The sequence below is a fragment of the Adiantum capillus-veneris genome, chromosome 16 (genome assembly GCF_014529385.1).
Source record: "Adiantum capillus-veneris isolate H3 chromosome 16, ASM1452938v2, whole genome shotgun sequence".
In the NCBI taxonomy this organism is placed as follows: domain Eukaryota; kingdom Viridiplantae; phylum Streptophyta; class Polypodiopsida; order Polypodiales; family Pteridaceae; genus Adiantum; species Adiantum capillus-veneris.
This window is the reverse complement of record NC_140946.1, coordinates 43590877-43735055: the sequence shown is the minus strand read 5'-3', so window position 1 is coordinate 43735055 and position 144179 is coordinate 43590877. Positions and strand designations below refer to the sequence as shown.

Here is a 144179-nt window from a genome sequence, read left to right as displayed (position 1 = left end):
ACATAGGCTTCCCACAAAGTCATACATCCACAAATTTCCCACTGTATGCTGTAACCGCTACGGCGGTTGTTTGCTGCGCGACTCACAGCTAGCAAACCCTCAACAGACATACATCATCTCTGACAATACATCCCATGTGGATGTACGTGCAATGTCACGATGAAATCTGGAATATCAAGCAGCAAACACAAGCTACCTGATGAACTAGTGGATGTCGCCTACAGACTGTGTGTAGATGCGCCTGTGTCGTATGTGACACGCCTCCAAGAACTGTGAGCCGTCCTTCGATGTGTAGACAGACACAAATCAACACTCTGGGAGTGTCGATATCCTTAGCACCTGCAGTCGCAGGCCGAAAACCCCAAATTTGCAGAGTCGGATCTGAACCCGTCGAGACCACGTAGCCGAAAATGGCCTGCGTAGACCTTTGTCGAAGCCGAACGGTGGCCGAGATGACCTCAGAATGAAATTTTGACAACAGCAACCCCTTCGGGCTTGCGCACGAGATTTGGGGCCGTGTATTCGCCTGTCGAATTTCACTCCAATCTGAGTTGGTGACTCTAGCCTCCTGCAGTGCTGCCCCGAGCCTCGATCTGAGCTCTGATACCAGTTGAAGGAGTACGAGCGGAAGTGCGACGCGAGAGAGAGTGCGAGAAGAAGAGCACGACGATATGGTGAACTCGCTCTACTGTAATGTGTAGAGCATAGTGAGTTCTTATTAGGTTTTTACAAAAGAATATGTGTACATACCTGGCGGCCCGCCCACTTACCTGGGCGACCACATTGGGCTTTATACCCCAACAAGTTAGGTCTAACATATATCCATGTCCTAGTACTTGTTTCCCTTTTACCTTCCTATATTAAATTATCAGTTTGATATGAAAATCATTTGGGTAAATCTAGATATTAGATTTTATGACATCACCTCTCCCTTGAAATCATAGTCGTCTTCGACTATGAGGTAGAGAAGATAAAGTTTAGTCATTAGTCTATATTGCTTAGTGGATAGAGGATCCATTTTTACCTTACGACATCATTCTAGAATGGATGAATAATCCATGTGGTGCTTGGGAGACTTGGCTACTGCAAACATGCCTGCTCTTTAGTCCTCCCTATCATAGTTCCAAAGTAGAGTGACAAATTCTACTTGGTGTTTGAGAGACTTCGTCATGACAAACATGATTCTAAGCATACATACTACTTAAATTTGTGTACAATAAAAAGAGTCCTAGTTTTATAAGACAAAGACATTGTTCATTAAAAAAAACATTTATATTTGCTTACTCTAGTGTAGCATTGTAAGCATTGACAAGGTTCATATTATCCTTAAGTTGTATTCCTTGCATCCACCTAGTATCTTCAAAAGGATAATTTCTGAACTTAATAGGATATTGTCAAATAATCTTACCATGTCTTAGTACCTTGTCTTCATGCCAAAGGATGGATTCAGGTTGGAGCACCTCTTCTTGATCCTCGATCTGGGAAGGATTCTCAATTGTTGGTTCTCTTGGTGGCTCTCCTTTGTAACGCTTAAGTAGGCTCATATGATAAAAGCATTGTGTATGATTCAATGATTAAGAAACTTTAGTTGATAGGCTATCTCGTTGATTGTTATTAGGATTTGAAAAGGACTATACTATCTTTTTGCTATCTTAGCATAATACTTTTGGTGTCTCGTAGGATTTTTGCCCATCGTTTGCCTCAATCGAGCCTTGGGAAACTTGAGTAGGACTCAATTATTTTCCTTGAAAGTTAAGGCCCTTCTGTGCTTGTTAGCAGCAGCTTTTACCTTTGTTGAGAGGTGGATATAGCCTGCTTAATCTTTTGGAAAGATTTTTGTAGGTCTCGGCTATACTCATCGGCAACGAAGATCTTCCCATGTACTTTAAGTAGCAAGGGACTTTTAGGTCTTCCTCAATGATTTCGAAGGGTGCCTTCCCTGTAGTAGTATGGACAATGTTATTGTACGTATACTCTACAAGAGGTGGATACTTCTCCCATTGTGAGCGTTCTACTTTCATAACATAGATCTTGAGTAGACCTAGAATCATAAGGTTAGCTATCTCACTTGGGCCATCCATTTGTGGGTGATAGGCCGAAGAGAAACTTAGCCTTGTATCTAGATTCTCAAAGAGACCCTTCCAAAAATTATTAGTCATTCGAGGATCTCTATCTAACACTATGGATGTTGCCAAGCCATGGTGTTTGAAAATATGTGATATAAAGAGGGTGGCCATTTGATGTGCCTTAAGAGTCTTTTTGATAGGTATGAAATGTGCTTTTTTACTAAACCTATTGACTATTGTCCATATTCCCGTATTCTCATGGATAGACTTGGTAATCCAAAGATAAAATCCATGGATATACTCTTCCATAGTGAATTAGGAATTGGCAGTGGCTAGAGTAATCCATGTTTCTTTCCTCTATCATACTTGGTCTTTTGGCATACCACACATTTTGAAACATACTTTTGTATGTCTACTTTCATTGTAGACCAATAGAAATATGTCTCTACTCCTCGAAGAGTAGGTTGAATCCCTCTATGCTACACATAGGGATGAGGAGCATGGGATTTATAAGTTACTTTCTTACGAAGGGAGTTAGTAACACATAGCGTATTTCCATGGAGAACATAACCATCCTGCAAGGTGAACGGTTCTTCTTTCTTCCCTAAGGCAATGGCTGACATTATGTCCTTGAAATCAGGGTCAATAGCATACTCATCTATCATAGAAGATAGATCATTGTGAGTTGCTATAGACACTGCATTTACTTTTGGTCATTGTGACAGTGCATCGGTCGCTTGATTGTGCTTGCCAGCAATATGAGCATATAAAAATTAAATTGTGAAAGAAAATTTACCCACCTCATTTTTTTGTCGAAAAGCTTGGTTTGCGTCATGAAGTACTTTAAACTTTGGTGATCCGTTCACAGGATGAATGGAGTCCCCAAAAGATAATGCTGCCATGTGTTAAGCGCATGTACAATAGCTAGCAGTTCCTTCTTATATATGCCGAACACTCGCTCATCGAAATTGAGTCTTTGAATCTCGTATGCTATGACATACCCTTCTTGAAGCAAAATTACTCCAAGGCAATCTCCACAAGCATCACATTAGACCTTAAATGGTTTTGGGAGATCCGGTAGTGTAAGTACAGGTTGAAAGGTAAGCTTCTCTTTGAGGTTCTCAAAAGCATTTTTCTCTTTTGCATTCCATGAATACTTAACGTTCTTCTTTGTTAAGTTGTGTAATGGTCCTGTTATTTGTGAGAATTTTTCTATGAAGCGTCTATAGTATGTACACAAACCAATAAAGCTCTGTAGCTCATATAGATTCCTTGGATTAGGCCATCCTTTTATTACCTATAACTTTGTTGGATCCATATGAATACCATCTTGAGAGATAATGTGAGGTAAGTATTGAATCTCTTGAAGAAAAAATTAACTCTTCTTTTGATTCATGAAAAGTTTATTCTCCCTCAGTCCTTGAAAGATTACCTGGAGATGTTGCTTATGCTCCTTGAGAGAATTGAGTACATGATGATATCATCAAAGTAAACTTGCGGCAGGGCGTAAAAATTCTCCATTAAGCGATCGAATGTCGTCGAAGCATTGGGCAAACCAAAAGGCATGACAAAGATATTCATAAAGACCAAATGTTGTGCGAAAAGCGTTTTTGATAATATCTTCATTCACTATCCTTATTTGATGATAGCCACTTTTAAGATCAATCTTACTAAAGTAGGTAGAGCCTTGTACCTTATCAAACAGATCTTCTATCCGTGGTACGTGAAGTCTATTCTTGATAGTAATCCTATTTAGTGCTCTATAGTCAATACTACATACGGTAAGTGTCATCTTTCTTTTGCACTAAAAAGACTGGTGATAAACAAAAGGGAGAGAAACTAGGCCTCACCATTCATTTGTCTACTAGTTCATGTAGTTTCCTCATAATCTTCTTTTGTTGAGCTTGTGAAACTCGATAAGGAGGTTTATTAAGTAGTAAGCTCCCTGGTAGAAGCTCTATTGTATGGTCACCATCCCCTCATTTTGGAGGTAACTTCATAGGGGTGTCATTGATAAAAACATCTTGAAATCTATTTAGAAAATTAGACAATTTTAATTTCTCTTGATTCCTACCACCTTGATTTGGTAAAACATTAGGATCATTTATGGACTCTTTAACAAAAATCATGTACGTGGAAAGTGAGCTTTTCATTGACTTATCAAAAGCAGGTGATTTACAAGAGGTATAGTACGATCCGACTCATTAGCATATATATACATGTTCTTTTTCCTGTAGGTGAAATAAATTCTTCGTTCAGGGAACTTCATATTGGCAGCCATGCGACTTAACCATGGTGCCCCTAGGATAACATTCTCATGTTGAAGAGGAGAGATAAAAAAGTCCTCTTTGTCGACGTAGCTTTGGACATGAAGCTTCAATTTTTCAATCAAGGGAGTGACGGAGGCTTGTTGTCCCTTGAAAGCTTCATCGGTAGTAACTGTATCTCCCATCTCAAAAGCTTGTATGCCCAGCTTAGTGGCCAACTTTTTTGATATGAAGGTGTGAGTAGAGCCAGGGTCAAAAAGGATAAAGACATCATGTTCCCTCACCTTACCCCAAGCAAAGGAAAGGGATGATCCTTTGCAATGAGTATCCTCTTTTGGAGCTTCGATCGTGGAAGCTCGAGGAGTCTCATTGTGTACATTTCTTTTGGGACAAGGACAATAACCATGTTCTTGCTCCCCACGCTTGAAACATTTATGGTCCTTGCAAAAAGCCTCTAGCTCTTCAGGAGAGACTTTATTTTTACCTCTGTGAACTCCTTTCTCCTTGGTATTATTGTTGTTGGAGTTACCTTGGACTTTATTTTTACCTCTGTAAACTCCTTTCTCATTGGTCTTATTGTTGTTGTTGTTGTTGGAGTTACCTTGGAAAGAGTTTTGAGCTTTGTTCTTCCCTCTTGATTCATTTCGTTCTTTGTTTTTCATGGGCTTAGCATTCCTTTTAGCCCCTTGTTGGAAATGGTCCTAGGCCTTTGAGAGTTGACATACTCGGCCGTTTCTCTAGGTAGTTTCACAGAAAATTGTTGCTTTTGCTCGGTGAAGTCTATCTTTTGGAAGATTTTAGATTTGAGATGTAAATCCCAAAACTTATCCACATACTTGTGGATAGACTCATTGGGGAGTAGCTTCAAGCTTTGCCATTCAGTGATCACTTTATCTTTGGGAACGCTTGCAAGAAATTTCTTCATGATGGAAACTTGTAGAGTTTTCCATGTCTTTGGAGCTTCACCATTGCCACGGAGGCTAGCCCACCATTGTCGGGTAGTCGTTTGAAAGTGCATAGCTACATGACGTAGCTTATAGGATTTTGTGAAGCCCTCATCTCCAAAGGTCGCATCAAATTGTTGGATAAAGGCCAAGACTTTGTTCGTAGCATCAAAGGTTTCATCATACGTGAGAAAAGAGATGCTCTTTCCTCTCTCCTTGAACTTCTTAAGCTTGTAGGACCTTTTCCAAGCAGCATAGGATTTGTGATGTCCTCCCCTCTTGTATTCTCTAGGAGAAAAACCGTTGCTTTCATCAGAAGAGGAGGAAGATGATGAAGATGGAGAAGAGGGCGACCTCTTTCTCGCCTTTTTCTTCCTTCGATTCCTCTCTTCCCTTTCAGAGTGACAATGAGAAGGACTATATGGTGATCTTTTTCTTTTGGAAGGAATTGGAGATCTTCAAAACCGTCATCTTCATGGAGCCACATCTTTAGAGGAATTTACAGATTCACTTCTTTCTCGTTCATTGGTTTCTTCTTCTTCTCTCACAGGAGAGAGTCTTCTTTTGGAAGTCTCTACAAGAGGCTTCCTAAGCTATGTCTCCTCTTGGAGAGGTAGGCAAATCCCATAAGCATGAATTTGTTGGGTGACTTCGGCTTGCAAAGCAGGGTTGCCCATAGCTTGTTGCAACATAGTAACAAGATAGTTCACAAACATGGGGGCATCATTAGTAGCACCTTCATGTGCAAAATCAAAGTCGTCAATATTCATTCTACTCTCTTTATTATTGTCAACCATGCTAATTAAACTTATGTATATGCTAATTTGTGCTTTGGCAACTCAAAACTTTAGTTGCTACTCTTCTTTACTTTTGAAAATTAGCACTCAAGCAGCCACACTCGTGGTTTAGAGACTGTTGATTGCAAAGAGTAGTGGAGAAGATCTAACATTGCTCGGTTGATTATGGTTAGCTTTCTAGTAGCTCAATAATGGTTAAGCCAAAGGCAAGCCCTGAAAGACTCTATTATTAAGTCTATAGTTCCCAACAATATACCTCGAACTAAGTCCTTTTCAACCAAGATAATGAATCCCTATCCCACTTATCCGCTTGCAATGAACAGGTCCAACCTTTCACGAACAACTTAAGGACCTCTCTTCTTAAGCAAGAAAAGAGAAACCAATAGCTCTGATACCAATGTAACAGAATTGGACTAATAACATTGAGAGTAGCGGAATTAAGATGATTGTAGTGAGCATTTCTTTAAGAGAATTCATCATGAGTATAAGAAGAGTACTTGATGGTAGATAGGAAAATAACCACGATACCTAGTTAACTTGGCATGAATGATACTTGTAAAAGAGAGAGAGAATTAGAGACATTGACAACAATTGAGGACTGGAGCCGGCGGTCCCCCCTCCAAAAGGCTTTTGTATTATAGTTTCTCCCATGAAAAGAGACTTGGTACAATACATGCTTTGTGTTCCTTTATACCTTGTTGGTGCAATGAATATGGTAAGCTTCATGCACCAAGATTATGCATGTAACTACCTTGGAAAAACATTAGCTTGTCCCCACCCTCAATCCCAAGACCTCAAACACCTTCAAAGGTGGAGAGAGCTAGCAGGGAGTGAGGGAAGGGAAGAGGAAGAAGAAGTAGCATACAAGAAAGAAATATTCTTCTCACTTATCATTACTCTTAGAGCATAGCATAGTAATGGAGATGAAGAAGATGGAAAGCATTGCTTTGAAGCATGACTCTTGGTTGGATTTGCATTCCATAGCCAAGAAGTTTTGGTCTAGGCTCTCAACTTCTCAAGCTTGGAGAAGGAGATCAAGTTCTTGTCCATCACACAATGAGTGTGTGTGTGTGTGTGTGTGTGTGTGTGAGGAACAGTATATGCCCAAGCAAGTCCCCTCCTAGCTTTGGTCGACCCCTCTTCCTAGCTCATTCTTGAACTTCATTGGCTCTTCCCAAGCCTAGCCAATCACAAGATGAGGTCTTAGCTAGCAATAGGGGTAGCATTTGGCCAAGTGTCCTCCTTTCCTCTTTGAGGGAGAGAGCTTGAATAATGATTGAATAATTAATTAGCTAAACTTAATTCCTATTGGACCTCTCTCAAGGCCATCCAATAGGCTTTAGGCACACTATGAGGGCAACCTTGCTAGGGGCTTGACATGTGTCCTGCATGGCTCTTGTGGAAAGGCTTGCCTTGAGTGTGTGTGTGTGTGTGTGTGTGTGTGTGTTTTGATGTACTCTCTCTCATGGCCTAACCTTTAGGTCTCGCCCACCTCCTTGCAGGGATCATGGTTGACTTGCACACCTTAAGCACATTGGCCTTCAAGCATGACAAGCACCTCAAGGACTTTAGCCATCAAGCATGACAAGCACTTCAAGCACCTTAGTCATCAAGCACGACAAGCACCTCAAGCATCTTAGTCATCTCAAGCACGACAAGCACCTTAAGAACCTTAGTCAGCTCAAGTACGACAAGCATCTTAGTGAGCTCAAGCACGACAAGCACCTCAAGAACCTTAGTGAGCTTAAGCGCGACAAGCACCTCAAGCATCTTAATCAGCTCAAGCACGACAAACACCTCAAGAATCTTAGTTAGCTCAAGCACCTTAAGCACATGCCTAGCTTACCCTAATGTCTAAGGACTTTTAGCATTAACCTTTGGAGTTCTTTAATGAAGCTATCCCTAAGGTCTTTTAAGCTCCATTATTTACACATTGTCCTTCAGTAGACCATCTCCTTTTGAGCCCCTGTCGAGATGTAACCATCTCCGTTTTGGCCTCGTTCTAAGCTAGATCTAACAACACATATCCATGTCCTCGCTCTTGTTTCCCCTTTTACCTTACCATATTAAATGATCAGTTTAATATGAGAAAATCATTTGGGCAAAGCTAGATATTAGATGTTATGGTATCTTGCACTAGGGAAGGATGGGAACAAAAGTTGGACGCAATGAAGATCTTGTGAACCATAAGGTCCAGCCCGTGGGCAAGGCCCTTATCTAATTATCTATATCAAAGAAAACATGCTCTGTATCAACAACGTTCCCTGCCTGCAAAATGTAAAAGAGTATGGCAGTTTTGCACGTGTCCACCGTCATTCTCATGTGCCTCTTGTCAAGGTGGAAACCACCATCAAGGGGTTGTTCCTTCCTCTTAGCCCATTACAAATCCAGGAGTCTTTCCTCCAGCAACGCGATGCAAATGTATAGTAGGGGCAGTGTGAATTCACTTTTTTGCAATTAGGACAAATCATAGAGAGAAGATCGCAGACACCATCCCCATAGACCATACTCTCCCCCACTTGTTGTGATCGATTATCGGGGAGTCCCTCAAGGTTTGATCACTGACCCACTAGGTGACCTGCTTCCACTCCTTTGGCCTTGGGTTCACCATTCTAGTCTCTAGAGCAGCTAGTGGATATAATTGTTACCATATACATGTGGTAGTGATGTGTGTGAACACACTAGGACCGTCGGGGCATTTTTTCCCTCTCTAGGAGGTTTTTCCCCCCGTGCATTATATATATGCCCATCACTCTACGGCTATCTATCTTTCCATTGCACACTAAGTAATACACTCTCTATTGTGTGCCTTGAGCTTCCTTCGTCTTCTCCAAGCTGTGTGTGTTTCTCTGCAACCCTAATTCCAACAATTGGTATCAGAGCAGGTCACGTCCTCCCGGGCTTAGTCGCCAGCTGCTCCAGTACACGCCTGCTCACTTTCTCCGATTTCAGTGAGCTTTGGCGAGCGTTCGCAGGTCGACAAATACTTCGGGCGACCGAGCTCGAGGAGCTCGGTCTGCTCAGATTTTTTATTTGCGCTCATTTCGGCCTCCATTTCCACTACAGGCAGGTCTACACAGGCAATTTCGTCATTTTGTACAGAATTTTTGTCGGTGCCCTTTTCTGCATAACAGATGCCTTATAGTCTTCTACGGTTTGTGCTATATAGCACGTGTTGTTCCCGCTCCATTTCTTTTATTTTCGGGCAGTTTTCACATCAGGTGCAGCATTTACCATGGCTGACAATAACAACAAAGATGTGTTCAAGATGTTTGCTGCTGAGGACAGGTTGGATGGGGACAACTACCCTATGTGGGCTTATATGATGCAACATATTCTTGTGTCAAAGGGCGTCTGGAACATTGTGTAGGGCATTGATGTACGTCCTGGTTCTGAGGATGTAGGTGATGTTGAGGATGTTGCAGGTCTTGCTGCAAGGATTGCAGCTGTTAGAGTTGTTTTGCCTACGGTAGAACAAGCTCGTTGGGATGTTAAGGATGGGCAAGCTCATGCATTGATTGCGTTGTCTGTGAAGCGCACCATTGCTCCTCACATCCGTTCAGCGAAATCTGCAAAACATGCTTGGGATATTCTAGCTGGTCTTTATGCAAGTCGCAATGAGGCTAAAATTGCTTTGCTGCGTAAAGAGCTAGAATCGAAGATTATGCATGAGGAAGATGATATGGACACTTTCCTTGCTAGTGTCAAGGATATCAATGAGCAATTTATTTCTGCAGGTGAAGTCATTTCAGACAGTTCCCTTCTGCAAACTGTTCTTGATGCCTTACCAGATTCTTACCAGACTTTTGCTAGTACTTGGAGACTTATGACCCAAGGAAATCCAGAAGTTGTCAAGTTTGATGCATTATGCACATTGCTATTGCAAGAGTCACTTTCCAGAAAAAACAGGACTAGGCAGCGTGCAATTGAACAGGATTTTATTGCTTCTCAAAGAAAGGGTGGTAACAGCAATGCAGCCATTTCTTATGGTTCTGCTGCGAGTGGCAAAACTTGTGTTCCTAATGCTTCTGCTGGTAGCACTTCGTCTGGCAATTCTGGTGATAAGGGCAAAAAGAAGATGCGTTGCCATTATTGTAAGTCTAATGATCACTTGATCAAGTCGTGTCCTAAGTTGAAGGCCAAAGAGGCTAAGAAGAAAGAGGGTGGTTCCACTGCAAATGCTGGTTCTACTACAAATGCATCCATTGTTGAGTCTTCTGTGAAAGGAGACTGTAATGCTGATGTTGATGCAGAATGGGCTTTTAGCGTAGAGTGCACTTACAATCCTGTTGTCCATGATGCATGCTTGTCAGTTGCTGCAGATTCACATGTGTGGTATTTCGATAGTGGTGCTACAAAGCACATTACCTCACATCGTGAATTTTTACCTCTCTTGAGTCTGTCCCTCATGGGAATTCAGTCACTTGTTCCAACAATGCCTCTTATCCAGTTCAAGGAGTTGGAAAGATTGTGCTTACTGCTGCTAATGGAAGTTCTTTCACACTTGTTGATGCACTTTATGTACCTGGGATCAAGAAGAATCTCTTGTCTGTATCCGCACTTGCTAGACTTGGACTTGTAGTCAAATTTGTGGATGACAGATGTACAGTTCATGATCTCAGTTTTGGTGATGAAATTGTTGCATCTGGCCTTTTGTGTCGTGGGCTATATAAGGTCACTTTGTATGACATGTGTGGAAAAAATTTTGAAAATGCTGTTGCAGATTCAAGGGCTATTTCAGATGTAAAACTTTGGCATGCACCTTTTGGTCATCTAAATTTTGCCAGTTTGCTGCGTTCGCAAAAATCTGATATAGTTGCTTCTTTGCCGCCTCTTGAAGCACCTGTCAAACATGTTTGTGAAGGCTATATTTTGGGTAAGATGCAGCGTTCTAAGTTTCCAAAGGGTGGTTCAGTTCGGGCCACATGCAGGCTGCAGCTTGTGCATAGTGATGTTTGTGGGCCCATGCAAACTCCGTCCTTGGACAATTACCTATACTTCGTGACTTTCATTGATGATTACTCCAGGCATGCAGGGGTATTTCCGCTTAAAGCGAAGTCCAAAGTTTTTATGTGCTTCAACAATTTCTGGCTATGGCTAAAAATGTCTCGAAATGTACTATGGGCACCCTCCGTTCCGATCGAGGGGGGGAGTATATGTCTCATGAATTTAATGCATTTCTGGCTAGTCGTGGGATAAAACACCAATGTACATTGCCTTATACACCTCAGCAAAATGGTGTTGCTGAGAGGAAAAACAGGTCACTGACGAAAATGGCACGATGTATGGTCAAAAGTCAAGCTTTGCCGCATTCTTTTTGGCTTGAGGCCATCATGTGTGCCACTTATGTACTTAGCAGGTGTCCTATGAAATCTTTGCTGTCTATTACTCCATATGAAGCATGGTATGATAGAAAGCCTTCTATTGAGCACATGCGTGTTTTTGGCTATTTGGCATATGCTTTGGTGCCACAAGTGCAGCGCAGAAAATTGGATGATAAGGCTGTCAAATGTATTTTTGTTGGTTATAGTGCTGAAAGCAAAGGTTACAGGTTGTATCATCCGCAAACAAAACGTATTCTGGTTTCTCGGGATGTAGTGTTTGTGGAAGATTCTGTTCAGCCCTTGTTGTCATGTACTAGAGACAGTAATGTAAGCTCACAGGACATTTATGACACTTTGTTGCCTCTTTTCAGTGGTGGAAATACGAATGTAAGGTTTTAATGAGGCTAATGTAAAGCCTATGGGGGTTTCTGAAAATGTTTTAGATCAACCTATTACTGATGCAGATGTACATGATGTACTTGATGAGGAAAGGGCTGAAAATGAGCAGGCTAGAGGCATGCCAAAATGGCTGGTGCACATTTTGCGTGACAGTAAATTGGATGCACCTTTGTCTAGTCATACTCATTCAGGCTCTCGTCATGCATCTTATGCATCAGATTGTTATGCTTTGGCTGTATCTAGCTTGCATGATGTTGAGGAGCCTCTGTCTTTTGATGAAGCACAAAATTCAGAAAATTGGATGGCTTCCATGCAATCAGAATATGATGCACTTATAGAAAATGACACATGGGCTTTATGTGATTTGCCTCCTCGCAAAAAGGCCATTGGTACGAAGTGGGTTTACAAGTTGAAACGCAAGCCGGATGGTAAGATCAATCGCCATAAGGCTCGACTTGTTGCAAAAGGTTATGCACAGCAAAAAGGCATAGATTATGAAGAGACTTTTGCTCCAACTTGTCGTATGACTACTATACGTTTTCTATGTACATTGGCAGCTCATTTTGGTTGGGATGTACATCAATCAGACATTGTTACTGCTTTCTTGAATGGTGACATATTTGAGGAAGTTTATGTAACGCAGCCTCACGGTTTTGTCATAAAAGGACAAGAGGACAAAGTGTGCATATGTAACAAGGCTTTGTATGGGTTGAAGCAATCTCCTCGTGCTTGGTATGAGAAATCTGACACTCATTTGGTCAAACAAGGCTTTCGTAACAGTCCAACAGAAAGCACATTGTATGTAAAGCGTGAGGGTGATGTACTTCTCATTGTGGTTCTTTATGTCGATGATTTGCTGATCACTGGACCAAATGAGAGACATATTGTTGAATTTAAGGCTAATTTGAATGCTACTTTCAAGATGAAAGATTTGGGGCTGGTGCATCATTACTTGGGTATAGAGTTTAAGCAGTGTGATGGTGGTATTGCCTTGTGTCAGAAAAGTTACATAGAGACATTGCTATGTAAGTTTGGACTTGAGGATTGCAAACCTATTGCCACTCCCATGGAAACAGGTTTGAAGTTGAGTCTACATGATGTTGGCGATCCTGCTGATGTCACTCTTTACCAAACTACTGCTGGCTGCTTCATTTATGTATGCAACACGAGTTTGGATATTCAGTTTGCAGTCTCACAGGTTAGCAGATTTATGCATAGCCCAAGGTCTAAGCATTGGCAGGCTGTCAAGAGGATTTCCGCTACCTTAGTGGCACTTTACACCTTGGCTTGTTTTATCCCAAGGGGGGATCATTGCCGCCAGACTTACATGATTTTTCGGACTCAGATTGGGCTGGTTGTTTTGACACGCGAGTGTCCACAAGTGGTTTTTGTTTCATGCTTGGCAGTTCATGTATATCATGGTTGAGCAAGAAGCAACCTACTGTGGCCACTTCGAGTTGTGAGGCTGAGTACAGGGTAGTCTTCACAACTACGGTTGAGTGTGTATGGCGCAGACGCCTTATGGCTGATTTGGGTGTTGGACAGGACACTGCCAACACTATCTACACTGACAGTCAGAGCGCATTGGCAGTTGCGAGGAACCTAGTTTTTCATGCTCGCACAAAGCACATTGAGGTGCATTACCATTATGTCAGGGAGAGGCTCTCAGCACGAGAGATCGGCTTGGCTTATGTGCCAACACAAGACAACCTTGCAGATCTTTTCACAAAGGCATTGTCTCGTGAGAAGCTTGAAGCTTTCCGCAAAGCTTTGGGCTTACTCCCCTTTGTGGACTGATCCTGTCCTCAAGGCATGGCACTTCCCTTTACTCATGTGCCAACTCTCGTTCATCACATCACTCCAGGGGGGATTTGTTACCATATACATGTGGTAGTGATGTGTGTGAACACACTAGGACCGCTGGGGCATTTTTTCCCTCTTTAGGAGGTTTTTTCCCCCGTGCATTATATATACGCCCATCACTCTAGGGCTATCTATCTTTCCATTGCACACTAAGTAATACACTCTCTATTGTGTGCCTTGAGCTTCCTTCGTCTTCTCCAAGCTGTGTGTGTTTCTCTGCAACCCTAATTCCAACAATAATGAGCACCACATTATACCATCTCAAAGACATCAGCCTCTAGAGACATGATAAAGGAGAACATGAAATTGATCTACAACAATTTACTACACATTTCAAATTTCCCCCAAGTGAATGCATTAAGTGACAAACCAATGAAAATTTGATAAATTTGATAGCCATGAATCATTTAAAAATTTTAAAATGAATTTTCAAATAACCTCCCCTTTTTCATTAGCAAAAAGGGGAGGCATCACTAAGGCCTTCCCCCTTTGGGCAAGCCAAAAAGTGTGTGTTGATTCACCTTTCTATACCAAGTTTCACCTTTCTATACCAAGTCTGGTAGAATAGTTATATGAGTTCCCTCTTGCGTAATAGGTCTTGAGTTCAAGACTTGTCGAATAGAACTTTGAGGTCTCATGGCGTTGTTCCTACGACATTAAAAGGTCTCTCTCTCTTTCTTGTCTTTCTCCCAAATGTCTTTTTCTTTTTTTTGTTTCATTTAGGAGCCAATCCTTGAACCTCTCTAATGGAGATTCACACACACTTGAATGTTTTCTTAATGATGAATGAGTTGAGATCTAGCCAAGCAATTTTCAAGCCAACGACAATTTGATTGGTTTCCTAGTAGCACAAATAAATCGTGAGAGTAACATTTTTCGTGTACGTTCAAGTGTGTTTTGTATGCTAAGAGTGTCCTTGTTACCTTACTTTCCACATAAGCTTAGAGCATACATTTTTCCAAGAGTCTTTGCAGTTTCTAGGGTGCTTGCAAGAAAAGGTTGTTGAAATAAGGCGAGTGTGATTAAGTGAGAAATTAAGCAGTTAATAATACTAGTGCTAACCCATAAAAGAGTCACCCAAAAGGTATTTGATAGCCTTTGCATCAACAATCCTAACCACCTTGTAGATACTTGCTTAAAGTATAGAGTACAATAGCCTGCACAACTCTGTTAACATTGCCATGCCCATAAATTGGTGACCATAGACAACATGTGTGCCATGCCAAATGGGTTGGTTGTGGTAATGGAAATGGTGAGACTTTATGAACCGGGAAAAGTAATTTAACCACACAAATTAGTAGTTGTGTATTGTAAGTAAGAAGTTGGCCATGATTTCCAAATGGTTCAATCATGGTAATAGGTACAATGAATCACATAGGTACATTTGAATTTTATTGACTGGGAATGATGAATTGTAGATCACATAGGCATATGTCAATGATGAGCACATCAAGCAAGAATGTTCAATACGAGTCATGGGGTAAAAAATAATAAACTTTGAAATGAAAAAGTAATGAACAATAGGAAACTAATGGCAATGTATTCTAAGTAGGAATATGCAACCATCTTCATGAGTCTATGTCGCAGTAGTTTGCAATGAAGGAAAGGGTTCACTAGTACAATTTTTTTTTAGTGTCAGTAGGTATGTTGAAAGTGTTTTTGAAGTAATTTTTAACAAAAGCCTGGTTTCCAAAATGTGGGAGGTGTGAATGTTTATGAAGCTAAATTTGATTTCACAAAGGAGGTCCAGTTTATTTGAAATATGGGTTTACATCATGAAATGGAGATTGGTATGACAGGCATCTAAAACTTTCATGTCAATGTTAAATGTGTGGGTGTTTCTTCATTCCACTTTGCACAGTGGGGTATCCAAAAGTCATAGGTGTGTTAGCCAATTATCCTCAAAAATTCAAACGATATTTTTTTTTTCATTTGAATGATGAAGTTGTCCTTGCGGCCACTTTATGTATACGCCTTGAGTATTTTTAATTGTATATCCAGGGGCAATGTACATTGTAGGCTTTGCATACCTTTGCTAAAATCATCCAAGGTAGAAATTGTGTTCTTATGTTTGGGAACTTGCATAACTGAAAAGAACTCGCTTGCAAGGTTTTTGAAAACAAGAAGATCATGATGGTGAGCACAATGGATTTGAAACAATTAAAAGTGAAGCGAAGGGATAAGGTGCAGAGAAATATTTTAACAATAAGGGGTATGTATTTGTTGGAATCATGATACCAAACAGAGTATGGCATAAATTTGAGTCGATTTCAAAACTATGAGATGGATTAAAATTGTATATTGATAGTGTTTGTATGTATAGGAAGAGAGAAACAAAATAATGACGATATCGGTTATCATTAGGTTGAACTTCAAGAGAAGAAAAGAAGGTATACTTCCATTAACAAAGATTGTAAACAAAGAAGATGTAAGTAATGGCTCAATAAAATTATAAGTTCAACAAATTATAGGAATGGAATATCATATTCTTTTGTGGTATTTTAAAAAGTGATACTTGACACAGCAAGGTTACTAGGTTATTGTAACCTTTGCTTGATGTTGTGTTAACAATGCTTCGTCTCTGTAATGCTACTGCTATAGTGCTACTACTAGTCCTATGCAAAATTTTGACCAAAAAAATTGCATTAAATGGCTTAAAGTCCTCAACATCCTTTGCTTGGGTGGGGAGATCTTTGGAGCATGAGCTTTCTTCCTAGCTTCGAAGTCTTTTGACACCTATGTACATATTTCCGTTCATGGTGCATGTGATGGAGTACACCATGTATTTGGTTTCTTCGGTTGTCATTGTCTCTTTACCGGTGGCATATCAATGGAGGTTGATGCCGCAACATCCACTTGATGCACACGTTGTCCTTGTAGTTGATGTTCAATGTTTGCTCGTTCTCTTGTACATTGCAGTTGAAGATGTAAGCATATCTATCATTGATACAACAATTTGAAGTAAAGCATTGTATTCTGATAGGATACTCACTTGGCTTGTGGTCCTTTTTGGCAAAGGGGTTCGTCCCATCTCCAAAGCGATGGTTGTAAATCTCTTTATCAAAGTGCCATGTGAACTTGTCATTGGTTAGTATGGGATTTTTCTCCACATGTCCAAGCTCCTTCTTCATCCTGGCTAGCGTGCTGTTTGTAGATTTCCTATCGACAATAAGAAGTTTGTTGAGATCTATAGTGAACCCAAAGTGAGGAAGAATTTTGAGGGAGAACATTAAGATCTCTTTTTGTCTTTTGGCATAGAATCTCTTGTGCATGAAATTCAAGGATTGGTCTATTGAATTTGTTGTAATCAATGATTTGTTGGAGTAGTTGTAATCAATGTCGAGTTGTTGCAATAGTTCCTTATGCAGGCCAGTCTCAAGTTTGGCTTCTATCTTGTTCTGTTCTTCCAAAATCTTCTTGCATTTTTCAATGTAGTTATGGATGTGATATTAATTTGGACGTGGTTGTATGAATATGGATGGAGATTCACCCACGCACGGAGGTAGGAAACACTTGTGATCGATTGTTGTGATGTAGTGGTATTGTCATGATTTCGTTGTCCTTGAAGAGGTAAAATTATTGAAAACAAAAAAGTAGAAAGTTAGTAGGGTGGAGATTTTTAAAATGGGATCATGGCTTTGTATTAGAATGGAGGTTCACATACCTTGTCGTTGTCCATGTTTTTGTGCATGGGTATTTGAACTTCTAAGGACAAAAAGATAATTAACCTTTAAGACTAGAGAAATTGAAGGTAACAAAAATTAACTATTTCTTTTTTGTTTTACAAGGAGGAGAGACATGAATAGCATCAACATTTCAAGGAGTGGATCAATCACGGGAGTGAACATTTCAAAAGTCGATAGTTGTAATAGTCTCAAGTGTTTTACTCGCAAAAGCATTACATAAGCTAGCCCTTGCATGAATGCTGGCTTTTTGTTAAGTGCATCTTTTTCTAAAATAGTTGCACCTTGTGCCTTGTGTCATGTGTCATGTTATTGCATAGTCCAATGTCAACAGAAATGTGGTCTTGTGGTACCAGAATCCATTTAGGGCTTTTCGTGCATGCTTTGTTTGCCAAAATTACAAGGGTTTTGGTAGCAATATCTATTCTCACCTCGATGGCTACGACCTATCTAACATTGTCATGTGATATGTTTTCCACTCTACAAGTGGCTCCATTTGCTACAAGTTGTCATTGTTGAGCTAGTTTTGCAAGATTGGCTAGCATTGTTGGCAAAAAAATTTAAGCGTGATAGACAATATAGTAGTGTTTGGAAAAAAACTGTGTAAATTGATATTGTTGACTTTGTGTACATCGTCTTTATGTGTACAAATTTTTGTTGTTGTACTGTCAATATTTTGTAGCAACATCTCATCGTTAATGAGGCCTTCAGAAAGGGTGGGTTGGATCTTGATTTTTGTGGCTTGTCTTTGTCCTATGACATGGAGAAACTCGAGGAAAGCCAGATCAGCTGCATGACAAACTGAGAATGCCATGTGGTGGACCCGTGCATGCTTCATGTGTGCAGACTAAACGGTACTACATGACTCATAAAATAGTCTGGGATGTTATGAACCGGGGGTAGCTGTGCAAGGTCTCCAAGAAGGGGCATAGACTAGATCGTGTAGTGAGTCGTTTATGATGTTGACTATTTGTCTCACAATAATGTCAAATGTTGCACTTGTGAGCATCAATTATGATAATATCAGGCTGCATGATTGCAATGAATCTTTGGACGAAATGAGTATGGGCACAACTAATTCTTTGCTCCGAAATTTATCTTGAATTAGTAATGGATGGTGGTCGCAATGATGCTTGCTCCAATTGATGTAGAGAAAATAACTCTTTTGTTGTCTTGTATGTAGCTTATCATTAGGTTTTTTTTTAAGAAAGGTTTTTTACTCCTTGGGATACCCATGATGATGTGCATGCTAGTTTTCTGGGTGGACACCATGCCAAATATCTTTCATTGGCGTGTACTGAGTGTGGCATTCTCGATCATGAAGAACTTTGAGAAATTTGTAGCATGTGCAGTTGCCCTTTCTCGATGTTGAGCAACATGTCTTCAGTTCTTGATGGAGGTGGACCCTCACAATTTAGTGCAAGCTTTTGTCAGACCAAGGTTGTGATGTGGCGAGTGTGTTTGGGCAACATCATGTTTTGTTGTGTGTACTTGATAATGTAGAGCTCGAGGTTGTCCTCAGTGATAATCAACCACCGTATCTCGCACTCTACGAAGTACGAGGCAGTTGAGTTGTGTGGATATTAGCTTGGACTTTTTTTTAACCTTAGTTTTGGTAGTAGTAGGTTAAAGAAAAAAGCCTCACTTTAATGCCAGAATGGTATTTTGTAAAGCGTAGAAGAGGAAGTTTCTGAATGACCGCATTGCTCAAAGGATCATGCAAGGTAGCATATTTGTCCTTGAGAATCTTGAACCGTTTATGGTAACCATAGAATGTGCACTGCTCTAGTTGAACAATAAAAGTCAATTGGGTGTATCACAATAGTCTGACTATGTGATACCAATCTGTGCCCCAAGAAAGGTGGAGCGGATTCAATGTATTCAATTGCTTCACTTCTTGTGATCACTGAAATCTTCAAGCAATTCAATGTTGCCTTTGTTTCTGATTTTAGCATGGATATTATTAATGCTGCAACAATCACACAAAGTTTTGTCTTGTCCAAGCCATGTAGACTAATCCTCGCTACAATGTCAATTGAGAGGTTTAGTCTAATAATTGTCTCAGTTTTCATCACGTACTTAATGAGGTAAATAGATATGGACGAGTTTGTCGCTCGTTGGATATTCATGTGTGCTTTTGAAAGCAAAAAAATGGTTGAGCGATATGGAACGAGATTGTGATGCTTGTAGCAGGGATAGTAGTATAACCACCTCAATGAGCACGAGTCCAATACTGGTATTAGATGTGGTTGTGGGCTAAATGGAAATCCATATTCATGTGTGCTTTCCAAAGCAACAAAATAGTTAAGTGATATGGAACCACCTTGCGATGCTCATAGCCAAGGTAGTAGTAATATAAGCACATCAATGAGAACAGGTCCAATTCTTGTTTTAGATGTGGTTGCGGGTTGAATGGAAGTCCATATTTGCAATGGGCATGGTCCCAATGCTGGTTTTAGATGTGGTTGTGGGATAAATGGAATTCCATATTTGCAAGCTGATTCTCTTAACTCTACAAGTGGCCCTGCATCTGTGGATTTGCTTTGCCAACACAAGGTGCCCAGGGTCTCTAAAAAGTCTACTTCATTATGCTACGATTTGGGATGTATATTATAATTTCATTAGAGACACGATCTATATCAGTCTTGGAAATCCATAGGATGATGTGAGCATGAAGGGAGCCTTAATTTCAGATCTTGTATCATATAACATGGTGTTTAACTTTGCTTAGGAGTCAAGTATGTACATATTCAAGAAAGTATGTGGACATTCATGGAATAGTACTACATACTCAACGGGACATTCCTTCCAAGTGAAGATTCTCTTGGATCCCTGTGTCACTTTCTAAATCATTTCAATTTGCCTAGGATTCAAGTATGTACATATTCAAGAAAATATGTAGACGCTCATGGAATAGTATTGCACATTCAACGGGACATTCCTTCCAAGTGTAGGTTATGTTGAATCCTTGTGCCACTTTCTAAATCATTTCAATTTCCTCCCACCTTGTATTCGTCACCTCATAGGTTGTGAATGTGAGGAAGATATCCAATAGGCCCCACATATCTACCACTCCAATGAGGTCTCTCAAGTTCTTTCACTTCCATGATGGTGTGATTGGCATACTGGACAAAAACTTGTATTGGATAACGTTCCTTACCGCACATCATGAGTGGAAGAAGTCTTTGTTAGGAAATAAGACGTAGCTAAATAGATATTTGAGTAGATTACTTAATGGAGAGAGACAGATTTACATACACGAGATTATAGAGTAGAGAAAGAGAGAGAGAGAGAGAGAGAGAGAGAGAGAGAGAGAGAGAGAGAGAGAGAGAGAGAGAGAGAGTACACACGATATACGTGGTTCACCCAATGGGGGCTACGTCCACGGGAAAGCAGCCACTCAATGGCTTTAGCACTTCAAAAGAAGAAGTAGTTTACAAAGGGATTAAACCCTTAATAGAGCTCCCACCTTGCTTCACTCTCACCACCTCACACTCACCTTGTTGCATCAACTTCACACTATGAAATGTGTGTAGAAATGGCCTCCTTTTATAGGCCAAAAGGACTGCCCTCTCTCATGAGAGGCAGCCATGTGTAGCTGCCCTTGTGTAGATAAGTCCAAATCGGACCCTTCAATCCGCCCATGTGTGGCCGCCCTTGAGAAGACAAGTCCGCTTTTGAATTCGGCCACCGGCCATTGAAATTCGGCCACCGGTCACCGGCCATTGACTTCCGACCACCGACCACCGGCCATAGACTACCGGCCAACCGACAATTGTTTTTCGACCACTTTCCGGCCGCCGGCCGGCCATAATATTCCGACGAAAAGGAATATTCTGGCGAGGGAAAAAAAGTCTCCCTGAATTTTGGCTGTGAAAATTTTGGTTTCTGGCGAGTGATTTTCCTTCACGCACGTTGGCTTCTCCTCATAATGGGGGCCTTACAAATGTGCGTTTTTACCACAGGAAATTACAAGGGGTGAATCAAGCTCCATACTTAATAGTCTTCTTCTTCCTTTTGTATGTGTATATGTCGCGTTACAGTACATTGCATTGTTGGAAGATATTTCTTTCATTATTGCTTGTTTGAGGTGGTACATTACCAGCAAATATGGCTTGTACAATGTGTATACAGAGAACAGGCTACTTGTTGTCATCTTGATGTAGTCAGAGAAGCTCATGTCATTGTGGTGGTTTCCACGACCAAATGGAAATAGGAATGTGAACATGGCCATCTCTATTGTGACATTATCTACTTCAAAATCATCATTGGGTATTCCATTGTATCTAAATACTATGTTGCATTCAATGAGCCCTCTCTCATCACGCAACTTGATAGAGAAAATTTTGTGTGGGTCTGTTGTTATGTATGATTTTCTTCTTGAAGTGATGTACATGTTGTGTAAGATTGCTAGCTCGCACTGAGTATCTACTCACTGCATTAACTCAAAAGGTTGTTTGTCTATGTGATCGACCACAATACCTGCAATAGCATTCGCATAAAGAGACCTTTTTGTGGGGTTGTTTCGCGATATTCTTGTACTTTTTGATGATTGGGTTGTTCAATATGTTGAATGCCAAGATGTTTGATAATGGTGAGGAAAAAATAATGTTGTGCAAAGTTGTAAGGGTACGTTCACTGTTCCAACAAATCAAAGGGTTGTCTAGCATTGATCTCTCGTTGAAGAGTCTTGTCACAACCGCATGCCAGTGTACTAATGATAATAGATATATCTATTATACTTAGCAATTGGGTATGAAGCTGGTGCGAGTTCAAAATATGTCATGTGTAGTTTGAAAGCAAGAGCACGATACTTTGCATTTTTGCAATAGTTAACTAGAGCACTTTGACCAATAAACTATAACATTATGGGTCTTTGTTGACCAATAAGATCATACTTGATAAAGGCATGCAGATGTTGTTTAAGTTGTCTTTCTTAGGGTGAACTATAGAGAAGGACCAGTGTGCGCAACCTCGATACATTGTGATGTTTGTTGATGTACTATTGCATATTGATTGCCATTTTTTTAGCAATATATATATATATATATATATCGGACCATGAAGATGGAGTTTGTCTTAATCTTGCCTTTCTCGTTTTTTGATAGTCCGCTCCTTTGCTTGGTGCCCCTTTTATTAATGCAAAAGAGTTTGATTGTTCATTATACTCATACGTGTTATTCAAGCACCTTCAAAGAAATCTTTATATGAAGATGTATACATTTCTTAGTAATAAATATAGCTTTAAATTTATTTTATTTTTGGAAGGGAGTCTCGTTGAAAATTATCAAATTTGTTATTGAAGAACAATGCAATATGTGCTTGCATACTTGTGTCCAAAAAAAAAAAAACATGCATATGTATGGTGGAGAGGTGGCACCGTCCTCACCTAGTTATTATTATAAATTGTAGGGAACGTTCTTGCGCTATTCTTGTTTTCTCCTGCACTTTGAAGAGGTAATGTATGCTTTTTCTATAGTGTTAGAGGGTTACTTGCCCCACGGGGCCACGCGAGGGGCATGCGGCACAACAGAAAGCCTCTTTGCAAATGATGATGGATATGATCTAGAGGTAAATTAAAAGATGAAGGTTGTTTATGATACACATAGTTTTTTTTCAAAGTAGTAATATTGAGATAGACATACATGATTTCCCACGCGCGCACAATGGATAGGTATGCATATCTACCTATTGCTTTTAAGGATGAGAGAGAGAGAGAGAGAGAGAGAGAGAGAGAGAAAGAATTGTCCTCTATGCATGTCCTTAAGAGATCTGCAGATGAGGCTTCAGAGAAATGGTGAGATGGTCTCACTCAAGTTAAATCAAAGGAATGTAGCCTACTCAATCTCTACGCCTTTGTTGATATTTGGGTCTACCTAGGAAAGGTGTTTTTCAATGTCTATCCATTACAACCCTCTAGACCTTTTACTTCCCTATGGTTGCAATTAGGGAGCGGCAATGGTCCTCACCTCATTGTTAAGATTTCTAATTGAAAGAGGTATTCTTGAGCTTTAATTCAAATCAAGGTAGGTAAATGGATAAGCAAAAGTCAAAACTATAGACACAAATTTAGTACTATGTTGAATTTATAATTGAGTTTATCATTTTTAGCCTCAGATTTTACCTACAAACATGGCTCAAACTATGTTTGGCTTGTTGGAGGAAGGACTATGTGGAGGGGTGATATTATCTAGCAGAGGTAGTTGTCATGCTCTCTCCACTTATCTTTACAATGCACTTTTACTCTCTTTAGAAGAGGTTTTTTACCTTGGCTTTCAGTTTCTATAAACCACCATGTGGCTACTTATATCCAAAATGTGGCTTTGTACTCAATGGTGTATTTGTCCTCAAAATCAACACCATTTGGATTGTCTAAGAGAGTTTCTAGGTAATAGAAATCAAGCTCTTTCACACACACACACACACACACACACGTACGTGCGCGCACGCACGCACACACATTTATTTGCTTTGAGTTTACATTTACATTCCTTGGCAAGCTAAGTGGAGAGAGGATGAAAACAATCTTTGAAATATAGGCACTTCCACCAAAAGATTACTCTGCTACTATATATTTTGAACCTTAACCACCAAAAGCCACCAGCAGTGAGAAGGTGAAGGACCATCTGCAAAAGCTCTAATGTTGGCCTAATTGCCCACCAACTGGTATGATCTGATAGCAAAGGGCAATGGATAAATAGAAGGGAGAGAGCAATCGATGTCATGGATGAGGGAGAAGAGGCAATTGACATCACCAAGAAACTAGAGAAGGATGCCACAAAATGAGCAACAACAAGGCACTGCATTGGAACGTGCAAGGAGCTAGTAGTGAAGTCCACTTTTTGAAGGTGTCTCCTCAAGACCAAAGATGGCGAGAGAACTCCAAGAAGATAGTAAAGGAGGCCTTGATGACAATCACCTTGTGGAATCTTAATGCAAAAACTTGGTAGAGTGAGTAGAGAGTATAGTAGAAATTCATTAACAACAAACCCTAACAATCAATGCAAAGAACACCAGAATTCTAGGAAGACAAGAAACACAATGAAAGAAAATAGATATAGAGAAATAGATGATATCAAATTGAGAAACATGCTCTACAAATAAACTCCACCCATACCCATGTCTGCATGCACACAAACACACTCTCACACCCAAAATTTAGTTTATAGAGCAGGAGAAACACTACAAGAGATTGCTTAAATTCCAACGTCAGATTACCAACGTTAATAGCGGGCGTTCGTACATGTGTAGGTAAATCTGAAGGGACATCAAATTTCAAAAAAAAATGATTTTCAATTTTTCAACGCTGATACCGGCGATGGTATCGTTTGCCTATACCAGCGCTTATCGCGGCACTCATTTAGATGCGTGTACTGAGCCTTTATCGGCAAGCTCTGTAAAAACAGAACCCGCGGGTTTCTCCTGCTCATTTTTCTCATTTTTCTCTTCTTCTCTTGCCCTCCTCCTTGTAATGTAAATGGCCTATGAACTTTGAGAATTTTTGAATTAAGAGAATTAGAGTGAGCATTTTTGTGAGATTACTTTGAGAAAATAGAGGGTGAACTTAATTGATGGTAGCAACATGAACATAGTACTTAATTAACTTGGTATGAAAAATACTTTTGCAAGAGAGAGAATATAAGAGAACATGACACTAGTTGAGGACCGGATTTACTTGGAGCCAGTCCCCCCTCCAAAAGGTGTTTGTATTATAGATTCTCCCATCAAGAGATACTTGTTACAATACAATCTTTGTGTTCCTTGTAACCTTGGTGATACTATGAAGATGGAAAGCTTCATGCATCACGAGCATAACATAAACTTTACAAAAAGCATTAACTATCCCAAGCCTCACTCCCAAGGCCTCAAACACCTTCGAAGGTGGAGAGAGCTAGTGGGGAATGAGGGTAGGGAAGAGGAAGAACAATCATCCATAGGAAAAAGAAATAGTTCCTCACTTATCATCACTCTTCTTGCTTAGCATAGCATAATAGAATAGTAATGAATATGAAGAGGATGGAAAGCTTGAGCATTGAAGCATGGCTCTTGGTTGGATTTGCATTCCATAGCCAAGAGTGTTGGGATAGGCTCTCCACTTCTCAACAAGCTTGGAGAAGGAGATGGAGCTCTTGCACTTTGCACTCCACACGATGAGAGAATGTGTGTGTGTGTGTGTGTGTGTGTGTGTGTGGGAGAGTATACCCCCCCTCTATGCTTGGTCCACACCTCTCTCTCCCTCTCTCCCTCTCTCTCTCTCTCTCTTGTATTATTTAATCATTTCATTTGGACATGTGTCCTCTTTTTCCTCTTTGAGAGAAAGAACTTAATTATATTTATTTTTATGTATATAAATTCTCATTGGAACCCTTTAAAACCTATCCACCAATAGCATTCAAGCACATCATGAGGGCCACATGTGGAGGATCATTTGAACATGTGTCTTTTATGCTTATTAAGTCATTTGGTTTGAATTGAATACTTCAAGCACTTAGTCAATGAAGCATGGAAATGTTGATGCCTCTTGAGAGTTTATCTTTGAATTGAACACTTCAAGAACCTTAGTCATTTAAGCATGTGAGAAGCACCTCAAGCTTTTGGGGAAGGTTTTCACTAACACTTAGCAAGCTGACAAGCACCTCATGCTTGGGTAGGATTCCCAACTCAAGGTTAGCCCTAGCTTGTGCCTAAGATCAAAGGACTTTTAAACACTAACTTTTGGAGGTCTTTAATGAAGATAACCCTAAGGTCTTTAAGCTCCATTAGGTAGCATTGCTCTTTAACAAACCATCTCTCATTTGGACCACTTTAACCTTGGCCCCGTGTTGAGACACATCCATAAGCACATGTCTATATTCTAACCCTTGTTCTTGTTTATTCTCCCACATTAAATGATCAATTTAATATGAGAAAATTATTTGGATTGGTTAGATATTAGATTTTATGACATTACCTCTCTCTTGAAATCATAGTCGTCCTCGACTATGAGGTAGAAGAGATAAAGTCTTAGTCATTCGTCTACGTTTCTTAGCGGATAGAGGATCCCTTTTCACATTGCGACATCATTTCAGAATGGATGACTAGTCCATTTGGTGCTTGGGAGACGTAGTTGCGGCAAGCATGTCTGCTCTTTAGTCAGTATCGTACTTCCAAAGTAGAGTGACAAATTCTACTTGGTGTTTGAGTGACCTCGTCATCACAAACATTATTATAAGCATGCATACTATTTAAATTTGTGCACAAAAGAGGATTACTCTTATAATACAAAAACATTGTTCATTTAGAAAGCATTTACATTTGCTTACTCTAGTACATCATTGTAAGCATTGACAAGGTTCATACTATCCTTAAGATGTATTCCTTGCATCCATCTAGCATCTTCAAATGGATAATTTTTTAACTTAATAAGATACCATTGGATAATCTTACCATGCCGTAGTTCCTTGTCTTCATGCCGAAGGATAGCTTTGGGTTGTAGCACCTCTTCTTGGTCTTTACTTTTTGGAGAGTCTTCAATAATTGATTCTCTTGGTGGCTCTCCTTTGTAGGGCTTAAGTAGGCTCACATAAAAAGCATTGTGTATGAGCCAATGGTTGGGCAACTTGAATTGATAAGCCATGTCATTGATTGACTTCAAAATTTGAAAAGACCCATAGTATCTTTTTGCTAATTTAACATAATACTTTTGACGGCCCGTAGGATTTTTTCCCGTCGTTTGCCTCAATCGAGCCTTGGGAAACTTAAGTAAGACCCAATCATTTTCTTTGAATGTTAAGTCCCTTTGTTGCTTGTTAGCACCAGCTTTTTGCCTTTGTTGAGAGATGGATATAGCCTTCTTAACCTTTTGAAAAGATTCTTGTAGGTCACTGCTATACTCATCAGCAAGTGAAGATCGTCCCATGTACTTTAAGTAGAAAGGGACTTTCAAGTCTTCCCTCTATGATCTCAAAAGGTGATTTTCCCATAGTAATATGGACAATATTATTGTATGCATACTCTATAAGGAGTAAGTACTTCTCCCATTGTGATCGTTGATCTACTTCTGTAACATAAGTCTTTAGTAGATCGAGTATCGTAAGATTGGTTGTCTCACTTTGGCCATCCGTTTGTGGGTGATAGACCGAAGAGAAATTCAATCTTGTATCTAGATTTTCAAAGAGACCTTTCCAAAAATTACCGGTCATTGTAGGATCTCTATCTGACACGATGGATGTTGGTAATCCATGGTGTTTGAAAATCTAAGATATGAAGATGGTTGCCATTTGGTGTGCCTTAATAGTCTTTTTGACAGGAATACAGTGTGCTTGCTTGCTAAACCTGTCGACTATTGTCCAAATCCCGTATTCCCATGGATAGACTTGGGTAATCTAAAGATAAAATCCATGGATATACTCTCCCATGGTGAATTAGGGATTAGCAATTGTTGGAGTAATCAAGGTTTCTTCCCTCTAACATACTTAATCTTTTGGCATACCACACATTTTGAAACATACTCTTGTATGTCCACTTTCATGGTAGGCCAATAGAAGTACGTCTCTAATACTCAAAGATAAGGTTGAATGCCTCTATGCTCCGCATAGGGAGGAGCATGGGATTCATACATGACTTTCTCATGAAGGGAGTGGGTAACACATAGCCTATTGCCATGGAGAAGATAACCATCCTGCAAGGTGAATGGTTCCTCTTTCTTCCACAAAGCAAGGGCTGACATTACATCTTTAAAGTCAAGGTTAGTAGCATACTCATTTATCATAGAAGATCGATCATTGTTGGTTGCTATAGATGCCACATTGACTTTTGGTCGTCGTGAAATTTCATCGGCCACTTGATTGTGCTTACCAGCAATGTGAGCAATATGAAAATAAAATTGTGAAAGAAAGTTTACCCACCTCATTTGTTTGTTGGAAAGCTTGGTTTGCGTCATGAAGTACTTGAGACTTTGGTGGTCTATTCGTAAAATGAATGGAGTCCCCAATAAATAGTGCTTCCATGTGTCTAGGACATGTAGAACAGCTAAAATATCTTTCTCATAAATGCCCAAGACCCGTTCCTCCGTATTGAGCCTTCGGCTCTCATATGCTATGGCATGTTCTTCTTGAAGCAAGATTGCTCCAAGGCAATCACCACAAGCATCACATTGGACCTCAAATGGCTTTGAGAGATCCAGAAGGATGAGTATTGGTTGTGAGGTAAGCTTCTCTTCGAGCTTGTCAAAAGCATTTTGCTCCTTAGCAAGTCCATGAATACTTAACGTTCTTCTTTGTTAAGTCATGTAATGGTCCTTCTATTTGAGAAACTTTAGCTAGGAAGCATTTATAGTATGCACACATACCAATAAAGCTTCTTAGTTCATGTAGATTTCTTGGATTAGGCCATGCTTTTGTTACCTCTACCTTTGATGGATCCATACGGATACCAGCTTGAGAGATAATATGACCCAAGTATTGTATCTCTTGAAGGAAAAATTCTCTTTTCTTTTGGTTGAGAAAAAGCTTGTTCTCCCTCAATGCTTGAAAAAATACTTGGAGATGTTGCTTGTGTTCCTCCAAGGACTTGGAATAGATGACGATATCATCAAAGAACACTTTAGTGAACTTGCAATAGGGTCTAAATATTTTCTCCATCAAACGATTGAATGTGGTTGGTGCATTGGTCAAGCCAAAAGGCATGACTAGATATTCATAAAGACCAAACGTTGTACTAAACACCGTCTTTAGGATATCTTCATCCACTATCCTTATTTGATGATATCCACTTTTAAGGTCAATCCTACTAAAGTAGGTAGATTCTTGTAGCTTATCAAACAGACCTTCTACCCGAGGGACAGGAAACCTATTTTTGATAGTGATATGGTTTAGAGCTCGATAATCCACACACATACGGTATGTACCATCTTTCTTTGGCACTAAAAGGATTGGAGAACAAAAGGGAGAGGAGCTAGGCCTCACCATCCCTTTGTTTACCAATTCTTGTACTTGCCTCATGATCTCCTCTTGTTGAGCTTGGGAAACTCGATAAGGAGGCTTGTTAGGCGGTGAGCTTCCTGGTAGGAGCTCAATTCAATGGTCATCATCCCCTCGTTTTGGAGGTAAGTCCATAGGGATATCATCAATGAAAACACCTTGGAATCTATTTAGAAAAGTAGACAAGTATAACTCTTCTTGATTCCTACCATTTTCATTTGATAAATCATTAGCATCATTAGTGGATTCTTTGGCAAAAATCATGTACGCAAAAATCGATCTTTTCATTGACTTATTAAAAGCAGGTGAGTTTAGAAGTGGTATAGTACGAAGTCGCTTAGGGCAAATCGATATCCAGACTGCTTAGAACTTACCTCTTAGGGCTATTTTGGGCAAAATGCACTGGTCCAGCAACTTTGGAGGCTTGTAGTGACCAAGGGATGAGAAAAATTACAAGTTTCTTATTTTTTCCATATGTAGTAGTTATTGAACTATAAGCTCATGAAAGAATTTTTCAAAATGAGTGGATCTACTATGGTTTTGGAATTTTTTCCCAAAACCCTGAAAGGACACTTTTATGTCCTGTTAGGTTACCATTGTAGTGTTAACTAAGGCCAGTCCCTTAAGGCGAATCAATATCCAGACTGCTTAGAACTTACCTCTTAGGGCTTGCCGCTTAGCGCTAGCAGTTTAGGTTAACAGCATCCTTGCCATCGAAATGTTTAAGCCTACCCCCTTTGTCACTAAGGTAGGGCTACTCGCTTATGTGTTTGGTCGTACGAACCCTGATATATAGGCATTGAACAATAAAGACGAGATTATTACTCGGTGGTCCTGATCTCCATGCACCTCTAGACCAAGGTGTGCGGAGATCGCACATGGCTAGAGAATGTGAGGTTGTTAGAGCTAGCGACAAGTGGTAGAAAAACTGTAAAGGAGCTTCAAAAACACAATGGTCTTCATAAATGACTTGTGTACTTAGAAAACACAAACGAATTTCAACAAATGAAGTATAATACTGCAAACGGTCTTCAATAGAGCACATAAACCTCAAAAACACAAACAGATTTCAAAAAGATACTTATGTCGAACCCTGATATATAGGCATTGACCGATAAAGACGAGATTATTACCCGGTGGTCCTGATCTCCTAGGTCGAGGTGTGTGGAGATCGGACATGGCTAGAGAATGTGAAGTTGTTAGAGCTAGGGACAAATGATAGAAAAACTGCAAACGAACTTCAAAAATACAATGGTCTTCAAGAACGACTTGTGTACTTCAAGAACGCAAACGAACTTCAATAAACGAAGTAAAATAACGCAAACGGACCTCATTAGCGCACATAGACTTCCAAAACACAAACAAATTTCAAAAATAGACTTATGGCAAACCCTAATATATAGGCATTAACCAATAAAGACAAGATTATTACCTAGTGGTCCTTATCTTCGTGAACCTTTAGATCGAGGTGTGCGGAAATCGAGCATGGATAGAGAATGTGAGGTTGTTAGAGCTAGCAGCAAATGGTACCGCAAACGGACTTTAGAAATGCAAAGATCTTCAGAAACAACTTGTACATAAAAAACGCAAGCAAATTTCAAAAACGCAAATAGATTTCAAAAACAGACTTACGAGGAACTCTAATATATAGGCATTGACCAATAAATACGAGATTATTACCCGGTGGTCCTGATCTCCGTGCACCTCTAGATTGAGGTGTGCAGGGATCGGGCATGGCTAGAGAATGTGAGGTTGTCATGCATTGTCATGTAGTTAGTGGTGTGTAGTTATAAGAAGAGTGATTTGTTTATTTGTTGCATCATTGGTAGATAAAGTATGAAGGATAGAATGGCGTGCCCTTGTGTGTGTTGCAAGCATCAAATAGTTTGAAAACAAAAAATCTGCGATCAACACATACACAATAATAGTCTCTTTCTCATAGAGAAACTACAAAATTTGCGTTATTGATCTCATGGATGGAAGGAAGTAGATCAATCTCTGCAAGTAGATATTACTTCAATTTCATTCCAGAGAAGACGATTATCAAAGGAACAGCCATCGGACCCCACCAATATCCGGTTCCACATTTCAAGAAGTTGAGATGGAGCAGATGGATCCCATCATTCAAAACCTAGAAGGCGAAAACATTCAAGACAACACTATAAACCAAACTCAGTCATCACATCCATATCGATGGCATGATAGCAATGATAAAGAGGGTGAGATGATGCAGACTCTTGTACATATATCGCTTTATAATGGTGCAAAAATCTCAATTCTTCGTACTGCTTTGGTAATGTTTAATCTGCAATCTATCTACGAATGGTCTGACGCCTCCGTCATAGAGCTTTTCAGGTAAATATATTGTATCCTAAGTATGTCAAAGTCCAATTTACACTTCAATAAAGAGGGTGAGATGATGCAGACTCTTGTACATATATCGCTTTATAATGGTGCAAAAATCTCAATTCTTCGTACTGCTTTGGTAATGTTTAATCTGCAATCTATCTACGAATGGTCTGACGCCTCCGTCATAGAGCTTTTCAGGTAAATATATTGTATCCTAAGTATGTCAAAGTCCAATTTACACTTCAATAATACGATCGTTGTGTTCGCTTGTTGATGTAATGACAGGTTGCTCAACGTGCAAATCTTATCGGAAGGCAATCACATGCCCCCACCCGCGAGCCCACTAAAAATCTTCTTACTAACTTGGGCTTGGATTATCACAAAAAAAATGCATTCCTTAATGATTGTATACTCTTTTGTAATGAGTATGCAAATTTGGAAGAGTATCTCAATTGTGGATCAAGCAGGTATAGAGAGGACACACAAGGAAAATTTATCCCTTCAAACATCATTCAACACTTTCCTATCATTTCAAGAATAAAGAGCATGTTCAGGTGCAAGTGTATAGCCGCTTTGATGATACGACACTCAAATACTAGATCAACAGATGATGTGATGCGGGTACCTACTGACTCTTTTGCATGGAAGCACATAGAGGAAAGATGGCCTACAGTTAAGGATGAGCCTCGATGTATCCGTTTTGGTCTGGCAATGGATAAACTAAACCCATTTGGATTACTGAGTTTGTCATGGAGTATGTGGCCTATTTTCTTGGTTAATTATAATATTTTACCATGGCTAGATATCAAGAAGGGCCATCTATTGTTGTCATTGATCGTCCCAGGAAAGTACAAAGCAAAGAAGATGGACGTTTATCTGGCACCTCTTATAGAAGAGCTCCAAATCTTGTGGACAGGGATCGAGGTGGTTGACATGTGCCAACCAATTGGATGACAAAATGTACATGTGCAAGGCATTCTCATGTGGACCATGCACGATTGGCCAAGCTTCACGAGTGTTCAAGTAAGTATCTTTGAAACCCTCATGTATATGCTATTCATGGCTATGCCAACACTTTTATTTTAATTTTATGATTTTTCAGGCTTGAGTTACTCGGGCAATCATGTATGTCCAAAATGTGATCCTCGACTTGGCTTCCTCCGCTCTGATCATTTGAGCAAGACAATTTACGAGGAGCATGGTAGATTTTTGCCTGGAGGACATGAGCTACATGGACCAAACGTATGCCAACATGACATGCATCCAGGTTATGGTTATGGTTTGGCAATTAGGTTATGGTTTTGCAATGATGGTATGGTTATGGTTTTGCAATGATGGTATGGATGTTATGGTTATGGTATAACAAGCAGGTTATGTATATGGTTTTGTAATGATGGTATGGCAATCATGTTATGGTTATGATATGACAAGTAGGTTATGGTCATGGTTTTTCAAATATAGTTTGGCAATCACATTATGGTTATGGCATGGCAATCATGTTATGGTTATGGTATGACAAGCAGATTATGTTCATGGTTTTGCAAATATGGTTTGGCAATCACGTTATGGTTATACTTGCGGTTTTAAAATCATGTTTTAATTATGGTTATAAAATCTTCATGTCTTTGTTGTTACCATATACATGTGGTAGTGATGTGTGGGAACACACTTAGGACCGTCGGGGCATTTTTCCCTCACCAGGAGGTTTTTTCCCCCATGCATTGTATATACACTCATCATTCTAGTGCTATCTATCTTTCCATTGCACATTAAGTAATACTCTCTATTGTGTGCTTCGAGCTTCCTTCATCTTCTCCAAGTTGTGTGTGTTTTCCTGCAACCCTAATTCCAACAATTGGTATCAGAGCAGTTTATGTCCTCTCAGGCTTAGTCGTCGGCAGCTCCAGCACGCACCTGCTCACTTTCTCCGATTTCAGTGAGCTTTGGCAAGTGTTTACAGGTCGGAAAAAGAATTGATATTTTCGATTCGGGCTCATTTCGGCAACCATTTCCACTACATGTAGTACTTCGCAGGCTATTTTGTCATTTTGTGCAGAATTTTTGTCAGTGCCATTTTTTGCGTAACAGGTCCCTTATAGTCTTCTACGGTTTGTGCTATATAGCACGTGTTGTTCTTGCTTTGTTTCTCCTCTTTTGAAGAAGTTTTCACATCATGTGCAGCATTTACCATGGCTGACAACAACACAGATGTGTTCAAGATGTTTGTTGTTGGAGGACAGATTGGATGGGGACAATTACCCTATGTGGGCTTATATAATGCAACATATTCTTGTGTCAAAGGGCGTCTGGAATATTATGCATGGCATTGATGTACCTCCTGGTTCTAAGGATGTAGGTGATGTTGAGGATGTTACAGGTCTTGCTGCAAAGATTGTTGTTGTTAGAGTTGTTTTGCCTCTACAACTGAGCAAGCCCATTGGAATGTAAAAGATGCACAGGATCATGCATTGATTGTGTTGTCTATGAAGCGCACTATTACTCCCCACATTTGTTCAATGAAATTTGCCAAACAAGCTTGTGCTATTCTGGCTGGTCTTTATGAAAGTTACAATGAGGCTAAAATTGCATTGCTACGTAAAGAGCTAGAATCGAAGATTATGCATGAGGGAGATGATATGGACACTTTCCTTGCTGGTATCAAGGATATCAATGAGCAACTTGGTGAAGTCATTTCGGGCAATTCCCTTGTGCAGATTGTTCTAGATGCCTTGCTAGATTCTTACCAGACTTTTGCTAGTACTTGGAGACTTATGACCCAAGGAAATTTTCCTGAAGTTGTCAATTTTGATGCATTATACACATTGTTGTTGCAAGAGTCGCTTTCCAACAAAAAAAAAGGAGTAGACAACATGCAGTTAAACAGGCCTTTATTGTTGCTCAAAGAAAAGGAAGGTGGTTCTTCTCCGAATGGAAAATCACTTGTTCTTAATGCTTCTGGTGGCAGCAATTTATCTAGAAATTCTGGTGATAAGGGAAAAAAGAAGATGCATTTCCATTATTGTAAAGCTAATGATCACTTGATCAAGCAGTGTCCTAAGCTGAAGGCCAAAGAGGCAAAGAAGAAAGAGGGTGGTTCCATTGCAAATGTTGGTTCCACTACAAATGCAGCTATTATTGGGTCTTCTGTGAAAGGAGACGTGATGTTGAAGTTGATGTTGATGTTGATGTAGAATGGGCTTTTAGTGAAATCTTGTTGTCCATAATGCATGCATGTCAGTAGTTGCAGATTCACATGTGTGGTATTTTGACAGTAGTGCTACAAAGCACATTACCTCACATCATGATTTGTTCACCTCTCTTGAGTCTGTCCCTCATGGGAATTTTGTTACTTGTGCCAACAATGCCTCTTATCTGGTTCAGGGAGTTGAAAAGATTGTGCTTACTGCTGTAAATGGAAGTTCTTTCACACTCGTTGATGCACTTTATGTACCTGGGATGAAGAAGAATATTTTTTCTGTATATGCACTTGCTAAACTTGGTCTTGTAGTCAAATTTATGGATGATAGATGTACAGTACATGATCTTAGTTTTGGTGATGAAATTGTTGCATCTGGCATTTTATGTCGTGGGCTATATAATCTCACTCTGTATGACAAGTGTGGATAAAATTTTGCAAATGTAGTTGTGGATTCTAAGGCTATTTCAGATGCAAAACTTTGGCATGCACCTTTTGGACATCTGAATTTTGCCAGTTTGCTGCGTTTGCAAAAATTTGATATGGTTGCTTCTTTGCCGCCTCTTGAAGCACCTGTCAAACATGTTTGTGAAGGTTGTATTTTGGGTAAGATACATCGTTCTAAGTTTCCAAAGGATGGTTCAGTTAGAGCCACATGCAGGTTGCAGCTTGTGATAGTGATGTTTGTGGGACCATGCAAACTCCGTCCTTGGGCAATTACCTTTAATTTGCAACTTTTATTGATGATTACGCCAGGCATGCATGGGTGTATCTGTTTAAGGCAAAGTCCATAGTATTTATGTGCTTCAAACAATTTTTTGCTATGGCTGAAAATGTCTTGAAATGTACTATGGGTACCCTCCGTTCCGATCGAGGGGGGGAGTATTTGTCTCATGAATTTAATACATTTCTAGCTAGTCGTGGGATAAAACACCAATGTGAAGTGCCTTATACACCTCAACAAAATGGCATTTCTGAGAGGAAAAACATGTCACTTATGGAAATGGCACAATGTATGGTCAAAAGTCAAGCTTTGTCGCATTCGTTCTAGCTTGAGGCCATCATGTGTGCCACATATGTACTAAACAAATGTCCTACAAAAGCTTTACAACCTATTACTCCATATGAAGCATGGCATGATAGAAAGCCTTTTATTGAGCACATGTGTGTTTTTGGTTGTTTGGCATATGCTTTGGTGACACAAACACAGCGCAGAAAATTGGATGATAAGGCTGTTAAATCTATTTTTGTTGGTTATAGTGTTGAAATCAAGGATTATAGGTTTTATTATCCGCAAACAAAGTGTATTCTAGTTTCACGAGATGTAGTGTTTGTGGAAGATTCTGTTTAGCTCTAGTTGTCATGTACTAGAGACAATAATGTAAGCTCACATGACATTTATGACACTTTGATGCCTCTTTTTACTGTTGGAAGTTTGAATGTAAATTCCAATGAGGCAAATGTACAGCCTATGGGGGTTTCTGAAAATGTTATAGATCAGTCTATTACTGATGCAGATGTAACTTATAAGGTTTTATTGAGTTTTTGGGCAAATTCAGACTATTTTTAAAATCGTCGGCCGCCCACTTAATAAGTGGGCAGCCATCTGATAAACAAGGCAACAGATCAGCCGGCGTTTTCTCTTCTCTTTTTCTGACAGAACAGTGCAAAAAAAAACGAGGAAAAAAAAACGGTCGCGATCTCTACGGGAGCAGCTATTCGTGCTCGTGGCTAGAAGCTATAAAAGCATCACATGCCCTCACTCACAGAAGAGGATCAGTTTTTGCAAGAGGGAGATGCTGCTGCAGAGCTCACCTGCAAAGAAGACGCTTGCCGGTGATGCCCATGGCTGCCCCAAGTGTACCAGATGTCGCCAGGACCCAGTGCGCGATTTCTCTTGAATAGGTGTCTACGGAACGTGCTTCCATCGCGACAAGCTGTTGTTTCTCTCTGTTTTCAGTCCGTAAACATCGTAGACGGGGCTGATTTACGAGAAGGAACCCGAGAACATAGCTCTTTTGTGTGTAGGATTGGAAGAGAGGATTTTCTATGTAGAGATGGACTCAAAATGAGCAGGCTAGAGGTACGCTAAAATGACTGGTGCATACATTGCCTGACAGTAAATTGGATGCACCTTTGTCTAGTCACACTTGTTCACGGTCTTCCCATGCATCTTATGCATCAGATTGTTATGATTTGGTTGTGTCTAGCTTACATGATGTTGAGGAACCTCTATCTTTTGATGAAGCACAAAATTCAAAAAATTGGATGGCTGCCATGCAATCAAAATATGGTGCACTTATAAAAAATGACACATGGACTTTATGTGATTTGCCTCCTAGCAAAAAGGCCATTGGTACAAAGTGGGTTTACAAGTTGAAACGCAAGCCAGATGGTGAGATTGATTGCCATAAGGCTCTACTTGTTGCAGAAGGTTATGCACAGCAAAAAGGCATAGATTATGAAGAGAATTTTGCTCCCACTTGTTGTATGACTATTGTGCATTTTCTATGTGTATTGGCAGCTCATTTCTTGAATGGTGACATATTTGAGGAAGTTTATGTAACGCAGCCTCACGATTTTGTCAAGAAAGGACAAGGGAATAAGGTGTGCAAATGTAACAAAGCTTAGTATGGGTTGAAGCAATCTCCTCGTGCTTGGTATGGTTGACACTCATTTGGTCAAACGAGGCTTTTGTAACAGTCCAACAGAAAGCACATTGTATGTAAGGCATGAGGGTGATGTACTTCTCATTGTGATTCTTTATAAGGATGATTTGCTGATCATTGGACCAAATGAGAGACATATTGCTGAATTTAAGGCTGATTTGAGTGATATTTTCAAGATGAAACATTTCGGGTTGTTGCATCATTACTTGGGTATACAGTTTAAGCAGTGTGATGGTGGTATTTCCTTGTGTCAGAAAAGTTACATAGAGACATTGCTATGTGAGTTTGAACTTCAGGATTGCAAACCTATTGCCACTCCCATGGAAATAGGTTTGAAATTGAGTCTTCATGATGTTGGTGATCTTGCAGATGTTACTATTTACCAAACTGTTGTTGGATGCCTCATTTATGTATGCAACATGAGGCCGGATATTCAGTTTGCAGTCTCACACGTCAGCATATTTATGCATAGCCCAGGGTCTAAGCATTGGCAAGCTGTCAAGAGGATTTTTCGCTACTTGAGTGGCACTTTACATCTTGGATTTTTTTTATCCCAATGGGGGATCATTTCCGCCAGACTTACGTACTTTCTCGGACTCAGATTGGGCTGGTTGTTTTGACACGTGAGTGTCCATAAGTTGTTTTCGTTTCATGCTTGGCAGTTCATGTATATCATGGTTGAGCAAGAAGCAACCTACTGTGGCCACCTCTAGTTATGAGGTTGAGTACAGGGCAGACTTCATAGCTATGGTTGAGTGTGTATGGCTCAGATGCCTTATGGTTGATTTGGGTGTTGGACACGACACTGCCAACACTATCTACACTGACAGTCAGAGCGCATTAGCAGTTGTGAGGAACCCAGTTTTTCATGCTCGCACAAATCACATTGAGGTGCATTACCACTATGTCAAGGAAAGGATCTCAACAGGAGAGATCAGCTTGGCTTATGTGCCAACATAGGACAGCCTTACAGATCTTTTCACAAAGGCATTGTGTCATGAGAAGTTTGAAGCTTTTCGCAAAGCTTTGGGCTTACTCCCCTTTGTGGACTGATCGTGTCCTCAATGCATGGCACTTCCCTTTACTTTAGGTGCTAGTTCTCGTTCACCGCATCACTCCAAGGGGGACTTGTTACCATATACATGTGGTAGTGATGTGTGTGAACACACTTAGGATAGCCGAGGCATTTTTTCCCTCATCAGGAGGTTTTTTCCCTCTTGCATTGTATAAACGCCCATCATTCTAGGGCTATCTATCTTTCCATTGCACACTAAGTAATACTCTCTATTGTGTGCCTTGAGATTCCTTAGTCTTCTCCAAGTTGTGTATGTTTTCTTGCAACCCTAATTTCAACACTTGTGCCTATGATTTGGGAGTTGAGGTTATGATTATGCTTTTGGAAACTTGTCATATTCAAGCTTTTGATTTTCTCTTGATTTGTGATTTTGTTATGCTTACAATTTTGCTAATCCGCACTCACTTGCTCTTCAATGTCAAACTGTAGGTGGAGTGTGATTGCTTTTCCACTCTTCCTTTGGGCAGAGAGGGCTAGTTCGTGGTGCTACAGTGCATGTAACATGAGTTCCCAGCCCTCTCTGCCCAAAAAAAAAAAAAAACAAGTTTTGACGCAAGTACAGGTATCGGTATAAATGTTGAAATGCACGTCAAAATAGGCGTCGAAATAAGCATCGGTATGTGAACTTAATTTTTAACACTTATTCCAGCGTATTTATCGATGTGCGTTTCATCACCTATTCCAATGGTTAGTGTACCGATGCGTATACGATGATAGGATGCTGATGCGTATATCGACACTTGTACCGTGGTTTTTTATTTTTAAAAACAAACTTTGACCCGTCGGTACCGCATCAATTTTCACGCTAGGTGTTATAGTGGAAACAAAGCATGCAAAAACCAAGCTCTACACAGACATCCCACACACACACACACACACACAAACTATATCAAAAATGCTTGTTGAAAGAAACCAAAAAGAAAACAAAGCAAAAACAAGAAGGCGTACAAAGAAAAGCAAACTTGCCCATTAGCCTATACCGGAGATTTGTAATGTTGAGGAAACCTTGCACCTGCACAAAGACCAACAGATGTGACTCGATGTCGGGCCTGACTCACTATAGGGGCCCCTTTTCTTGCAGGGTATGTTGCAAACCCTTGGCTAAAGCAGTACTAGGGATCCCCTCCAAGTGGTTTTCTCAACATTGTACAGAGGATGCCATCGATGCAACCTCTCTCTCTCTCTCTCTCTCTCTCTCTCTCTCTCTCTCTCTCTCTCTCTCTCTCTCTCTCTCTCTCGCGCGCGCGCGCGCGCGCGCGCGCGTCAAACACATGAAAGTGGGATCTACGTACAAAATGTGTTGAAAATGCAATGGAGCATTGTGGATTTTTTTGAAGCTCCAAGAAGAAGGATATTTCTCCCTCTCCAAACACATGAAAGTGGGATCTACATACAAAATGTGTTGAAAATGCAATGGAGCATTGTGCATTGTTTAAAGCTCAAGCATTGTGCATTTTTTAAAGCTCACATGAAAGTGGGATCTATGTACAAAATGAGCATTGTGCGTTTGCTAGTGCCACTTAGAATCACTCCAAAAATTCATCAGTCGTGTGTAGTAACACTAGTTGGATTTCCATTAGAATGCCTTCATTATATTGATGTAATGGAGACAAACTAGTCTTGCTTGGTTGGCCTTGCCATCCGAAAAGAAGTCAATTTAAGAATATAAATAAGGGATTTGAGATACAATTTAAGGGAAATAAAGAGCATGTATCCAATAGGGCATCTGGCAATGTACTTAGTAAAACAAATGGAGATTTTAAAAAAAATAATCTTTCAATTAAGGCTCCTTCAATACAAGATGGAGTAGACTATGTATCCAATGTCCACTGCCTCTTCTTGTTTACATTGTCCTATGGGCTTACCAGTACATAGCTCTTATTATCCTTTTCTATATAGTAAGAATAATGGCAATTTGAGTCAAAATACAGAAGCGGGGAATTGTGTAATAAAGATTTTACATAGCTAAATGAGATTGATTGAATAGAAATGCACCTAAAGGTTGGGCTTGCTTGCGTTGTCTGTAAAGTTCTTTGTGTGTTGCCATGCAATTTTCTATTATGTAATAGATGGCGTACTTTCTTTACACTCTTTCTTGAAGTTGGCTAACATTTTGTTCGTGTCCTTGTTTGTCATGTTTGTAAGTTATGTTAGGTCAATGCCGTAGGCATAGTGGAGCATCTCAAGAATGCAAGGCTGATGCTCGTCTTCATTTGCAGTATGTGATTCCTGTCCTCTGTAATTACCTGCTCTGTGGAGGAGTCAATTTCAATTCTCAGGTCTTCGATGATCTCTTTTTTTTTTGTAAGACCTGCATTAGTCAATTGTGTTAAGTGTATAATTTTTTCCTCATGCAAATAAAAAAGTTAGTAGTAGTGTAATATAATATGTTAATGGGTGTACAAAAATGACATGTAGCTCGCTTGATGCTCATAGGTTTATCCTCTACCGGCCTAGCATAGGAGCGTTGAGCTAGCTTTAATCTAGCCACAACTAATTCACGCCTAGCTATTTGATGCTCAAATTTAAGTCTTGCATGGCCAAATATCCTCATCTTGAGACTAGCACAAAACATTATTTTCTTATCGGAAGCATGTATGCATCAAACAAACAGAAAGGTCTTGACATCAAACATCAAGTATGCAAGAGATATGAGGCAATGGTTAAATATCAGGGTGCTTGCCCTTGTGTAGGTGCAGATGACCGGCTGTGACGATTACACACTTTTTGGAGGGGGCCAACACCTCTGATAGCTTATATATAGCAAGAGACGCAACTTTGACAAGCGCCTGCATGCGGGCGTAGTGGTAGAGACATTGGCTTAGAGCGCTCAGGTGGTGAGCTCAAAGTGTTTCCCCCCTACGTTGACCACCTTTTTGGTCAACTGGTTATTGCCCGCTCACTTTGATAGGATACCGTCTGGGGCTTGGATGCCACGAAGGCAAGCACCCCAAGATATAACCAAATCCCGCGTACAAATGTCGTTGTCAAGTATTCAAGATTTACAATAACATGTGGCTAAAGAAATTTACTAGATGTGATATCAAATGCAAAAGTTAAATTGGAGTTCTAACAAGATATGTTCATAGGAGCATTGTCAAAGTGTGCAACTCAAATAAGTTATTTTGAAGCTACAAAAAACCATATGAGCAATAAAATTTGCATCTTATAGTGAGAAAATGAGGGAGAGCCTAGACCAAATACTACACGTCATACAAAGGTATGGTGGAGAGTTAGCATTGTGTCTCTTCAAAATTTATAAGGAACAAAATATGTGCCATGTCTCATAGATTAGTTGTTTTGTCTAAGCATACACATAGACATGGAGATTTGGATACAAATGGTGAACCTTTCGGAATGTACTGTGTATGGTAGTGTCTGATGCTATGTGGCTTGTGTCAACCTCAAGCTACAAAGCTTTTCGCAAAGGGAGACAACATTTTTTGTAGCATAAAAGTCAAAGAATGAAAGTTAATAATGATTGTTCCACAATGACGATAAATTTGAAATGATTTCTCTAGGGAAGTTAGTGATGATTGTTCTAGGAAAATAAATACTAGAATATACTTGTGATTATTCAACATGATCCTCTATGAAAACCTAAACATTATGGGAAATTTTCTTGAAAAAAACCTTCAATTTGAGCTTATCAATGACTACGTTGACGTTCTGATTGCATTAGGGTTCCATGGATATAGGCAATCATAACCCAAACCCTATGAAATTGTAAGTTGATGCATGCATGGATGACCTAATATGCCCATTAACCATTATGAAAAAGTCATAGTTATACATGATGTTTTCTAGCACACTTAGGGATTTCTCTAGGTTTTTGCACGTAAGTGCATGTGGGCTTTATGTAATGCCTCCTAACCCCATTTCTAATTCTCTAGGTTGGTGTCTATTAATTGTAATCACACGCAAGTTTAATGTAATGCTTTCTAGTCGCATTTTTACTTCATGTCTTTGGCACCATCCATAGAACTACCGTATTTCCAAAATTCCAAGCAATGCTTTGTATTGTGCTCTATAAGCAAGTTCTATTCTTCTTACTAATGATATGTAAGAGGTGATCTTGTTCAAAAGAAATAGTAGGTCACTGCCTTGTGCAAATTGGTCTTTGTGATTCGTGCAAGAGTGCCTGAGTTTAAATAGGGCACCCACATCACCTACTAATTAAGGAGAAGGATTAAGTTGTCTTCTAGTTCTGTGTTGCTACATATAGGAGTTCTACAATGAACACTTTTTCTTGGTTGAATGTAGGCATTGTGCAAATTGGTCTTTGTGATTCATGCATAAGTGCTTGAGTTTAGATAGGCCATCCACATCACCTAATAATTAAGGAGAAGGATTATGTTGTCTTCTAGTTGTGTGTTGCTACATATAGGAGTTCTACAATAGCCATGTTCTATTTCTAGTAAATACCTACTGATCGATGAGAGTGAAGGGCAAGTTTCCACAACTGCTCAAAATAAAACCTACTGCTCCAAAAAAAAAAAACCTAGATTTAATTTGAACGTGCAAAAATCTACAAAATATAGATAATTTTCTTGTAAAAACTTCAAAAATATAATCAATTTACATGTATAATTTGAGATGTGTAGCTTTTTCAATCTTTTAGAAAAAAATTATTTTAAGTACTAGTTTGCAATAGTATAATTGTTCCCGTTAAGTCCCAAGTGATGTGGAAGGGTCTAGGTTTCTAGGTTGGAGGCAAGTAGTGCTCTAATGCAAAAAACAAGCAGGGGCATTGAGTTTAAAATCTAGTTACCTGTTGTAGATTGGTTTGCAACCTAAGTAGCACTGAAATTGTTGACAAACGAATGTAGGTTGCAAAGATAAAATCATTGACAGATGCATGATGCAGGTTGGAAAGGGTAGTTGGGGGGCCGGGAGGTTGCAGTCAGACGATGCGGGCTAGATAGAGCTCTAGATTATTGTGGGATAATGCAAGTTGTAGAGAGCATTGATTTGTAGAGAATCATTTTGTGCTATTGAAGTTGCTTAAAAAGGTTGTGAAAAGAATCCAACCATGAAAATCATGCAGTCTGGAGAGTGATCTTAGAATACACATTATCAAGGAGCATACTATTCAATTAGGTTGTTAACGGCTACTGCATGGAGTAGCCTTTGAGCTCATTTTGCAAAAAGGCCTCAAGCCAACCAAGCAAAGAGGGACTGTGCATGTACATCAATAGCTTTAATTAAGTCCACTATTTTTCAAAATATTGTCCCACAAAGTCTCATGGCCACTAGAGAGACGTTTTTTTAAAAATTATTTCTTTGAAAATTCCCTACCTCCCCGCCGAAGTAGCAATAGGTTTGTAGTCCTAGAGTCCAAACTTAATAGTAATGTCTTTATGTATCTTGCTTGACAGAAAGCAATACCTCGATCGAAACTAACTTATGTTGGTGGTGAATTCATTTAGGTGTTCTACAACCAAACCACTCTCTGTTATTTTTAGATTGAACAATCGCTTTATGAGAAATGCCTTATTGAATGCCAATGGTTTCTCGTAGAGGCCATCAAGCGACTTCACCAAGTCTTCTGCGGTCTTCGCCTCCGAAATGTTGGTCACCATTGATGCCAAGCATGGACAGATTATTCCCAATGTCTTTTGATCAAGGACATTCCAAGATCCATCTGACATTGTTATGCTTCTTTGTAGGACCGCCTACTAGTGGAAAATAGAGATAGTCTTCGTACATCTTCCAGTGTTGGTAGTTTTTGTCGTTGAAATTCTTGATCTTGAGCTTACCTTTCTCTGCCATCACTCCCACTCAATTCAACGAATCCTTTTCTTTAGATATTTTAGCTACTAATATACCCGCTCTGGTACTAGTTGTTAGGAATTAAGGAGTAGCTAAATGGATATTATAGTGGTTTCCTTTATGGAGAGATATAATCCACACACACAAGAGAAAATAGAGAGAGAGAGAGAGAGAGAGAGAGAGAGAGAGAGCATGATATATGTGGTTCATCCAATTGTGGGCTATGTCTACAAGAAAGAGACCACTTAATGGCTTTGCACTTCAATCTTGAAGTAGGTTACAAAGGGATTAGCAACCCGTTGTGGAACATCGGCCTTTCTTCACTCTCTTACACCACCTTACACACCTTCACTACCCTTACAACACTAGAATCGTTTTTGTGTGTAGAAGAGGCCTCCTTGTATAGGCCAAAATGGGTTTTACTCTCTCATGAGAGACGGCTGAGTGTATGTGTAGATAAGTTCAAGTAGAACTCCCCCATGCGCCATGTGTAGCCTCCGTTGGGTAGACAAGTCTGCCTAGAAATTAGCCATCGACCGTTGAACATCGGCCACCGGTCATTCATGAATTCGGCCATCGGCCATAGACTTCTGACCACCGGTAACTCGATCATTGACTATTGGTAGCTCGGCCATTGACCACCAGCCCACCGGCAGCCAACCCGCCACCAACTAGCCGTTTTTCAATCACTTTTGTCATCCGGCCATGATATTTCGACAAAAAAGAAATATTTCGGCGAGCAGTTTGAATTCTTTGTTTTTTGACGAGTGATGTTTCTCATGCACCATGGCTTCTCCTCATAATGGGAGCTTTACAAATGTGCGTTTTTTAGAATAAGAATCATAAGTGGTGAATCAGGCTCCAAACTTAACACTTAGTAGATGATTGAGTTATAGCATGATTTGTGATAGGTTAGGCACACAAACACCCATAGAAGTGTTGGAGTTAAAGAATCATGTACCTTTGGTTGCATGCCACCATGACCACTAACCATTCTTTACTCCCTAAAAAATAATAAAAAGCTCCTACTTAGCTGATGTGATAGTAGGCAATTATCCTCTCTCTCTCTCTCTCTCTCTCTCTCTCTCTCTCTCTCTCTCTCTCTCTCTCTCATACACACACACACACACACACATTGTCCATGTTGGACATGGTACATACACGAGTGCACAACACTAAAGGTTATTTGAGGATGCAAATCGATGGCATGTACGCAAGTATGTAATGCAAGGCAGGCTCGGTCTCATGTGTCTCTTTTTAATGCATTTAAAAATAAATTAAGGTAGGTAGTTTTTAAGTTTCATGTACAAGATGCAATCCATTTGCATAAACCATATTAGACGCATTGATCCACCGATCTCTCTTTGTACTTGAGCACAAGCAGGTGTTAGTGCAGGTATCTTTGGCTTGTGTGATGCTAGATTACTAGTGTTGTTTTGCATTACTATACAATTTGATTACTTGCCTTAAGGTTTGTATGATTCAATGCATGATTTATGAGTTGTTGACTTCTCATGTTATAAGATTCCCTTAGACAAATGATTTTTACATTTTCTTAAATCCAATTGCAAGCTCAAAAGTTGAATGAGATGAGAAAGTGAAAACTATTTCTTGTTATAATAGCATTGATGGTTACTATAGTACTGCTTTGAAAAATTCGATTGAAACAAGATGAAACTCAAATAACATTGAATGAACTAGAAAAGTATATACAATGTGGCTCCATAATAGAGTGAAGATGGCATCTATGGGTAGTACACCCTATGTGGATCCGTAGAACCTCCAAAGTCAACTCCTACAAAGACAGGTCGAGCCTCAAATTATGGGACTTGCTTTGGCATTATGTACAACTCAGTCAATTCATGTACACCTTACCGAGAGCATATGACTATCACAGTTGAACAACAGAATACTCTTTGCCACATAACTTATAAGCTATGAGTAGCCAAGGAACGATAAACACCAAGGTACAATGAATAGCTAAAGGTAAGGTTCTCACACAGATGTTCGAGCATAGAACACTCATAGAACATCCACAGAGTTGGTGTATGAGCTAAAAATATCTTGGCATTTCTTTAACCTATGGATAGCACCCTTACCCTTGTGCTTGCAAATGATTTTTGAATCTACACTTTACCCAAAAAAAAAGTGCTCTTTATTTCCACTTTAAATAGTGTTGGCAAAAAAGCACCCTTAAAATCATCCTCGTGAGGTCTAGTGTACTATATAATTAGTTTCGCTAGTTTTGAACGTATTTTCATGCTTCTAAGAAATAGGGGATGTTTGTATTTATTGTTTTGGCCTATTTGGGAACTTTTCCCATGTTGATTTTCACAAAATTCACTTTGGTGTTCACATTGCTAGGGCTCTCGGCCTTGGACACTCGCGTGCATCCTCCTCCTGAGGTGGGTCACCCAAGGAGGCGGTTCCTAGCTGGTTGCTACAAGTTATCTCCATCCCTCCCAGCACGTGGTGCATCAATTAGGTGGCCATGGTGATGCTTACGCGTGGCTCTTTCCCGATGGTATGCAACCCTTGCCCACCCATGTAACATGGCCAATATTTGGAAGGGATAAGCACCTCCCCCTTAGGCCCTTTGATGGTATGCAACCCTTGCCCACCCATGTAACATGGCCAATATTTGGAAGGGATAAGCACCTCCCCCTTAGGCCCTTTGGTGTGTTGGAAAAAAAACACTTTGATGATTTTTTTGTAACTTCAATGCAAATCAAAGGAAGATTTGTTTATACACAAGGATTCTCCGACATATAATTATTCTTAATTTTTTGTAATTCTCTACATGGCCAAGAGCACAACTTTGGGATGATTTTTTTGTTTTAGCAAAATCACGGTCATTTTGAGTTGGGATTGTATAATGTTAGCTTGATACGGGAGAAGCCGGGTTGGATTTCATTATAGGTTTTGAATTCCGTTATTTTTTATAATTTTCTTAGGGATTGTGAATGCCACATCAGAGAAGCCCAATTTTTTGATGTGTTCGTGTGTAGTTTTAGTTTTTCATGAATGTGTCCAAAATTCTCTAGGCCAGTACATTTTGATGCTTTTAGCATTTTCTATGGTCATGTCTAAATGCAAAGGGTCAGAGTGTGTCAAGGTGTTAAAATGTATTATTGGCAGCAAATGCCAAGCATGCAATAGAGTATGGCTAAACAAGAACAATCCGCAATGCATATTACAGATCAGCATGGATTAGAGAATGATAACACGAATTTAAATTGGATGGGGAATGGAGTCTCAGTTTTTTGAATGTTGGCACTCTCAAACTGAGCAGATCAACCAAAACTTGATTCTTTAACATGGACTGAAGAACTCATTCAACACATGCATGTTATACAAGTACAGCCTTTTTGGCAAGAAGGCGCAATGGAATTGTCTTTCCTGTAAAGCAAATTAAGGAAATGATCAAAAAATTCTTTATAAAATCATATTGCCATTTTTTGCACTGCAAATGTTAAAATGGATTTGCTCTTTTCTTTTGCTTTGTAAGTGTCCTCCTGTCTTTCGAATATGTAAAATAGTACAAACAATGAATAATAATATCAATTGAATGAATGAATCAACGTCTTACAAGGAAGAAAAGGGTCTCCATGTACGAAGCCCGTCTTCCAAGCTCAAGCATTCCTTTGATTCCACACCAACAGAGCTAGGTTGCTGCACCACTGACTTATCAAGGTTAGCATGATTGGAACTGCCATTAAGAGACTCTGCAACCGGATGCGAACAATATTTGTGCAGCCACCTATCCATCTCCCAAAGACAATGCATAATGCTTTCCCGGGCACTAAAACCATGGCTTTCCAATGGTAGAAGCACCAAGCGGCAAAGACCACCATGGCCCTTCAAAGCACTGAAAAGCCGTTCCGACTGCATTGAATGATAACTTATGTCATCAGTAGACTGAAGTTACAACACCTCATACAACTCTAGGATGGATAAAGTGCAGTCTCTAAAACTGGTGTTTCAGTAAAAACAACAACAATTAACCTGCAATGTTAGTGTTCCAGAGTTGTTGTCGTCCTCGCCATGAATCAAAAGTAAGGGCTTCTTTATTTTGTTTGCCAGCATAAAAGGACTCATGTTGATGTATGTTTGTGGGGCTTCCCACAAAGTTCTTTCCTCATTCTATACAAACAAACCAAAACACACAGATTTAAAGAAATCACAACCACTTTCCCGTCGTGCACAGTAATTGATCTAAATATTTTAAAGAGCTGAGTAAGAAGCCAACATATAATAGCATTTTACTGAAAAATGACGTACATTCTAAACGTAACAATCGGTTTATCAAAATTTGATACAGACAAACAGGAATTTTGCGTTCCCACTCGGCCTAAAGCATGATTCTTTATGAACCAAAAAAATTATGCAGCTCCAATATCTCCAAACAATAATTTCAAAGAATGTTCCAAAGAGTATCTAAATACATAGTGAAACTAAAATCATTCGGGGTTGGTTTTGGTTAGTCGAATGTGAAGGACGTATGTCTTGCCATCCAGATTCAAAGTGATGGTTCTATTGCGGATCTGAATGGTAGCATCGTTTTTGTTGGGTGCCAAGGCATGCCCAAAAGAGCGTCGCAACGCCTTGACTTCATGGTATGAAAATCTGCCTTGTCATGGTACCCTTGACTGGTGACAAGAAGAGCACCAATAAGTGGGTCAACCGTGCTGGTATCTCTTGTAGCCAGCTCAGCCTCAATGCCTCTAACAAACTGGTCATACACAAAGTCCATCTTCTTAAGCTTTTCAGTGGCTCCTAGATAGAAGAAGATAAGTGCTTTGCGGCCACAAATCTGTCAAAGGCTCTGCATAATTCCTTGGGAGTAATAGATATAGAAATTGCATAAATATCTGAAACAAAACCCACTAGAGTGCCCCGCCTAGAAAAATTTGAAGTACCTACGCACAGGTTCTCATTGGCGGGTAGTGAAGCAAGGTCGTGCACGTGGAGTGAAGTGTCGTGAGAATCTCGAGAATTTGTGCATTGTTGTCAAGGATTTTGTGTAGACGTCAGTTGGTCATCCATTGTAAATTCTAGTCTTCCTTTCAGGAGTTTGTTGCCAACGGCAACATGGTCCATGAGCTCTTGGATGGTAGAGACTTCCTTGGAAAAACAGTATTCCTAAAATGGTGATGGCAGTCTTATGGTGTAACGTTCACATTGATCCTCCAACGTTATCAGCTTGAAGAAAGAGACCAAGAGGTCGATGTCTAAACACTTTTGATTCTATCTCGCATCTTTTGAAGTTTTGTCTTCTTTTGTTCGAGTTGGGCGGGTGTAAGATCTTCTGCAAACCACATTTTGGTGTCCTTGAGAAGCCTCGATTTCTCAAGGAGTTTGATTTGATTTGTCTTTGTCTTGAAGGTAAGGATAGCATGGTTGGTGCGGTGTTCGTGTGTAAGAGAGGAGATTGTTGTTGGATCCCATTGTACCATGTGGGTATTTGCTTGAATGCGGGCAAAGGACTCCTCGAACTTGAGGTCCCCCTCCCCTTTCAAGTCGCTTGGGTGCCCACCAATGCGAACATTGAGAGCGATTTCCTCTTGTTGTTGCCGTTCGCGTAGCGTGGACGTCACGGCTTTCGACCTTGCGAGACATTTCTTCTTGCACTTGAGTTTTTATTTCGTTTGTGAGGGTGATCTTTACTTCCACCTTTGCTTCGTTAAATTTGACTTCCATCTGTTCCAATTCTTTCTTTTTGCAGTCCTCCATTGCGGCGAGCCGAGCCTCCAAGGCCATGAGCCTTTGCTTGAGAGAGAGAAAGAGAGAGAGAGAGAGAGAGAGAGAGAGAGAGAGAGAGAGAAGGGGGGGGGGGGGGGGGAGGATCCACACGGTAGACACGAAGTGGCGGAGTTCCACTCCCAGAGCATTGGCCCCAAAACCCTAGCGCACATTTCGGTATTTCTTTTATATTACTTCAAACAGGTTACAATTGCCCAGGAGCTCTTTTGCACACGTGATAATGCCACAGTGAGCCCCCAAGTCTTGTATTTAAAAAGGCCCTAACCTCGAAAAGCAACTGATATGAAAAGTTGAGCCCTAAAAAGCTCTCAGACCCAAAAGCTAACACACAAAGGCTGCCTCAACGTTTTGCGGATAGTCCTTACAAGTCAACGTTTTGCGGTGGAAAATCTGGGCGCCCGTACACGCTGCCACTTCAGCATGTTTTAGGGTAAAGTTGAGCCCTAAAAAGCTCTCAGACCCAAAAGCTAACACACAAAGGCTGCCTCAACGTTTTGCGGATAGTCCTTACAAGTCCAGGTTTTGCGGTGGAAAATATGGGCGCCCGTACACGTTGCCACTTCAGCATGTTTTAGGGTTTCCATTTTTAAGGCCGTTGTTGTCCATGGGAGTCCCCCTTGGGGTCATACCACGTCACCAACTTGTGACAACTTCTACATGAGCCTAAAGGATGTGGATAATGAATGCACTACAAATCAGCAATGATAAAATCTAAAAAATACTCAATCAAGTATTTGAGAAGGCTGACTCTAATATCAGCACCACCCAGAAACACGTCATCCAGAACATTGCCGCAAGGCAAAAGGCATAGACGGCACACTCCTGTGCATTTGGATCTCAGCTGCATCTTTGGCTTCCACGCATTGACACAATAACCCGAACAATAAAACCCATCACATAGCGCAAAAGTCATCCTTGATTGCAAGTATGTGTGCACCACACAAAACAAAGGGAAAATGAGAGATTCCCTAAAGATGCTGGGGTTTTTTTTTTCATTGTGTGCCTCAATTGGCGCCTCGGTTTCCAGAAGCATATGCTAGCTCCTTCACCAGCTCGCACAGTGCTAAATGATGTGGGAGCCTCCGTGGTGGCGTGCGCGAATCAGATAATCAGGGGCGTGGGCAGACAGATGCTCTCTTTCTGTGCCGTACAAGGTGGTCTCTCTCTCTCTCTCTCCAACATTTTCCCATGCCCATTCAGCCTCTACCTGCGTTGTCAGCCTCACTCTGCGATTGGGAGCAGCACCCCTTGCATTTTGCAGCAGTCCAGCATTGTGCAAGCAGTTCCAGCCCATCGCTTGGTGTGCAGTAGTCTTCAGCCTGCGTTTTGCGGATCCTCAGCAGTGTACTCAACCAGCCTTGCATTTTTTCTGAGTCTACCCTTGCCAGCCATTGCTTGGCCTTCAGCACCTCAGTACCTTCAGTACCACAGCAATCAGCCAGGAGTACCCTAAGTACCCACAGTATTCAGCAGTATTCAACAATTCAAACTTCTGTACCGCAGTACCTCAACACATATAGCATCTACCCTCAGTTCCAAATGATTTCATCGGCGAAGAACTATTCAGTAAGTCTATGTTCATTTCAATATCGCATCAGTATTCAACCTTAGCACTCATTGTCTCAGCATTCGTGAAATCTAAAGTAAATACCAATCCAATAACAGAGTGCGGGCGGGCCCTTGGAGGGTTTGGGACCCCATCTGCTCTCTCTCTCTCTCTCTCTCTCTCTCTCTCTCTCTCTCTCTCTCTCTCTCTCTCTCTCTCTCTCTCTCCATGCTTTCGTTTAGGGTTTGCTGCTGTATTTTAGGGTTCGTGACCTGTTTTTAGGGCTCGCGACCTGTATTTTAGGGTTCGCGACCCCTTTTTTTTTTTTGGGGGGGGTTGTTGGACAGATCTGCGTTTTAGGGTTTGCTGCATTTTCTGCACTTTAGAAACATCAATCCTCTCTTCTCTCTCTCTCTCTCTCTCTCTCTCTCTCTCTCTCTCTCTCTCATGTCATCCCCAACCTCACCTATGGCAACAAGCAAACTCAAATATATGCTTCACTCCAAACGAATTTCCATCATTGAATTGGAAATGAAAGCATGGAGAAAAGAGATGGAAGATTGGAGGAACGCGAAGAACGTTTTCCTCCGAGAAAATGAAGAAAAGGAGAAGAGGTGGAAGGACGAGAAGGATCATCTTCTCAACAAGATCGCCACGTTGGAGAATAGCATTTTGGACCTCCACAAAGAAGTGTTGGAAACACGGTCAAAAAATGGGCTTGAAGAGGGGGAATTTCAGCCCTCTTTGAGGGAAGAAATTGACAACATCAATGAGGAGAAGAAGTCATGGGCCGCGGTCATATCCGAAACGCAAAAGAAAGTAGAGGAGGCCGAAAAATGGATTGAGGTTGCCAAGAAAGGGAAAGGTAAGGAAGCTCCTTGTACACCCACTCTTATCAACATGACCCTCGAAGAGGAACAAAGAAGGAGGATGCGGGCTCTACATGTGAGGGTAACCGGCCTCAAGGACATAAACAATGTGGAAAAAGAGGTCACAAGCCTCACATCAATGATGGGGGTGGAGAAGCCTTCACACACAAAGGCATGGAGAGTGGGCAAGAAGAGTGAGGGCCCCGGAGAATCTTCAAAGAAAAGAGCTCTCATACTACGCTTCCCTTCATTGGAAGAGAAGAAGGAATTCTTGAGGAAGACACCTACTCTCAAGAAGACAGGTATTTTCTTAGGCGATGACCTCACTCTCTCACAACTTGCGCATATGAGAGAAGTAATGCCCGAGATTCAAGCGGCAAGGGAGAAGGGGAAGATGGCCTTTTACAGAGATGGTCGGGTGGTGATTGTAGAGCGGCGCTCTACATGACGGTGCGAGACCTATGGGACCACATTGAGGATGGCGACTTGGAATTGTAATGGGTCTATGAGGTTGGATGTTGGTGCCTTTGAGGACAGTTTCAGAGACAAGGACATTGTTTTCTTTTCAGAGACTCACCAGGCCCCTGGCCAACTGTTGCCACATGTGGTGGGATACAAATGGGAGACAGCCCACAGAACAGTCACGAGATCTAAGCATGGGAGAAGAGGTTCAGGAGGAGTAGCGGTGTTGTTTAGGGAGGAGCTACAACCACTACTACATATTGTACGGAGAGATGATCACGCTAGATACATGTGGGTGAGGCTGAGAGCTGGCACAGGTCGATTTCTATATATTGCTATATGTTACTTCCCCCCCAGTACGTCAGTATATGCTGTATCCAGAGGGCAGTCGCCTTTCTCAATTCTAGATGATGATATATGGGAGTTTTCTAGGGATGGTGATATCATCCTCCTAGGAGACTTCAATGCTCGAACGGGCAACTGTCAGACAGTCTTCTACGACACTTCAGATGAGATGCTTAGAGAGTTGGATGTGGGTGAGCTGGGGTTTGACAGATGCTCACATGACAGAGAGCAGACTGAGTATGGGAGATACCTCACGGAGATGACGACTACACATGGGCTAGCCATACTTAATGGCTTACAGCGGTTTCCTGGAGCAGCAGGCTTCACATGCTTTCCACACAGACATGGGGCCAGTACAGTGGACTATGTTATGACACAGCCGAGCTTTATTCCTTGTATTCAGGATTTCACAGTGGGAGTCAGACCAGTGGGCGTAGTAGTGGATCATGCTCTCTTGACACTGTCCGTATCTTTTCAGTTTAGTACAGCCCAGAAATCAGGAGGCAGGTCACACACCCGTTATACATTTACACCAGAGACTGACTCGGTTTATACAGAGGCGATCTGGGATCGTCTATGCACAGTTGCTCCAGGCCTCTCAGTAGAGGAGTGCACTACTTTACTGACTGAGACACTACATGATGCAGCATCAGAGGCATACCCACACACTCAACTGGATCGGAGGCGACATTCTGGGAGCATGCCCCAGAACAGTTGGTATGATGAGGAGTGCAGAGAGATGAGAGCCCAGCTTCAGAGGGATCTTCATTTAGGAGTCATCACCTACAGACAGTCGCGGATTGCTTTCCGGCGCCTTGTGCGAAAGAAGAAACGAGCTTACCTGGCCCAGATGGAGCGAGACTTGTATCAGTTGTTCTTGAGTAGAGACTCAGGCGAGGCATGGCGACTCTTCCATGAGCACTCCCCTCCCCCAGTGATTACTTCTCCTGATGTGTGGGGCCAGTATGCGACATCATTATATACGGTTCCTGGGCAGGATCCCCTTCCAGATCCTACAGAGCCATGTCCACCTACGAGCACCTTCTTTACCACTGAGATGGTAAAGAGAGCCATTGACAGGATGAGGACCAGGAGGGCTTACAATCATGACGGTCTAGTAGCGGAGCACTTTATACATGCTAGGGATATGCTGATGGAGGTTCTTGCAGTGTTGTTCAATCGTGCCATGTGTGAGGGATTACCTGATACTTGGAGGTTGTCTACTATTGTGCCTATATTCAAGGCAGGTGATCCTACAGAGCCTGGAAATTACCGCACTATTATGGTTGGACACACACTGGCACGATTGTATGCATCCATTATTGAGCAGCAGTTGAGTAACTGGGCAGAGGGTGAGGGTGTACGGGCAAAGGGACAGGCAGGTTTCAGGAGGGGTTTCTCCACTCTTGACCATATTCTGACACTCAGAGCTATCATTGAGGAGGGCAGGTCACATGGGAGACAGATTTATTGTAGCTTTGTGGATTTCCGCAAAGCATTTGACATGGTACCGAGAGCTCGACTGATGCGCAGACTACAGGAGATGGGGGTGCCCACAGTGTTGATTTGGGGGATTATGGCTTTATACAGATCAGTGATGGGACATGTACGCACCCCAGAGGGGATATCTGACTTAGTTCACTCCACTATCGGGGTGAAACAGGGTTGCCATTGTCTCCTACTCTATTTGGTATGTATGTTGATGAGGTGTCTGATTACATTGACAGAGAGGGTGATAGAGGTGCCCAGCTGGCAGGGACGTGGATCCCATTGTTGTCATATGCTGATGATATTGTCTTGATCTCTGACTCACCAGAGGGTATGCAGCGACAGTTGGATGCATTACACAGTTTTGCAGAGGATAGTGGATTGTCTGTAAACCTTGGTAAAACCAAGGTCATGGTGTTTAACACCACACCGCAGTGGATCAGGAGATCGGCACCGACCTTCACGTATGGTCAAGAGATTGTGGAGTATACAGATGCATACACTTACCTTGGGATAGTCTTCACTGGGCCGAGGTTTTCTTTGGGGAGAGCAGCAGAGACTAGACTGACCAGAGCTTATGCGGCCTTGGGAGGCTTGGAGAGGATGTGTTCGCAGGTTCAGTTCCAGGAACCTCGGACAAAGTTATGGCTCTTTGATACTTTAGTAGCCTCAGCTATGATGTATGGGGTACAGGTATGGGGACCTTCTGTAGGCCAGGATGGTTGGAGACGTATGGAGAGGCCCTTGGTATCTATGATCTCCCGATTGATTAGAGCCAAGGCCTCCGTACCTCACGCGATCATTCGAGCAAAGCTAGCTGCCCCCCCCATGGAGATTGAGGCGCTTACCAGATCAGTGTCCTTTGTGCACAGCCTATGGGATACTACTAGAGACAGATATGCTAGACTGGCCCTTGAGTCTTCCAGACAGTTAGCTCTACAGGGGGACACTTCATGCTGGTATGCACAGATGACTTCATGGTTTCAGACGCATGGCTTCACCATGGACAGGTTGCCCCCTTTCCAGTATTCTCTTCAGGCACCCTCGCTATCTCTTACACGGGTGGAGATCACTAGACTCATTCGTCAGGACCTGATCCAGCTCAACACCAGGAGGACATGGATAGAGCCGCCTCAGGAGTTGAGCACGAAGATGGCTTTCTATAGAGAGCATCTTCTCCACCTCACAGGAGATGGGTTTGTGATTCGACCCAGCTACATGGACACACATATGTCTCATGGTTTGCGTTGTGCCATTGGTCAGATACGCACATCCTCACATCAGCTCGAGATTGAGACTGGTAGATTCAGAGGGATACCAGTAGACAGCAAGATATGCCGATTATGCCAGAGAGAGCCAGAGACAGAGTTGCACTACATATGTCATTGCACAGTGTTCTATGAGATACGGGGGCGTTTCCACTGCTTATTCAGAGAGGGTTTTGGTCCTCTATCTAGGGTCATGAGTTATGAGGATCAGAGATGTCTTGGACTATATCTACTTGAGTTACACAGGTGTAGAGACACTTTACTGGGGAGAGCTAGAGAGAGGCAGTCCCAGAGACACATTACAGATTTCTTTTCACTAGATATGGGACAGCCAGAGGAGCAGCCACCACTGCAGAGCTCGTCCCACACTCATTCGACCACTACTGGCACTCTCATCGACCGAGCATTGGAGCTACAGAGATACAGACGACCGCGACTGAGGAGAGGAGCTACACAGCATCGACGGAGACTACAACAGAAGATTCGAGCCATACTCTCTCGACATCCAGAGTGCAGATGAGGATGGATCCTCACCATTTCTTCCATCTTTGTTTCACACACTGTTACATCCAGTTTACCGGGTACCTATTGTATCAGCTGCTACACCCACGTAGTTTTAGATTGTAGTAGTAGTAGTAGTATTTTGTTCCACTTCTAGTTCTTTTCTAGTTCTTTTGTACCCAGACATGGTATTAGATTCACTATTTTGTAACTGATTGGTCTCATAGGTCATTTTGGCCTTTTGAAGACGTTAATATAACATTTCATTTCATTTCATTTCTCTCTCTCTCTCTCTCTCTCTCTCTCTCTCTCTCTCTCTCTCTCTCTCTCTCTCTCTCTCTCTCTCTCTCTCTCTCTCTCTCTCTCTCTCTCTCTCTCTCTCTCTCGCTCTCGCTCGCTGCATCTGCAGCACAAGGTATACTTGCAGGTATGTTGTGACGTTTCCATCTCTGTGTGTCTATGTAGGGCGTCTGTGTCACAATTGAGACTATGTATTACATCTACTCCTAGTTGCAGATACACAAAGTGCCATGCCAAGGAGAACCCTTACGCTTGGATGGTCACGACCCTTCGCTCAAGAGACGTGCCTCTTCGCCAAAAGCCACACTCCTTCGACGATTGGTCACACCCCTTCGCTCTACGGTTGCGACTCTTCGCCGAAAGGATGTGTCTTTACGTCTAAAGTCGCGTCTCTTCACCATGAGACGTGTCTTTTCATTTGTGTCTCTTCCTTTCCTATATAAAGAGCCTATTGCACTCAATTTTCAAGTATTCATTCAAGCAATCAAACACACATTCAATCTCTTGAGTCTCAATTTGATCTTAAGTATGAAGTTTTAAGCCTTAATTATAGGATTAGCACCACTAATCCACACAGTGGTATCAAAGCAAATTTTTTTCCCGAGACCCGAAGGTATTAAGCCTCTCACCCTCGCCGCTACCCTCTGCCCCCTTCCCGGAGTTGTATGGAAGTAGCAAAAAGGTGGTACACACACCCAAACAAGCACGAGGTAACTTAAATTTATTCTGCTCCAATTCTATAAATAAAGACATAACATAGATGTGTGTGCGTAGCGTACCCGGAGAGCTTCGTGTACCTTAGCTCGGGTGGTACTCCTAACCCGCCCTCACACCCCTTCCCGCGAACAAGCACACAACAAACAGAATGCCCCTTCTTCTCCGTGCTCGCACCTTTTCCAGGGGTTGTGCCCCTTTGAAGTTTGCGCACCCTTTCCCCAAATCATGCACTGGCTGAATGAAGGGCTGAATCGCTGACGTGCTGGCTGGGCTGGAACGCTGCATGCTCTTCACGTTCACATTGGCCATACAATGTCCGACCACTGCAACTTCAAAAAGAGAGTCTCAAAAATAAAACAAAAATCATTGGAAAGAAACCAACAACTAAGGTTAGCAGTTGCCACATCCTCGTGACATAGTTAACAGCTGCCACGTCCTCATGAAATCAAAAACCACCTTATGCAGGACATAGAGAACATCATCCACTCTAAGTGCTTTAGAGCGCTTTTTCTATTGGCCAACACTTCGAAAGGATACACACAACTACATTGAAAAATGTCTGGTTGGTCAAAAATCAAAGTTTGAAAGACAAAAGGCTCCAGGATTATTACAACCTTTACCAGTCCCAGATGGTCCTTGGGAGTCTATCACCATGGATTTCATCACAGGAATAAGGACACCACAAGGGAGTGACATGATTTGGGTCATCATAGATAGATTTAATCAGCAAGCACATTTCATTTCTTGCCATAAAACATTGAAGTCTTCACAAGCTGCACGACTCTTTATACAGCATATCTTTAGGTTGCATGGTGTGCCTTCAGAGATTATTTCTGATAGGGACTCCAAGTTTACAAGTAATTTCTGGTGTGCTTTATTTGAGAATTTGGGAACAACTTTAAAGTTCTCCATCATTTCATCCACAAACGGATGGGCAAATTGAAGTCATGAATGTCACTTTACTTGATATGTTAAAAGCTTATGTTAGTGAGCAAAAGTCACAATGAGAGAAGTATTTACCTCTATTGGAGTTTACCTACAACACCCGACACTCCTCTACAGGGAAGGCTCCAAACGAAATAATGCAAGGAAGAATAATACCTCCACCTATTATTCGTACCAAAGACAAGATTTTTGCCGCTGATGAGTTTGTTTCGGACTTGAAGACAGCTATGAATCAAGTCCGAGCCACTATCAAAGCTACCCAAGAACAACAAAAGAAGCAAGCAGATAAGCAACGAAGGCATTTGGTTTTCAAAGAAGGACAATATGTCTTACTAAAGTTTGATAAGAACAGATTAAAGCAAAGTTCCAGGAAAACAAGGTCTTTTCCGAAGCTGTCGAAAAGATACTTTCAAGGTCATCAAGAAAATTAATGAAGTATGCTACAAGCTAGAACTCCCAAGTCATTGGAAGATACATAATTCGTTTCATGTAAGCCTATTAAGCCTTACATAGGATCAATACCAAAGGAGCCTATTTCAGAGGATCCCCCAGAAATTGAAGACACAGAGCAACTCATTCAACCCGAACAAATCCTCTTTCATAAGGATCGAACTACAAGAAGTGGCCTTCTGACATGGAAATTTTTATTGAAGTTTAAAGATTTACCCACAACCGACGCCAAGTGGGTGGATGAAAATTTCATGCAGGCTTACCCGGAGATTCTTAAACAATATGAGAAAGCTTTTCAGCTGAGGAGAGTTGAATAAGAACAGGTGGGCTGTCACACCTCAATAGAAAAGAGCTTGTATCCTTTTTCTATCAATCTTAAATTTTACAAGTGTGTTTTCCTTTTGTAAAACAAGATAGCTAGAACAGTGCACCGTAATATGATCACCAATGAGTAGTCACAGGTTACGGTGGACCCCCACAGTGGGTTAGAACAGAGATAGTGCACACTCCCACCTAGATAACCCAATAGGGCGCCTATGACTTGTAACTCGTGCATATCGGGATCATAGTTGCACATAGAAAGGGTTCATGCCTTAGAGTGTGGGCTAGATCCACCTGAAAAGACAGTTACAATCAACAAGATGGCATGATCATGAAGATTGCTCATTATGCATATGTAGGCTGAATGCATTGAATGCTTTATCTCCTCATACAGATGTTAAATCTTGTTTTGAAGCAAAAACCGTATTGTACTCAGAAAGAGTTTTCAATTGATATCCATATTAATGTGTGTTTTTAGCAGTTCCAAGATGGAAGCTTCTAAAAGATTCTAGAAGAGAGATTCTAGAAGCAAGGTTCGAAAAGGAGGACACGTGGCAGGACACCTGTCACAAACTTTCCAAAAGACGAGACACTTGTCAAAAAGCTTTCAAAGGAAGAGACAAGTGTGGATACTTGTCAAAAAGCTTTTAAAGGAAGAGACAAGTATGTGGACACTTGTCCAAACACTTGTCACAATTCTCTTCAACTTTTTCCTTTTCTCTTGAAGCAACTTCTCTATAAATAAAGCCTCTTTCCCTCTCATTTCCACATCTCGTAGTTGTTGAATTTTCCTCTACCATCAGCCCAAGAAACCCCCTTCATTACCATCACCATCTCTCTCTACGCTTACTATTCCTTCATCCTTAAGAAGTCATATCTCTCTCTCTAGCTTGTTGTTTTTCAGGGCAACACATCTATAAATCTGAAAATTATGTTGTTTCCTTTCAGTTTTGCGCTCTTCTATTCATCCTACAAGCAACCAAGACACTAGATCTCTTCTCTAGCATACGCAGCAACTAAATTTTATCTTTGTACATATGTTTGAGAAGTCTACTATCACGTGATACATCTAACCCTATGTGTACGTCGACAAGCTACTTCATGACAAGGGTTCAGTTCAGTTAGACTAGGAAGTGATCTAGCACTTTTGTGAGTCTGTTCGCAGACTGTGCATGTCCAGACACTTAAGAGTAGATGCATATCCTCTGGTTACACACAGCATGATCATCAGATTTCCATCAGAACCCATCAGGAGTATTTTTACAGTACACAAAACCTATTTTTCCTATTTTAGCCATTTTTTACTTATTATTTTTAAGTGAATTTTGTTGGGAACTAGGTAGGGCAAATTTACTAGCCAAGTATATAAGCAAACCTAGCGCTAGCACTTTATGGCAAAAGAGGCAGCAGGAGCTTTGGTTCATCAAGCACCTTCTCAGCAGAACCCCCCAGAAGACCTATTTTGCAGTAGTTGCAGGACCTAGCGTTTTTGCACCAAGATCAGCCAGCGTTTTTGCACTTGCAGATTCCCGGTGACAGTAGAACAATAGATCAGCCTAGCGTTTTGCATTGCAAGACAACCAGCGACAACAAGAAGACAGATCAGCCCTAGCGTTAGCACATTCCCCAACAGACAACAAATCAGCCCTAGCGTTTTTGCATCAGCCTAGCACCTCAGTGTTTTTGCAGATCTTCGCGACAGAACCAACAAGAAGACCAGCGTTTTCAGATTTCAGCATCAAGACTCCGCAGTAGAACCCCCAAACCTCGCAGATCTCACCTTCCCAAGGCAGATCCTCGCCGCACGGTCAGATCACGCGAAGTTTGCAATTTCAGCTTGGAAAACGCAGATTTCAGCATTTGCGTTTTCAGCGCGTCGTCGTTGCATCGTCGTCATCGACATAGAGTCGTAATTCAGCAGATAAAGATTTGCAGATTTCAGCCCTTAGTATTCTCAGATTTCAGCCCGTCTCGTCGTCGACATCGTCGGCAAGTCCAAGCATTGTAGAGATTTATGCAATCATAAGTAGACCGCTCACGCCATAGAGAGTGGGGCCTTCGGAGGAGGGTTTGACAACATTCTGGTGTCGTATTCTTCTCTCTCTATCTCTCAGTCTCAGCACCTTCATTCACAGTGTTCATCACTTTGTTTGTGTCGATTGCACTCTCTCACTAAAGGAACGGAAGGCTCTTCCTTCCGTAAGTAAAATATATCCTTGAGCACAATTTGTAGCACTCATCTTCAACATTCACTTCCGCTGCACATTACATTGGTATCAGAGCTTTGGCAGCGTTCTGTATCACTCAAGGAAAGAACCACAAGAACCACAGAATATTTTTTGCTTGTTGAGGTCACACGTAACCCAAGACCTCTTGGGCGTGTCGATTCCTAATCGTGTTTTTGAAAAGTGGCAGGAAACCCAAGAAAGAAGGGCTTGTCCAACCTCCCCTTGTGTCTCTTTTCACTCATTGAGAGCGGACTATGCACTTAGCGGCCGGCCAATCGATGTGAGGTGGGAAAAAGCAACCTTAGTGTGAGCGCAAGGCCGCCAAGGGGTGCACCCGCAGGGAAGAGTATAGCTCGGGTAAGAGAAGATCCTTCTCTAACACAGATTGCAAGCGAAAGAAGAAACCTCGAGAACTCAAGAACTCAAGAACTCAAGAACTCAAGAACCTCAAGAACCCAAAAACCAAGACCCCCAAGAACCCAAGAATCTAAGACCCACAAGAGCCCAAGTTCCTCGTTGAACTTAAGAACCCAAGACTTCAGTGGATGGTCATCGCTCAAAGCGGAATGGATACTTCGCATGGAGGTGATGAGCATGAGGGTGGCGAAGAAGAATTTTCCCCACCAGGCGGTTTTTCCAACCCTCCTCCTTCCCCGTCTACGCCAAGGATTGCACTAACTCCTCTGGAGGCTTTCGACAAGATGATGATGGACAGGAAGTTAGAACACGAAGCAAGAACAGCAGGAAGATGGCAGAAATTGATCGTAAGTACCAAGAAAGAATGGCATCCATAGAGCGTGAGAGCAAGCAAGCACGCTTGCAAGCCAAAGAAAGACAAGTAGAATTTGATCGCGAGAACAAAGAAAGACAAGCAGCATTTGATCGCGAGAACAAAGCAAGACAAGAGAGGGGAGACCAACACATGAAAGAGTTGTGGCGACTTTTTTCTATTGTGCAGGCACAGTTTGAAAAGGATTAGGAAAAGGAGACTTTCTCAATCTCTTCTTCTCCAAAGCACGACACACATGATTTGCATGATGATTTGGATGATAATGATAAGCATGATGATTTGCATGATCAAGATGTGATTTCTCACGAGTATAATGATTTCCATGATCAAGATGTGATTTCTCACAAGCATGAGGATTTGCAAGAAGATGATGTGATTGTTCACAAGTATGATGGTTTAGTTGCTACTTTGTCTAGTAAAGCTAACCCCATTGCAGATTCGATCAATCACGAAGAACCGATCTTGGCTTTCAAATCGAGGTCCATAGCACCCCGACAGGCAGATTCGGTAGATCCCGAAGAACCGATCTTGGCTCTCGAGCCTAGGTCCCAAGAACCCTCACACGAAGTATTATGTGTTTGAGTGATTAGTCAGCACGCATTGTTCGAGTGTTTCATTCGTGATCGTTTCCTGTATTTTAGTCAGCGTCTTTATGTGATCCCTTTTCATAGGCACGCCGTATTGTACGTTGAGCACAATTCACTCATGAATGAGTACGGATGTATGCGGATTTCTCATGAAAAGCTGAAAAGTATACATTCAAGGAAGTCACACTCCATGTCTCTTCCTTGGCACGACACAATCATAGAAGAGCACAAGAAGGATTGAGCATCAAGCATCGGCATTTCCATTGTGATTTGCCACAGTTGATTGATTTAGATCAGAAAGTCAAGATTCGACCCCATTGTTTGCATGTGTTTGATGAACGGTTTGGCACTCCGTCTGTATGTTCATCTACATTGCATGCACAGGCTCTACAGAAGAGTAGTATTTTTTCAGTCACTTTACATGGAATGGGTATGTTCATGTTTTTGTCTTGGAAGTGGTTTCAGGAATTTTCATTCTCGAGGATTCTTGAAGAAGGTAGACGCATGACTCTAGACGAAGTTGAAGCATTGAAGGAGCCATCGAAGACTCTGTGTCGCTTTCGGCGCGGCCCAAAGAAGCAAGCGTTGCCGACCTTTATGAAGTTCAAGTATCGCACGACCCACGCATCAGAGTGGGCCGACAAAGAGTCCTTTCCAAGATTCCAGACGCTATTGGCGATCTCCCTCGACGCCATACAGTTCGGTACCAGTACCTCACTTTGAAAAGGAGGGGATCTCACGTGATACATCTAACCCTATGTGTACGTGGACAAGCTACTTCATGACAAGGGTTCAGTTCAGTTAGATTAGAAAGTGATCTGGCACTTTTGTGAGTCTGTTCGCAGACCGTGCATGTCCAGACACTAGATGCATATCTTCTGGTTGCACACAGCATGATCATCAGATTTCCATCAGAACCCATCAGGAGCATTTTTATAGTGCATAGAACCTATTTTCCCTATTTTAGCCATTTTTTATTTATTATTTTCAAGTGACTATTGCTGGGAACTCGGTAGGGAAAATTTACTAGCCAAGTATATAAGCAAACCTAGCGCTAGCACTTTCTGGCAAAAGAGGCAACAGGAGCTTTGGTTCATCAGGCACCTTCTCAGCAGAACCCCCCAGAAGACCTAGCGTTTTTGAAGTAGTTGCAGGACCTAGCCTTTTTGCACCAAGATCAACCAACGTTTTTGCACTTGCAGATTTCCGGCGACAGTAGAACAATAGATCAGCCTAGCGTTTTGCATTGCAAGACAACCGGCGACAGCAAGAAGACAGATCAGCCCTAGCGTTAACAGATTCCCCAGCAGACAACAAATCAACCCTAGCGTTTTTGCATCAGCCTGGCACCTCAACGCTTTTGCAGATCTTCGCGACAGAACCAACAAGAAGACCAGCGTTTTCAGTTTTCAGCATCAAGATTCCGTAGTAGAACCCCCAAACCTCGCAGATCTCACCTTCCCACAGCAAATCCTCGCCGCACGGTCAAATCCCGCAAAGTTTGCAGTTTCAGCCCGGAAAACGCAGATTTCAGCATCTGCGTTTTCAGCGCGTCGTCGTCGCATTGTCGTCATTGACATCGTCACCGACATAGAGTCAAAATTCAGCAGATAAAGATTTGCAGATTTCAGCCCTTAGTATTCTCAGATTTCAGCCCGTCTCGTCGTCGTTCTCATCGTCGTCGACATCGTCAGCAAGTCCAAGCATTGTAGAGATTTGTGCAATCATAAGTAGACCGCTCTTGCCATAGAGAGTGGGGCCTTTGGAAGAGGGTTTGACAACATTTTGGTGTCGTATTCTTCTCTCTCTATCTCTCAGTCTCAGCACCTTCATTCACGGTGTTCATCACTTTGTTTGTGTCCATTGCACTCTCTCACTAAAGGAATGGAAGGCTCTCCCTTCCATAAGTAAAAGGAATCCTTGAGCACAGTTCGGAGAACTCATCTTGAGCAAAGTTCAACATTCACTTCCGCTGCACCTTACATCTACTTATGTTTACTTTTATGCATGTGCACATGGCATCTTGCATGATCTACGAGTGTGAGTATACTTACACTCACTCTCGGGTTGATTATAACTGAGCTCAATCCCAAGGCACTTGGGTTGAGTAGAAATCTATTTTCTTTGGGAGGGGTTGCCCATCTTCAACCCTCATTCTGCCTCTTGTCTCTTTGAAGTGTTGTGATTAATATTTTGTCAAGTTCTTTAAGCATTAAGCACTCTTAGTTGTACGGGGCTCTTACAGTTTGGTTGTAAAAGGCCTCTATATCTCATGGCCCATACCTTTTTAGGTTATTCGCAAGAAGAGTGGTGAGGGAGTTGTTGAACAGCTCATGGCCCACACCAAGATGGTTATTTGCAAGGAGAGTGTTCATCGACGGCTTTATGTTTTTGTCACAAGGACGTGGCAGCTATTAACTATGTCACGAGGACGTGGCAACTGTTAACCTTAGTTGTTGGTTTTTTTCCAATGATTTTTGTTTTATTTTATGAGACCCTCTTTTTAAAGTAGCAAACGGTCGGACATTGTATGGCCAATGTGAACGGTAGTTTCACCCGCAGACGAGAAGTAGTCGGCACTGGAATACATATAGTAAGAGGATGTCTAGGCTCAATGCAAGATCATGTAGGTTTCCCCGTTGCACTTAGCAAGTTGGTGGATACTAGGAAGTGAACTCAATAAAGGAATAAAGTCAAGGTGGGATCACCAAGAAAAAGTATCCGACAGTTGGGCCACATTGCACTTTTGGATGCGGTCCTAATGAGGTTAGATGGTCAGATGACCAATGGGAGCCCAAAGGAAGCATCTCCTAAAATTTAGGGAACTGCTATTTTGGGCCGTGAAATGTGTTCGCGTCATTACCTCCGGAATGACAAGGGGAACATTTTACAACTCTGCCACTAAGTCAATTGGGTAACCGGTCGGGAGATTTTTAGGCGGCGACCCCGAAACGGGAAATTGTGTGTAATTGTGCCAAGTGGCGCATTTTAGTGTACTTTCCTATTGCAAAGAAGAGGTAGCGCTGAATTATAAGCTGGGAGGCCTCATTTTGAAGAACTGTCACAGGTTAAGAGCTATGGAGTGCTTTCTTTCCACTCTATGTAGAGTGTGGTGCTAGGAGTGATGCCCTGCACACTACACACTGCTCTCTCTCTCTCTCCCCTACGTGCAGTTATGTGATGCCCCACAAGAGGGCTCTTCATTTGACTAATGTATAGTTGTGTGGGTTCATGCGCGATTGTCGAGGCAAGAGCCTCTCGCACAAGTATTGGATTAGCTAGTGGCTAATCCCCCGCAGGCACAGGTGAATTCGGAGAGGTTTCACGTGAGAAATCTCGTCCGATTCAAAGGGCAAGTAGCCCTACAAGTGCAGAAGCTCGAGGGCTTGCTACAGATGCGACCGGCTCGCGAAACGGAGCCCAAAACAGGGAATTACAGCCTGCTGTGTATTTTTACAGGTTTAGGGTTTCGGCCCTAAACGGTCCCTAATACCCCCAGGAGGTCCGGGGACGCGAGGGGACCACTGTTGACATGATCTGGCGCATTTCCAGGGCAGCAAACAGAGAATTCAACGTGCTGCAGGTTCTCGCCAACTTTTAAAAAGTGTCCGTATGCATCGGGAAAGTCATCTATTGCGCGGGGATATTGTCTGTGAAGCGTCCTAGTGCAGTTATGCTGCCGAAATCGGGCCAGAACAGGTGGATTTCAGCCCAGATTATGCGGGACAGCTCGTAGGAAATCACAGGTTTTATTCCCTCTATTAAAGTATAAAGAAATACCGAAAGGGGCGCCAATTTTGGAGCCTACAGGTTGTCGGCGTCTGCTCGAAGCATTCTAGCTTCCGAGCCGTGTGTGTACTTAAGTGTTAATGTTCCTTTGCACGTTCTCTATGTGTGTGTCTAAAGTAAAGAATTTCGGGTGAAAGCCAAAGCCTACCGCCCCACGGGCCGGTTTCAAGGTTTCCATTGCCGGGATATCGATCACTTTTTCCTCAAAGAGTGGGCCTCGATTGTTTTGGGTAAAGACATAGAGTACAGGAACGCGGGATTACACTATGGCCAACAAAGGGAAGGGCATTATGGAAGAGGGTTCCTCTTCGAAAAACAGGCAGGAAATTCCTATGGTCTTCGAGATTGGCGAGAGCTCACGGCCACGTCAAGCTATACCTCCTGTTAATGTGAATGTCTCTCCAATAGTACACAGCTTTATGACTGGGCAACTTGAGAATGATGTGTTAAGGACTCAATTAGTTGCCGCGGTGAATGTTTTTTCGCAACTGGTGTAGAATCCAAGGTTTATGGAGTTCTTGCAAGTGCCATCAGTGCAGCAACAAAATAGGCAACCTACACCGCGTACAGAGCTTGTTGCGGCTCAAGCCCAAGTACTTCATGCGACTCAATAGGATAGGGAACACTCGCATGTTGCAGAGTCAAGGACTCCAAAACAGGTTCCTCCCGTGCTTAAACAGGTGGCTAGAACGCCTTTTCCACAGGTTATGCCAGTTCAGTCCGTCACCTTTCGGAGCCCGCATGCTGTCTTGAATGGACAAGGAACTGCATACCAGGTAATGCACCCAGTTTTTCCGCCACCCACGGTACATCCTGGGTATTTTGGAGGTGGATCAGCGTTCCAAAGTATGGATGGTTATGCGCCTGAAAGTCAGCCGTACATGCCAAGAACAGTGTTTGGCAGTATGCAAGGCATGATGCCAAACCCCATGTATGGTAGTATCGGCATGCAACAGGGTTTTCAGTGCAACCAAGGCCAGTTTGGGGTGCCACAGGGTCATTTTTGCATGGCTGGTTTTTCTGGACAGCAACCAAATATCGCACCTCTGACGCAAAATGTGAATGGCCAAGATGTGCCGATCATGCTCTTTGAGAACAGATCAAACGAGCACCCAACTGACCGGACACATAGCCGGACACCATATTTGTAGTCTATTATTTTGCCGAGCTAGTGTAGTAATACTCTGTGTAAATCATGATTACAAAGTAGTGGATCAATTCCCTAAGTTGTAATGATGTCATGATATTTGTAAAGGTCCATGTACACCGGTCATTGGCCATTTAAAATGCCCTAGGCAAAAACAGCAAAAACAAGGATTCAAACACAAAACTGGGCAAATCTTGAGATTTTGGGATCCAAATTCAAAAAGGGGTGAGATTTGGCTTCTACAAGGCATAGAGAACCACCAAAACAAAAGTCATGAAAAAATGTTGTCAAACATGGATCACGATCTATGTACCTTTTTTACATTTGGGGCTGATATTTGACAAGTACATCCCTGATAACTAGTGGAACAACTTTGCCAAAAGGGACCATGACAAAAAATTGAAAAAAGTTGGTCAAAATAACCAAATACAGAAACTAGTCAAAAACCGGAGGGAAGACACAAAAACTCACTTTATACTAGGAAAAAGTTGTCCAAACTCAAAAAAATTTGGGGAAGAGTATCACCATAACATGGACTACAAGTTGAAAAATTTCATGTCAAAATGAGGTCAAACATGGATCGCGATCCATGTACCTCATGAAAATTTTTTGAAATTTTTTTGTTGAGATTTGAGCAGTGGATAGCTAACACAGACAAACACTTTTCCCAAAGGAACCATATGCAAAAAAGTTGTAAAAAGTGGTCTAAAGAGCCAGAAACAGCTCATTGTCAAAACTATCGTAACAGACTCTAGAAGTCAGTTTTGGTTGAGCAAAACTGATTCAAATTCAAAAAGATTTGGGGAGCAAGCTACAAACATCATAAGCTATCAGCACACCAAAGATCAAATCCAAAAGTGTGGAACATGGATCGCTACCCTTGAGAAATTTTTGGACAGAAACTTTTCTAGCTTGTAGCAAAGACAATTGTGAACAAAAGTCCCCAAAGAAATTTTGTCAAAAAAGTTCAAAAAGTGGGTGAAAAGAGCCAAAAACAGTTCAAGGTGAAAACCCTAAAACAGACCTAACGATTGACTTTTGCTTGACCTAAAGTGATCCAAATCACATAAAAACCATATAGCAGGGATCAATGGACCAAGGGGAAGTTGTGTGCCAAGTTTCATTACCATCTGACACATAGGTACATGGATCGCGATCCATGTTCCTTTGTCACAGACTCATACCAAATTTGCACCATAGCTAGGGGACATCACAAGGAGTCTAGTGGTTTTTTAAAACTGAATTTGGATATCAAAAACCTGTCCAAAAGCCCAGAACTGTCAAGCACTCTGACCTAACTTTCAATCCAGAGGTCCATTTTCAAAAAAATTGATACCATAGGACCTCCTAATCATGTTGATTCTGGTGTACCAAAAAAAGTCAATTTGGGCTTCAAACATGGATCGCGATCCATGTACCCATAGTGACAGCTTGAATTGAAAATCTCCAGATCAATAGTGCCTACACAAGAAAACATATCCCCAAGTCCAGCTTTGGAAAAAATTGAGCAAATTTCGGTCAAAAAGGGAGCAAAACAGGTGACAGACTGAAAACCGCAGTGCAGACCTAGTATTGGCTATTTGACCTGTCAAACCAAGTCCAAATCCAAAAAGATTTGAGATTTAGCATGTGGACATAGTCAGGAACAAACTCCTAAGAGGACAAGTCCAGATGTGGTTGCACATGGATCGCGATCCATGTACCTCAACCTCAGAATTTGCTGAAAATTGGTATATAGCCTGCTTACGACCTTGTCTAAACAGTAAAAATTTGGAAAATTTGGAGAAAAAAATTGGACAAGGAACATGGATTGCGATTCATGTATCTCTCGACAAAGTGGGGATACCTGAGTTGATGATCTTGTAGACATACTTGAGGACATGCCAAATCTCAAGTTTGAGTTAAAAATATCTTCTGGAGACCATGATATAAGCCAAAGTTCCTGTTTTCTGGTCCTGAGACTGTTTTGAGTGCTATTTCAATTGCAGTTCACTAAAAGTGCTCTAACTTTGGATACACAACTCCAAATTGAGTCAGGTATAGCTAGGAAGAAAACTTGCAGGCAATACCACACACCTAGACCTGGTTTTGGTTTTAGAGCTGAGTTTTTCCCGGTTTCCTAAATCCAAACTTTTAGGGTACCCAAAACTAGTTTCCAGAGACCAAAGAGTCACAAATTCTTGACTTTTGAAAGACCTCACAAGGAGCAAAAAAGGAAAATTTGCACTAAGCCATGTCCAAGTACTATCTTGAGAGATTTGAGTGAGCCTTGACCATGACAAATCATCCACCACCAAGATTCTCTACTCCACTCAGAGACATGAAACGCAAGAAACACTGCAATGCCGACAACAGGGGGATTGGGAGAATACATAGAGGAGAGGCATCCTCTGATCAACAAACCAAACGTGAAATTCATCAAAGCCAATGAATCCATGAGAGTGCTTACAGATTATGCTCATGAGGGCATATATAGATTCATAAACGGGGATTCATAAATCTTCTCAAGTGTGTAGAACCCAATGCTAGAGAGTTGACCACCCATAAGAACCTCTATGCATTCACATATGTAGATGCCAACAAAGGGCAAGTTTTGATGGTGGATAAGTATGGACATGAGTATATACTTGTTGATCCAATTGACTTAGAACGATATACGTACAAGGGTACTCCGATCTCTACTTACTTTCAGCCAAAAACGATGCCAGAGTACACATCAGAGAGGATTCACCCAAGATTCTTTCCAAAACGAGACGAGAGCACGAAAGACGGTCTTTCCAAGAGACCACGAATTGGTTAGATTAGTGACTGAACCACAACGATTAAAACCATATCAAGTGGCTCAATGTGTTAAAACAAAATACAATGGGTCAAGGAATCCATATGCTCATGTCTTACTCTTCAAACAAGTTTTGAGAGCTGAACAGATTGCGGATTTCCATCCTCAGTGCGAGGGATTTGGATTGACATTGGAAGGAACAGCTTTGACTTGGTTCCAACCACTAAACAGAGATGAATTTCCAAACATAACAAAACTCTTACAAGAGTTTACGGAGGAGTTCTCGAAAAGGGGAATCAAACACAACACAGTGTCTCAAATCTACGCTTTCAAACAGAAAAAGGACGAAAAGGTGAAGGAAGCTCTGCTTCGCTTCAAACAATACATTGATAGATGTCCTGTGAGAGAGTTACCGGAAGATGAGAGGCTATCAGTTCTCTTCATAGAGGGCTTAAGGAATGGAACTCTCAAAAAGGACCTACAGTTGAGCAAGTCGCTAGAGAACCTCTATATCTAGTTGACAATTGCGAGGCCTACGGAGAGGTGATTGAAGATACAGACAACGTGACTAGTAGTTCCTCATCTCCAAAGAGCAAATCAACAACAAATAGAGATGTTCAAACTCCTTGGGAACCAATCATTGATCAAGTGGTCGAGGAGGTGATTAGAAGAATAAACCAAGGCTACAAACAAAACTTGAATGTACAACGGCCTCAATTGAGGAGATGTCATACTTATGGAGGGAATCACCCCATTTCATGGTGTAACACACAACCAAAGCCACAACTTGTGGTAGGGCAATAACCACCTCTTCTGAATAATGGTATAGTGGTAGTCAACTACACTCAGCCAATATATGTGCCACAACCCATGAGAAACCAGTACTCCATGGATGCAAATACGCTCATGTTTATAGCCAATCATGAGTATGGTTCAAAGAACATCCTCACAAAAGCAAGAACAACCATTGGCTGGATCACCAGTTGTGAAACAAGAAGGTCCAAGCTATGAGTATGGAGGTGATCATTGGGCACGAAGTTGTCCAAACAAGGGTCCACAAATCGAAATATTTGTATTTTGTGAACGTTGTGGGACAGAACATCTACGCCAACACTGTGCTAAAATCCAAACTACAGGGGGAAACCAACAATGAACATTGTAGGCGAAAGCCTTCTTCAAGCGGATCCGAGGTAGAACCCGCCATTCCTATAAACGTGATGATCGAGCTCAAGCTCAAGAAGCTGCTAAAAACGCAATCGTTGAGGAGGAACCCACATTGCCTGTTCAAACAGAAATCGAGAACATATCGGTGAGAACTTTCGGAAGAAGATCATGGAAAGGCAAACGAGACAAAATGAAAGCAAAGAAGTTGAACGAGAAAGCTGCTTTGGAAACTAAATTGAATCAAACAAGAGAGCAGCTTAGACAAGAGCAAGAAAGGAACAAAAATGCAAAGGGACCTAAAGAGTCAAAGACTAACTCGGGAGGTTCAGTTTTAGTGAAAAAAGTCTTTGAACCTTTAGATACAATTTTGAAGGCCTATGAAGCTAAGCTAAAACCCAACCAAACCCAGGAGGATAGATTGCTGACATATCCTCATCCAGAGTATGAAAAAGAGAGGTTGCAAATGTACAAGGAGCTCATCCAGAAGGCCCAAGCTCTTATGGAACCAGTTCCCGATGCTCCAAAAATGAAGTTGCTAATCCGCGAAAAAATCCATGAAATGGAGAACCGTGGTATTATAAAAGAAGAGGAAGAGCCACGAGTTGAGGCACCTTTAGATACAAGGGAAGTAGCCAATACCACAGATGGAGTGGGCTCACAATCAGTGTTGCCTATTCCGGAGGTAGAAGAATTGTGCCCACAATCCTTGTGGGAATCAATCAGAAACCAAAAAGATGGTAGTGCTACTTTACAGTCAACACCTATCCCTGAGATAAACATGGATCACGAATTTTTCCCAGGGGATATAAGATCTCTATATGGGGATGTCGGGTATGTCGCATCTGAAGAGAGTAAACCACACTCTCTAAAGACTTTGCCATCTTTCATAGGAGAACACGAGAAAATGGTAAAATGGTACCTTCTCAGTGGAAAGCCACACCAAATATGATAGATACCAAGAGCTTGCATAAATTGATGTCTTCTCCTATACAATGCACACTTTATCTCTCAGAACTACTAAAAATTAGACCGCATCTATGGGACCAAATGGGCAAAAACCTCGAAAAAATGGATTGAAAATCCATTCACATGACAAACTTGCGTACAAAAACATGGATGACGCTTCGCCTAAGAAGCCACAAACAAAGCCAGTACCAATAAATAAGGTGGGTGACTACTGTGAAGGAGAAGAAGGAAACACCACGTTACCACTTGAGTACAAAGGAGTAAAGACGGTTGCTATATTAGGTAGTGGGGCAGGAATTGCCATTGCAACCAAAGAGATATGGAAAAAATGGGAAAGCCTGCTCTTACAAAAACTCGAATGAAATTGCGATTAGCGGATGGATACGTGGAGAAACCTATTGGGTTGATAGGACAAATCATTGTATCCCCGTGTGGCATAGAGTATGAGCACACCTTTGCCATAATGAATTTTGATAAGAGCAGCAACTTTGATATCATATTGGACAGACCATTCATGTGTCAGCTCAAAATGGTACAAGACTGGGGCTATGACTATATCTACTTGAGACACAAAGAGATCACAACGAAAATCAGTGTCAAAGATCATAGTTATAGAGATGTAGAACGAACCCCGGGGGGAGGAATTAAACTCCACAACTGATTTCCAAAGCAAAGTGTATATTTGGATGTACGGAGCTCTTGAGAGTGAAAGTCTTAGAAAGGAAGATTGCATTCTAGAGCGTTCAATAGAAGATGAGGCTTATGTACCAGAGCCTTTTCCGAAAGAGATGTTTGAACCCTTTGGATGGGATCAAATACTGGCGACTTTTGATGTGTGTGTGAATGAGGTGACCCCGACCAAATTTTGCGATGAAGATGGGTATGATATAACTCCCTTGTTTATGATAAAGGTGTTGAAGGAAGCTAATGAAGTCTGTGAGTGTGAAAGCAAAAAGGTGAGACAGATAGCTACGTCCTGGAGCATGGTTCCAAGGTGCAAACAAAGGAAGCAAAGCAACCACAAGAATATGTCATCATTGACATACCTGAAGAAATCGACAAAAGCTGTTTCAAAGAAGTCCACTCCAAAAAAAAGTGCAAATGAAAGCAGATGAAGGAAAAAAGTTTCCAAGTTCAACGTCAAATGTTCAGAAAATTCAAGATCAAAAGAAGAACATGGAGAAAGAAGAAGATCGATTGTCACCTACGATGATCAAATTCAGTATATGCGAAGAAACGAGACTCAAAATCACATGTTCAGTTGTGATAGATCTAGAAGCGACAAAGAATATGATGTCTTATGGTACATAGATAATGATGGGAAAGCCGCCAATCACGGAGCTAGAGGAGATCGTGTACACAAGTTCAAAAATTCCAATTCCTAGCTTTGGCATGGCAGAAGCCATACTCAAATTGAATACCGGGGAATATAAAGATACTTTCTACATAATTGACTCCCATCATAACAAAGAGAGTCTGACCCTGACAGAAAGCTGGAGGAACATCTTCTTTCGACAACAATCAAAAGCTTCAAAAACGACGACGATAAGACTCCATGAAGCTTCTCAAATCCATGCAAAGAAGAAATCGCCAACCATCGTGAAAAAAGGTAAAGCAAAGGTAAACACTGAAGTATATCAACCTCGCAAGACTACTTTATCTTCAACGAGCTTCCACCAAATTTCCCGCGAAGCCTCTACATCAAGAGCCAAACCATCAACAATGCAATAGAAACCAAAGCACAAAGTCTACCAACCAAAGTTTCCATCACAAAAAAGCATTACGAAGAAGCCGAAGAGAATAAATTAAGTGTTTGTATCCACAGAGCACATCAAAGTCAAAGATCCAGTTTGGATACATGAAGTTCAAACTCAACCACAACAACAAAAGGTGAGAGGGTGGGTAGCATCAAATGAGTCAATCACTGCTCAGGGCTACTTCCAAGGAAACACCAATGTTTGGGCCAAAAAGCCTAAACTAACAGCTTGGATGTACTCACCTCAAGAAAGAAGTTCTACAAGGAGCGAGCCAAGCTATCAACGGAATACAAAAAACTCAGGCAAGCGAAAGAACAACAACAAAAGGCAAACGAAAAGACCTTCCAAGCGGGCAACGCAAAAAGTATGGGTGCGAAGTCAAACCTTAGTCAAGTTACCCAACAAAGACACAAGTGAAGCAACGGATGATTCCAATGAAGCTACTCGAAGCACAAGGATTTTATGAAGGTAACACACAAATATGGTTACCAAAAATTATAGCTCAACCTGCAACAGAAAAGATCAATCAAGAAGCACAAGGATCCACCCAAAGGCACACAATCAATAGGAAGAGCCAACAGCCAGTCAAAACTGATAGTGTTAAGAACTCTAGATGGATACCTCGTCTTCAGCTACAAAATCAAGGCTTCTACAAAGAAAATCATCAAATTTGGATACCGAAGCGTAGTGTCCATCAAATTATAGAAGAAGGTAAAATGCCAAAGACGGTCACACAAGAACCAAAAACAAGATAGGTTCCGAAATTGCTCGTGGAAACTCAAAACACAAAGAACCCACACACATCAACAACCGCTTCTCATGGGAAATAACGGAAAAGCTACATCAACCCCTACAAGAGCTGAAGGACTTGTTTCACAAAGCAGTGTGAACATACGACAAGCAAGTCAAGAAGAGTCAACATATACCAACCTACTAGACAAAATGGTGGCATCCAAAGACCAAAACAAGGAAAAAGGCCTAAATTTTCAGAACTTATGGAATTGGGTTTCTGGCCTTGAACAGGTAAGTCCAAGTCGCTATTAAAAATACATGGCATAAAAGTCAGAGTCGGATAGCTAAGCCACTAAATGAGCGAGGTGTTAGTCCCAAACCTTCATGTAATATTCTCTGTGGTCTACGCGTCTTAGTTATTCTAGGTACTGCTCAAGCTGGAAGAGTTGAGCATATTTACGTTGTGTCGCTCACGCTAGTATAGGTGAGCATAAGAGTCGAAGTCATTGTAGTATAGTGGTAAGTGAAGGAGGAAGCCCAAAAGACACTCACTCACTCAGCACAGTGAGGTATGAGTGGACAAGCTTCTACATCGAAAACCCTTCTTGGACAAGTGGAAGCTATTGAAACATCCTTTGATGTCACTTGTGCTACATTTATTCCTTGAAGCACCCATCAACTCCATCTCTTACACTACATGCTTTTGTTTGAAAACTTCTCATAAGCATAGAGAGTGTCCCATATTTGGCACTTGCATTAGGTACTCTTTCTTTGTTTCTCCCAAGCACTCACCTTGCATGACAGGTACTTCAAGTGGAAATGCTCAACTTCAATAAGAGCGTATATCGAAGGCACTTTTTTCCCACCGGGTTTTTTCCCTTTGGTCATCCAGGTTTTAGACCCTAATCTAGACCTCATCATCGACTTCTTGTATATATTCCTTCTACATCAATAATAAGGAAATGGCTACCCAAATCAATCGACAAGGACTTGGAGAAAAAACTGCACGTCTCCATATGCTTATTAAGAGAAACATCTCCAAGGTCGACAACAAAGCTCCATCAAACAATGGCAAGTCAAAGAATGGCCTACAACGACAAGCAATGAAAAATCCAGCAAGCGAGCTATCCACAACAATCAAAAGTAGCTCGCACAGTGCTTCAATTTTACAAGCTTAAACACATCAACATTCCTCTGCACGGCGGCGAAGACTGGTAACAAAGAGGAGAAGGCGCAACAAGATGATAAGTTGCCTAAACAATCAAGATCAAATCACGTATCAACAACACGGAAGATATGAATCACTCAAGGAAGGGGGGAGCGTCATCAACGACAAAGCACTTCCCACGCTGAAGACCAACCTTGAAGACAAAGCTTAAGACAACCCTATGACAAGACTGCACAAGGTCATGTCAAGGGACGACACGAATTAGAAAGGGGAGAATGTTTGCGGACAGATCAAACGGGCACCCAACTGGCCAAACATATAGCCGGACACCACATTTGTAGTCTATTATTTTGCCGAGCTAGTGTAGTAATACTCTGTGTGAATCCTGATTACAGAGTAGTGGATTAATTTCCGGAGTTGTAATGTTGTTATGATATTTGTAAAGGTCCATGTAAACCGGCCACTGGCCATTTAGAATGCCCTAGGTATAAATGTCAATAACCTTAATGTGAAAGGGGGCTTATTTTTAGAAGAGAAGAAAAGAGCTCTGTTGTACGTACGCTCAAGCTACGAGCTGCTCCGCCTTGTAATCGACGCTACTAATGAATGGGTAATCAATTTTCAATTCCGAAACTTGCATTGTGTTCCTCTTTCTTTGCTCTTTCATTCTAGTGTAAGCATTGTCAGTTTTGTTGTGGTTCGCGACTACGTGTCTGTAAGCCTTAATTGTAGATTTGAGTGCTTAAATCACTGTTTTTAGTCATTTTGACCTTAGGAGAGTATTCTTAGACCATATGACGACATTTCTGGCATGTTCTGTTGCAGTTTTCAGGACCTTTTCCAGGATGGATCGTGATTTTAGTACCTTGTCGGATTGCGACCAGACTTGCTAGGATAGTGTCCCTAGGTGTCCTAGACCTCCTCCTAAAGTTTCGTTGCATTTCGAGTCCGTTCAAGTGTCGAAATGACGTGATGACCTAGAGCTGTGAGAAAGGACATAGGCAGATTTCCCTGATCATTGAGTGTTGGTTTGCTTGTCGAGTTAGTGTGTTTGCTTGTTAAAGTTCACTTCGTGAAATTGACGATCTCATAGAGTCTCCGTGCCCCATCCAAGTCACTTTCCTTGAGTATTGACATTATGTACGGCGCCAATGTTAGCAGGCTGCCGCGACGGACGTCTGCAGCATAGCTTTCTGGCACTAACATAATGTCAATACTCAGGGAAAGTGACTCGGATGGGGCACGGAGACTATGAGAGATCGTCAATCTCACGAAGTGAACCTTAACAGGCAAACACACTAACTCGACAAGCAAACCAACACTCAATGATCAGGGAAATCTACCTATGTCCTTTCTCACAGCTCTAGGTCATCACATCATTTCGGCACTCGAACGGACTCGAAATGCGCCGAAACTTTAGGAGGAGGTCTAGGACACCTAGGGGCACTATCCTAGCAAGTCTGGTCGCAATCCGACAAGGTACCAAAATTACGATCCATCATGAAAAAGATCCTGAAAACTGTAACAAAGCATGCCAGAAATGTCGTCATATGGTCTAAGAACACTCTCCTATGGTCAAAATGACTAAAAACGATGATTTAAGCACTCAAATCTACAATTAAGGCTTACAGACGCGTAGTCACTAACCACAACAAAACTGACAATGCTTATACTAGAATGAAAGATCAAAGAAAGAGGAACACAATGCAAGTTTCGGAATTGAAAATTGATTACTCATTCATTAGTAGCGTCGATTACAAGGTGGAGCAGCTCGTAGCTTAAGCGTACGTACAGCAGAGCTCTTTTCTTCTCTTCTAAAAATAAGCCCCCTTTCACATTAAGGTTATTGACATTTATACCTAGGGCATTCTAAATGGCCAGTGGCCGGTTTACATGGACCTTTACAAATATCATGACATCATTACAACCCAGGGAATTGATCCACTACTCTGTAATCAGGATTTAATCAGAGTATTACTACACTAGCTCGGCAAAATAATAGACTACAAATGTGGTGTGCGGCTATGTGTCCGGCCAGTTGGGTGCCCGTTTGATCTGTTCTCAAACACATACCTACTACAGTGCCCATGTTGCAAACTATTCCAAATGACAACTTAGGGATACTGGAAAAGCCAAAAGCTTACAAAGAAGATGGTTCAGCTGTGAAGTTCAGCACTTTCAATGGCTTCGAGGATAAAGCAAAGACTCACTTTCCTCCAGCAGTTTGATATAGCTTATGCAGGAGGGAATTTTACGGAGGCCTCCAAGGTCAGGAAAGCTGCCACTTTCTTAAAAGACAATGCGCTTACATGGTTGACGACATTGTTAATGCAAGGGCAGGCACCCGCCACTTGGGTTTGTTTACTTCAAGCAAATGTTTGCATCTGCTTGGCTGTCAAATGAATTTGAAGCTGACGTCATGACAGATTGGCACTAGCTTACTTCGGCTACATGCAAGAGCTTGCTGGAGTACAATCGGAGATTTTGTAAAGCGTTACTCTCAATGACCTCGTACAGATTTGTGCCATTGACAGAGCAAATAGAGAAGTACTGTTGTGGGCTGCCTAAAGGGCTTCGTGATTACTGTACCAAGAACAGAGTGGCTACCCTCACTCAGCTAATGGAAGTTGCTAACACTGGTCTTGCCTTGTTGAAAGGAGAGGACAGTGGGTTTCCGAGCAACGAGAAAGGAGGCCAGCAAAAGAAAAATTCAGCGAAGAAGCCCTTTGCGAAAAGGGCTTGTTAGGTGCAACGGAATGAATGTTTGAACTTTGCTCAAGATGAGTGCTCCGAACTGTGCTCAAGGGTTCCTTTTGTTCTTATGGGAGGGAGAGCCTTATGTTCTTAATGAGAGAGTGCAATGGACACAAACAAAGTGAATGGACACTGTGCGTGAAATTGTATGAGACTGAGAGATAGAGGAGAAGAGAATACGACACCAGAGACTGTTGTAGAACCCTCCTCCGAAGGCCCCACTCTCGTCGGCGAAAATGAAAGTTTGAACTTTGCTCAAGATGAGTGCTCCGAACTGTGCTCAAGGTTCCTTTTTGTTCTTATGGAAGGGAGAGTCTTCCGTTCTTAATGAGAGAGTGCAATGATCACAAACAAAGTGAATGGACACTGCGTGCAAGTGTGTGAGACTGAGAGATAGAGAGAGAAGAGAATACGACACCAGAGACATTGTAAAACCCTTCTCCGAAGGCCCCACTCTCTATGGCAAGGGCGGTCTACTATTGATTGCACAAATCTCTACAATGCTTGGACTTGTCGACGATGTCGACGACGATGAGGACGACGACGAGACGGGCTGAAATCTCAAACTGCTAATGGTTGAAATCTGCTTGTATCTGTTGAATTCTGACTCTATGTCGATGACGACGACGCGCTAAAAACGCAAATGCTGAAATTTGCGTTTTCCGGGCTGAAACTGTAAACCTTGCGGAATCTGACCGTGCGGCGAGGAACTGCTGCGGGAAGGTGAGATCTGCGAGGTTCGGGACTTCTTCTGCGATGTCTGACTGCTGAAAACTGAAAACGCTGGTTCTAGGGCTGAATCTGTCGCGAAGATCTGCAAAAACGCTGAGGTTGATCTGCAAACCAAAAACGCTAGGGCTGAAAACTGACCTTGCGGGGAAATCTGCTAACACTAGGGAATCTGCTGTGTTGTTGTGGAAATCTGCTAATGCTAGGGCTGATCTGCTGTCTACTGTCGCCGGGAATCTGCAATTGCAAAAACGCTGGCTGATCTGGTGCAAAAACGCTAGGCCTTCTGTTGAGAGAAAACGCCAGAGTTGTCGCGGGGGTTGGTCTTGCTGAGAAGTTGCCTGTTGAGCAAGGTGCTCCTGCTACCCTAGGTTTGCTTAGATACAAACTTACTCAATTTGCCCTACCTACTTTCCAACAAAAGTCACTTAAATTAATAAGTGAAAAATGTCAAAAATAGGAAAAATAGGCTAAATGCACTGGAAAATTCCCCTGAAGGATTCTGATGGATTCTGATGGGAATGCTTATGATCATGCTGTGTGCAACCAGAGGATATGCATCTACACTAAGTGACTAGGCATGCACGGTCTGCGAACAGACTCACAAAAGTGCCAAATCACTTCTAAATCTAGACTGACTGGACTGACTGAACCCTTGTCATGTTGTAGCTTGTCCACGGACACATAGGGTTGGATGTGTCACGTGACACGGCTCTTGAAGCGTCACAGGGGTCAGAAAAGGCCACCAAAGACAAGGATTCAGCCGGGACTTCTGGAGTGTAGGCAAAGAAACAGAAAAGGAAGCCTTTTGTGCGCAAGTCGCTCAAGGAAAAGAAGGTCCTAATGGTTGAAAACAAATGCTTTATATGCGAGCAGCCTGGTCACTTTGCTACCAATTGTCCACGAAGGAAAAGACCAGCTGACTCAGATGATAAAGAGGACCAGGCAGGAAAGAAGCCTAAACGCACGACAGGTTTGGTGCCAAACATGGTGGGTGACAGGCCCAATACAGATGCTAGTGAGTTATGCAAGGCATGGAGTAAAGTTAGGTATCGGGGACGGCACTCATCTTCTTTGATCCAGGTGCCAAAGCGAACTTTATCTCACCAGACTTAGCTATGAAGCTCGGCATCAGAGCTGAAGAGATGGGGTACACAGTAGAGGCAGGGTTGGCATGTCCTGGCTACTCAGAGTGTGTTACTCCCATTATTGGAAAGCTGCGTCTGTAGCCCACCAAATAGACCTCCCTACAGGGTTAGTGCGGCGCAGCAGTACGAGATTATGGGCCAGGTTGAGGAGTTATTAGAGAAGGGGCTGATTCAACCTAGTTCTTCACCCTTTTGCTCCCCAGTGCTCCTAGTGCAGAAGAAGGATGGCTCATGGCGCATGTGTATTGATTACCGTGCGCTGAATAAGAATATCATCAAGAATAGGTTTCCTATTCCTAGAATTGATAATATTCTCGATCGTTTAGGGGTGCTACAATGTTCAACAGGATAGACCTTAAGAGTGGGTACCATCATATTCGTATAAGGCCAGAGGATGTGCACAAGACTGCGTTCAGAACGACATTTGGTCTTTATGAGTTTCTAGTGATACCGTTTGGGCTAACAAATGCTCATGCCACGTTCAACAGAATGATAGACCGGATTTTCCGCTCGCATCAATAGTTTGTTGGGACGTTCTTCGATGACATGATAGTCTATTCGAAGAATGAAGAGGAGCATAGGCGTCACTTGACCATTGTGTTCGAAGAGGTGCGCAGTCACAGGCTACTTGTCAATCCTAAGAAAAGTGAATTCTTCTTGGAAGAGATCCACTTTCTTGGCCACATAGTCTCAAAAAAATGGTGTCAGAATGGATCTCGCAAAGGTCGAAGCTATTAAGACATGGCCAGACTTGAAGACTATGCACGATGTCAAAAGCTTCTTGGGATTGTGCTCCTACTATAGAAGGTTTATCAGGAATTTTGCACAGATAGCATCACCTCTTTACGCTTTGCAAAAGAAAGAGGTCACTTTGAGATGGACCCAAAAAGAGATTTCAGCTTTTAGCCTCTTAAAGAAAAAGTTGACTTCAGATCCAGTAATTGTTTTGCAAGATCTCGGGAAGTCATTTGTGGTCTAGTGTGACGCGTGTGGCAATAGCATCGGAGCAATGCTAATGCAAGATAGACGAGTAGTACGAGAGCCGAATTTTGCAAGGGCCAGAGAAGACTATGCAAGTCTATGAGAAAGAGCTCTTGGCCGTGATTCATGCGCTTTCTAGCTGGAAGCACTACCTCTTAGGTGCTGATTTTGTTGTCCAAACAGATCATCAGACCTTGCAATACTTCTTGACACAGTCAAAGTTATCCGAAAAGCATATGCAATGGGCAAACATTCTTTCCATGCTCCACTTCCAGATTATGCATGTGGAAGGCAAGAAGAATGTTGTGGCTGATGCGTTATCAAGGAAGCCACATATTTCAGTTGTGTCAATTCCTTATCATCACGAGTTAGATGATATGAAGGAACAGTATGCTACTGATGAAGATTTTGCAAGGATCTTTGAACAGTTGCAAGAGGGGCAACATCATGAGCACTACCTCCTCGGAGATGGTTTTATGATGATACATGGCAGACTTTGTGTCACTAGGCCATTGCGACATAAGGTCATGGAAGAGAGTCATGTCCCACCGTATGCAAGGCATTGTGGTATTGATGCGACAGTTAAAGCGGTAGAGACATTCTCCTATTGGCCTACCTTGAGGAGAGATGTGGATGCCTTTGTGCCAGCATGATTAATTTGCCAAAAGGTCAAGTTTGACAGGCAAAAGGCACCAGGGCTATTACAACCACTTCCGATTCCGGATAAGCCATGGGAAAGCATTGCTACGGACTTTATCTTTGATCTTCCAAGAACGCCAACAAGGAATGATGGTATATGGACCATTATCTGTAGGTTCAGCAAGCAGGCCCATTTTATCCCTGTCAAGAAGAAGATAAAACGCTTGTTCATATACAATGTGTTTAAGAACCATAATATGCCACAATCGATTGTCAGTGATTGTGATTCTCGCACGACCATTTTGTTCTGGAGAGGATTGTTTGAGAACATGGGCACTACGCTCAAGTTCTCGTCTTCATTTCATCCACAAACTGATGACAATCAAAAGAGGCTAATTCTATTGTCTTAGATCTGTTGAAATGCTATATGTCAGATAATAAAGGCAAGTGGGAACAGCATTTGCCTATGCTTGAGTATGCGTACAATAATACAGAGCATTCGTCGACTGGCAAAGCACCTTTTGAGATTGTTGAAGGCGGCAAAAAGGTTCCTCCCATTTTGCATACAAAGGACAAGATCTTTGAGGTAGATCGATATGTTGAAAACATGGATGAAATGTATAAGAAAATTCAAGTTGCCTTGGAGAAAACTCGGGCAAAGCATAAAAAAGTTGCTCATCGTCACCGTCATGAATTGATTTTATCACCTGGTGATTGGGTACTGTTAAGGTTCAGAAAGGCAAGGTTAAAGAAGATGAAGGGCAAGCAACGGCTATTTCCTAAGCTCAGTATGCATTACTATGGGCCTTTTCAAGTGCTTGACATGATTAGCAATGTGGCATACAAGCTGAAATTGCCTGATGCATGGAAGATTCATAATGCGTTTCACCTGACTCTTCTAAGACCCTTCATGGGTGATGTGCCAGAAGATATGCCAGATGAGGATTAGCCAGACGTTGAGGAACTTGATGAGATCCTAGTACCTGAGCAAGTTCTGGCACATAAGGACAAAAAAGTTAAAGGACAAGTTGTAAGACGTTACTTGGTGAAGTTCAAGAACTATCCGCCTATCGATGCAAAGTGGATGGAAAAGCATGAACTGTCAAAGTCACCAAATGTATTGCAGCTTTTCCTTGAAGCCTTTGGGTTACAGCCTACCTATGCCCCAACCCAACGTGTGCAAAAGAGGAGTAATGATAGAGCTAGTACATCAAATGTAGATATGAATTCAAAGTAATGGATGGAAATAACAAAAGTATGAAGGTCTCATTAAGTCATTTGTATCTATGTGTTCAACCTTTCTTGCGGATACATGCGATGATAAAAGAGTGTTCATAGCACAAGATCATCAGTGGCGTGTATTTATGGTTTGCAATCGAGGACGTTTGCGATTTCAAGAGGGGGGTATGTCACAAGGACGTGGCAGCTGTTAACTATGTCACGAGGACGTGGCAACTGCTAACCTTAGTAGTTGGTTTCTTTCCAATGATTTTTGTTTTATTTTCTGAGCCCCTCTTTTGAAGTAGCCAACGGTCGGACATTGTATGGCCAATGTGAACACTAGTTTCACCCGCAGATGGGAAGTGGTCGGCACTGGAATTTGTATAGTAAGAGGATGTCTAGGCTCAGTGCAAGCTCATGGAGGTCCCCTCGTCGCACTTAGCAAGTTGGTGGATACTAGGAAGTGAACTCAATAAAGGCATAAAGTCAAGGTGGGATCACCAACAGAAAGTATCCGACAGTTGGGCCACATTGCACTTTTGGATGCGGTCCCAATAAGGATAGATGGTCAGATGACCAGTGGGAGCCCAACGGAAGCATCTCCTAAAATTTAGGGAACTGCTATTTTGGGCCGTGAAATGTGTTCGCATCATTACCTCCAGAATGACAAGGGGAACATTTTAAAACTCTGCCGCGAAGTCAGCTAGGCAACCGGTCGGGAGATTTTAGGCGGCAACCCTGAAACGGGAAAATGCGTGTAATTGTGCCAAGTGGCGCATTTTAGTGTACTTTCCTATTGCAAAGAAGAGGTAGCGCTGAATTATAAGATGGAGGCCTCATTTTGAAGAACTGTCACAAGTTAAGAGCTATGGAGTGCTTCCTTTCCACTCTATGTACAGTATGGTGCTAGGAGTGATGCCCTGCACACTACACACTGCTCTCTCTCTCCCCCCTACGTGCAGTTATGTGATGCCCCACAAGAGGGCTCTTCATTTACCTAATGTACAGTTGTGTGGGTTCATGCGCGATTGCCGAGGCAAGAGTCTCTTGCACAGGTACTGGATTAGCTAGTGGCTAATCCCCCGCAGGTACAGGTGAATTCGGAGAGGTTTCACATGAGAAATCTCGTCCAATTCAAAGGGTAAGTAGCCCTACACGTGCGGGAGCTCGAGGGTTTGCTACAAATGCAACCGGCTCGCGAAACGGAGCCCAATACAGGGAATTACAGCCTGCTGTGTATTTTTGCAGGTTTAGGGTTTCAGCCCTAAATGGTCCCTAGTACCCCCAGGAGGTCCGGAGACGCGAGGGCACCGCTGTAGAGGTGATCTTGCGCATTTTCGGGGCAGAAAACAGAGAATTCAGAGTGCTGCAGATTCTCACCAGGTTTTGCAAAGTGTCTGTATGCATCGAGAAAGTCATCTATTGCGTGGGGATAGTGTCTGTGAAGCGTCCTAGTACAGTTATGCTGCCGAAATCGGGCCAAAACAGGTGGATTTCAGCCCGGATTATGCGGGACAGCTCCTAGAAAATCACAGGTTTTATTCCCTCTAAAGAAATACCGAAAGGGGCGCCAATTTTGGGGCCTACAGGTTATCGGCGTCTGCTCGAAGCACTCTAGCTTCCGAGCCGTGTGTGTACTTAAGTGTTAATGTTCCTTTGCACTCTAGCTTCCGAGCCGTGTGTGTACTTAAGTGTTAATGTTCCTTTGCACGTTCTCTCTCTCTGTGTCTAAACTAAAGAATTTCGGGTGAAAGCCAAAGCCTACCACCCCACGGGCCGGTTTCAGTTTCTATGTCTTGGAACATACATATGTGAGCATTTGTGTTACATTGTGATGTGCCAACCACTGAATATTCTTTGTTGGATGAGATACTTCTGAGAAACCAACAACTCAGGATACCAAGCTGTCAGATTTGGAATGAGACTCCTTATTGGATGAGATACTTGTCAGAAACCAACGACTCGGGATATCAAGAGCTCCGATCTGGATTGAGAAAACTCATTGTCCCTCGGAATGTCCCTCCAAATGACCCTTGGAAATTTTTTAGCTAACTTAAGTTGTTTTGCAGATATGCTGTGATCGCGGAAGATAATTCTCTTTCAAGAAGGGGGGATGTCACAAGCTGCTGACGTGTCAAGACACTGAAGAACGCAGCCAACCTACAGATTCCGGTCGAGGGGATTAAACCCTAAGAAGAACAAGCAGTAGAAGAAGTTTTACCGACTTGAAAAGTCTTGTCGAGTGGCCTATTTTTAAAGACGAGTTCCCACCAACTTACGAGACCCCGTCCAATGGGGCCCAGGGGACCTAAAGCCATTAAAATAAAGCGGGACCACACACACACACACACACAGAGACTTGCGTGAAGCCTGATGATGCGGCAGGCCAATACGGAATCCCGCATTTTGCGTTGACTTGTTGACATGGCAACTTGTACGGATTTTCGCATTTCACGCTTACTGTGCTGACGTGGCAGTCTGTACGAATTTTCGTAATTTACGCCAACCCACCAAGGAAGAGAAGCGGCCAACCTTCTCTGTCGACCGAAGATAGGGTGGTGAAGGGAGAGTCAAGAAGACCAAAAAAGCTTTTGGAGGTCAATGTGACTATGTCCGTAGGAGGGGGGGATATAGATGTGTCATTGTTGCCCCGGGTGTACCAAGTTCTTGCGGAAGGAGACACTCGTTGGATTATGCTCGGTGGAGAGGGGAGGCAGCTCATACCACCTGCACTTCCAGATGGTGTGCGTTTGGTTTGCAGCTCCCTTGTCGCAGTTAACAAGCGCTTGAAAACGTACCTGGGATGGGACAAGGCAAACCCTTCTGGGGGAATTGTTCTCTGTCGAGCTTTGCTGCAGAAAAACTTGCACACAACATAGTTGTGGGGGATTAGCCAATAGCTAATCCGGTTCTTGTTTAAAAGGCTCTTGCCTCACATAAAACCCACACAAGACTATACATAGTCACCTAAGGAGCCCAACTAGTATACGTGTAAGGGGAAGAGAGATGCACGAGAGCGGAATCATCGTGCTGCATGAGACAAGGGAGAAGGCAAGCTTTCCATTAAAGCTGTGAACCTAAAAATCCACTCACAAAACTGAAAATCAGCCTTCTCTCTCATATTGGGGCATCCCCAATTTGGAATGACCTTATGGGAGTGTGTGTTGACCAACAAGTTGCTCTCCTACTGACATGTGTCCACTATGCCCCTTATGGTTCAATTTCCTAACCCCTCTCAACTTATAAAGTTCTCAGTGAGTTGGGAATGGCCTTTTTTGAGTGTGTGTTGACCAACAAGTTGCTCTCCTACTGTCACAAGACGGGCACCACGTGCCAATAGAAAAGAACACACTGAAGAGACTTTTAACACTTCAATAACAACTGAACTAAGAGAGAGAGAGAGAGAGAGAGAGAGAGACGACACGCGACACGGAGTGGCGGAATTCCACCCCAGAGAATATTGGCCCCAAACCTTGGCGCCCCTTTTGGTATTTCTTTATATTGCATCAACACAGTACAAGCCGGTACTCCAAACTCTGCACCTTCTCCAGGAAGCATGACAGAGAACAAGCCCTAACCTCATATTTAAAGGCCCTTGGCCTAAAAAGCAGTTACAGTGAAAAGCCTTCAAAACTCAAAAGCATCTGGTCTAAAAGCAATGCTCAAAAGCTGCCATCGTAAAATCCGGAATTCCGTACAACTGCCACGTCAACAGTCAAAGCAAAACGCGGAAATCCGTATAGCATGCTACGTCATCAACCAACGTGATTTTCGAAAATCTACCACGTCATCAACCAGCTTCGTGATTTCTTTTGTGTGTGTGTGAGTCGTGCTTTATTTTAATTCTTTATGTCACTTGGGGCCCCATCGGACGGGGTCTCCATAAGTTGGTAGGACTTCTTCTTCTGTTACTTGTTCTTCTTAGGGTTTAGGCCCCTCGACCAGCATCTGTAAGTTGGCTCCATTCTTCAAAGCTTTGACACGTCAGAAGTTTGTTACACCCTACTGACATGTGTCCACGATGCCCCTTATGGTTCAGTTTCCTAACCCCTCCCAACTTATAAAGTTATCGGTGAGTTGTGAAGTGGCCCAAATTCTATTTAGGCGCACCCATGCTTCCATACTCATCAAAATTCAGTGCTAACTACCCCACCAGTCACCTTCTGACCGATCTAGATTCTCAATGTGAGAAACCCATTTGACTGCAACCATTTCACATTGGCCATGCAATGTCCACTTGCACCTTTTCAAGGGTTCCGAGGGAAAAAGAACAAAAAATATATAAATAAAAATATGTGATAAATATTTAGAGAAGGCAACAAGCAAAATACACCCAGTGGCGACATACCCCACCCTTGAAATCTGCAAGCGACCTCGCTTGCATACCAGTAATACATGTCGATATCTCTTAATATCACATATATTTCATGATGGGAATCAATGATTTATATGCTTCCGGAAATGTAGCGTTGGACGATTAACAATCCCACCAACCTAGCTACCACACAAATATCAAACATAGAAATCTTTTGGTGTACTCTGTAGTAAAAGTTCTGCCCTCAAATTTTGCATGAAACAAGTAGATCACAATTGCTTAGCTACTCCTTTGAGTATCATTAACCATGCTCTCACATTGCCTCATAGAGCCACATCAAGTCCTTGTGGGTTCCATTTGAAAGGCTTCAAGGAATAGTTGCAATAACTGAGGTGAATCAACCAATTCAAATTCTTCCATCCATTTGGCATCCAATGATGGTTAATTCTTGAACTTCACCAAGTAGCGTCTGCAACCTTTCCTCTAACCTTCCTTTCCTTATGTGCCAAAATCTGTTCAAGAACAAGAATCTCATCCAATTCTTCCACCTCGGGCTGTTCCTCATCGAGCATATTCTCTGGCACATTACCATCAAAGGGCCTTTTAAGGCTGACATGAAAAGCATTATGTATTTTCCAACCTTCTGATGGCTTCAACCTGTGAGCTACATCGTTGATCTTAACCAAGATTTGAAAAGGACCATAATATCGCATATTGAGCTTTGGAAACAAGCCTTCCTTGCCTTTCCTTTTCCTTAACCTGGCCATTTCAAAGCGCAAAAGTAACCAATCACCAAGTGAAACTACCAAGTTCACAACAATGACGATCAGCAGCTTTCTTTTGCTTAGCCTAAATCTTCTCAAGAGCTATCTTTATCTTCCTATATGTTTCATCCATAGCTTGCGCATACTTGTCTGCCTCAAATATCTTGTCCTTAGCCTGCAAAATGGATGGGACTTTCTTCCCTCCTCCCACTATCTCAAATGGCACCTTGCATGTTGACATATGCACAGTATTATTGTAAGCATAATCAACCAATGATAGATGGTGTTTCCAAGTTGCCTTGTGCTCTGACACATAGCATTTGAGTAGATCCAAGACAATAGAATTTGCCTCTTCTGGTTGTCCATCAGTTTGTGGGTGAAACGAAGATGAGAACTTTAATGTTGTGCCCATGTTCTCAAACAATGCCTTCCAGAAAAGACTCGTCATACGTGGATCCCTGTCACTGACAACTAACAGAGGCATCCCATGGTACTGACATTGCTCATAAATATCTTAACCATATGTTCTCGTGTTATCTTCAGCCTGCTTATTGAACCAACAAATGATAGTCCAAATGCCATCATTGCCTGTTTGCGTTCTTGGGAGATCAAAGATAAAAGTCCACCGCTATACTTCCCATGGCCTATCAAGAATTGGCAATGGCTGCAACAATCCTGGTTGCTTTTCAGTTATCGGGTAATCATCTCTTCAAACTTTGAGTAGAGCCGCAAGAGTATTATATTTGGATCGGCTCGCTGCTGTTGCACGCTCCCCCCCCCCCCCCCCCCCCCCCCCTTGCGCCATCGCTCCCTCTCTCCCCCCTTCTCCTCCTAACCCTCGCGCTGCCCTCTGCCACCCCCGCGCTGCCCCCCCCCCTTCGCCCTCGCGCCACCCTGCCCAGCCCGCCACCTCCTGCCCCCTTCGCCCTCGCGCCACCCTGCCCAGCCCGCCTCCTCTTGCCCCCTGCTGCCCTCCGCCCTCCCCCCCTGGCCCCGTGCTCGCCTCCTCCTTCCTTTTCCTTCCCTTCACCCCCCCCCCCCCCTCCCTTTTTTTCCGCCTTATCTCCGAAGGGTTTTCTGCACTCGACTCTGCAACACCTTTTCTTCGGAGCAGGTGTTCGGCGTTCTCGGTTGCAGATTGTTCTTCTCCGTCCGTTTCTTCGACTCAGCAGTAGACACAGATGGAGGCTCCAGCTCCGCCACAGAGGGACTCACCTGAAGCCCCCTCGCCCGACCCCGCTGAGCCCACCATTCGACTTGCTCTTTCGCCGACAGAGCAAGCGAGCCTTGCCGCAGAGGTAGAGCGCTTGCAGGCGACTTCTGTCATCTGCAAGGTTCTCGGCACCCGTCCTAGCAGAGGAGAGCTGCGAGACCTTCTCCAGGCCCGCCTTCTCGCAGAGGTGGGCAAGATTTTGGATGTCCAGATCCTCGGACGGGGGTACTACCAGATCGAGTTCGAGACTTCCGAGATGGCCTCCAAGGTCATAGCTATGAGTCCACTGGCTATCCGAGCATCACGCGCCCACTTTCGACAGTGGCGACACGGTTTTGACCCGACTTCGGATGTGCTCGTAGAGGAGGCAGACATACCCATCTCAGTCTGCTTTCCGGGTTTACGGAGGGAGTACCTTCCACTGCTCTCCAGGATTGGCTCCGCCATCGGGACTGTTCTGGAGACACCTCGTACGGCAGCATCAGTAGCTGCCAAGGCGGCCGGCATCCCTTCAGTTCGAGTTTTGGTCAGAGATACCCACACGCTCCCGAAGGTCATCCTTTTGCCTCGGGTGAGTGGGGGTTGGTTTAGGCAGAGTGTGGAGTACTCGGGTCTCCCGAACCAGTGCTTCATTTGCAGACAGATGGGCCACCTAGCAAAGGCCTGTCCACGGAGGAGACCACGACCTGCACCTTAGCCTCAGCCCCAGCCTGCCAAGGCTGGGCCGCAGCCTCAGCCAGCGACACAACGCACAGATTCTGAGCCACCCTCCGAGCCTGGGGCTCCAGCGGAGGAGGGGTGGCAGCAGGCCCGTGGCCGTCGACGCCAGGGGCCACAGCGACAGCCTGGCACTCAGAGTGGCCCTCAAGTGCCTACTCAGCAGTAGTGGGTTCCCACGGGAACCGCTTTGGTCCTCTTGAGCAAGAGGAGCCTCCTACGCCAGCCTTCTCTTCCGTTTCACCCTCGCCAGCCCCTCCACCTTCAGATTTCCCCTCTTCCTCCTCATCCCCTCCCCCGCCCTTTGCTCCTGCCCACTCCCCACCTCGCCCCCCTGTCTCTGTCGTCCCGCCCCGCTTCTCTTCTCCTCCGCCCCCCCCCAGCTCCTTCTCCCCCTCCTCCTGCTTCAGTACCACAGTCGACTCAGGAGACTGGTCCCTCGCCGGCGGCTAGGAGATCTCTTGGCAACGCTTTTGCCACGAGTCGCCTAGCGAGAGAGGGTCAGCCCTTCTTGCGGCCCCCTTTGCAGATTCAGACATCTTCCCTTGCAACTATCCCTCGTGGTCTGACGAGCATTGACCTCCGACGCCGCTGGGACTTCTTCAATTACGGATTCACTCGCTTTCTCGGCGATTCCGCAGCAGACCACGAGGCAGCCTGCTTCAGGGTCCACGCTCTGTTCCTCGCCGCTAGGGGGACCGAGGCCTTGGACTCAGCAGTTGGTTTCTCCTTTCCTCTCTGCGGTAGGACCGAGACAGAGTGGTCCCTCGACTCAATGGTGGGATGGTTGCATACACAGGTTCTCGAGTTCTCTCACCACATGGGAGAACTTGGAGTTACAGATTTGCTGCAAACTTTGTGGCCACTGGCCAAGTTTGCGGTGACACCCCCAGACTCAGCAGGATGTAGGCACATTGTGGTGTACTTTTTTGCTGATACACAGTGTTTGCCTTGCTATGTATACATACATGAGGACTCCTGGACAGAGGAGGTTGCTTTACGCTCGGCTCGCTCTGCTTGGGCTTGGGCCAGGCACTCAGTACAGGCTCGCCTATCTAGAGGACGCTCGGATGCGGATTACTCCCCATCCAATCCTGCCTCGAAGATAGCCCGTCTTGCTGTTGCGGCAGCATCTGTTCTCTCTCGCTCCCCATGAGGATCGTCTCATGGAACGTGCAGGGATTAGGTGGGCCCCAGTTTCAGCGACAGCGGGGCCGATTGCGGCAGGAGCTTCAGCGTTGCCTTGTGGGAGGAGAGATTGATCTCCTTATGCTTCAGGAGCACCATTTGTCTGAGAGCCGCATCCGGCGCTGTGGTCAGATTTTGCGTGGACGTTATGATACCTTTTGGTTAGTTGCTTTTGGACCTGGAGGCATCCAGGGTGGGGTATGTATGACTATTGCCGACTCATTGCAGCAGGCCATTGTGGGCAGAGGGATTATTGTGCCAGGCAGGGCTCAGTGGATTACTTTGCAAGTTCAGGGTGGCCTTGTGGGCTTCTTGAACATCTATGCGCCCAATGTGGCGAGTGCTCGTGCAAAGTTTTGGTCACAGATTGTTGAGTCTTTGCCACAGGTTGACCATTGGTGTGTAGGAGGGGACTTCAACATGTTGGAGGACCCTTCTGACAGGATCGGAGGCAGCCATGCTACTGTGCATGGAGTCGAGTTAGCAACTTGGGAGAGGTTGTGTATGACCTTGAGGGTCTCAGATACATGGCAGCATTCTGGCTTTGTGAGGCCTCCAGAGAGTCTTGCCTTCTCTAGATCAGACCGCAGAGTGGGAGGAGTGAATCTATCGCGGATAGATCGCTTCTACACCAGTGACCACTTCAGTGACTTGGGGGGATCAGTGGGCATCCTGGCACGGACATCCTTCTCGGACCATGCACCAGTGATCCTCACAGTGGCAGACAGGCAGAGGAGTGGGAGCACGATGCTTCGCATCCCAGAGCGGGTCTTGTTGGACACAGCACTCAGAGAGAGGGTAGAGGCTTTCAGTACATTTTGCACACAAGATGCCTGACTTCTCCGCAAGATGGGCTTCTCAAATGCTTGGATCAGAGGGGTGTCAGCTTTGTACAGACAGGCTCACAGTCAGGTGCTTTTGGCAGGAGGTAGAGGTGAGCGCTTCATGCTCACACGATCGGTCAGACAGGGTTGTCCTCTTGCCCCCTTTCTCTTTCTGTTCTATGTGGAGGCGATGAGCAGATTTTTGGTGTCACAGCAGGTTGGTTTGAGGGGCTTAGCACTCCCGATACGGGGAGATGAGCTTCTGGACGCTGAGTTTGCCGACGACTCAACCTTGTACTTAGAGGGCCAGGAGGCCAATTTACACAGGTGTGGGCAGGCTCTTGAGACCTTCTGCTGTGCATCGGGCGCATTGATCAACTGGAGAAAGACAGTGGCTTTCTCGGTTGGCAGTGCTCCTGTGCCAGAGTGGATGCCAGGAGAGGGTTTCAGGTGGATTCCCCCAGGGACTGCAGTTCGATACTTGGGTTGTCAGGTTGGTTTGGATTTCTCCCCCGAGCAGCAGATTGCTCCTCTTCTCCTGTCCATCAGGAGAAAGCTGTTACACTGGAGCTCAGCACGACTTGGAGCTCAGCACGACTTTCGCTGGCTGGTAGAGTAGTAGTTGCCAACCAGGTGTTGTTGGCAACTATGTGGTACATCACTTCTTGCTGGATCTTCTCGAGTTCTTGTATCAGCCAGGTAGAGAGGCTGATCAGGAACTTCCTTTGGTCAGGTCACGACACTCAGGTTGCCAGAGCCAAGGTGGCTTGGTCGGTCATCACACTTCCTTGTTCTCAGGGAGGGCTTGGGATCATTGATCCAGCACAACAGAGCAGAGCCCTTCTTGGGAAGTTCGTCGTCTTAGGACTTCTTCCAGGCGAGGAGCCCTGGAAAGAGTTCTTGCTGCAGAGGCTTCGTGCCAAGGTGCCTCAGTCAGGAGGCCCTTGGCAACCTTCGACCAGATGGATCTTTACAGAGTTGCGCCGAGTTGGTTTGAGCAGGAGACTGGAGGACCGATTCGCTGTGAGTTTGCTTCGCTCTTGGGAGCTCTTACGGCGTGGCCTAGAGCAGAGACAACCGACATGCACGGAGGAGCACCTACGATAGCCCCTCGTCTGGAACCCCATGGTTAGCACTCAGAGAGGCCACTTGGTTGGGAGTAGGCCTCATGTTTCATGGGATCCCATGGCAGCAGGTCCAGCGCGCTCTCTAGGTGACTGGCTAGAGTTCACAGGTTTGTCAGAGGAGGTGCAGGGTGTCCAGCTACAGGGCATGAGAGGGGTTCAGAGCATGTGTCAGGACATCTCAGAGTCAGTTCCAGCTGAGTGGCTCACGCCTCTCGAGACAGTAGCACCCCGATGGATGGGAGCCTTCACACGACTGGAGGTTCTCATCTCAGTCAGGGCTTGTTCAGAGACTGTCCCAGCCCTGTTCTTTGAGCTTCAGGGTGGGGGACGATTACAGCGAGTTACAGTAGAGGCACCGCAGGTAGCAGAGTGCTGTTTCCAGAGGATCCGAGTTGTGGGCATCTGTGGGAGGACTTGCGTCATAGACCCTGACCCAGCAGCTCTCGAGACAGGACACTGGAGGCTATGGGCTTGGGAGTGTTGTCCACTGGCACGAGTACAGTGGGATCCTGGTGAGTGGCTATGGAGGGACCCCTTCTCTTCTGCAGACCGCCCAGGAGTCCCTTTCTTTCAGTACATTTTCGGCTTGGACGTCATATACTTGCAGCGCAGAGAGAGGCCCGCCCCGCTGCAGCACGTCATTGGCAGGAGGAGGGCCTCACAGTTGAGTTCTTGGTAGCTTTTTGGCAGAGGCTGTGGGACTCCAGACAGCCGAGGCGCGTCACTTTGTTCCAGTGGTTGGTTGCACACAGAGCCACAGCAGTAGGGAGCTGGCTTGTGCATAGTGGTCTCTCGGCCGCATGTATAGCCTGTGACCAGTTGGTGGAGAGTCAGCGACACTGTCTTTGGGACTGTCCTTCGGCCCGGCAGGTGTGGCTACGAGTTCTTCGGCTGATGCCTGCCCTCTCCGCGGCTCGACAGTACACTTGGGGGACAGCGGCTTGGTCCACCCTCACGGGCCCGGCACTACAGTTTGAGCTATCTTCCACCAGCAGGATGATAGTGATACAGGGGGGGCGACCTGCACTCCAGCCTGCTACAGACCTTACTCCACAGGAGTGGTGCAGTGAGAGAGAGGAGTGCTGGGAGCTCATCAGCGGCCTAGCTCTTTGGTTCATCTGGCGGGCCCATTGTTTCCGCATCTTTGAGACTCGCCCTGTGCCACCAGCAGAGACTGTTCGTGACTTTTGGCTAGAGCTGATCCATACTCTCAGAGGACAGCTTGAGGGACTACAGGGCAGCTCCGACCGCATGCGGGAGCGCCGCAAGGCTTTCCTTCGACTCTAGCGCCCTGGGCCTTTCTACACCATGGTCCAGGGGGTGCTCAAATGGCACTACTGTCCACCTGTGTGGCTCTTCCCTCCTCCCATTTCTTGATTTAGCCCCATTGTATATATGCTGTTTTTTCATTGGGAGAGTCTCCCCATCATGCTTGTTGTAGCCCTCTCTTGCAGAGGTGGATGTAGCCCTATGGGCAGTTTTCATTAACTAATAGAAGGATCTTTTTCTTTTAAAAAAAAAATCCTGGTTGCTTTTGCCTCTCAAATTTGACTTTCTAGCATACTAGGCATGATCTTACAAATGTGTCAACATCTTGGTATATGTCTGACCAATAAATGAATGCCCCAACCGCTTTCACTGTCGCATCAATTCCACGATGTCCGGCATATGGGGAATCGTTGGCCTCAAAGAGGATGAATTACTCTGAGTGCTCACTATCTATGCGGGCATGAAGGATCTAAGTAAAAAGAAAGTGCCAACGCAAGTTGAAATCAATTTTGAACACCAAAGTCTCTTGGCAAGGCTTTCCTATATGCCCAAGAAAGATGATAAAAGTTTGATGGAAACGATGGAAAGCGCCCTGGTGGAAGTCAATTCTTGCGCTTCTGAGTTGCTTGAAAGCGCTTTCCACCCACAATACGTGCCGCAAGCATGCGTGCATGCCCAGGTGGTCATACACAGATGCAGATGCACACACACACAAATATGCAAGTCCCGGTACACACAAAGCTGAGAAGAAAATTTTGGAGGACAATCTCACTCCTGCTAAGGTAGCACATAGGAAACAATGCATGCCACATATTCTTGAGGCTAAAGAGACGGGAAAATGGGTTGTTTATAGAGAAGGAAGAGTGATCATTGGAGAGAAAGGACATGATACTGTTCCATATTCAGAAACTCATCAATGTAAGATGAGCAGTTTTCCCTTAATCCCAGGGTGGTATAAATGGAAATCGGTGGCTAGGAGAGAAGCTCATGGGAACACTAGTAAAGGATCAAGAGGAGTTGACAAGCTTTATTAGGAGTTCCATCCTATTGTGGATCAGAGTTCCAACAAAGGACTGTTGTCCTCTTTACATTGCCATATGCGACTTTGTGCCTTCTACTATGCTAGCCCAAGGGGGCAATTGAGATATGCTACTATGCGAGCCCAAATGGGAAAATGCCCTATGTGATCATGGATGATGATATTATGGGTTACCATCATAAAATATCTATTTTTGCTATTTTTTCTATTCCAGAGGTTCTTCAGCCATCACTGAGTTTGCGTGACAGTACATTGACTAGCAATGGGAAAGAGGGAAGTAGTTCCACACAATCAAATTGTAGCAATGAGACCGACAAGTAACTTTGTATTTTGACAGGACTTTGAGCTATGAGCACAATATTGTCTCCTGCTTTGCTTTTCCGCATGTGATGTTAAAACATTCACTTTGGAGCTATGCCCCCAAGGTGTTTTCAATATGGTAAAATTCCCGCGTTTTAATCGCTATTTTCTTTTCAACGATGCCTAATGTGGAGAAACCAAACATTCAAAAACTGGCATCAAAACATCACTTTCCAGTGCCATTATGCCATTGGGGATTGATGAGATAAAATTTCAGATAATGATGATCCAACTTCAATGCATTGCTGAATTCCAACCAGAACCTTTTCCCTGCTCACCTGAAAGCCAAATGGGGTCAAGGTTCGATTGTATGCGCCAGCACGGGCAATTCCACAGCAGAACAAATGAGGAGCATGAGCAAGAAGATTAGCGGTCATGAAAGCTCCATACGAATGACCACCAACAGCTATACTACTTGCTTGGGCTACCTACAATCAAAAGCCCTCTCAGTGTGGTTTTGCCAGAATCAGAAATCACATGAACCCTTACACCTCTAATACAGCTTACCCCTCGTTGGATGACTTCATTTACTGCAGCCTCAGCACTTGCAACAAGCTGTTCAACATACCTACACACACACACACAAACACAGAGTAGATTGAACTTAAGCTTCACAAAGAATCTAAACAGCACACTAAACAATCATACTAGCACTATACCTATCGTTAGCCTCTTCATCTCCCTCTCCAATAATTGGGATTGTTGGTCCGTCCAGAACTGCAAACCTACAGACAAAAGAGCTGTTACAACTGAAGCCCCATCATCAGTGTTCGGGAAAAATGTGCCTCAGCTTAATATCATGCCGTTCTCAATTTCCAAAATGTTGGTTGAGGGCAAGGGGAAAAGGAGAAATTCCGCCCCAAAAAAGAGAAAAATAGTGCAAAAACCAACAAAAACAACGTAATTTTTTAAAATTTCCTCTTGGCAAATTCAAGGAAAGGAATTTTGTATGATTGGTAATATGAATTTTCCCGAACACTGCCCATCATTGATAGCTCAACTGGTGGAAAAAGAAGGGAATTGTTTAGCTTACCCTCTTGACAACCATAGAAGTGGTGAAGTTGACCCGATACCTGCAAACTCATTAGGTGACCCACGTATCTGTCCAGCCATGTCTTTGTTCTTGAACTCCCCGGGATAAGACCACACAATAAGAGGTAAAGGTCCATCTCGTACAGGATCATAGTTGGGAGGAGTATAAAGGGATGCACTTAACTGCACCCCATCTGCTCTAGAATATTTTATAAGCTCCTTTTTAAGGTCAACAAGCTGAGGATACGGATGAGGAAAATCTGTGATCTGTCTGACTCTGTAATCTGGCCAACAATGTGTAAAATATTGAGGGCGCTCAGTTTGGGACTCCCTTGAGAAAAGTATCTTCAGTTGATTAAATTCAAGGTCTGCATCAGCACAATCCGACAACAGTGCTACAACTGTTTCATAATACTTCTCTTTTACACTTTGCCATATGCGCTCCTTCTCCCTTGTATTGCTGCAGCAAAGCAGTTGCAGGTGAAACCAAGAGACACACAGAAAAGTAGGTCAAGGAAGTAAGCAGGTGGGGAGGCAGACAGATAACATACAGGCTTGTCATAGAAGGGCAGAAGAAGATTACTTACATATCCAAAAGGTCAAGAAAAGGAATTTCACCCTCCGGTGTAGCACCATGGCCATTCAATAATAGGTATTTTTTTCCATCGTCTCTTTTAACCCATGCAAGGACATAAGTTCCAAGAGATGTTCTGCGAAGCATAGGTGAACCTGGATCTGAGTATGCATCCTCTGAGGACCTATCAAATAGAATGTTTGCCTCTTGATTCCCTTCTGGCGAAATAATCCAAGTGCGAGTTTTTCGTGTCTTGTACCACGACTCATACACCAAGGCAAATGAATCATCTCCCCAGACAATACCACTGTGCATAAACCAGCTGGTATGAGGATATTGGGTGACATAAACGACTGATATTTAGAGGGTGATAAGAGACTTACCCATATCGTAAATCAAGATTGTGAAGGATTCTTACTCCCTCATCGTCTTTCAGTTCTGCAGGCTGTGTATATATAATATCACGGGGAGAGACTTCAACCCTTGCATCACCACCATCCTGGGTCTCCACCCTGGTTAAGAGAAAAAACCTTCAATAAGAGAATTCCAAAACTTGCCAGAGAACATGATTAAAAGAAAAGTCATTTCTTCCTTAGTCGTTTCCGAATGAGAAAAGCAAAACTAATATATAGCCTTCTACAATCAGAACAGACAAATACACAAATCTTGAGTCTGGTGAAAACAGCAACAGCAGGCGACAGTTAAAAGATCTTACCAATAGAGGGATGCAGGCTTGTCTGCCCTCCATCCAACAGACCTTCGACCCTTCCTTACGCTGTTAAAAGCAATGGGAATATCTTCTGCAAGAGGCAAACTACAAATTTCTCTAACAAAGTCCCCTTTGTTTGTCCAAAGCTCAATTTTTTTGGGGAATCGACCACATGGGACTGTGTACGAATAAGGTTTCTGAATGGAAGATACCAGAAGAAAATTTCCATCAGGAGATGGCTCCACAGAAGTATAGACAGCAGGTGGCTGGATACACATTCTACTCCCATCCAGCGAAACAAGAGCTAGTTGTGATGTGGCGTAATAATCAAATAAATCTGAATCATGCCTATCTTTTAGGAGGTCTTGGTAGGTACGAGCCTGAACAACTTTCCCTTCCTCATTCGCTTGTATCTTTGGGCTGGTTGGAGTTTTTGGCTTCTTTGGCACTTCCCCTCGGGATGTTGGAATTGTGCATGCAATCAAGGTGGACTCATCCAGCCATGAATAGCTGTAAACTTTCATGATAAGATTCATTTATCAATGAAAACAACAACTTGGCAACAGTAATGCAGCCTCTGGGCTTTAATGATCTGACTTACGAGTCAAAAATTGTATTCAAACTGAGCTCAGGTGGACCAAAAAGCCTTCTCGAAAGACCAGTAGTGACGTCTGCCACCCACAAGCCAAGGGTGCTGCCTTCATTGTCAACCTGAACATGAAGGTTATAATTATTTTTTTATTAGTCATTAAGTGATGCTGTATCAAACACTTGTTTTGAAAATACGGCTTTATTACTGATACAAAAATATCATGTAAAAGTGTATTCTGTAGCTTATGTCCTTACTCCAGAGTGGAGAAGGACCCACAGGCCAATATACATCTAGAAACAGTCAAAGAAGCTCAAAACATTGCAGAGAGCTTCTGGGTATGATATGCAAATGAGAAAGTCCGACTAAGAGAGGTGCAATTCACAAAAGATTCCTATATTTAGCTTATGATTGCTGCCAGACCTACATATCGCTCTCTCACCCACACACATAAACAATCCTTTACAAACCTGCTGCTCTTCTCTAATGCTGAAAGCCAAGTGGCGCCCATCTTTTGACCTGACTTACAAGAAACGCACCAAAATTAGTGCTTGACTAGGTATGTGATGGCTTAAAATGAGCAGAACAAAGATCATACCAAGAGACATAATTTATCTTCGCAGAATCTGGAAGCCCCATCACTTCTCTCTCCTCGCCTAAACTTCCATCCTCCAGAATACTATGAATACTAATGCCAGTGTAAAACGACCTGGAGAAGAGCTCCATACATTAGCAAACATCTGCGACAACACAAAGCCGTGTGCCAAAGTAGTGCCGTTAAATACACAAACAGTCTACGCAACATTGTTCAGCATTATCTACACAGATTTGAACTGCCAACTTTGTGATCCAAAATCTTAATAGCTCTTACATGCGGCTCCTTGTGTTGCTATCAGAGTCAATACGAATACCCCCAAGCTTAAGTTCAGGCCTGGCCAGGTCGCAAAGAGAAGGCAAAGCTCTTCGTTTAAGAAACAAGATTTTATCCCTTTTGGGAGAAAAAGAGAGAGCTGGTGTCGGAGGAGCATCCACGATTGCTTGAATCTCTGCAGGGGGAAGCTGGTAACCTGTGTCTTCATCATCTTCTGAAAAGAAACCTGAATATAAGGAGATAGTTCTCTCTCTCTCTCTCTCTCTCTCTCTCTCTCTCTCTCTCTCTCTCTCTCTCTCTCTCTCTCTCTCTCTCTCTCTCTCATTGTTGTTATATGCTGATGATACTGTGTTGATCTCTGACTCACCAGAGGGTATGCAGCGCCAGTTGGATGCATTACACAGTTTGGCAAAGGATAGTGGATTGTTTGTAAACCTTGGTAAAACCAAGGTTATGGTGTTTAACACCACACCACAGTGGATCAGGAGATCAGCACCGACTTTCACATATGGTCAGGAGATTGTAGAGTATACAGATACATACACTTACCTTGGGGTTGTTATAACCGGCCTACACAACGTAGAGGGCGGTACTATTTCAATTACCTGTTAACTTTACACAGAGCACTCAGAAGGGAAGAACACAGTTGTGTCCAGCGACTAGAATGTCACTGAGCACACGAGACCGACACCCTGTAGGCCCCAAAGACTGGCGCCCCTTTCGGTATTTCTATATTCAAATTAAGGTAGATGATCCGACCACTTAGCACAGATTTTCACAAAGCTGTTCAAACCTGGCAAGGGCTGAAAACGCAGGTTTTTGACCTGATTTCGGTAGCATAACCACGCAAAAACCCCTATAGGTCAAACGCACCTGTCTAGGACGGATTCCCTTGCTATCTGGAAGCTTTCTGGTGAGCTGTCACAGAAATTCAGTAGGCTGTAATTCTCTGTTTTTCACTGCCGGGTGCCCAAAAACATGTACACGCATCCCGAGGCTCTCACGAGGCTCCCCCGGTGTTCCCTTGCAGTTTAGGTGCGAAACCCTAAACCTGCAGAAAAACACAGCAGGCTGTAATTCCCTGTTTCGGATCGTTTTTAGCGGAGCGAACACCCCTGCACGAGTCCCTAGGGCTCCCGCACACCATGGGACAGTTCCCTTGTGAATTGGACGAGTTTTCACGCGAGAAAACTCTCCAAACTCGCAATCTTTCACGATGGAACTGTGCGTACCTGTGGGGGATTAGCAATTAGCTAATCCGGTTCCTTTTTCAGAAGGCTCTTGCCTTGGCAAACACACATAAACCCCCAGAACTGTACATGTTCATATGAGTAGCCCAACTAGTGGGGCATTACCATATGTGCCAAAGGGGGGAGAGAGATGCACGAGAGCAAATCATCGCGCTACATGAGACAGAGGAGAAGGCAAGCTTTCCATTAAAGCTGTAGACCTACACCCACTACTCACACACACACACGGTAGGTCACTTATTCTCAAAAATCAGCCTCTCTCTCTCTTGGGCGCCTCCTCTTGTTGAGGTGTCCTGCAGGAATGATCTCCTCCTGCCAAGTGTCCAATTTGCCCCTTTGAGTTAATTCCCTAGTTCCCACTGACTTATAAAGTTATAAGTGACTTTCCGAGTGGCCCAGACTTCATTTGGCGCACACAGGCTTCCATACTCATCAGAATTCAGTGCTAACTGGCCCGACCAGTCCCAAACTGACCGACCCAGACTTCCAATGTGAGAAACCTATTCGGCCGCAACCGTTTCACACTGGCCATGCAATGTCCACTTGCACCTTTTCAAGGGTTCCGAGGAAAACAAGTAAAAATAAAAATAAATAAAATTATCTAGTACTTATTTACGAAAGGCAACAAGAAAAATACACCTCCTAGTGACACACCCCACCCTTGAAATACTGCAAGCGACCTCACTTGCATGCCAATAATACATGCGAATATCTCCTGATATCACATATATTCTATGATGGGAATCCAAGATATACATGCTTCCGGAAATGTAGCATTGGGCGATTAAACAATCCCACCAACCTGGCTACAACACATATATCAAGCATAGAAGTCTTCTAGTGTATGCTCGAGCAGAAACTTCTCTAGCTAAATTCTCTATGGAAAGAGTAGATACAATTGCTTAACTACTCTCTTGAGCATCATGAACCATGCTCTTGCCTTGCTCCAAAAAGGTTACATCAAGTCACTGTGGGTTCCATCTGAAAGGCTTCAAGATACAATTGCAATAGCTGAGGTGAATCAACCAATTCAAACTCTTCCATCCATTTGGCATCCAAGGATGGAAAGTTCTTGAATTTCACCAAATAGAGTCTTGCAACTTTTCCCTTTCTTTCCTTATGTGCCAATATCTGTTCAGGAACAAGGATCTCGTCCAATTCGTCCACTTCGGGTTGTTCCTCATCAAGCATATTCTCTGGCACATTACCAACAAAGGGTCTTAGAAGGCTGACATGAAAAGCATTATGTATTTTCCAGCCTTCTGGTAGCTTTAACTTGTAAGCTACATCGCTAATCTTTTCTGAAATCTGAAAAAGACCATAATATCGCATACTGAGCTTAGGAAACAAGCGTTCCTTGCCTTTCCTTTTCCTTAACCTAACCTTTTCAAAGCGCAAAAGCACCCAATCACCAAGTGAAAAAACAAGTTCACGACGGTGACGATCAACAGCTTTCTTTTGCTTAGCCTGAGTCTTCTCAAGAGCAATCTTTATCTTCCTGTATGTTTCATCCATATCTTGCACATACTTGTCTGCCTCAAAAATCTTGTCCTTAGTCTGCAAAATGGGCGGGACTTTCTTTCCTCCTTCCACTATCTCAAATGGTGCCTTACCTGTTGACGTATGCACAGTGTTATTGTAAGCATATTCAACCAATGGAAGATGGTGTTCCCAAGTTGCCTTGTGCTCTGACACATAACATTTAAGCAGGTCCAGGACAGTAGAATTTGCCTCCTCTGACTGTCCATCAGTTTGCGGATGAAACGAAGAAGAGAACTTTAGCGTAGTGCCCATGTTCTCAAACAATGCCTTCCAGAAAAGACTCGTCGTACATGGATCCCTGTCACTGACAATTGACTGAGACATCCCGTGATATTTAAAGATATTGCTCATGAATATCTTGACCATGTGTTTTGGCTTTATCTTCTTCCTCACAGGAATGAAATGGGCCTGCTTACTGAACCTACAAATGATAGTTCAAATCCCATCATTGCCTATTTGCCTCCTTGGAAGATCAAAGATAAAGTCCATCGCTATGCTTTCCCATGGCCTATCTGGGATCGGCAATGGCTGCAACAATCCCGGTTGCTTTTGCCTGTCAAATTTGACTTTTTGGCAAACGAAGCATGATCTTACAAACGTATCAACATCTTGACGCAAAGCTAGCCAATAGAAGAATGCCTCAACCCCTTTCACTATCGCATCAATTCCACGATGCCGAGCGTAAGGTGGAGCATGACTTTCCATCAAAATCTTTGGTCGTAACTGTTTAGTAACGCATAACTTTCCATGCATCATGAGAAAGTCATTCTTAAGCATATAGTGCTCATGATGTTGCCCATCAACAAGCTGGTCATAGATCCTTGTTCACAATGGTACAGAATTGACACTGCTGAAATTTGGGACTTTCGTGACAACACCTCAGCCACCACATTCTTTTTCCCTTGCACATGCACAATCTAAAAATGGAACATTGACAAGATGTTTGCCCATCGCATGTGCTTCTCAGACAACTTCGTCTGTGTGAGAAAATATTGCAAGGTTTGATGATCTGTTTGGACAACAAAATCAGCCCCTAGCAAATAGTGTTTCCAACTAGTGAGAGCATGAATTACTGCTAGCAATTCTTTCTCATAGACTTGCAAGTTCCTTTCAGTCTTCAAAAGAATTCTGCTCTCATATGCGACTACTCGGCCATTCTGCATTAGAACTGCACCAAGACTATGGCCACACGCATCACACTGAACCACAAAAGGTTTAGAAAGATCTGGCAAAATGATTACCGAATCTGAAGTCAGCTTCTCTTATAAAGTGTTTGAAAGCTAAAATTTCCTTGGCTGTCCACTTGAAAGTAACTCCTTTTCCTTGCAGTGCATGGAGTGGAGAAGCAATCTCTGCAAAATTTCAGATGAACCTCCTAGTAGGAACATAAGCCTAGAAAGCTTCGAATGTCATGTACGGACTTCAAGTCTGGCCATGACCTAATTGCTTCCACTTTGGCGGGATCCATGCGTACCCCATCCTTTGAAACAATGTGTCCAAGGAAGTGAATCTCTTTCAGAAAGAATTCACTTTTCTTAGCATTAATGAGTAGCCTGTTCTTACGTAACTCATTGAAAACTGCGGTCAAGTGATCCCTATGCTCCTCTTCGGACTTTGAGTAGACAATCATGTCATCAAAGAAGGTACCCACGAAGTTTCTATGTGGTCTAAAAATTCTGTCCATCATTCTATTAAACGTGGCAGGAGCATTTGTGAGACCAAATGGCATGACAAGAAACTCATAAAGACCAAATGTTGTCCTGAACGCAGTCTTATGGACATCTTTTGGCCTAATGCGTATCTGATGGTAACCACTATTTAGGTCTATCCTTGTAAACAATGACGCTCCCTCAAGCCGATCAAGAATGTCATCTATCATCGGTATGGGAAACTTGTTCTTGATGGTATTCTTATTCAAGGCGCGATAGCCAATGCACATGCGCCATGCACCATCCTGTTTCTGCACTAAGAGTACAGGCGAACAAAAAGGGGATGAACTGGGCTGAATCAGCCCCTTCTCTAAAAGCTCGTTCACCTGACTCAATCTCTTTCTGTTGGGCTGCACTAACCCTGTATGGTGGTCTATTCGGTGAACTAGAACCTGGCGAGATCTATAGTATGATCCTCAAGTCTCTCAAGAGGTAACTCCCTTGGCAAAGAGTCCAAAAAACAATCACTGAAACCACTCAAAAAAGTTGACATGTCCTTATCTAAGGTAGACAAATTAGATACAACTTCCAGTACTTCTTTTGCAAAGATCAAGTACGCAAAAAGCTGATTCTTTACTACAAATGAAATAGCAGAAGCAGAAACAACTGGAACAGACTCGCCTTTAAGCTTTACATCAAGGACATGAGTCTTTCCTCTATGTACAAGGGTAATCTTTTTGTTGTAAGTATCCACCATAGCATGCAACCTATAACACCATGGGATACCCAGTAACACATCACAGCCCTCAAGTGCATAATGAGAAATTCTTCCGCATCCACATAGCTCTAAATGTGCAGTCGAAGCTTCCCCAAGATGGGAGTAACAGGCTTTGAATGACTTGGGCATACCAAACCTGCTTCCCATGTCATACCCATCTCCTCTGCACGAATGCCCTACTTTGATGCCAATTCTGGTGATTTGAAATTTGCACGGGCTCCTCGATCAAAGAAAACAAGCATTGTTTGGTCTCTAACTTTGCCCCAAGCTCTGCACAGCTCCGTGGCATCTGTGTTTGGCTGGTCTCCAACCAAATCTGGAACAAGTCCTACACTCGGCTTTGGCTTCTTCCCTTTATGGTCTGCCTTGTCATCCTTATCCTGTGACTTCTTCTGTGGGCATTCATTTGCAAACTGTCCTTCTTGTTCACAAATATAGCATTTCTTGGCCTCCCTAAGAGCTTTTCTTTCTTCAAAAGTTTTGCCAGAAAAATGCCTTTTTTGTCCTTGTCCTTGTCCTTGTCCCGAAGAAGATTTATACTGCTTCTTGGACGTATCAGCTTCTTCAGTGGAGGGCTTCTTTGTGGGAGGCTCAGAAGGCTTTGCTGCAACATTGCCCTTGGCTGAAAACTGTTTGCCCTGGGACCCTTTCTTGTGGCTATTAAATCCATCGGAATCTCCCTTTGACAGATTGCTGGCCACTCTTGCATTCTCAATCAACTGAAACATATTCATGACAGTAGTCTTCGTGCAGTAGTCCCTGATTTTCTTGGGCAATCCGCAACAGTACTTCTCAATCTGTTCTGACAATGGCACAAACATGTAAGAGGTGACTGGCAACAGTGCGGCCCAAAACTATTTATTGTACTCTTCCAGATTCGCACACTGTTTTACATTCAACTCGTGCCATTCTGTCATCACATCCACTTCAAAAGTGTTCGTCAGCCATGCAGGCGCAAAAAGCTGTTTGAATTGGACCCATGTTGTTGGGGCTTGACCCTGGTTCAACAATCCGGTCCACCATTGAAGCGTATTCCCTTTCAAGAAAGTGGCAGCCTTGCGTATCTTTGAAGATTCCGTGAAGTTTCCTCCCGCATAAGCTGCATCGAGCTGCTGTATGAAGGTCAAAGCCTTCAATTGATCCTCAGTTCCTCTGAAAGTTTCAAACTTCACTCCCTGCCCACCTTCCTTGTAATCCTTAGGCTGACTCAAAGGAGCCCCATTATCATAAACAGGAGCCTGTAACAGTGGTGCTCCATGATTGTTCATTCCAGCACTCGCATCAACTGTTTTACCTGTCATATCTACATTTTGTATGTATGGCTGCGAAAAACCAGCCATACCACATTATGTTCCAGGCACTCGAAACTGGCCATAGGCACCTTGAAACCTGATTGGACACCCATGTTCGCGTGCATAGGGTTACCCATGCCTGTTTGCATTGTCCCGAACACATTCCCTGGCATATAACCTATGGAAGGTCCAGCCATAGCTTGAAACACTGAACCACCTCCAAAATAACCAGGATAAGTATTAGGCAATGGAAGGGTCTGACGCATAGCCTGTTCATTACTCCCTTGACCATTCACAAACGGTTCTTGTCCAGCTAAAGCAAGTTGCTTTGGATCATTGGACACCGCTAGTTGCTCAACGACATGGGCTTTCCCTCGAGCATCATGAGTCCTCTGCGCATTGGAAATCTCCTTTTCGCGCAACAGCTCAGTCATGCCTTGTGTAGGAGGCTGAAAACCCTGTGTCGGAGCCTGTAAGAACTCCTGCATCCTTGGGTTGTTAGCCAACTGCTGAAACATGTCCATGCAGCAACGCAGTTGAGTTCTAAACAACCTGTCCTCTTCTTGAAGAGTTGAAGGAATTTTCTTTGTGCCATGTGAGGAAGATCCCTCTTCAGGTACTTGGTCTCTCTTCTCTGCCATAACGACAAGCTCTGAGTTGCTTTCACCCACAACAATCCACGCTACACTTTTTGAAGAAAAAGTGACTATCCCGTCGATGGAACCATATAACCAGCCTATACAACGTAGAGGACGGTACTATTTCAATTACCTGATAACTTTAATGGGTTTGTAATTCGACCCAGCTACATGAAGTTTGGTTACAAAATCATGAAGAGTTGGTGTAGGCACTAACTCCAGGAGTGGTTTTGGACTACAATCGTGTGAAGCAAGCTTTCCTGGCACAGTATAGGAGCATCAAAGTACCTGATGAGTTTGGCATGAAATTTTGGGGTACCCTCAAAAGGTTAATCAAAGTGTTGATGATTTTGTCATGCAATTCACTCGTTTATGGAATAAATGGGCCCGAGCTTTGAGAAATGAAATCCCTCCAGCCATGTTAAAGAAGGACGGTTTTGTGGCAAACTTAAAGAAAAGTCTAAAGTTCAAAGTTGAGCTGAAAAGGCTTGTTACCTTCGAGGAAGCACTCACTATCGCTAGGGAGAAAGAATTGAAAGCTCAAAGACTCAATGAGTATGGGAAAGCGGTCCATGTGCAAGATAATGGTGGCCAAAAAAAGGGAAATCCGGTAGAGGCTGGAGCCCAACCTGCTCAAAGGGTTGCGAACACTGAACAGTTACAGCAAAATATGCAAGACATGATGACCATGATGCAAGAATTGCGGCTCATTGTTCTTGGAAGTGGTCGTGGTCGTGGTAGAGGAATGGCCCAGTCGTGTGAAGGTTAGCCTAATGCTAATGCGAGTCGTGGACAAGGTGTCTTTGAGCCCCAAAGGAGGTTCATCCCTACCTGTTATAATTGTGGTGAACTTGGTCATATCAGCACGTATTGTCCAAAGCCAACAAAGGAGGTTATATGTTTCCACTTCCTCAACAGATTCCTAACAGGGCTAATGATTATGCATTGGATAAACGGGGAGATCGAGGTACTGAACTAGAAAATCAGGCCTCAACCTCTGGTGGTCACGTGGGTATTGTGCGGGTTGAAAAGAAAAAAGCAGATATAATACCCGTAGGCAAAAGAGAGAGGGAAGGCTATGCCGCTCCAGGTCCCAGTAAAAAGAAAGGGAAAGAGAAAGAGGGTGAAGATGCGAAAGTCAAGAGGAAGAGAAAACCTCGTAGAGGTTTGAAGTAGCAGATTTACCTTTGGGAGAAGGCCAAACAGCTTACAGTTTAAAGGAAGACCTGATTGGGAGGAAAGTAGATTGTACTTTTGGACAGTTGATGAATATGGTACCCAAACTTAAGAGGCATGGAAGTCATTAGTGAATCGAAGCATGGACAAGTCAGAGTGTTGGCCGTGGGAGAGTTACCCGTCATTTGTCCTATGATGAACACCTGGCACAAAGGTGTGGGCATGAGAGAGGCCTACATTGATGGAGGTGCTCAAGTTTGTGTGATCACACGGTCATGTGTCGAGAGATTAGGTCTCATTACATGCGGAAGCTCTGGGTTTAGAATTCGACTAGCAAACCATGCCAAAGTGAAGTGTTTAGAGCTGATTAAGAATTTGGAAGTTGAAGTCTTTAACGTGAAGATTACAGTAAACTTTCATGTTATGCCAGCTGGCCTGGGATCTTTTCCTCTCATTTTGGGATGACCCTGGTTGAGAGTTGTTGGTGTTGTGCAAGATTGGGATAAGGGCACAATCTGTGTGTATGACAAGAAGGGTGAAAAGAGAGTGTTTGATATGACTACCAAGCAGCCTTTGGCACTAGAAGTTACCAATGAAGACACTTCTGAAGATTCAGAAAGTGGCACTACTTCTAGTTTCAGTGATGAGGGTGAAGTATCATTCTTGCTATTGGACGAGGAGACGAGAGGAATCGGTTAGGTATTGCAAATGTCAGGGGATATAAATGCTTCAAGCCGTTTAAGGCCACTTGAGGAGTTGATGCAACCTAAACCAAAATTGCCAGTGAAGAAGAAGTTGATTCAAAATGTGCTGATTTAACACAAGGAGAAAGAAAGGAGTACTTAACAATGTTGAACAGGTTTCCAAATCTTTTCATCACTTCATATCAAGAAATAAGGGGTTTTGGATCCTATGAAGATCGAACTAGTTGAAGGGGCAAAGCCAATAAAACAGAAATTAAGAAGGATGGGTAAGGAGCAAATGAATGCTGTGAAGGAAGAAGTGGATAAACTTTTGGATGCAAGGTTCATTGTGCCAGTTGATAATGTTGAATGGTTGAGCCCTGTAGTGGTCGCTCCAAAGAAAGATGGGCGTTGGAGAGTTTGCGTTGATTATAAGCCATTAAATACAATGACCAAGAAAGATCCTTATCCCTTATCGTTCATTGATCAACTTTTGGATGCAGTGGCTAGATTTGAAAGATACAGTGTTTGTGATGGCTATTCAAGGTATTTCCAACTTATCCTTGCTCCTGAAGACTGGAAAAAAACTACTTTTATCACTCCATGGGGTTGTTTCTGCTTTTGTTGCCTTCCTTTTGGGTTGACAAATGGACCTGGAGCTTTTGAAGAAAAGTGGATTGGGTCCTTACCCCGTTTCTTGGAAAGTTTATCAAAGGGTTCATAGATGATTTCTGTGTATACAGTTCAAGGAAAGAGCATGTTCAAAAGCTTGAAATGACTTTTGCAAGGTATGATGAATGCGGGGCTCAGTTGAACCCTAAGAAGTGTCATTTGGCGCAGTCAAGAGTGAAGCTTCTTGGACATGTGATTTTTAAAAATGGGATAAAAGCAGATCCAGAGAAAGTAGAAGCTTTGTTATTGCTGTCATCTCCAAAGAATACAAGACAATTAGTCACTTTTATACAGAAGGTTAAATATCTGTCTCGATTCATACCTTTGGCATCACAGTCATTGTATCCATTGCAGCAAGCAGTTAAGAATGATCCATTGGAGTAGACACGTGATTGTGACGATGTTTTTGGCAGAGTCAAGGAAGTTTTGAGTATACTACCCATTATGCAAGCACCTGACTGGAAAAAGGAATTTTATGTTAGCCCATCAGTGGGAGATGATGCCATTGGGGCTATGTTGTTGCAAAGAGGAAAGGAATCTCAGTATATGACACCCGTGCATTATGCTAGCAGCGTGAAGACTCCTCATGAAAGAGATTACTCAGAAATTGAATTGGTGATGACGAATATGGTTTATGCTTGCAGACGATTCAGACCTTACTTGTTGCAAAAGTCGTTCACTTTTCTCACCAGCTATTTATTGCTTCCTCAGTTGTTTAATAATTCAAATATATCAAAGACAGTGATGAAATGGGTTATTGAAATTCAGGAGTTTCAGTTCACCTTTTTGATAGAAGAGAGTATTCGGGCTACCCTGACAGATTTACTCACTTATAAAGACACTCCTATTTTGGTTAAGGAAGAGGCGGTGCGAAAGAAGAAAGTTGCCACATATGATGCTTTACTATATATTTTGATGGCTCTTATCGAAGAAGTCATGATGTTGCTTCGGGAGGCATTGTCATTTATGATGCACAAGAAAACTTGTAAGGAAACAAGGACTGAAACTTGATGCAAAAAGTAACAATGAAAACTTGATGCAAAAAGTAACAATGAAGCAGAGTACATGGCTCTTGAAAGTGGCTTGCACATCTGTTTACAGTTGAGAACTAAACGCCTACAAATAAAAGGAGATGCCTTGCTGGTTGTGAAGCAAGTATTGAGAGTATGGAAGAATAAGAATCCTAAACTGAAAAATTTATACTTTAAGGTGAAATCGTTACTCAAAAAGTTTAATGCATGGAGTTTGCAGTATATTGAAAGGTCTCAAAATGAAGAAGCTCATGATGCTGCCCAAAAAACTGATCACTTATGTGTTTGTGTTGAAGGCAAATGTCCCTTTATATCATGGAAGCGAAGTATTATCAAAGGAGGTGGATTTTTTGTTAACACGTGTTTTACCTGAGAGTCTACCGTTATCCAAAAAGTATGCTTTTATAAGAAAAGCTAGAGAGTACAAAATGATGTATGATGTGCTTTACATGAAAGAAAGTGATTTAGTATTTTGCGTCGTGTGCCCTGGAAAGACGAAATCTACAAGATTCTGGAAAAAAATCATGAGGGATCTTGTGGAGGCCATTTTGCCATGAAAGTCATGTTGCATAAGATTTTGCAAGAAGGCTATGTATGGCCAAGTATTCAGCGAGATGTTAACCATTGATGCAAGTCTTGTTTGTCTTGCCTAAAACTGGGGAAGAGAATTTTGAAGCCTAAATTACGAAAGACAATTCTGGCTTTTGATGTGTTTGAAAAATGGGGTCTTAATGCTATTGTACCCTTACCAATGACTAAAGGAATGCTTACATCTTGACAGCAGTGGATTATTTGTACGTTGGGCAGAAGCTAAAGCTGTCAAACATATTACTAGTAAGGAAATGGGAAAGTTTGTATATGAGTATATATACTGCAAATTTGGTGTGCCACTAGAACTACTTTCAAATAGACGACCGGGATTTAGAGGAGAGCTGTTGGATTTCTTATGTGAAAAGCTCAATATACAACATAGATACAGTTCTTCTTATTATCCACAATGCAATGGTCTCAATGAAAGATTCAATGGAGAGTTGGTGAAAATCTTGACAAAGATGACCCAGACACATCGAAAAACTTGGGATTCAGAGTTGCCTTTTGCATTATGGGCCTATAGAATTGCTATTAAAACAAGCACAGGGTTTACTCCTTACCACTTGGTCTATGGCAATGAAGCATTATTGCCAATTGAAGTGGAGATTCCTGCACTCAAATTGTTGTCATTGGGAGATGAAGAGCAAAGAGATACTTGGCAAAAAGGTTGTTGGATTTACAATGTTTGCAATTGGACAAAGTTTTGGCTTTGAGCTACTATGAGGAAGTGTCAAAGAAAGCTCAAATAAAGTCTAATGAGTGTGTAAAGGATAAGAGAATTGAAAAGGGTGATCTTGTGTTGCAATACAATAGTAAGTTGGACAATACTTTTCAAAAAAAGTTTCAAATCAAGTGGGAAGGTCCTTCTACTATTGTGAACAAGTTTGACAATGGCACATATCAGTTGGCAGATTTGGGTGGTGCACAATATAAATACCGTGTTAATGGCTATAGATTGAAGAAATATTTAGCACGTTTGATTACAATTGTGACACATGAGGTGCTATCAATGGAGGAAGACAGTGTAAAGACGTGATAATGTGAATGAGGTTTCTGGGAATGAGCTACAGCAGTTGTTCACCCTAGAAACCTCTGCTTGTCATGAATGATCAAGCAGACTAGGGGGGTTGGCAAGCTATGTCAGGCCTTTTATTGAATGAGCATAAAGTCCTTAGATCATGCTAAAAAGCTTGCTAACTAGCCTCATGTATATACGTGTACATAGTGCTTCGAGTCTTCGAAGTGACCATGTAAAAATTCATGTACAAAGGTTTGGTTTTGTTGGGCTTGGGTGCTGATGTTTTGGGTTGTTCCGAGTCCCCAACACATAGTTTTCAATAAGTAATTTCAACAGTGCTTTATAGCTTGTGAATCGAACTTGTATATCATGAGTTATGTGAAATGCTGAGAATTTAAATTTTTAGAGATAGTCGAAGTAATGGGCCTGCTTTACGGCGTCGCATTTGATGCCCGGAGCGGTGCACTATGCTCCGGGGAAGTTGGTCCTAAGAAGGGGTCAAGCTGGAAATTTTCTGTGGGGAGAGAAGGGACTTGGGGAAGAGTGGGAGGAGTGTGCCATATGGCAATGGGATTATCCCACATGAGAAGAGGAAAGGGGAAAGCGGGGAAGGCTATAGAGGCACTCGTTTTCCTTGTCGTTCGCACGCTAACATCTTTATTACAAAGACTCAACAAAAAGCAGATGAGACTGAGAAATGGATTGAGGTTGCCAAGAAAGGGAAAAGCAATGAAACAACATCCACACCCACCATTATCAAACTGACACTAGAAGAGGAGCAAAGAAGACGTGTACGCTCTCTACATGTGAGAATTTGTGGCCTTAAAGACAAAGATAATGTAAATGAAGAGGTTAAAGAACTCATAACTTTAATGGGGGTTCATGAGCCGATACACTCAAGAGCTTGGGGAGTGGGCAACAAGAAAAATGGAAGCAATGGGGAAACATCGAAAGAAAGGGCACTCATCGTTCGTTTTCCCTCCATGGAAGCGAAGAACGACTTTTTAAAAAAGAGACCAACTCTTAAGAAGACGGGTGTGGGTATCTTTCTCGGGGATGACCTTACCCTCTCATAGGTCGCCCATATACAGGAGGTAATGCCAGAGATTAGAGCAGCAAGAGAAAAAGGTAAGATTGCTTTTTACCGAGATGGAAGAGTGGTGATATTGGAGCACATGACGGTGTGAGGCCTATGCGACCACATTCAAAGTTGCTACCTGGAATTGTAATGGATCTATGCGTCTTGATGTGGGTGCTTTTGAGGAGAGTTTTACTGGGAGAGACATTGTCACAAGGACGTGGCAATTGTTAACTATGTCACGAGGACATGGCAACTGCTAACCTTAGTTGTTGGTGTCTTTCCAATGATTTTTGTTTTATTTTTGAGACCCTCTTTTTGAAATAGCAAACGGTCGACATTGTATGGCCAATGTAAACGGTAGTTTCACCCGCAGACGGGAAGTGGTCGGCACTCGAATTCGTATAGTAAGAGGATGTCTAGGCTCAGAGCAAGATCATATAGGTCCCCCCGTCGCACTTAGCAAGTTGGTGGATACTAGGAAGTGAGCTCAATAAAGGCATAAAGTCAAGGTGGGACTACCAATAGAAAGTATCCGACAATTGGGCCACATTGTGCTTTTGGATGCAGTCCCAATGAGGATAGATGGTCAAATGACCAATGGGAGCCAAACGGAATCATTTCCTAAAAATTAGGGAACTGCTATTTTGGGCCGTGAATGTGTTCGCGTCATTACCTCCGGTATGACTAAGGGAACATTTTACAACTCTGCCGTGAAGTCAACTGAGCAACCAGTCGGGAGATTTTTAGGCGGCAACCCCGAAATGGGCAAATGCTTCTAAATGCACCAAGTGACAGTTTTTCATGGACTTGCCTCTTACAGAAAATTAGGCGCTGAATTTTAAGCTGAGAGGAGGCCTTATTTGCTTTTTGTCACAGGTTAAGAGCTATGGAGTGCTTTCTTTCCCTCCATGTGCAGTATGGTGCTAGGAGTGCTGCCCTGCAAGCTACACACTGCTCTCTCCCCCCCCCCTACGTGCAGTTATGTGATGCCCCACAAGAGGGCTCTTCATTTGACTGATGTACAGCTGTGTGAGTTCATGCTTTTGTCCAGAGGCAAGAGCCTCCTTGAGCTGGAACAAGGGTAGCTAGCTGCTACTCCAAAGCAGGCACCGGTGAGGGTCATAACCTCACCGTACAGGTGCAAATTCAGCGCTGTGTATGCGCAGAAAATTGACTGTTTTTCAGCCATACGGACGTTAGTACCCTTGGGAATTGTGCGCCACTAGCAGAGAACAGTTCGGGGATTATTTAGGGCTGGAAACAGGGCAAAAACCAGTAAATACAACGAACTGAATTTACTGTTTTCGGGCAGGAATCAGAGGGCTTACGCCAATGCAAGTGAAATCCAACAGGGAAATTGATTTCGCGCAACTTTTGGGGCTGTTATGCTACCGAAATTTGGCCAAATCAGGTAGTATTTAGCGGAATACATGTAAAGGATTCCCAGGACTCTACTTTGTAATTTACCCTCTCAAAGAATAAAGAAATACGGAAAGGGGCGCCAATTTTGGGGCCTACAGGTTGTCGGCTTCTGCTCGCAGCATTCTAGCTTCTGAGCCGTGTGTGTGCTTAAGTGTTAATTTCCGTCGCAAGTTCCCTTTGCAAAGTGCTCTGTGTGTGTGTCTAAAGTAAAGAATTTCGGGTGAAAGCCAACGCCTACCACCCTACGGGCCGGTTTCAAGGTTCCGTTGCTGGGACATCAATCACTTTTTCCTCAGACACAGAGTGCAGGAACGCGGGATTATATGGCCGAAAAGGGAAGGGCATTATGGAAGAGGGTTCCTCTTCGAGGGACAGGCAGGAGATTCCTATGGTCTTTGAGATTGCGAGAGCTCACGGTCACGTCAAACTGTACCTCCTGTCAAAGTGAATGTCCCTCCAGTAGTACAGGGCTTTATGACTGGGCAACTTGAGGATGATGCATTCAGGACTCGGTTAGTTGCCGCGATGAATGTCTTTTCACAGCTGGTGCAGAATCCAAGGTTTATGGCGTCCTTGCAAGCACCACCAGTGCAACAGCAAAATAGGCAACCTACACCATGTCACAAAGTGATGACGCAACTACCGACAACAGAAACCCTAAATTTTGCCAAAAACCCTAAAATTCCTGCAAACCCTAATTTCTGCCAAAAACCCTAATTTTCAAAAACCCTAATTTCTGGAAACCCTAACCCTAACTGCTGACTGGAAACCCTAACCCTAACTGCTGACTGGAAACCCTAATCAGGCAAGGCAGTGCCACGTGGTAGCAGTGTACGAAGGATTCCGGATTTTTGCGGCGGAAAAAAGCGGAGCTGGAAGAAAATGCAGCTAGCGACGGATTTCTTGCTGGCTTTTTGCTACGCTTTGAGAGAGAGAGAGAGAGAGAGAGAGAGAGAGAGAGAGAGAACATGCTTTATTTTACTCTCAGTGAGAGAGAGAGAGAATCTGCTTTTGCTTTCAAGCTTTTGAGGCTCCGCTTTTGGGCATCCCTTGTAACCTTTTTATATGCGGTGAGGGCCTCACCTCTCAGAGCATCTGGACGCAAAGTCTGAGAGTGAAACCCTAACTGCTCTTGTACTCTGACATTGATTTTTAATACATAAAGAAATACCGAAAGGGGCGCCAGTCTTTGGGACCAATATCTCTAGGCACGGAACTCCGTCGGGCCAGTGCAAATCTACTGTGATCTGTGAATTTTGAAGTGGTTATTTGGTGCTGTCGCGATTGATTCTTGACTTGGAGTGTCCAAGTCTGTTATAGTGGTATCAGAGCACGGCCGATTTCTCTTCCACGAGAAATCCGATCCCCAAAAAAAAAAAATTCTTGCGGCACCTATGGCTTCACACAAGGATCAGTCGACTCCCTCTACATCTGGAGATGCGGACAGGGTCACAACGAAGATTCAGACAGAGTATGGCCCGCCTCGGCCTACTCAGGCGGAGCAAAGAGAGATGAAGCGTCGTCAATTGATAGGCAATGCAACAAAGATGATGCTCAGTTTTGCAAAGGATCCGAAATTGGCAAAATATATGAGCGAGACTTCTTTTCAGGAAGTGCATGCACAGTGGCAGAAAACCACTACACCACCCCCTGAAACCCACTCTCAAGAAACCTTCTGATCAAAAACAGTATTCAGAGAAGGAATTACAAGAGGTGGTTGATGCACGGATTGCTCAGCTTTTTGACGCGCAAAAGAAAGCCAAAAAGCACGGCAAAAAGCAAAAGAAAATCACTGACTTCCCAAGATATTTGGGTCGTCGGTCGACTTTTGACAAGACAAAGAAACAGGAGAAGCGTGTTCGATTTGAAGGAGTACCCAGTTCTTCTTCTTCTTCTTCTTACAGTTCTTCTAGCTCTTCAGATTCGAGCGAAGAAGACAGAAAAGGTAAAAAGCGAAGCAAGAAACAAAGCTTCGGAAAGGGCAAGAAAAGGCAAAGAAGGCTAAATCTCGCCCAGAGCCTGACAGTTCTACTGAGGGCTCGTCTACAGACTGCTTAGATTCTAATGATGGAAACTTCTATGCGAACAAGAAGAATTTTTACAAAGCCAACCAGTATGACTTTCTCGAAGATAAAAGCAAGAAAGTCCGAGAGTTTAAGGAAGGTGGCCACTCGATCAAGTTTGATACTTTTTCAGGATACTCAGATGCTTCGAAGGCTTTGTCTTTTATACAGCAATTTGACATCGCTTTCGCGGGAGGATGCTATCCAGAGCACTCCAAGATTCGGAGAGCTACCTCTTACCTTGAGGGGAATGCTCGTACTTCGTGGTCCACGCTTCTTTTAAACAAGGCTGCGCCAGTTAAATGGCTGAAATTTAAAAAGCTTTTTATTTCTTCTTGGTTGACGCAAGAATATGAACGAGATATAGGAGCTGCTTGGAACCATCTTCGGATGACCAAGAAAGATACAATCAATGCTTATTGTGAAAGATTCTGGAGCTCTTTTCTACCTGCCTCTTCATTCAAGAAGATCTCGTTCAGAGAACAGATTGAGCGGTTTCACCTTGGGTCTACCTACAGAGATCCGAGCTCACTGCTTGGAGCAGAAGTCAGCTTCTATTCAGGAGTTGATGAGTCATGCAAAGCAGAGCTTTGCCATTCACTCTGGCAGTCTGACCTACCCTACAGATGAGAACATGACACAACGAGCCGAACAGACTTCTAGAAATGGAAGTAGAAAGAAAAAGAGCAACCTAGAGAAAAAGGATGCACGACCCAAGCTTACTCCTCAGGAGCGAGCTCGATTCATCAAGGAGGGGAAGTGCTTTGGATGCGGGGAACAGGGACACATCTCCGCGAAGTGCCCTAAAAAGGCACAGAAAGAACAGAATGATAAGGACCACGACAGGCCTCAGAGTTTGAGAGCAGCTGAGGAACGTGGACGAAAAGGCAAGATGAAAACAGGACTGGTTCCAGATTGTGTTTGGGGCGCCAGTCTTTGGGGCCAATATCTCTAGGCACGGAACTCCGCCGGGCCAGTGCAAATCTATTGTGATCTGTGAATTGTTTGAAGTGGTTATTTGGTGCTGTCGCGATTGATTCTTGACTTGTAGTGTCCAAGTCTGTTACACACCGCGTACGGAGCTTCTTGAGGCTCAAGCCCAAGTACTTAATGCGACTCAGCAGGAAAGGGAACACTCGCATGTTGCGGAGTCAAGGGCTCCAAAACAGGTTCCTCCTGTGCTTGAAGAGGTGGCTAGAGCGCCTATTCCACAGGCTATGCCAGTTCAGTCCGCCACCTTTCCGAGCCCGCATGTTGTCTTGAATGGACAGGGAACTGGAAACCAAGCAATGCACCCAGTTTTTCCACCACCCACGGTACATCCTGGGTATTTTGGGGGTGGATCAGTGTTCCAAAGCATGGCTGGTTATGCGCCTGGAAGTCAGCCGTACATGCCAGGAACAGTGTTTGGGGGTATGCAAGGCATCATGCCAAACCCATGTATGGTAGTATCGGCATGCAATAGGGTTTTCAGTGCAACCAGGGCCAGTTTGGGGTGCCACAGGGTCATTTTGGTATGGCTGGTTTTTTTGGACAGCAGCCAGATATCGCACCTCTGACACAAAATGTTAATGGCCAAGATGTGCAGATCATGCCTACTACAGTGCCCATGTTGCAGACCATTCCCTATGACAACTTGGGGGCACTAGAGAAGCCGAAAGCTTACAAAGAAGGTGGTGCAGCTGTAAAGTTCAGTACTTTCAGTGGCTTTGAGGATAAAGCAAAGGCTCTCACTTTCCTCCAGCAGTTTGATACAGCTTATGCAGGAGGGAATTTTACAAAGGCCCCAAAAGTCAGGAAAGCTGCCACTTTCTTAAAGGACAATGCGCTTACATGGTGGACGACATTGTTAACTCAAGGACAGGCACCCGCCACTTGGGTTTACTTCAAGCAAATGTTTGCATCTGCTTGGCTGTCAAATGAATTTGAAGCCGACGTCATGACAGATTGTCACGAGGACGTGGCAGTTATTAACCATGTCACAGAGATGTGGCAACTGCTAACCTTGGTTGTTGGTTTCTTTCCAATGGGGTTTATTTTATTTGTTTTGAGACCCTCTTTTTGAAGTAGCAAACGGTCGGACATTGTATGGCCAATGTGAACGGTAGATTCACCCGCAGACGGGAAGTGGTCGGCACTGGAATTCGTATGGTAAGAGGATGTCTAGGCTCAGAGCAAGATCATATAGGTCCCCCCGTCGCACTTAGCAAGTTGGTGGATACTAGGAAGTGAACTCAATTAAGGCGTAAAGTCAAGGTGGGACTACCAACAAAAAGTATCCGACAGTTGGGCCACATTGCACTTTTGGATGCGGTCCCAATGAGGATAGATGGTCAGAAGACCAGTGGGAGCCCAACGGAAGCATCTCCTAAAATTTAGGGAACTGCTATTTTGGGCCGTGAAATGTGTTCGCGTCATTACCTCCGGTATGACTAGGGGACCATTTTATAACTCTGCCGCGAAGTCAACTGACGCGTCGATTGGGATATTTTTAAGTGGCGAACCCGAAACGGGAAAATGCTTGTAAATGCGCCAAGTGTCACATTTTCAGGGACTTGCCTCTTCCAGAAAAATGGGCGCTGAATTTTTAAGCTGGGATGAGCCTCCTTTTGCATTTGTCACAGGTTAAGAGCTATGGAGTGCTTCCTTTCCCTCTCATGTACAATGTGGGGCTAGGAGTGATGCCCTGCACACTACACACTGCTCTCTCTCTCCCCTACGTGCAGTTATGTGATGCCCCACAAGAGGGCTACTCATTTGACTGATGTACAGTTGTGTGGGTTCATGCTTTTGTGCTGAGGCAAGAGCCTCCTTGAGCAGGAACAAAGGTAGCTAACTGCTGCTCCAAAGCAGGCACTGGTGAGGGTCATAACCTCACCGTACAGGTGCAAAATCAGCCCTATGTATGAGCTGTAAATTCACTGTTTTTCAGCCATACGGCCGCCAGGACTATTGGGAATCGTGCCCCACTAGCAGAGGACAATTAGGGGACTGTTTGGGGCTGAAAACAGGGCAAAAACCAGTAAATACAGCGTGCTGAATTTACTGTTTTTGGGCAGGAAACAGAGGGCATACGCCAGTGCAAGTGAGTTCTAGCAGGGGAATTGGTTTCGCGCAAATTTTGGGGCTATTATGCTGTCGAAATTTGGCCAAATCAAATGGTATCTAGGTGGATACACGTGAAGGATTCCCAGGACCTTACCTTGTAATTTACCCTCCTAAAGAATAAAGAAATACCGAAAGGGGCGCCAATTTTGGGACCTACAGGTTGTCGGCGTCTACTCGGAGCATTCTAGCTTCCAAGCCATGTGTGTGATTAAGTGTTAATTCCCGTTACAGGTCTCCTTTGCAAGTGCTCTATGTGTGTGTGTCTAAAGTAAAGAATTTCGGGTGAAAGCCAACAAGAGCTTGCTGGAGTACAATAGGAGGTTTTGTAAAGCGTTACTCTCAGTGACCTCCTACAGATTTGTGCCACTGACAGAGCAGATAGAGAAGTACTGTTGTGGACTGCCTAAAGGGCTTCGCGATTACTATACCAAGAACAGAGTGGCTACCCTCACTCAGCTTATAAAAGTTGCTAACACTCGTCTTGCCTTGTTGAAAGGAGAGGACAATGGGTTTCCAAGCAACGAGAAAGGAGGGCAGCAGAAGAAAAATTCAACGAAGAAGCCCTTTGTGAAAACGGCTCCTGATGCGTCACAGGGGTCAGAAAAGGCCACCAAAGATAAGGATTCAACCGGGACTTCTAGAGCACAGGCAAAGAAACAGAAAAGGAAGCCTTTTGTGCACAAGTCGCTCGAGGAAAAGAAGGTCCTAATGGGTAAAAATAAATGCTTTACTTGCAAACAGCCTGGTCACTTTGCTACCAATTGTCCACAAAGGAAAAGACCAGCTGACTCAGATGATAAAGAAGACCAGAAAGGCAAGAAGCCTAAACCCACGGCAGGTTTGGTGCCAGACATGGTGGGTGATAGGCCCAGTACAGATGTCAGTGAGTTATGCAGGACTTGGGGTAAAGTTAGGGATCAGACAGCACTCATCTTCTTTGATCCAAGTGCCAAGCCAACTTTATCTCACCAGAGTTAACTATGAAGCTAGGCATCAAAGCTGAAGAGATGGGGTACACAGTATAGGCAGGGTTGGCATGTCCTGGCCACTCAGAGTGTGCTACTCCCATTATTGGAAAGCTGCGTCTGCATATCCAGTCACATGTGGACACAGAAGAGCTCTACATCGTGCCGTTGGAAGTATGTGATGCCTTGTTGGGGATCCCATGGATGTTTCAAGTGCATGGAGTTTTGGATGCCTACAACAAAAAGATCACTGTACAGCATAGGGGCAAAACTCACATCTTGGATGTAAAGCTAAAAGGAGATTCAATCCCTATTGTATCTGCTTCTGCTATCACGTCTGTAATAAAGAATCATCTTTCTGTGTACTTGATTTTTGCATGTGATGTCTCAGATAGTCATCAGTCAAATTATGTGTGTTAGATAAAGAAAGGTCAACATTTTTGCAAAAGTTTAGTGACTGTTTTTCTGATTCATTACCATCGCAATTACAGCCAGAGAGACCTGAGGACCATCGGATAGATTTGGTGCCAGGGTGTAGCCCACCAAATAGACCTCCCTACAGGGTTAGTGCGGCGCAGCAAAAAGAGATTATGGGCCAGGTTGAGGAGTTATTAGAGAAGGGGCTGATTCAGCCTAGTTCTTCACCCTTTTACTCCCAGTGCTCCTAGTGCAGAAGAAGGATGGCTCATGGCGCATGTGTATTGACTACCGTGCGTTGAATAAGAATACCATCAAGAATAGGTTTCCTATTCCTCAAATTGATGATATTCTCGATCGTTTAGAGGGTGCTGCAATTTTCAGCAGGATAGACCTTAAGAGTGGGTACCATCAGATTCGTATAAGGCCAGAGGATGTGCACAAAACTGCGTTTAGAACGACATTTGATCTTTATGAGTTTCTAGTGATGCCGTTTGGGCTAACTAATGCTCTTGCCACGTTCACAAAATGATGGACCGGATTTTCCACTCGCATCAACAATTTGTTGGGACGTTCTTTGATGACATGATAGTCTATTCGAAGAATGAAGAGGAGCATAGGCGTCACTTGACCATTGTGTTCGAAGAGCTGCACAGTCACAGGCTACTTGTCAATCCTAAGAAAAGTGAATTCTTCCTGGAAGAGATCCACTTTCTTGGCCACATACTCTCAAAGGATGGTTCAGAATGGATCCCGTAAAGGTCGAAGCTATTAAAACATGGCCAGACTTGAAGACCGTGTCACCAGCTTCTTGGGATTATGTTCCTACTATAGAAGGTATATCAGGAATTTTGCAGAGATAGCATCGCCTCTTCACGCTTTGCAAAAGAAAGAGGTCGCTTTCAGATGGACCCAAAAAGAGATTTCAGCTTTTAGTCTCTTAAAGGAAAAGTTGACTTCAGATCCAGTAATTGTTTTGCCAAATCTCAGGAAGTCATTTGTGGTCCAATGTGACACGTGTGGCAGTAGCATCGGAGAAGTGCTAATGCAAGATGGATGGGTAGTAGCTTATGAAAGCCGAATTTTGCAAGGGCCAGAGAGGACTATGCAAGTCTATGGGAAAGAGCTCTTGGCCGTGATTCATGCGCTTTCTAGCTGGAAGCACTACCTCTTAGGTGCTGATTTCGTTGTCCAAACAGATCATCAGACCTTGCGATACTTCTTGACACAGTCAAAGTTATCCGAAAAGCATATGCAATGGGCAAACATTCTTTCTATGTTCCACTTCCAAATTATGCATGTGGAAGGCAAGAAGAATGTTGTGGCTGATGCGTTATCAAGGAAGCCACAAATTTCAGCTGTGTCAATTCCTTATCATCATGAGCTAGATGACATGAAGGAGCAGTATACTGTTTGATGAAGATTTTGCAAGGATCTTTAAACAGTTACAAGAGGGGCAACATCACGAGCACTACCTCCTCTTTCCCTACTAGCGCTACACTTCTAGGACAGTTTCGTCGCCGGAAATGCTCCTCCTCCATTTGCGTTTTTAACCTTCATCTACGTTTTTGGATTTTCAGCCCATTTTCGGTGGTTTTATTGGTGACTTTGTGTCGTTGACACCTTACACAAGTTGTTGGGCACCTAGGGTACCCATCAAGCCTTTGTTTTTCCAGCAAAAAGAAGGTTTTTGGTGCCAAAAAGTGCAGCAAAAGTAAGCTACGAATTGACCTGCGTTTTTTGCAACAGGAGGGCACCGCTCAGCTTCTGGACCCCGGATCTCGCCACCACCTACCCGGCTTTGCATCTGGTGCATTGCCGGCGGGTATCCTCTCCGTCTTCATCAGATTTCAGCCATTATCCCTTGCTGTTTTCTCTGTTTTCAGCCCATCTGGGGCAGTGGCAGTGATTCACCACCCTTCCCATACTCCTCTGCACCACCGGACCATGCCGGGAGTGTACGAGCACGGTGAAAATCGCTGGACAGCAGCGTTTTCATCACCTCGCAGTTGCGTTTTTGGATGGACAGCAGCCTCTTGTCTTGTTTTTTTAACAGAGGCTGAAGTTACCTCCTGCCAGGAAACCATCTGATGGTGGTCCGTGCGGTCTCTCATTGACTCTTGCAGTACACGGTATCTTCGACATCGGCTTGATCATCTACGGGCGTACGATCCTTCGGAGATCCATTCATTCCAACCTTCATTCGGCGGTTGCACACTCCAAAGGGGGTGGTGACTTGTGGTTTGCTATGGACACACCTATGCACTCATCGGAGGAGTTCACATGAGATATGGCCATGCTCATGGCGTACGGGATTCCGACATTCCCAAAGAGGACACCACCATCTTGGGCGGACAGACACTTACCACTGCACCTCGACACGTCAGATCACTTGCTTACACAGGAGCATCTTACATGGACTTAGGGAGAGGATCTTGGATCTCTTCTTGGACAGGTTCATTGCTTGGATCTACAGACTGGAGTGGGACTCCAGTGCTTTGGACTCTCTTGGAGAGTTTACCCACGAGATGCCGGAGATCAAGCATCATCCCACGACTACATGCGGAGTCACCCGGAGCTTGGCTTGGATGGTAATGCAATTGCTATTCTACACTCCTGATCATTTGGATTGCTACCTTCAGAGTTCCTTACACACACTCTCGGTAACCTTACAACAGACTTATCCCCCGACCTAGGCTCCCAGCTCATTCACATTCAAAGCCACACCGAGATGCGGTTTGGTGGCGTTGTTGGCGCAGATTCTGTTTTGTTGGCAGGAGATACAAGCAAGATGGCGCAGGCAGATTGGTCTGGCCTTTCCTCTTCTCAGAGGATCTTCACAGTGCAGACTGCTCAGTCTGGCTTCCCTACTTCTACAGGATGATTACGATGCAGACAGCTTGGTCTGACCACACCTCTTCTCAAAGGCCCTTCATAGCGCAGACTGTTGAGTCTTGCTTTCCCCTTATCTTGGATTACCCTAGCTACTGACAGGACACCATCCGATGGTGATCTGTGCAGTCTCCCGGTGACTGTTGCAGCTTACGGTAGCTTCTACAATGCAGGCTGTTTAGTCTGGCTTTCCTTGATTCGGAGGACGTTTACGGCGCAGATTGCTACATCGGGCCTTCCTGGAGTTTTTCATAGCTTAGCCACCTGGCCACGCTGAGTTACAGGTTCATGCATTGACAAGCTTCCAGTCATTCTCATGACGATTCCTTGGCTTCCCCATTTTCTCCAGACGGTTTGACTACAGACACCACAGATCCTATTGGACAGTACACTTGCAGATCTATTGGCACTTCTTTCACGACAAGGAGTTGTTTTCACACTCAGTTTGGGACCTTCACGCAGTATCTTCACGCTATATCGGCGGAGTACAGCAGTTTGCTACACTGCTCGTGACGGCATCTTTCCACAGAGATCTCTCAAAGGTTGTGACACCCCAGATTGCTGCTACACTTGCGGAGTTTCCCGAAGTATTGTCCTTTAGTGGACATTGCAACAGACATCTTCATCATTTGCCTCACATCTTTGGCTTCACGCGGTTTGTTCAGCATCCGGTGCTGAGAGGTAGTGTTAGACTTACACCACTCTGCTACTTCCCAAGTCTAGAGCATACTTGTACGGTTAGAATGTCTCCGGGCTGGCCACCCATAGCCTAGGTTGCTCCTAGTCCGGTCACCCAAGTTTGGGGCCGGCCACCCACTTTGTCCAGTCGCCCACATATATTTCCATATATCATTTTTCTGTTGGGTCGTGGGGATTTTTATCAGACCTTGCCCTACCTCCCCTTAAACACCTATTTATAGGGCCAGGGGAGTACCCACTTCCACATCTCTCATCTCACAAAGATCACACATACTCATTGTACTAAGGGTCTTCTGCTCATGGTAGTCATGGGGGGCTGATCGCCCCCTCTTCACCATCTCTCTCTCTCTCTCTCTCTCTCTCTCTCTCTCTCTCTCTCTCTCTCTCTCTCTCTCTCTCTCTCTCTCTCTCTCAAGTTTAGTGATTTTGCACTTTCTATTCGTGTGTTGCTATTGATTTCTCGCTTGGAGTGTCCAAGCCTGTAACAAGGGACCCATTTCCCACCCATAATCCATGACTACACAATAGAAAATACATCCGCAAGTTGCTGCCAAACCAAGCACGGGCGTGTGCATCAGTAGGGGTATAGGCTGGCATAATCCCAATCGTAGTATATTCTATGTGCAAGGAGACCCAAAGAGGTCTGCAAGGATTAAATGAGACACGGCCACACATATAAGTCTTTATCAAAATGCCACAATACTACAGACTCCCGCACTCATTTCCATGGAACAACGGTCAGATCCCGATGTGTATGGGCCAGGGAGAGCCTATGCTACTCCACCCAGAGTACATCCACATCACATGCTTGTACAAATCCTGTCTCAACGATAGCTTCCTAGGGCCGTATGATGCAATTCATTGGCATTCCAAGTGAGTATGTAAAAAGCCATAATGCCACAATAAAATGAGGATTGAAATACCATGAGAGCATACATTCCATCAAGCACGTTTGGCGTCGCTACCCAGAGGCCGAACTACTAGTTGCAAAGCTGCAAATACCCACAAGTGTCCAGATGGAGTCGGCCAGCCAATTGCAACTAAGCCCGTGCTGTAGGAAGCTGGTACCATAAAGTGACATTAATTCGGTAATGGATAAGGGGCGCAGAAAGGGAGCAGTATCACAAGGGACCAAAGGTTATGGCTGCTTAGAGGCACGGAAAGGGAGCGGCATCACAAGGGACCAAAGGTTATAGCTGCTCAGAGGTGAAAAGAAACTGTAACATGTACCCCTAAAACACTGCAATGAGCCAACTCTGTGCTTGTGACCTCACCTTCCCTATCTCCCTTTTGACAGGGAGGTGAAAAGGAACTGTAACATGTACCTTTAAAACACTGCAATGAGCCAACTCTGTGCTTGCGACCTCACCTTCCCTATCTCCCCCTTGCACATGGGTGAAGAGAGTGATCAGTTGAGGCTGCCCCGTGGTGGCCACCTTATGTTGTCTATCTGTGAGAAAGGTATTGCCCCGTTGCTGCAGGATTTGTGTCAGCCAAGTACATCTTCTACTTTGACATCAGTTCCCTTACTAAAAATGGACCCAGATGCGGGCGCTCAGTTATGCAGTGCGTTTTTTCTCCTCCCTTCTCCTCTCTCTCTCTCTCTCTCTCTCTCTCTCAAAGATCTGTAAGTAACACTCGCGACTTAAAGTGACACAAAAGCTTACCGCACGGGGACGTCATGGTGGCTGAAGTTCGGAGAGCAGGGGAGATGGGAGGTAGGCGATGGTGGAGCTGGGAAACCATAGGAATACCCCAGCGCCAACCCTGGCTATGAAGATGGCGCCTGCGTCCGAGGAAGGGCGAGCTGCTAGGAGAAGACAAGAGCGAGGTGAGAATGAGCTTATGACGAGGACCGCGATGGCAGGCTGAGATAACAGCTGCCGCCGTCGCCGCCGGCGACGAGGACAAGGAGACACGGGAGGATGGAGACGCTGCTGTAGTAATGCGCGGCAGCATAGCTCGCAAGTTTAGCTTGAGAGATGCGCAAGAGATGCGCTAACCGTCCAAGTTTTGAACACTGTGACGCCCTCGTTCGGGATGTCGCGGAAATGGGACCTGCAGGCAAGCAAACGCATACACAAGAAGGCAACTTGAAAACGGGACGCAAGAAGGACACGAGTTTGAGGGACGCAAACGAATGATCACTATTGAAAGAAAAGTGCCGAATACAAGGGAAACGAATAATCGCATGAAAACGGGGCTCGCAAATTGGGAGAAGTGGCACGTGTTCTTTATTGGGAAAGTTGGGGAAGTAATGATGAGGAGCTCCTTATTCTCATATGTAATGAAGAATAAGGGTATGTACACATGTGGGCAGGTGATCAGACACTGGACATCCGAGCGGGCAAAAGACGGAGCGCCTTTACCATAGCATAGAAGAAGAGCATTTACAGAAGAGAGTGTAAACCCAGGGAGACCTTTAGAAACTGTTGCGAAAGAAGTGCCTGACATTTACTCCGACTCAAGCTCCAAAATGTCTTCTTTTTTTACTCAATCAGGAACTGGGACCTCTTCCAAGTTCAAGCATATCTTGACCTTCTTCAAAACAAACAAGTACAAAGCTCATATTTACTTGTATCCAAATGAGATTTTGTCATAAGGGTAGATGACCATACCGTTGAGTTTGAGGAGGAATTTAGGGCGAACAAACAAAACAACTTCTATATCGACCAAAATGGGGTTCAATACCCCACGATACAAGATCCTGATTCAGTAGACAAATGGGGATTGGAGGAAGATACTCTAATTTTTAAGGCTGTCAAAGAAGGACCTCCTTTGCTAGAACTATAAGGATATGATTTGATAGATACTAAACCTTTGAAGCGCATATCCACTGACAACCCTAGGCTTGGAGTCTATTGTTGGGAAGCAAACAATGTCATGGACTGCCAAACCAGGACAATTGACATCCTAAAAATAGTGTATATGTTCAAGATCAAGGAGAAGAGTTCAAGGGAACTTCCTACCTACTCTTTAGGGATTGTTGTAACAACGATTTTGTTCTGATGACTCCAAAGCAGATTGAATAGACCAAATACAAGGGACATACGATCCGAGAAGTGATTATAGGAACAATACCTGAAATCAAACAGAATGAAGGGCCAAATGATAGAGTTTATGTCTATGATAGCATGTTCAATCAGAGAGGAAGCACAGCCAGAGGCAGTCACCTCAATGATGGAAACAAGGTAAGAAATGCAGAAACCACCTTTAATAGATAAAGAATGAGTGACACTAGGACAAGGAGAGGTCCACATGAGTCATATATACCAAACAACTGGTTTGAAGGTTTACTGGGAGAAACGTCGGCTAGGAGTGAGGGAGCGGGTCAAGGGTTAGAAGCTAGAAACAAGAGTAGAGTTAGACCAACAGATTTCAAAAAATGGGTCAAAAAATACAGCGGGTCAAGGGATCCGTATGACCACTTAGCAACCTTCAGACAGGTTTTGAGAGCTAAATGCATAACCGACTTCCATACACAATTTGAGGGGTTTGAAATGACCTTAGAGGGCAAAGCTTTAACTTGGTTCCAGACCATACCTCCTAGATCAATAACCGATTTACCAACTTTGGCAATGAGATGCTTACTCAAAAATGGGAATCAAGCATTGTACGGTGACACAAATCTACAATTTTAAACAAAAACAAGGAGAAACTATCAGAGATAGTGTCAGTTGGATGAGGCAATTTATAGACAAATCTTTAGAGTTGGAAATCCCAACCAAAGAGAGGCTTGTCTCACTGTTTTTAGAGGGATTACTAAACAAATACTTGCATGTTATTTTGTATAGCAAAAAACACATGAATCGGGAAGCATGTAGCCTGGACGCAATTGACTTGACTAATAATTATGAGATCTTCAAGGAGAAGAGCATCGCTAAAGACACACAAAGCGAATGAACTATATCTCGATAGAGCTAGTGTATTAAGCACCTTCGGATACAACACATGTTTACTTCATGGCAAACCAGGGAGCTAGACTGCCTATGATCAAACCTAAAATTGGAAATTGTCATAACTGCAGAGCGGATGACCATTGAATAAATGATTGTCTTGAACTAGATACAAAATGAAAAACCTATAAAGGTGGTCACAAGGGTGGATACTTTCCTGAAAACTTCCCTAGGAACCCAACAAACAAAGGGAGAACTGCCATAAACATAGCTCAAGTTGTGCTGAGTAGTTCATTAAAAGGGGAATCCATAATTCTAGTTCGAGGAGTTGACGAGGGCACAGGCCAAGGGGAATAAACAGAAAAATACAAGTGGATCAAACATACCTAGAAATTCATCCAAAGACTCTAGGAAAGAACGATGCAAACGATACAAACTCAAGAGACAAAAATTACAAAAGGAGGTCGCAGAGAAGATATGAAAGGAGGCAGGGGAAAAGATGCAGACTCTATCTCATACTTTAAGGAACCGGGGTAGGATCGATATTGGTCGATAAATTTATGAACCAATCAATGTAGCCTTGAAAGCTTTCCAAGCTGGATTAAAAGCCGGTCAAACATTGGAAACCAAATGGAAAAACTATCCAGCACTTGATATGGAAGCGGCTAAATTAGAAGCGTACAAAAAATTGATGCAAATCACACAATCCATGCTGGAAAAACAATTATCTCAATTGGAAATCATAGGGAACTAGCAAAAATTGAGACGAAGACCACCAAAGAAAAAACGCAAGAGGAGGGAGAGTTGAAAACTTTAGAGGATGATGAGACACATTTGTCTAAACTGATAGTTCTTGATAGTGAGGAGAGATGTGACGGAGTGCCCATAGTCGAGGAAGATTGGCCAAACCACTTGTGGGAACGAGTTAGGGAAGCAAAATATGGGAGTCTGACTCTGAAATCGGCTCCAATTGAAGAGGTATGGCTAGATAGACCACCCATGGAATTAGATGAACGGTCCTTGTATGGAGATTTGGGATTAGAGCAGTCAAGCTTAACAAAAATTGCAAACGCTACCTTCGTATCTAGGTGAGAATGAAGAGAAATCAGTGGTCTGCAAAACAATGAAACTAAATAGACAAAAAAAAACATTGGATGTGGTGAATTTGCAATCCATTACATCAACTCCAATTCAATGCACAATAACATTGGGTGAGCTACTGAAGTTACGACCACACAGAACTTCAAACCACTATGGAGAAGATGGGATTAAAGGGAGTATCCCGAACAAAACTGTAAAAATTGCAAAATGAGGAGATATGGACTAAACTTGCCAACTCTGTGCCCATGAACAAAGTACGAGACTTCTGCGAAGGGAACGAGGGAAACACTAGCCTTCCAGTAAAATACAATGATGTAACCACCATGGCTATTTTAGATAGTGGGGCAGGCATAGCCATAGCAATGAAAGTCATCTAGGAAGCCTGGAGAAATCCATCAATTAGGCAAACAAGGATGAAACTTCAACCGGTAGATGGACAGATTGAGAAACCGATGGGTTTACTAGAAAACGTCTTAGTCAACTTTTGTGGAATTGACTACCAACACATCTTTGACATTGTAGATTTCAGAAAGAAACTCAACTTCAAAGTCATCTTGGGAAGACCATTCATGAGACAAAAACAATTGATTCAGGATTGGGAAAACGATTATCTTTACCTAAAACAAGTAGGAGCAGTTACTTGGATAAATCTGAAAGACCATTCTTACAAGGATTTCCTGAGGACACCTATACAGAAATTAGACTCTAAAACTTCAACGGAGACTAATTGCCATTGTAGATACACAAAGACATTCCAACTTGGATGTGTGGGGCTTCTAAATCGGGTAGTTTACGAAGAGAAGACTTCATTTTAGACAGAGAAATGAATGATGCGGATTACATACCTAAACCATTCTCCGAATATTTGTTTGAATCTTTTGAGTGGACTCAGATTCTGGCCACTATGGACGTGTGTGTTAATGAATCTACACCTGCACGCTTTTGTGATGAGGAGGGCTATGATATAGTCCCAATCCATATGGTATTTATTGAAATGATCGAGGAGCAACATATCTTTTTTGATCACTACTATGATGCCACAGATGAGTTGGAAGAAGAAACAATTACAACAAAGGAATTAGACTTTGAAAAAGAGCATGCGAGGGCAAAACTTCTACTCAAGGGAGGAGAAGATTTTTTTTGTGAATTTTCAAACCAACATCGAAGATGCCAACAAAGGTATCACAGTAAATGATACAATAACCTAAAAAGAAGAACATCAAAAAATGCGAAAACAAAACTCAATTCTTGATGATGAAAGTAGTTGCAATAGACTACATAAAAGACCAGGTAACGGGAAGATATCCAGAAGAAACATTCAAAGCAACAAAACAAAACAAAAGTCGCACAAGCCTGATAAGACCAAAGGAAAAGAACCCCCAATGATGAAAATTGAACACAAAGCAAAATACAAGGAGTTGAAATGGACATTGAAAGAAGTCTGGACCACGAAGATGGAATCAAACAGTGACAAACCAGGAGCAATCAATGTTCCATCTCATTATAAAAAATACACTTTGCAAGATCGACAAATCATTGTTGAGCAACCCTTGTGACAATCAAAAGACCTAGGGAAATCATATAAAGGGCTGGAGAATGCTAAATGAATTGACCTCGTAGAGCCTGGAGAAGTATCAAGACCCGCCTACATAACTATGGATCTGTCGAAAGAAGAAGAAGAGATTCTCATTCGTACGTTGAAAGAGTATAGGGATGTCTTTGCTTGGTTCTATGAAGAACTCAAGGGGGTGAATCCTGCCATATGCCAATGCACTATTCCTATGAGAGATGATGCTAAGCCGAGGAGACAAAGACCATATACATATAACAAGACATTTGCCAAAAAGATCAAGAAAGAGATCGATAATCTCAAGAAGTCTAAGTTCATCTATGAAATAGAACACACCGCTTGTGTAACCTATTGTGGTAGTGCCGAAAAAGAATGGCAACTTAGAGTGTGTGTAAATCTCAAAAAGGTGAATGTCACCACTATATGAGGTAACTATCCTCTTCCTATCACAGACCATCTGCTAAAACAAGTAGCGAGAAAGAAGCTTATAATTTCTTGGATGGATTCTCGGGTTACAAACAATTGACCATAGATCCCAAAGATCAACATTAAAGGACTTTCACCATGGAATGGGGGATGCCTTTTGGTTTGATCAATGCACCAGCTACATTCCAAAGGCTAATGAGCCATGTTTTTAAAGAATATCTACAGAATTTTCTAGAAGTATACATGGATGATCTTTGTGTGCAGTCCACAAAAAGAGAGAGTCGTTTTGAACATGTACGGTGTGTCTTTGAGAAATGCCGTCTATATAGGATTTTCTTAAATCCTAAAAAATGCGTATTTATGGTTAGACATGGCAAAATTCTTGAACATATTGTATCAAAAAATGGTATAGCCATAGACATGGAGAAGGTGGTAGTGATCGTTGAAATAGCTAGACCAAAAAAGGTTAAGGAAGTTCATGCAATTATGGGACATTGTGGTTATTATTGTAGATTTATCTACATGTACGCCGTCATTGAAAAACTGGATGATATTGTCATATGGCTCTTATGCTTTGCTGATCCAGGTTACCTTCTTGATAAGGGGATGTCGTATGGTGATCCAAGTTCTGGTCTAGTTGCTGGTATTTTCTTGCTATGCAGATTTTAACCAAATATAATGATCAGTAACACATTAGTAGATAGTTTGTTCATACAGGGGTTTACATCTATTTAATTGGCTAAAAACTTTGGGGATTCCTCGTAAGGTTCGACTGTTTATTTTGAGTAGAAATGTATACAAAACATGGAATAATTTGTCCGATGGTTATAAACTGATGGATATATGCCTTTAGGTATCTAAAATTAACCTTTTGAAAATCTCCACTAGCAATGAACTTTTTGGAAGTATCTTAAGTCAAACCAACTTAAAGTTTTTTTAGCATACAAGGAAAGTTTGAACTGGGGAGTATTTTTGGTACTTACATTATGGAAAGTTGGTTACTCTAATTCTATTTTAAGTGTGACATGGATAACAACTGATAGCTTCGTTGACACGTGCCATTTGTAGCCAAGTCTAACGTGTGTTGTCTTTTCTACATGGATTCACGTGAGAATGCTATCCTCACTTAAAGTGGCTTAGGGTAGCTACTGTCCAACTTTGATGATTACGGGGGACTCTAATCTTTTGTTACACTGTTACCCTTGTATTATTTCATTGGGATGATGTCTGCATCCTTACTATATTGTACAAAGACGAATCTAATACTGAGTCATTGCTAATGCAAATCACCCTCCAGATGTCTAGGGTCAGCTGTCCTTTGAATGTGTAGTTCTTTTTTATATATGTATTTATCTTAATACAACAACACACACACACTTGCATCTTAGGCACGCCTAAGATAAAGACGCCAAAATATGTGTTTTTAGTGCACCTTGATTGCTTTATTAGCTTTTCTACTTGTTGGAAACTGTTGGAACAAGGCAAGTAACCATATTTGATGGTTTTCTGTAAAGATCTCTCTCATCAACTTTGGGAGCTCCAAAGAAGAAAAAAATGAAAGCTAAGCTGGCCAAGCTTCCCCATATCAGATAGAAGAGGAATCTTTAAAGGAGGCAAATGCTACATGGCTGGCCAAAGAACAACTAGAGAGCCAACATGTCACAGTATACCATGGCATATTTAAAAGTGCACAAGGATCCATAGTAGAAGTGCAAATGTTGCCCAAGGAAGCTCAAGACCTAGCAAAAGAAGATACACTTAGACCACACTATGGGAGAAGATTAGCCTCGTGGACTACATCCAACTGGAACCCTGTGGTGTATACCACAAGAGAGCTTATGAGTTGCTACATAGCATCACTGGAGAAGGTCGGGCTACTATTTCAGACTTGAATGACACTCCCATAGAGATGAACATCACAAAGGATTAGGTGGCAGATGCTTTAAGACTACCCAAGGGGGGAAAGCCAATGAGAGACCGCCAGCTGCCTACCACTGACATATTCACTAGCAGATCCACGTCATTCTCGAATCTCAAGCAAAAGGATATAGGGCGGGCACTTAGACTCTACCATCAACACTTTCATTTCACTGCAGAGAGGCCACCGAGGTACATTGTTTCAAATCACGCAGTGGCATCTACCTTCACACAAGCATCCAAGAAAGAGGGAGCCACCAAAGTAAACCATTCCCACTATATCCATACCACCTTGACGCATGTAAAGAATCCAGAGAACAGTTATTTCTTGGGGGCTCTAGAGTGCTCACAAGGATATCTTATCATCCTATTAGCCAGGCCGAACACCTGCCATCAGCCCCGAAACAAACTTATGGCTAGTAGGCAAAAGAGAAGACGAAGAAGAAGTACAAACTAGAGAACCACAACTGGACACAAATTTAAGGACGAGACTTGTCAATGTCTTTGAAAAAGAGGCAAACATACAGATGGCCGCCGCATCAAAGGCACCTGAAAGCGACAAAGAAGAAGAAGAGGACGAGGATCCACCTTTGGAAAGAAAAACAAGGAGCAAAGGGAAAGTTAAAGTGGACAAGGAAGTGTCCAAGAAAAGACCACGTCCCACCCACACTAGTAGAAGAGGCAACTCAAAGAGCAGCAAGGATAGAAAGAGAATCAACCGCATTTGAGCTGAAGAGAGGGCTCAAAGGAGATTTTCAAGAAAAGTGGAAATCCTCACCCAAGAGAATCAAAATACGAAAATCCCATGTTGTAATGAAAATGGCCTATGAACTTTGAGAGTAGCAAAAATTAGAGAAAGTACTTTTGTGGAATTACTTTGTGAGCATAGAGGGTGAACTTAATTGATGGTAGCAACATAAACATAGCATTTAGTTAACTTGGCATGAACAATACTTTTGCAAGAGAGAGAGTTTAGAGAACATGACAAAAGTTGAGGACCGAATTTATGTTGAGCCGGTTCCCCCTCCAATAGGCATCTGTATTATAGTTTCTCCCATCAAGAGAGACTTGGTACAATACAATCTTTGTGTTCCTTGTGACCTAGGTGATGCGATGAAGATGGAAATATTCATGCATCACGAGCATAACGTAAACTTTGTGGAAAGCATTAACTATCCCAAGCCTTAGTCCCAAGGCCTCAAGCACCTTCGAATGTGGAGAGAGCTAGCGGGGAATGAGGGTAGGGAAGAGGAAGAAGAAACATTTCATAGGAAAAAGAATTAGTTCCTCACTTATCATCACTCTTGTTGTTAGCATACATAATAGCATAGTAATGAAGATGGAGAAGATGAAAATCTTAAAAATTGAAGCATGGCTCTTGGTTGGATTTGCATTCCATAGCCAAGAGTGTTGGTGTAGGCTCTCAACCTCTCTACTTGCTTGGAGAAGGAGAGGGAGCTTTTGCACTTTGCACTACACACAATGAGAGTGTGTGTGGGAGAGTATACCCCTCAAGCAGCCCCCTAGCTTGCTTTAGTCGACCCCCCTCGTAGCTCATGTTGCAAGCTCATTGGACCCCTCCAGGCCTAACCAATCACAAGCAAGAGGCATATCAAGCAAGTATGCTAGTCTTGGGACAAGTATCTCCCTTTCCCCTTTGAGAGAGAGGACTTGATAAATGCAAAAAAATTTAATTAAATAAACTAATTTGTCATTGGACCCCTTGGGAGGCCAACCAATAGGCTTTAGGCACACCGTGAGGGCAACATGAGGAGGAGCTTGACAAGTGTCCCTTTTGCTTTACCCCCAAGCATGACAAAGCACTTCAAGCCTGAGTAGTGTTCCCACAAGCACCTCAGGCTCCCTAGTCGGTAAGCACGACAAGCATCTCAAGCATCTTAGTCATGAAGCATGACAAGCACCTCAAGCACCTTAGTCATCAAGCACAAAAAGCACCGCTAGCACTTTAGTCAGCAAGCACAACAAGCACCTCAGGCTTGGGCCGGGCTCCCACCTTAAGCTTAGACCTAGCTTACCTAAGGTCAAAGGAATTTTTAACACTAACCTTTGGAGGTCTTTAATGAAGCTAACCCTAAGGTCTTTAAGCTCCATTAGCTAGCCTTTCACTTTGACAAACCATCTCTCATTTGGACCCCTGTATCGTTGGCCCCGTGTTGAGATAGATCTGAAAGCGCATGTCTATATACTAACCCTTGTTCCAGTTTATTCTCCCACATTAAATGATCAGTTTAATTTGAGAAAATCATTTGGGTTGGTTAGATATTATATTTTATGACATTACCTCTCTCTTGAAATCATAGTCGTCCTTAACTATGAGATAGAAAAGATAAAGCCTTAGTCATTAATCAATCTTGCTTAGCGGGTAGAGGATCCCTTTTTACCCTACGACATCTTTTCAAGATGGATGACTAATCCATTTGGTGCTTGGGAGACATAACTACCGCAAGCATGTCTGCTCTTTAGTGCATTTCATTCTTCCAAGTAGAGTGACAAATTCTACTTGGTGTTTGAGAGACGTCATCATCACAAACATGATTCTAAGCATGCATACTATTTAAAATTTGTGCACAATAAAAAGAGAATTAGTCTTATAAGACAAAAACATTGATCATTTGAATTTTTTTTGTACATTTGCTTATTCTAATGTAGCATTGTAAGCATTGACAAGGTCATACTATCCTTAAGCTCTATTCCTTGCATCCATCTAACATCTTCAACAGGATAATTTTTGAACTTAATAAGATACCATCGAATAATCTTACCATGTCGTAGCACCTTGTCTTCATGCTGAAGGATAGCTTTGGGTTGTAGCACCTCTTCTTGGTCTTCAATTTCGGGAGGGTCTTCAATAATTGGTTCACTTGGTGGCTCTCATTTGTAGGGCTTAAGTAGGCTCACATGAAAAGGATTGTGTATGAGTCAATGGTTGGGAAACTTGAGTTGATAAGCTATCTCATTAATGGGCTTCAAGATTTGGAAAGGACCATAGTATCTTTCTGCTAGCTTAGCATAATACTTTTGATGTCATGTGGAATTTTTGCCCGTCGTTTGCCTTAATCGAGCCTTGGGAAACTTAAGTAAGACCCAATCATTTTCTTTGAACGTTAAGGCCCTTATGTGCTTGTCATAATAATCAATATCTAATTCTCCTAAATGATTTTCTCATGTTAAACTGATCATTTACGTGAGAAAGTAATGTATGAATCTCATGCTCCACCTTATGCGGGGCATAGAGGGATTCAATCTACCTTAAAGGGAATTGAAACATATTTCTATTGGCCTACCATGAAAGTGAACATACAAGAGTATGTTTCTAAATGTGTGGTATGCCAAAAGACAAAATTTGATAGAGGGAAGCAACTTGGATTGCTTCAACATTTGCCAATCCCTAATTCACCATGGGAGAGCATATCCATGGAATTTATCTTTGGATTGCCTAAGTCTATCCATGGGAACACGGGAATATGGAAGATAGTAGACAGGTTCAGTAAACAAGCTCAATTTATACCTGTCAAAAAGACTATCAAAGCCCATCAAATGGCAACCCTCTTCATTTCACAAATTTTCAAGTACCATGGCTAGCCAATGTCCATAGTGTTGGATAGAGATCCTAGAATGACCAGTAATTTTTGGAAGGGTCTCTTTGAGAATTTAGGGACAAGGCTAAACTTCTCTTCGGCCTATCATCCACAAATGGATGGCCAAAGTGAAATAGCTAACCTAACCATTCTCGATCTACTAAAAGCCTATGTAACGGAAGTAGATCAAAGATCCCAATGGGAGAAGTACTTACCCTTAGTGGAGTATGCTTACAATAACACTGTACATACTTCCACGAAAAAAGCACCTTTCGAGGTAATTGAGGGGACATCAAAAAGTCCCTTACTACTTAAGGTACATGGGAAGATCTTCACTGCAGATGAGTATAGCCGAAACCTACAAGAATCTCTTCAAAAGATTAAGGATGCTATCTCTATCTCACAGCAAAGGCAAAAGGCTGCTGCTGACAAGCATAGAAGAGCCCAAACCTTTAAAGGAATTTTTTTGGGGGCTTATTAAAGTTTCCCAAGGATCGATTAAGGCACACGACGGGCAAGAATCCTACGGAACACCAAAAGTACTATGCTAAGCTAGCAAAAAGGTACTATGGTCCCTTCCAGATTCTTAGGCCAATCAATGAGATAGCCTATCAACTCAAGTTGCCCAATCATTGGCTCATACACAATGCTTTCCATGTGAGCCTATTAAAGCCTTACAAAGCAGAGCCACCTCAAGAACCAACTATTGAAGACCCACCGGAGATCGAGGACCAAGAGGAGGTGCTGCAGCCTGAGTCCATTCTCCGACATGAAGACAAGGTATTAAGAGGCGGTAAGACTATCCGACGATATCTTATTAAGTTTAAGAATTATCCTTTTGAAGATGCTAGATGGATGCAAGGCATACAATTAAAGGATAACCTAAACCTTGTCAATGCTTACAATGCTTCCCAAGAGTAAGCAAATGTACAAAATGTTAAAAATGAACAAAGTTTTTGTCTTATAAGACTCTCTTTTCTTTATTGTGCACAAAAATGAAGTAGTATGCATGCTTAGATCAAGTTTCCGGAGAACACCAAGTAGAGCTTGTAACTCTACTGTGGAAGACTGATAGGACTAATGTGCAGACATGCTTGCAGCAGCCTCAGGCTCTCAAGCGCCAAATGGACTAGTCATCCATTGTGGAATGATGTCGTAGGGTAACATAGGGATCCTCTACCCGCTAAGAAAAGGACTCATGAATATGCTTTATCTTCTCTACACCATAGTCGAGGACGACTATGATTTCAAGAGATAGGTAATGTCATAATAATCAATATCTAATTCTCCAAAATGATTTTTCCATGTTAAACTGATCATTTAATACGGGGAAGTGCCAGGGGAGAAAAAGCTAGAATATTGGTTAAGCTAGCAGACCGGCCACAGTAGGGATCCAAAGGAGGGAAAATAGGGATCCAAAGGGGGGGACATTTGCAAAAGAGCCATGTGCATCAATGGGCTAAAAAGACCCTAAGGTTCAGCCCATTAAGACTTCCAAAATGCTAATGTTCCAAAAATCAAAGGTTGTGTCCAAAGGTTAACCTTACGGGAATTGGATGCTTTGGGTGTGTACAAAAAAGTCTTTGCAATCCCTACTTGGGAGGGGGCGAGCCTTGCATGTAGGGGATGAGAGAGAAATCCACACACACACACACACACACAAGCTCCCTTTACACAAAGGGAATGAGGGACACATGTCAGCTCCCTAGGCCAGATGCCCACAAGGTGTACCCAATTTTTATTGGATGGCCTTGGAGGTGGACCAATGAGAATTAGGCTAGAGCAAATCTAGTTTAATTAATTTAAAAACACTTAATAAAAGAACCAATGAGAATTAAGTCCTCTAGAAGACTATTGGACAGTCTCCCAAGGGGTCCAATGAGCATTCAACAGCCCAATGGCTTGCCTGATTCCTATTGGCCAGGAGGCAAAGGGGTCCAATGAGAGTTTAGTTGAATTATTAAATTACCTAAAGCTCTCACAAAAGGGGAAAGGGGGACACATGTCAGAAGCCTATCACTTATGCTACTTAATAGTCATTGGCTTGACCTGGGGAGGTCCAATGAGGGTAGAGGAAGAGAAAATAGCAAGAGGGCTCGCCCAAGAGAGAGAGAGAGGGGGCTGATTTTTGCAAGGCATTATCACACACACACACACTCTCACACAGTCTATGTGAGAAGTAAAGAAGACTGTCTCTTCCCAAGCTTTAATGGAGAGCTCATCACCTACTCCAAGCTTGTGAGATAGAAGCCTACATCGACACACTCTTGGCATGTGGATGCAAATCCAACCAAGAGCCAAGCTTCAATGCATGCTCATCTCCTCTACCATGCTAATTACTAAGCTAAGCTATGCTAATATGAGTGATTATGTGAGGAGATGTACATCTTTCTCATAAGATACTCCTTCTTCCTCTCAATCTACTCTCATACCTTGCTAGCTCTCACCATCTTCGAAGGTGTGTGAGGTCTTGGGTCTGAGACCGGGGATAATTGATGTTGTATTTGCTAAGTGTTTTGCTTAGTGCATGAAGCTTTCATCTTCATTGCACTAGCTAGTCTTGAAGGAACACAAAGAATTGTATTGTACAATGTCTCTGTTGATGGGAGAAACCATAATACAAAGCCTTTTGGAGGGGGGACTGGCTCCATGCAAATCCGGTCCTCAACTGTTGTCAATAGCTTAATTTCTCTCTCTTTTGAAAGTATTGTTCGTGCTATCTAACTAGGTGTTATGCTTTTTGTTGCTCTCTCCACCCAAGCACTCTTGTAATTCTCATTAGGAATCTATTCTAATGAAATGCCCACTATGTTCATGCTAATTTCCGTTACACACAAGTTTTTCGGCCATTAAATGTTACAGCTCTTCATTGATTTATCAAAAGCAAGAGGATTTACAAGTGGTATAGTATGACCAAAATCATTAGCATCTATATACATGTTCTTTCCCCTGTAGGTGAAGTAGATTCTCCTTTCAGGAAACTTCATGTTGGCAGCCATGTGGTTGAACCATGGTGCCCCTAGGATAGCATCCTCATGTTGGAGAGGAGAGATAAAAAAGTCTTCTTGTCGACATAGCTTTGGACATGGAGCCTCAACTTCCTAATCAAGGGAGTAACGAAGGCTCGCTGTCCTTTGAAAGCAATGTTGGTCGTTACAACATCTCCCATATCGAAATCTTGAATGCCCAACTTGGTGGCCAACTTCATTGATATGAAGTTGTGAGTAGAGCCAGGGTCAAATAAAATGAAGGCATCATGCTCCCTTATGTTTCCCCAAGCATAGGAGAGAGGTGCACTTTTGCAATGAGCATCCTCTTTTGGAGATTCGATGGTGGGCTCTAGGAGTCTCATTGCGAGCATTTCTCTTGGGGCAAGAACAATAGCCATGTCCTTGCTCCCCACGCTTAAAACATTTATGGTCCTTGCAAAAAGATTCAATCTCTTCAAGAGAGAGTTTGTTTTTACCTTTGTAAACTCCCTTCTCCTTGGACCGATTGTTGTTGTTATTGTTGGAATTGCCTTGGGAAGAATTTTGGGCATTGGTTTTCCCCTTTGCATCATTTTTATCTTTGTTTTCCATGGGCTTGACATTCCGTCTAGCCCCTTGTTGGAAAATGATGCGCAAAGCAACCATGGTGTGATGGATTACTTCCGTAATAGAACCAGGCTGTTGGGAGTTGACATACTCGGCCATCTCTTCAGGTAATCCCGCACAAAACTGTTGCTTTTGCTTGGCAAAGTCTATCTTTTGGAAGACAGTAGCTTTGAGGTGTAAGTCCCAAAACTTGTCCACATATTTGTGAATAGACTCATGGGAGAGAAGCTTCAAACTGCGCCATTTGGTGAGTGCTTTGTCCTTTGCATCGCTTGCAAGGAATTGCTTCATGATGGAAACTTGTAGAGTTTTCCATGTCTTTGGGGCTTCTCTGTGCCACGAAGGCTAGCCCACCATTGACGAACAGATTTTTGGAAGTGCATAGCTACATGGTGTAGCTTCGAGGACTCCGTGAAGCCCTCATCTTCAAAGGCCACATCAAATTGCTGGATGAAGGCCAATACTTTGTTGGTGGCACCAAAGGTGCCATCATAGGTGAGAAAAGAGATACTCTTTCCTCCCTCTTTGAACTTCTCGAGCTTTTGTAACCTTCACCATGCAGGGTATGTTTTGCGGTGTCCTCCCCTCTTGTATTCTCTAGGAGAATAGCTGTAGCTTGCGTTGGAAGAGGAGGAAGCTGAAGAAGAAGGAGAAGAGGGTGACCTCTTTCTTGCCCTTTTCTTCCACCAATTGAAGAGTTGTACAGATAGGCATATAGAGCACTTTGAGCACTTCAATTCTTCCATTTGTGATCACTACAAGCATACTCTCTTTTAGCATCATTAAGACATATTATGGCTCTTCCAAGCAGCATCTAGCATACATTTAGCATTAAACTAGCTTGTTATCAAGCCCTAATCATTGCTCAATAAACATATATTCTTCAGGTAGGCTTTATCTGCATCTTTTTTCTCTTTTTTCCATCATGGAAGTGGAGCTGCATGACAACGTCGCATTGTAGGGAGGGTTATATATTTTAAGGTTTTCATTTTGGATTACTTACATGTTTATGTTTGACATTTTCATGCAAGCTATTATGACATTTTCGTGCATTAACAATAAAATTTACTTCGCTCATGTGCTTTTCAGAAGTCCAGCTATGGTCGTGACAAAGCTGTTAGGGGCTCATAGCCCTAATAGGTAATCAGTACAAGAAACATGCAGTAAAACGATAAACAAGGCATGAGACTACACATTTAGTCACAAAACTGCAGAGAAAGATAAATAAGAAACACCATAATTAAGATAAGAAAGTACTGCATTCACTGTATAGTCATCATCACCATCGAACTACAGAGAAAAACAACAGTACGACTACAGGGAAACTGCAAAAATTGCATGTCGGTTAGATCCGAAGATTCCCACACGCCATAAAACCATTTGAATGTTTAAAACTACCTAGGCATATAGTCCTTGTGTAAACAAACCCCTAAGGCTTAAAGCTAAGACCTTAGTTACAATTAAAAAATAAGTGCCTTGACACATCATGCACTGACAAAAGCCATTGCATGCTCATTGTAAGGTCATTATTGATTCTCTTGTACTCTATCTATATCATGTTAAAGAGGATCATCTATGACGAGCATTTAATCTGCTTGCATCAAAGTTTGAGGACTTCATTATAGAGCTTGTGAGACACTATTTCACCAAGCTCGAAGCTTCATTGTGACAAATGGAGTCATGCATGTAATAATCAAGCAACCCTTAGGAAAAATTGTTAGGACATTCAAGAGAATCTAGCGTCTTGAGATTAAGAATGTCCAAGGGATTCTAGATCAAATGCAACTAATTTCATAGCAACATTCAAATCTTCAGGGAAAAAGTAGACAAGAAGACTCCTCCAAACATCCTTGAGGAATGAAGAGGAAGGTCGAATTTCTCATGAAGCACTTGGGAATCAGAGCCCAAACTCTAGGAGCAGTCACATCTTCTACATGTCCCTCTATCACAGAGGAAATTGCTTTGGATGAAAGCCTGAAACCCCCATCCTTCACTTGCTTGGAAATTTTTTATTTTTTTACCTACAAGATCCCCAACTCGACAAAGTTCGCTTTGCTCTTGTGAAGCAGGTCATAGTGACACATCCAATATTCAAGGATGCAATGTATGCGATCAAGATTTACACGCTCATGTCACATGGAAGATGTCCCATATAGATGGCACTAGAAGAGGGCACTACCATGTCTATTTAGCATTGTGGTATGATCCTTTCAAAATCCCTTGTGCATCATAGCCCTAAACCAATGCTTATCTTCAGAATGTGCAACAGTGGTCACCTAGAGCAGTCACGACTCATATACAAGCATGCCACCATGATGGGAGAAAATCAGCTATAAGAGAGTTCCAATACACCTCTGGACTTTGGATCTATTTATTAAGAACAACTTACCCCGCTAGCTCTCACCATCTTCGAAGGTGTGTGAGGTCTTGGGTCTGAGGCTGTGAGGGAATTAATGTTGTGTTTGATAAGTGTTTTGCTTAGTGCTTGAGGTTTCCATCTTCATTGCACTAGCTGGTATTGAAGGAACACAAAGAATTGTATTGTAAAATGTCTCTCTTGATGGGAGAAACCATAATACAAAGCCTTTTGGAGGGGGG

At 42.9% G+C, this 144179-nt stretch overlaps 1 protein-coding gene across 3 annotated transcripts; it reads right to left on the bottom strand.

The window, feature by feature from the left end:
• Positions 1 to 47784: 47784 nt before the first annotated feature.
• Positions 47785 to 127481, bottom strand: LOC147438930 (Prolyl oligopeptidase family protein). 3 transcript variants are annotated; one of them, XM_086484886.1, is made up of 14 exons: positions 127144 to 127481; positions 100510 to 100720; positions 100237 to 100347; positions 100109 to 100157; positions 99651 to 99760; positions 99056 to 99559; positions 98724 to 98852; positions 98354 to 98647; positions 97768 to 98226; positions 97394 to 97459; positions 97242 to 97302; positions 97013 to 97162; positions 48370 to 48507; positions 47785 to 48249 (listed from the first exon to the last, which is right to left on the bottom strand). In XM_086484886.1, exons 1-14 carry the CDS (start codon positions 127433 to 127435, stop codon positions 47950 to 47952), a joined length of 2874 nt encoding a protein of 957 aa, XP_086341012.1. In that variant the 5' UTR covers positions 127436 to 127481; the 3' UTR covers positions 47785 to 47949. The 3 variants fall into 3 exon arrangements, with proteins under 3 accessions (XP_086341012.1, XP_086341010.1, XP_086341011.1); XM_086484884.1 differs by having other exon boundaries at positions 100510 to 100735; positions 127144 to 127480; XM_086484885.1 differs by having other exon boundaries at positions 100510 to 100723; positions 127144 to 127480.
• Positions 127482 to 144179: the final 16698 nt, after the last annotated feature.

Bases quoted from the DNA above. Each gene is read 5' to 3' on its own strand.
- LOC147438930 (XM_086484884.1), bottom strand. From the start codon at position 127,435: ATGCTGCCGCGCATTACTACAGCAGCGTCTCCATCCTCCCGTGTCTCC. The intron at 100,158-100,236 runs GTATGATCTTTG...CTTGTAAGTCAG, and splicing joins AAGATAAATTATGTCTCTTG to GTCAAAAGATGGGCGCCACT. The intron at 98,853-99,055 runs GTAAGATCTTTT...TCTCTTAACCAG, and splicing joins AAGCCTGCATCCCTCTATTG to GGTGGAGACCCAGGATGGTG.